Source organism: Staurois parvus, unplaced genomic scaffold (assembly GCF_062004578.1).
Source record: "Staurois parvus isolate SC_StPar_1 unplaced genomic scaffold, SC_StPar_1.0 ptg000154l, whole genome shotgun sequence".
Lineage (NCBI taxonomy): Eukaryota > Metazoa > Chordata > Amphibia > Anura > Ranidae > Staurois > Staurois parvus.
The window spans coordinates 9,412,875-9,557,053 of NW_028317950.1; the positions used below are offsets into that span (position 1 = coordinate 9,412,875).

The following is a 144,179-nucleotide window of genomic DNA, read 5'->3' on the forward strand; positions in this document are numbered from 1 at the left end:
CCTCCCACTGACACCAATGATGAAGCACCTTTCCTACCATGGACAACAATGATGGAGCACACTGTTCCTCCCACTAAAACCAAGGATGACCACAGTCTGGCCCCCCTAATGCCTTTGTTTAAAAGGTTTGGAGACCCCTGCTTTAAACCTGTAACTAAGTAACAAAGCCATAGGTTTTCATGGTGCACCATTACAACCTTTCATTGGCAAGCGCCGTAACAACCAACAACGTCTTCAGTGGACAAGGAGGATGTCAGGCACCTGCACAGCATCCTTGTTTGCCCCCCGCCCCTCTTCATCGGCACTGGGGTCACATTAGCTGAGGGAGAAGAGAACCAAAGGAATACTGGTCAGTACCAGTGTGCAAAGGTGGAGGAATAAATTACCTTGAATGTTGGGTGTCTAACGTGTGTGGATGCTTCTACACATGTCAAACTCTTAATTTTTCTGCATTTCAGAATAGGGCGCCCCAAGATTGTGCAGAATTTTAAAGGGTGCATTGACTGAAAGAAAGGCTGGGAAGAACTGCTCTAGACCAGCCATTCTCAACCAGGATTCCTCCAGAGCAGTGGCTGGTAACCTTAAAGAGGTGGAGATCTACCTGAATAACAAAAGAGTAGTCAAAGATCACCGGGCACAGTGTTGGCCAGTGTCACCTGCTCACATCTGATTCAAACCTCTAATTGCCACACTACCATGCCACAATTTTGTGCATTGCACAGCAATCATGGGTTTAAATCAAGTGATGAGGAGGCAACATACTGCCTCCTCACCACCTGTCAAAGACATGTGGATCGCTTTGCAGAGGGGAATGGGGGTGTGTAAAAAACCCTGCAGTTGAGTCACGGTTTTACTGCCCCAATCCCTACCCCCTTTTAGCTGCTGAGGCAGCAGCCAAAGGTGTACACATGCCGCAGCAGGAATTACACGCCCTGTTGCTTTTGGTGGGTGCTACCGCCTTTCCATTCAGGCAAATGGGGCCACTCCACAAGTGCCCCGCAACTGCATGTTTCTGCGGGGTCCAAGGCGGCAGGTGATGAGAAAACAACACACCGCTGCCTGTTTAACCCTTTGTTTGCTCTATTGCACAAGATTTCAGGGCACTTGCAGAGTGGTCTCATTCACTTGAATGGGTCATGCTTAGCAGGTGCTACACCCTCCAACCATGACAAGGCATAGGAGCTAACACTACAGAGGAGACTTGTGCTCTGTACCACAGCTCCAAATTTACAGGCAGTCCCTCTGCATAGCACTCTGTTCAATGCTCTGGGATGGCGGGTCAGCAAGCCTTGATTGTGATCTACCCATCACCTTGCTGAGATCTACTGGTTGCTGACCCCCCACTCCAGAGATTACCAAGGGTTCCTGGAGCTGTGACTAACTGGCCTCCCATCTGTCCAGCTCCACTTGGCAGAGACGCCAATGATTTTTTACCCATCTGTAAGGATGTCATTCTGGCCAACACTGTAAAGAGGATACTCTTCCCATTAGGCTAGGAGGAGGCTGATGAATATTTGTGTCTTGTGGAATTGGCGGTGGGTTGCTGAATAACCTGGTGAGGGGTGACCCATGTGTCTTGGAATTATTTTAATAAAAATGGCCAAGAAAAGCCCATTAATGTAGGTTCAGTGAGTGGATGGCATACTTGGGAGAGCCATACTTGAGCTACTTGGCACAAAAGATAATGTTGGTGGTGATATATGGGAGGAAGGGATGGAGGGAAAGGATGAAAAGAAGGGATGGAGGGAAGAGATGGAAGGAAGGGATGGAGGTAAGGGATGGAAGAGATGGAGGGAAGGGATGGAAGGAAGGGATGGAAGAGATGGAGGGAAGGGATGGAAGGAAGAGATGGAGGGAAGGGATGGAGGGAAGGGATGGAAGGAAGAGATGGAGGGAAGGGATGGAAGAGATGGAAGGAAGAGATAGAGGGAAGGGATGAAAAGAAGGGATGGAAGGAAGAGATGGATGGAGGGAAGAAAGTGATGGAGGGAAGAGAGGAAGACAACGAAAACTGACAACATAGTGGCAGAGACTCAGCTATACAGGTAGACCAATAGGCAGAAGAGCCCTGGAAGTGACATCGCTGAGGTGTCAGTCTGGGAAGGTCTCTGATTGATCTCACTTCTACAGATGACCAGATCTGGAGCACCGGGCACAAGATCGGCTGCTGTCAGTGCATGCAGTACCCCGGCACTACCAATGCACAGAGAGTGCCCAGTATTATCAGTGCACACAGTACCGGTACCAGCATTCCCACGTTCAGAAGCATCCACCTCGGTGTGTGTCACCTGGCACAGGTCCCGCCCTTCTCTCCCCCGGGCAGTCAGTGGGCGGAGAGGGGGCGCATCCTCTGCCCATACATGGAAGCGTCTTCCTGCGCTCAGCCGCGCAGCCCTCCCTCCTGCAGCACTCAATGAGCCGAACATCCAGTCTGCAGATCAGTCCGTGGCCGGACACAGCGCAGCGTCCGCCGGGCTCTCAGCCGCGGATCCCTCTATCCTCTCTGCTCTCCCAGCCTAGCTGCCACCCCGGATCTGTGCGGATGTGGCCCCCAACCCCCAGTCTGACCGAGGATGGGCACAGCTGTGTCAAAGAAGAAGGCGCTGAGGAATGACACCATCTCCCATGTAGCAGCCAAAGTTCGGTGAGTAGCTGCCTGGCACACTGGCCATGGGCTGCCCAGCAACTCTGGGCTCTGGCTGCAGCTTTAGATTGCATGCTCTTGGGCTCAGTCTGCTATTGCCGTGTCCTGGGATGTAGGGAGGAGAGCTGACATCGCCTAATGCATTGGGCTCCATTGCCTGCCACACTCCCAGTCATTTGCAGGGACACCTGACTTTCCCCATCATATTACATAATCTGCAGCCCAGCCCCCAACTCTCTGTGTGTATAGGGAGATCTCCTATTGACCTTCCCTAATTCAATTATACCATTCTATTAACCCCTTCTAGACCAGTTTGCCTCCTTCCATCACAGACATTTGGATTGCCTCTATCGCCGGTCTCACGTGGCTCATCCAGAGACAGCGACCTGCTTAATTATAGTCTGCACCCATGATACATGACCCTGGGGATCAGAGGATCTATGGTGACAGCCAGCGCAGTGCCATCTCTACAAACACACACCTTTTATCACTACCACTTCCATCCAAACCGCCCCCATGCATCCCACTCCACACCAAAGATCACCAGGTCTCCACCCTAGACACCAAAGATCACCAGGTCTCCACCCTAGACACCAAAGATCACCAGGTCTCCACCCTAGACACCAAAGATCACCAGGTCTCCACCCTAGACACCAAAGATCACCAGGTCTCCACCCTAGACACCAAAGATCACCAGGTCTCCACCCTAGACACCAAAGATCACCAGGTCTCCACCCTAGACACCAAAGATCACCAGGTCTCCACGCTACACACCAAATGTTGTTCTATCTCCACCCTACACACCAAAGATCACCAGATCTCCACCCTACACACCAAAGATCACCAGATCTCCATGCTACACGCCAAATGTCATTATATCGCCACCCTAGACACCAAAGATCACTAGATCTCCACCCTAGACACCAAAGATCACCAGATCTCCACGCTACATACCAAAGATCACCAGATCTCCACGCTACATACCAAAGATCACCAGATCTCCACGCTACATACCAAAGATCACCAGATCTCCACGCTACATACCAAAGATCACCAGATCTCCACGCTACATGCCAAATGTTGTTATATCTCCACCCTACACACCAAAGATCACCAGATCTCCACCCTACACACCAAAGATCACCAGATCTCCATGCTACACGCCAAATGTCATTATATCGCCACCCTAGACACCAAAGATCACCAGATCTCCACCCTAGACACCAAAGATCACCAGATCTCCATGCTACATACCAAAGATCACCAGATCTCCACACTACATGCCAAATGTTGTTATATCTCCACCCTACACACCAAATATCACCAGATTTCCACGATACATACCAAATGTCATTATATCGCCACCCTAGACACCAAAGATCACCAGATCTCCACCCTACACACCAAATATCATTAGATCTCCACCCGCTAAGTGCCAAAGATATGTCCCATTATATTACCCATGTCAATAATGCCATAAGAATATTGCCAAGGTCACCAAGCAGATGGGTGTCTTTTGTCAGTGTCTCTTGTTTTATACCGCTGTTTATTGTCATTCGATTGAAGGAAGCTGTGCAAAATCTGTCAACTATTTCAACTAGGCGGCTGCAGAGGAAGGCTGCCATCATCTTATGGCGTATTGGGTGTCAGAACAGGTGCAACAATTGAGGCAGCTGTCCAAGGTGACACTTCGTTTTGGGGGAGGTGAATGTAGTCGCGTGCTTGTATGGTTAATTAGGATTGGAAGAATGTCATAGCGGGTAGCTGGTTGTGAGGTTTTGATGTGCTGAAAATGAATTTCACAGAAATAGTTGAATTAGGTGTTATAAAACTAAATTCTTACAATTATTAGGAGACAATGAGCTATGTGTGAAGGATGTCTGTGTCTTGATTCTCTCCTGATTTGCAGTCCTGAGCTTTTCATGTCATACCGGCAGATATGTACACCATCCATGTCTAACATCATGAGTTTACTAATCTTTTCCAGCTCTAAGCTTCCATGTATTAGAGATCAATATTTCTGATACTTTATAATACTTCTGAAAAGTCATATGGTGGCTGTTATCTGGTCAATGTAGAAATCGATCAAAATGATCAAATCAGCAAACAGGTAGGCATAACTTCAGATGTGATCAAATTGAGTTGATCAGCCAGGGTGGAAAAATTATAGATCGCGTTGCACTGATTGGCACCACCGAGATGTTTTGTTCAATCGTATTTTGATCAATCAAATGAGATTGCATGGTGAAAACAGAGATGCAGTTGATACCTCGATCGTAACTTACAGATATCAGTTGAATTTCTGTTCACCATCTGTGTCTATTGAATGCGTTGTCAATTATAGATCAATTGTTCCAAACATAAAAGAGGAACTAGAAGAGAAATTGATCATTTGTCGAATTGTGTATGAATTGTGCAGTAGATATGAATTGCTCACATTTATTGTAGACTGGAAAGCACATTTCACCGAGTAATAAATAACAGTAGATGTTGCTTTATGTGCACAGCGTGGAATCCAATAATATTGAACAGAATGTATTTGATCAGAGATCCAAACAATAAACATTGTGTACTTTCTACAAGTCAGACTTAATGAAGACAAATAGAGTAAATGAAATGTCAAAACCAGTTATGGATTGTATTCTGTGTCAGTTTGAGAACAGGCTTGGTTTGTGCATAACCAGATAACGTGTGTGTGTGTATAATAAATATATATATATATATATATATATGGAGTGCCATATCATTCCTTCTCCGCAGGATTCATGTCTGTCTCATGTAAATTTAGACCATCCTATTGTGACCTTGACAGTTTCCGGTCTCAAGTCATGCACAGTAGTACATTTCTTCTAGAAAATGATTTTGTGTTGGTTGTACAAATTTGAGGGAACATTTTTTGGTATTATATGTATGACTAACAAAATGAAGACATTTGTATTTGCAAAATGCATAGTCACTGCAATACCTGTAGAGGCTTCGAAATCAGCACGTCTGCTTCCTTGTTTTACCTAAATGTGAACAAATCTGTCTGGGAAAAGTCTGATAATTCCCATTCCTTGCCATCTCATTCTTTTTATTCTCCATAATATAAAATTAATAACAATCCAGCAGAAAATGTGGGAACCCACCATATTGGTCACATCAGGTGTGAAGCCGGAAAACCGGCTCACCATCAGAGGTCCCTAAGAGATAGACAAGACTGTCAGTTGGTTTAACTCTCCAACATCTACCATACACCACCAAAATATCAGTTTTGGGTGGACTGACCCCTGTAGCAGCTGGTGACAGACATGTGGAAAATGTGTTGAAGACCCGCAAACTGAGAGAAGCCTAAAGGATCATCTCACTTAAAAGTTATATCTTTGTTTCTGGTAGATGCTGGTAAGGTAAACCCTCCAATGGTTTCTTATCCTTTTGAAGATCTTGCTGCTAAGATTCTAGCACACTTACTTTAGCCATTAGAAGGGTTTCCCACCATTCATGTTGAGTTTTATTTATTTTATATTCTGGAAAATGTAACAGAAGGGGATGGAACACACCAAGGTGCACGGGATTATCTAAAACTTCAAAATGGACAAGAAATGAGCTAGGAACCTCGTTGAGTAGATCTCATGGCTGAAGTCCCCAAGAGGTGTAAGAGGCAGGGGGTGATTTATCCCCAAGTTATCCACTTATAATTGAAATATCTGTTTTGGGTGGACTGACCCTTCCAGTCACATTTACATAGAAGAATTCTCATATAGAGAGATTTTGGACTAGTTGATGCTGTCTGTTGTCTGGAAAGTTTCTGATTAATGATAGGAATGGGGGAAGGATTTATAGCCTGTTGGTAACCACTTGCAACAAACAGGCATTTATTAAAAATGAATCACATCGCAGCTACTGTTTAGGTGGCAAAGAATATAAGGTGTGTTAGATGCAAATCTTGGAGAATCCTGCTAGGAATGAATGGTCTGAGATCTAGTAATCGTTACAGAATCAATTAATTTGTTCTGGTAAATGTTGTTGGTAATTCAGTGAGTACTGGAACATTCAGATGACGCCCTGGGCGGATGTGCTATAGAAGGCAATGAGGAGAAATAAGTATATGAAGTCACACGATTGAGACAGATGTACCTTCTCCCAACTATGGCGGCAGCGGAGAGCTCGTGGTAGGAGCTCCCGCCTGGAGCCCCTTCGACTGATCCCCTATTGAGACCCACGGAATTCCCCTGAAGCATGGAACCCTAGAACCCTGAGTCCTACCTCGGACAGGCGGGCTCACTCGGTTGAGCGGAGGACTGCTGGAGGAGGAGCTGGGGAACGGAGCTCTCTGAGAGAGGTGGAGACATTGAGTGCGGTTGCCGGGAAACAAGGAGGTGCGGCCGGGACATGTGACCGGCCGCAGTGCATCCCTGGGAGGCGAGGAAGCCGGCCGGTCGGCTGGAGGCAGACGGGGAACGGAGAGATACCGTCCTGCCGGACGATTAGCCCCTATTGCAGCCCAGTGGGGGTGAACTGTGAAGAACTGCCTGCTCAAGAAGAAAGTGGAGGAAAGCCCTGGAGGGTCCCCCTGAGAGCAAGAATGCCGACCTGTGGGAGAAATGGAGCTAGGAGCAGTCCCATGTGAGGAGCAGGGAGGGTGAGTGACTCCGGCTGTGACCTCAAATATAAAAACTGTGCAGATATGGGAGAAATCGTATTATGTTAAAGGAAGGCAAAAAGTGAGGAAAAGGGGGGGCCCCCAGAGAATATAAAGAACGCAAGGTGCAGGCAATAACACACAGAAAAGGTAACAAAAGTGCCTGGGAGCTCTATCTCTATACCAGAATGATTTCTTTTTTCTGCATAAAATTCTAGTTTACGAGAGAAAAATAAAAGAAATAGAAGAAATGAAAAATAAAAGTGCAAAGTTAAACGGGCCTAAAGGGACCCAAACGGGTACAATAAAAAAGTACACATCCCAGGGAAACGTGACCCCGGAAAGGCCCCAGAGCAGAAATGACAAAGGAGAATCAGACTTAAGCATGCAAAGTAGTCCTAAACAATTAATGGATTTGGATAACGGTAGTCAACAAATATCAGAGATAGAAAAAGATCTACAAATCCCAAATAAAAAAGAGATGACAGAAATGTTTAAAGATCTGGCGAGAACAATAAAGCAAGAATTGGTAAATATTCGGAGTGATCTGGGGCAGCTGTTATTAAGAGTGGAGGAAACGGAGCAGAAAGTTAAAAATCAGACCCAGCTGATTTCCGAATTGGAAAAGAAAATACTTAATATGGAAAAAGTTCAGGAAAAATTGCTGTATAAGGTGGAAATTCAAGAGAATAGAGAAAGAAGGAGAAACATAAGGATAAGAGGGGTACCGGAAAGCCTAAAAGGAGAACTAATGGAGGAGGCGGTTTGTAAAATACTGAACTTTATAACGGGAAACTCTGATATGGAAAGGACTAACATAGAAGGGATCTTTAGAATTGGGAAACCCCAGGGGAACCAGGAGAAGGAAAGGCCGAGAGACATACTGGTCCAATTTTATGAACTGCGGCAAAGGGAAAGAATCTGGAGGAAAACCAAGGGAAAACCAGTAATAAAATATGGAGAAATGGACATCCAAATATTTGCGGACTTGTCACCAGAGAGTCTCCGAAGGAGGAGAGCTCTGAGGCCTTTGTTGGAGCAGATGAGGAAACAGAAGGTGCAATATAGATAGGGGTCACCGGAGTGCCTAATAGGATGGAAAAACGGAATAACAGCCCAATTAAGGTTCCCAGAGGACTTAAGAAATTTTTGCAGTAGACTGGAAATGCAGAGAATTGAAATTAATGGATGGGAAGAAGAACCCGGGGGAAATAGATTAGTAAGAGGAGAGGGGTGGAGGCTGGTGGGGGGGAGGAAGGGCGCGGGTTGAGGGTGGAGGAGAGAGAGGTAGGTTTTTTTTTTTTGTTTTTGTTTTTTTTTCTCTACCCTCTGGCCCCCACCCTATCGCCTATTACCCCCTCATACCCCTAGCTTGACTCCTTTTCATCTTCTTTTTGTCAAGAAGTATAAGTAGAAAGGGCTTCAATGGGGAGATCTGGAAGGAGGGGAGGCTGTCCATGGGAGGAGTGTAGCCCCAAGGACTATATCAAAAGTGGATGTTAGTTCCACAAATGATAGTTAGGCAAAGCGAAGGCCTAAAAAGAGGGGGGAGGGAGGGGGGGGAGGGATGGCAACAATGCAGTGGGGGGGGGTGTAAGGGAGGGGGTGGAATGGGAAGGAGGGGAGGGGGGGGGTAAGGAGGGAGAAAAGGTTAGTGGGATAAAAACGCTCTATAGGAATAAGAAAGAGGAAAGTAAGGAGGGAAAAGGAGATGGGAGGAAAAGAGTAAGATGGAAGAAATTCAATATATAACCTACAATGTAAAAGGGTTAAGTTGTCCAGGAAAGAGATTTAAGTTATTTAAAGAACTACAACATAGAAAATCTTCAGTGGTATTTCTGCAAGAAACACACCTAGAGACAGAATCGAAGGTTAGATTGAGGACCAGATATTTTCCAACATGGTTTTATGCGGACTCGCCAATTAAAAGAGCAAAGGGAGTCGCTATAGGCTTTGCTAAAAATATAAGGTTTGAGGTTGAGGAGAGATTAACGGATCCGGAGGGAAGGTTCCTGTTTTTGAGAGGTAAATTACAGGGAATTGAGTGCACGGTAGCAAATATATATAGTCCAAATAAGAAGCCGGAGACATTTATGAGAGAAGTGTTGAAGAGAGTGATGGATTTTAAAAGAGGGTGTCTGATTGTAGCGGGAGACTTTAATCTCTGTATGGATCGGCGGATGCACACTAATTCTGGTATGCGGAGAGAGGAAAGCAAGTCCTTGAGAAGGTTAAAGAAATTGATGCATGAGTGTCAACTGGTGGACATTTGGAGAATTAGGAATATGAAGGAGAGAGATTATACTTTCTTTTCGCATGTACATGAAATTTATTCTAGAATAGATTACATATTAGTAGAACATCAAATGATAGAGTGGGTGGGGGAAGTAAAAATAGGAGAAAGTACCCTGTCGGATCATGCCCCGGTGGCAATGAAGTTAAAATGGGGTAGAGAGGAGCGAGAGGGATATGTGTGGCGGATGAACGAGGCACTCCTCATGGATGAAGAGATCGGTCAAAGAATTGAGAGGGAAATTGAATGGTTTTTTGGAGCGAATGAGACAGAGGATGTGTCCGTTGCAACGGTGTGGGAAGCACATAAAGCCTACATCAGAGGTCTTCTCATTGCAGCGGGGGCAAAAAAGAAAGGAGAGAAAACATAAATAGATTATTAAATGAAATACATGATTTTGAACAGCTGCACAAAAGGGAAAGATCTAAGGAGATAATGCAGCTGTTAATAAAGAAGAAAGAAGAATTAGAGAATGTAATGGAGGAAGAAAAAAGAAGAGTCTTTAATAAAATAACATGTGAAAGGTATAGATGGGGAGATAGGCCGGGAAAGTATTTAATGAGAACTTTAAGAAAGAAAAAAAATAGAAATTATATTGAGAAAATAAGGAATCCCAAGGGGGAATTTGTACACTCAACCAAGGATATTGCCAGAGTATTTAAAGAGTACTATAGTGGGCTGTATAATATCATACCCCAGGACATGTTTAAAAAAACGGAAATAGTAAATAGAGGGAGAAGAAAGATATATCTAGAGGACGCAGGTTTACCGAAATTGGGAGAAATACAACTGAACTCTTTAGAAGAAGAAATAACTTCTGAGGAAATAGAAATAGCGTTAAAAAGCATGGCGGGAGGGAAAAGCCTGGGCCCGGACGGATTTATGGTTAAATATTATAAAAAATATAAAGAGCTTTTAATACCCAAGATGAAGATCTATATGAACGCTTTGGGAAATGGGATGGAGATGAGGGGAGAATCTTTACAGGCCAATATAGTACTGATACAGAAGGAAGATAAAGACCCCTCACAATGTGCAAGTTATCGACCAATAGCGCTATTAAATGTAGACACTAAAATATTTGCAAAGGTGCTGGCAAATAGACTAAAGGAACTGATGCCGGAGTGGATACATAGAGATCAGGTGGGGTTTGTCCCGGGAAGAGAGGGTAGAGATAATGCTCTGAGATCACTATTGCTCATCCAGGAGGCTAAAAAAGGGAAAATCCCAATGATACTTATGTCGATAGATGCTGAGAAGGCATTCGACAGAGTAAGTTGGGGTTTTATGATGGACACCCTGGAAGTGTTAGGACTGGGAGACAGAATGAGAGGGTGGATTGGAGAGTTATACAGAGGACCCACCGCCACCATAATGGTAAATGGAGGAAGATCAGAGCAGTTTAAGATGTCAAACGGCACAAGACAGGGATGTCCGTTGTCTCCATTGTTATATGTGTTATCACTGGAGCCCTTGTTGTCTAGGATTAGGAAGAATATAGATCTAAAAGGAATAAAGATAGGAGATAGAGAACATAAGGTAGTGGCTTATGCGGATGACCTGATGTTTTATGTAGGAAACCCTAGAACATCACTTCCAAATCTAATGAAAGCATTGAGGGAGTACGGAGACCTGTCAAACTTAAAAATTAACCCGACAAAGACCAAAATCTTAAACATAAATCTCAAAAAAAGTGAAAAAGAAAAACTACAAGAGGAATTTCCTTTCCTCTGGAGAGATAAAGAATTAAAATATCTAGGAATAAAACTATCAGCCTCAAATAAGAACCTTTATAAAGCCAATTATATAACGCTATTAAATGAAATTAAGGAGGAGTTGAGAAGAGCGGGAAACGGAAATCCATCGTGGATAGGTCGCATAAACTTGATAAAGATGGTAATAGTCCCCAAAGTATTATATAAATTTCAAATGATCCCAATCAAACTCCCAGAGGCATATTTTAAAGAACTGAGGAAAATGATAATAAAATGCATATGGAGGAATAAAAAGCCTAGAATAGGTTATGAAACGCTGACCAGAAGCAAAGAAAGAGGAGGACTGGGGGTACCAGATTTTAGGAGATATTACAAAGCAGGGATTATTGCAAGAATCTTCGACTGGATTCATAATCCGGAGAAAACTTGGGTTAAAATTGAGAAAGCACTGAGTGGAAAAAGTTTGAGTAATAGTATCTGGGTTCCTGCACAATATAGAGAATTAGAGGAGAGCACAAGCACGTACACTCTTAATGTTTTAAAAGAATGGGATTTATTACACAGACAAAAGGGGTGGGTTTTTAATTCACAACTAATGCCACTTAGGAACACAAAATATTTCATCCCGGGAAAAGATAGTATAGCAGGGAAATGGATAATAAAACGGGAAGCGCAATTGAGAGATATAATGGTAGGAGAGGAAATGGGGTCATATAAGGATATGGAGGAAAGAAAGGGTGAAGTCTTTAATAAGATGGATAGACTAAGATATTACCAACTGAAGAATTTCTTTGAAAGCCTTCCAAAACCAATAAGAACTAGAAAAGACTGGAATCCATTTGAGAGAATCTTTGAGTCACGGGGAAATGGTAGACACGGTATGGCAAAAATACACAAGATATTAATGGAACTTGATATAGACACAAAATTAATGCACATAGAGAAATGGGAAAGAGATATGGGAAGAAAAATAGAGGAGGAGGAGAAGAAGAAGATGTTCACATTAATTCACGAAAATATTAGTATGAGAGAAGTGGAAATAAACTATAAGTGTTTGAATAGATGGCACATTACCCCCTATCTGGAGCACAAGATGAATACAGAAATCTCACAGATGTGTTGGAGAGGCTGTGGAGAGGTGGGCACGTGGTATCATGTGTGGTGGGAGTGTTCAGAAATACAGGTGTTTTGGCGGAGGATAGTTTATTTGATAGGGAAAATCACAAAAATTAGCATAGGATTAGATCCAGAAGTATGTCTCCTCCATATCTCAGAACTCTCAGTGAAAACATATAAGAGTTCTGGGATATGGCATTACTTGACCGCAGCGAAGAGTCTGATACCCAGGTTCTGGAAGAAAAGAGAGTCGCCAACTGAGGAGGATTGGATGGCTAGAGTAAATCAGATCTCTGGGACAGAAAGATTGTATTACACGCACGAGGACAAGCTGGAGTTATATAATAAAAAATGGAAAGGCTGGGAAGAATACAGAGAAAAGGTGAAATATATGAAGTAATAATATTCCTGGAAGCTGGCTTAGAACTGAGATTTAAAAACAACAGAATAATATGGAGTTAACGAGAGCAAAAAGAATGTTGAGCGTGGGAGGGGTTGGAGGAGATGGGGGGGGGGTGGAGGGCAAGGAAAGAAAGTCATATACAGGGATAATTTATGTAAGAAGAGAAATCATTTGGGATAATTATTTTAATAGAAATCTTGAAATGTTTTGTATATGAATTGGAAAAATTTAATAAATATTTATAAAAAAAAAAAAAAAAAAGATGTACCTTCTCCGGCTCCAAGAAGAGCCGTGGAAGAGCAGTGTGACGTAAATCTGGCTGGAGTCTGAGATGTGCCTCTCCGTCCAGACCAGAAGTGTAGAAGGAATGGGTATCAGCACCTGCTCATGCTTGTGGGTTCATCTCAGCTCTGATAAAGGTGAACTCCAGGCAGATATAAATCAATGAATGCAGTTACATGTTTCTTAAAAATAATGTTTAATTTCTAGAGCAAAACTCCGGGCTAATCAATTATTGTCTAAATACGCCTCTCTCATCCTTTCCAACACAGAGGAGCCCTTGAATTGACTCTCTGGTCTCATGGGACCACTACTAAATGACTTTACCTACAACTCATGAGACATTAGTGTGATGGTCAGAGGGAAGAATGAGCCTTACACTTGTGGTCATTGGGAAGAATTTCCCCCTTACAGATAACTAAAAAGATCAATGGTGTCAGCGGGGACTTATTTGAGTGGAAGAAATTGATCACTGCTCAAGGAACCCTAGCAACCTCTGGAGGAACCCTGGTTGAGAATCCCTGGTCTAAATACAAGAGTCATGTATTCTTACTGGAATCTTGGTGTACTTTGTGTATTTCTTCTAGATCTTTGCAGTAATCCAGTGTGAAATATTGCCTCTGTGTAGGAGCTCCCTGTAATAAAGACCAGTCACTGCTGCTCTCTCTCCTTGTGCTTGGTGACTGGTCTGGTCTCCGCCCCCTCTGCTAACAGCCTGTAGTGGGTGGGGCCTGATGGGTCCTTTCCACAGCTCTGCTCTCTGCACAGGCTATGTACAGAACAGTGATATCACTGCTACATTTACAAGGTAATATCTGGGTCTGAGAATGTAGTTGGTGTACACAAAGTGCATTTATATCCTTCATAGTTATTGAGGAATATATTCAAATGAAGTTTTTTGTGCCCTGGGGTCTCCTTTAATTGCAGCCAGTATATCTATCTGAAATTGCCTTATCTGCCCCTTGTACAGAAGCAGTAGGAGAGGGTGGGGCAGTACTAGGAACCAATCGGTCTCTGCAAACTGCATATGTGCTGACCAGGGGCGGACTGACCATTTGGAAACTCGGGAACTGCCCAAGGGCCCGGGGTCAATAGGGGGCCCCATGAGATGCCCCTGGTACCTTTTTCATAGGCGTTTTTGAGTTTGGGCAAGGACACAGGGGCCCCATGATCCCCTATTGCTCGGGGGCCCCATGAGTTGTCAGTCTGCCCCTGGTGCTGACAGGAGGGGAGATCAGAGTGAGGGGTAGGATGAACTGTCGCTATTCTTTCATTATCCAATCATAGGCTGACCTAGCTTTATTGCTGTGTAAATCTCAGGACTAGATGGAAAGAAATACAAACCTTTCGTCGCATAAAACAGATCACTTTCTGTGCATTTCATCTACTTATTACTGGTTTCCTGGAGTTGAGCTGTAAATACATTTCAAGGAAACTTTACTTATGATTTGCCATGGAGACAATGCTATAATGGTGACATTTGTTACATTGTTTCTAGCTATGGATGGTTATCGTGTCCTTGATTTACTGTATATCATGCTGACATGTTTCCTGAGCACACAGACCCGTTGTTTGTCAGCGCCTGACCTACCAACGAAGGTGACTGTCTAATGCCCAATGGTGGGATTTAAACCCAGAATTCCAGCATTGTATTACAACTAACCACTGCTTCCTTACACGTTTCAATCAGTAGTTTTGCCTTTATAGAGTGCTGCCAAACACCAGCTGAAAGCTTATATCAGGCTTGCAGTTGGAGTGCCTGCTGTGTAAGTTGATTGGCAGGCACCTAGGAAAGTTTTACAGGAGGAGGGGAGTATGGGGTGGGCTTCAATAGCACAGCTATGCTCAATAATACATATAAAGCAGGCAGGAGCTGGAGTAGTTGTACAGAGGAGGAAAAATGTGAAATGTGATGATCTACAGCTGTATAGAACTGCTGGGGTGAGTGGGTCCAGGGGTGGACTGACCATTTGCACTGCCCAAGGGCCCGGGGTCAGTAGGGGGCCCCATGAGATGCTCCTGGTACCTTTTTCATAGGCTTTTTTGAGTTTGGGCAAGGACACGGGCCCCATGATCCCCTATTGCCCGGGGGCCCCATGAGTTGTCAGTCTGCCCCTGAGTGGGTCACAAGACTGGTTGACTTACTTTAATCTCTTTACTGTTTAAACTATTTCCATATATATACCTGTGAGGTTTATTAAAGTATTATGTGACCTAAAACTGAAATATATTTTATTGTAGCTTACTGTTGTAGTGGCTGCATTAGTTTTATTTCTTTTTGGCTTTTTCTTCCTCTATTTTCAGTGATTGTGCCAGTAGCACACTTCCTGTCTTAGAGTGCCTCTCCTCTGGATGGAGGAGCGACAGAGACACCCTTGCAAAGCAACATGATCAGTCTAGGAAGAGTGTAGTGCCGGATGCACTAGCAGATTTAGGTGTACTTGACTAAAACGTTACAGCTGAACTCCAGCTAACAATTGTTAGGCTCCATGCACACCAGCAGGTTTTTAAGCCTCCAGCTGTTATTAGCAATATTTTCTGCTCCTAGAAGCTAAATGGTGTTATCGTATGTGTCCATGCACACTACGTTCGGCTGTTCACATTTTTTGAGCTTCAGCATCTAAGAGCAGAAAAAAATGTTTTTGGAGTGTTTTCCAGCTGAAAAAAATACTAAACGTTCCCAAATGCTGCTAAACACTACTAAAACACTAACCTCTTTTTTTCTAGCTTTTTTCTACATACTGTAAAAATGCTAACGCTATTAAAAAAAGCTCTATTACCAGCGTGCATATGTGCAACACTAGTGTGCATGGAGCCATAAGCAGTTAGAACAGCAGTGTAATTTGGTAGCCTGTTACAAAGTGAAAGGCTTTATATGGGGCTTATCTGTGTCTGTAATTTGTGAATAAAACCAGGAACTGCAAAGGCACCAGGATGTACATGATTGTGTTATCCAGGAAATAGATGCTGATGATGCCTGAACAAATATGGTGCCATTCTTCTGGAGAGAAAAGCAGATGAAGACATTGTCCGGGAGAGTACTGTTATCTCTGTGAGATGCAAAAAAGTTTTTTTTATTTCAAGCATTTGAATATGATGAACATAGACTGTACATAACTGCATTCTCAAACAAAGCCTGTTGATGAGTCCCGGATCTAAAACAAGCACGCAGCCAGTGGAATCGGGCTTAGGTTAAAATGCCTGATCTGCCTTGTTCCACTAAAGGGTGGTACAGAGGATTCAATATTTTCCAACTTCCTAACTTGGAACATGTGGATGCGGACTACTGTCAGAACTCCAGGTCAGCTTATTTGTGCCAGGTCTGACTCTTGGTATCGAAAACTAGAGGATCAGTAGGACTGCCAAACACCTAGAATTTTGGCAAGAGGAAGCTAACAGTGCTGCCTGCCATTTGCCCAACAAAAGGATCCTTTTTAAGATTACTTTTTACTCAATAGATGCAATTCTTCATCCTTTAGAACAGGGGTCTCCAAACTTTTCAAACAAAGGGCCGCTTTATGGTTCTTCAGACTTTGAGGGCCAGAGTGTGGCCAGTGGGGGTAGAAAATGTTTCGGGCCTGGCATCAGTGAGAATAAACATGGCCTCAAGTATGGTGGTCAGTAGGAGGAAGAGTAGTGCCCCGTCAGTGGTATTAATAGGAGGACTAGTACCACATAAGTGTTATCAATAGTGCCCCATTGTTGGTATCAGTGGGAGGAAGAGTAGCGTACATCATTGGTATTAATGGGAGGACTAGTACCACATAAGTGTTATCAATAGTGCCCCATTGTTGGTGTCAGTGGGAGGAAGGGTAGTGTCCATCATTGGTATTAATGGGAGGACTAGTACCACATACGTGTTATCAATAGTGCCCCATTGTTGGTGTCAGTGGGAGGAAGGGTAGTGTCCATCATTGGTATTAATGGGAGGAATAGTACCACACACAGTGAAGGAAATAAGTATTTGATCCCCTGCTGATTTTGAATGTTTGCCCATTCACAAAGAAATGATCAGTCTAAAAATCGAATAACAGTAGGTGTATTGTAACACTGAGAGACAGAATAGCAACAAAAAAATTCAAAAGAAATGCATGTCTAACAAATGATGCACTGATTTGCATGTTCACCGGGTGTTAGAGAAGCGCAACTACTGTGTAGTCCTGCAAAGTAGGAAGCAGAGATGGACTACGTAATAAGCAACTATGGCTGCCCACATGTAAATATAGAAATACAAATCTTAAATGGAAACGAGTTCTAAAACATAAGATTGTTTGTATGAAACCAATCGATTTTTAATTTTTAATTTTTTTTAAGTTTGGAATGATTTGTTTATGGCTCCCCGGTCCTGGATTGATTATCCAGTGTATCTTTCCAGGAGAAGCTGAACTGGGGACCTTCTAGGAAGAAGAAGAATTGGACATAAGGCAGTCATGTGACTCTCACATCCAATCAAGTTCAGCCTTTCTCAAACGGCACCATGTGATTACGTTTCTCCAAGACAAAAGCTGCTCTAGACAAGATTTGTATTTAGTAATATAACTCTTTCCATGACTAGCGAAGATATTTTCTGTTCTAAATTCCTTACATTTTGCTTCCCGCTCTCGCCAAATCCACTACGCAAAACTGTTGCTCATTAGCGGCGCCCATCTGGCAGCTGCTTTTGAAAAAAAAACTGACAGGAGCGGTTATAATTATCATTGTCATCCTCAGAGTGGAGCTGCAGGAGTCCTAATTCCTCTTTATATAGTACAAAGACTTCCCAACCTGTGGATGTCTCTTCCCGGTATCTGCATGGAATACCCTTGGTGCTGAGTGTAGGTGACTGTAGAGTGAGCAGACTTAGCAGGCAGGCTTTATTTTTAATGATGTGGTTAAGAGTGGCGGCGCATTGTTTTCTTTTTTTAGGCTTTTTTCCCTTTATTTTCACCCTGTGATGTGACCAGTAGGTGGGTTTCTTTTCAACTTCCTGGAACGGACCAAGCTGTCCAACAAAACTGTCAGATTATTGTGACAAACCATTTAACACTAACAGGGGTGCTTACAATAATCAGCTTTTATGCATTTATGTAAAACCTTTATCCCCCCCAAAAAAACTATTTGCTGTGGCTGCTTAAAGTGAATGTAAAGGATATTTTTTTTAAATTTAAAATTAAAAAAAAAAGATGTTTTACTTACCTGTTCTGTGCAAGGGAACAGTCCTTTATCTCCTCTTCTGGAGTTTCCCACTAGTGCTGTCTGCTCATTCTTCTTATATGTGCTTCCTCAACAAGCCGGGTGGAGGAATTCAGTGCAGACCTGCTCTCGAGCTGAGCTGTGTGGGTCCATAGACACACACAACGTGGCTTGGCCACGTCCCCCACTCCCTCCTCATGGGATTTGACTGACAGCAGCAGGAGCCTTGTGGCTTCTGCTACTGTCTTTGTCTCCTCTGAGACCATTACGAGGAGGAGCCAATGAGAGGAGGCAAGCTTTTAGGGAAGGGGGGAACAATTAGTGGGGCATTTATTACCTTACTACAAAGAATGCACCTTTTGGAACCACTTTAAAAGTGTTAGCTGAGATTTGGCTTTAATTTGTTAGTCAAGTCCATCGAAATCTGCTGGTCTAACACTACCCTCTCCCCGGGGTAACAATGCTGATGTCTAGAAGTGTTTCTGTTGCTCCTTCATCCAGACTGGGAACATTCTACGCCAAGAAGTGTGTTACTGGCAAGATCACCAGGTGAAAACAAAAGAAAAAAAATGCCTACTAAAAGAAAACTAATGCAGCCACCACATCTAAGAATTGGTAAGCTGCAATATATTACATTTTTGTTTTGTGGTGTAACATCAGTGTAAATGCCAAGCTTTCAGATTCTTAGGTACTTAACAGGCTTACTCCACCTGAAACAAATATTAGTTGACAAGAGATGAGACAGTATTTCCATTGGTACAAAAGTATGATTTATAGTGATAGTAAAGTCTGTTTTTGTACTTGTACCTACAGGCAAGTCTATAATAAGGCTTACCTGTAGGTAGTGTAGATATCTTCTAAACGTGCACTGTTTAGGGGATATTTCCACCGGAGCATGCGCTCTGAAGAAACAGCATGCCCGTGCCATCCTTCAGAGCTGTGTGCCATTAAATGACTTCAATGCCTACATATGGGAGTGACGTCATCACGGCTCGGCCATTCAAGCCGTCGGAGCCTGCGAACCCAGAAGATGGACCAGTTGAAGATAGAAGCCCTGTCAGCGGTGACAGTGTGCCGCTGGGGGGCTACGTTTTAAGGTTTCACATAATGTGCTAGTATGCATTGCATACATTGCCTTGCAGGGGAAAAGTTTTTTTCTTTTTTTTTTTAATAAGCAGGTTTACTACTGCTTTAAAGAATGACTTAATCCCTCTTTTATATTAAAACTTATTGGTTAGTTAAAGCGGTTGCAAACCCTTACGTATACGAAGCCTCGGGTGGTACACAGGGATGAAACAAATTCTGCTACGCAAGTTGCACCTGTTTATCTATGAAACTCTGATATCTACATCCATTCAGAGTGCAGAATTTACACAGCATCTCTTAGCTCTGAAAAGTAGGGGGCAGGGAGCTACACTTATACTTAGCGAGGAGAGTGCTAGGAGCTGATTGGAGGGAAAGCACACACCCCCCTCTCCACACAGCAAATAGGAACAGAGCTGAGGCTGTCAATCACAGGCTGTGCCCTCCCGTCATCATTTTTCTCTTGGTGTCAGGAAAACTTGTCAGAAGTGATTTATGCTGATAGCAGAGGAACGAGGCAGCAGACAGAAATGACACTCCGTGCTCTGGATTGAGACAAGCACACACTATAGAGAAATATAATTTGTTTATATTTCATGTCAGAGGTTTACCACTGGCATGTACACAGTAGTCATATGTACATATTAGGCTTCTAAAGTAATAAACGTGGCGACCACCCCTCCTCATCCTAACATTTATATTTCTGTACCTGACTGTCCCATTAACTAAATCCCTATGGCACAATGTTTTTTAGCATAGAATACACGAGTCAGCCATCCGATCCAGAATCACTGTGCACATTTTAGGCTTCCACATTACTGCACCCTATCTGGCCATTTATATTTCGTGGAATGGTGTTGTTACAGAGGCCATTAATACACAGCTCCTTGGAGGAATCTGAGCTGGCAGAGGTAATAATTGCATGATCACATTTGGGAGTATAACATCAGGTCAGTAATTGGTTCCTAGGCCTTCGTCCATTGCTATAAACTGGGTGAATGATCTGACTTAAAGGGTCAGTTCACACGAAGCTGACACTGTAGTTCAGTCAGCCCCTGGCTTCTTGTATGTCTTGGTTGTGCCAGCATGGAAATCCCTCCTGACCTCCTGGGAACGTTGTGTGACATTGTTCACCGTTGTGTGTTCCTGGCTCCTCCTGTTACATTCTCCATAATATAAATCCAGCATTAAGGGTGAGGATCCCTCATGATGAAACAGCGGGAACTCAGGGATAGATCTCACCAGTATTGGAAATATAAGAAACTGATAGTTTTAACCTGCAGCATCTGCCAAAGTCCACAATATCACTTCTAGGACTGATGCTTTTGATCAGGGGTAGGCAACCTTAAAGAGGTAGAGATCTACCTGAACAACATGGGAGAAATCAAAGATAATCGGGCACAGTGTCACCTCCTCACACCCGACTTAAACCTCTAATTGCTGTACTACCGCCTCACAATCGCATTCATTGCACGATAATCATGGGTATAAATCGGGTGTCAAGGAGGCAACATATCGCATCCTCACCACCTGTTAAACACACTTGGATCGCTTTCCAGAGGATCAGCAGTGCCTGCTGCACTTGTGAATGAGCCCTTAGCTGCATCCGACAACGGCACTCATAGGGCTCGTTCACATGTAAAGCTGATGGGTGGTAAATCCTTGTGGTTAAGTCACGGTTTTACTGCCCCCAATCCCTAATGCCTTTAGCTGCTGAGGCAACAGCCAAAGGTGTACACATGCCGCAGCAGGAATTACATCCGCTCCGCAGCAGGAATTACATCCCCTGTTGCTTTTGGTTGGTGCTACCACCGGTCGATTGAGACCAATTCAAGTATATGGGGCCACTTTGGCCTGTAACTGCATGCTTCTGCAGGGTCCAAGGGGTTAAAGCAGTTGGTGGGAAAGCAAAAGATAGTTGCCTGTTTAACTCCTTGTTTGCTGTACTGCACAAGGTTGCAGGGCACTTGCAGAGTGGCCTCATTCACTTGAATGGGTCATGCTTGACAGGTGCTACATCCTTCAACCATGACAGTGTGTAGGATCCAGTACTACAGAGGAGACATCGGATCATGCAGCTCTTACGCCCTACTACAGCTCCAACTTTACAAGTAGTCCCTCTGCATTGCACTTTGTTTGATGCTCTGGGATGGCGGGTCAGCAAACCAAGGCCTCGATCTACCAGTCACCTGGCTGCGATCTACTGGTAGATTACGATCTACTGGTTGCTGTAGAGTTTCTGTACAAGAACTGTAAATGATCAGTTGTACTTATTTCTGCTTAATGGTGGGTGAAGTAAGCCATTCCTTTCTCAGTATGAGGTATGCAGCATTTTCTATTTAATGGATACCTCTTTTGATACTTGTCGGTAACTATTTGCTGTTCAGAATGTCTAACCATAACCCAGACAGTTTTGTAATCCGCAGTAAAGGGGGAGAAGACGTAACTGGTGTCTACAGCGAGTGTCTGCTTTTTCAAGTGTTTTACAGCTTTGCATCACTGCAGCCAGCAAACAGCCACTTAGAATTGGGCACACAGTGAGCACGCAGGCGGCAGGTACTCCGCCATCCGCACCAACCAAACAAGCACTGTGGCCGAGCCGTTATCTGAAATTAAGGGATCAAAACCTGCACTGAGAGACGGAATGAGGCTGAGAAAACTGAACGGCTTCTGAAAATGATAGCAGCCTGTCACAGTCTAGCTGTAATCGTTTCGGATTCACTAACCCGAAACAAACCTGCAGCAGGTGAGATCAGAGCAGTCACAACTCCTGTATAAATGCAGCCAAGCAACTAGCATTTTCTGAAGGAAAATTCAGTACTGGCAAATCATCATGAACCGCTCTGCTGGTATCAAATTGCTGTTTTTTTGTGGCATTTGTGACTTTAAAATGTAAAAGGATGGGATAATCAGCATAATGTACAGGATTATAATCTATCAGCATCTGCACATGATTACAGGCACCTATTATTAGGTCCTAAGGACTACAATAACAATCTAGGTATCTAAGCTGCAGAAAGAAACGTATCTTTCACGTGCTAACTAGGATAAATCTAGGCGATTTAAATATGGTATATGAAAAATTCAGAAACTGGAATCCTCAATAAAAAGACATCAGCCAGAATAAATGGATCTAAAGATTTAGGCAGCTAAAGTTATGTGCAAATCTTTACTTTTGTTGTAAAAGTCAAACTGAGCACTCCTTTCCTCTCTTCTGGCCAATGAGGTCACACTTGGACCAAGAAGGATGCAATAGAGGGACATCCCTTGCTCAACTTGAATCAAGAGTTGCACATAACTTTAGCTTCCTATGCATCCACTGATACATTGGACAGTTTTCCCTGCAGTGGACATCTTCTACATTTTGTCATTTTATGTGCAGGTTTTGATTGCCTGTGTTTGTAAAATGTTTACATCAACAATGAGAGTTGACTCGGGTGTAAGATGGCACTCATATGGATAGGGACTTTTTTTTTGTTTTTTTTTCTTCTTATTGTCCCAGTGTGAATGTTATGTCTATAGATGCAGGGTGGTTGGGGAGTGAGCACATGGCTCCAGCGCTTGTGGTCAACCAAGAAGCTTCAACACTTCCTACCTGAGAAAGTTTCCATAGTACTTCTTGCCTAAACACTGCAGAGAATCAGCAGTGTATCATAGATCCAAACACTGGAAGATTCTGGAAAGAGGCAGAAGTACAATTCATGGGACCCCATAGCAAAAATATGATGCCCCCCCCAGCTTACTCTTTCTGTAGCAGCTTGCAGTGTTAGCTCAAGACCAGCAGCAGGAGAGCTGTCTGCATAGTCAGTACTAGGGACCAGTAGTGTGGATATGGATCATATCTGGAGTAGCAAAAATAATAACCAGATAATATAAGCTGTCTTATCAGGTTACAGGTGAGAAGAAACTCTTGAGATCTGTGATTGCATCAAGCAGGCCACACAAGGATCAAATTTTGGTTGATTCCTGATGAGTTGGCCTGAAATTTTGTTCTGTGGGTGGCCCTTTTGACACCACCTGACTTGACAGTCAACTTTTCAATCAAATTTTGTTGAAGGAGCCAGATGGAAAATTCTCAGCCGAAGAACTCCTACGTCCAATCAAATGCAGACACTGTTCAGGTATCCTGATTTTATCATGTATGGACAAGCTTTAGCCATACAGGGATAATTTCAGTCTGTAGCAGAAGTTCAGAGGGCAGTAGGTCCATACTGCTAAGATAGATAACCAAATGCTTCTTGCTGTACAGTGAGAGGACCCGTGACTCATGAGGATCCTGAGATCTGACTTCAACCCTTCTATGCTGGAAGTGTCACAGTTTTGTTTTCCTTAAAGCAGAACTAAAGGTAACAAAAAAAAACGTACCTCCTCCAATGGTCCCCCTCCCTTGTGGGCTCCGGCATCTTCTCCAATGTTTTAAGTGGCTGGCGCAGGATGAATGGCCTGTAAAGGATTCGGTCATCCCGGCAAATATGGTCCATTCAAGTGCTGTAAGCTACGCTGTGCATGCGCAGCTCAATTTACATGCTGGAGAACACTGTGAGCAGGCAGGTAGGTCGATTTTATTGCAGAAGAGGATTTGGGTGTCTCTTCTTCAATAAATAGCTGCCTCGCAGTTTGCCACAGCGGAATTTTAGTTACACTTTACCAACCGCCTTAATGGGGTCCCTCTTTAGACTTGGTTCACACCTACGTATTTTACAGTAAAGCACTACAGTCCATTTAACATAGTTTCCTATGGGACACATTCATATCTATATGTTTTTTGGAAAGAGTCGGGGACTTTTTTCTCACAGCAGTTTGCAACAGGCATAGTCATGAAGCAGGCCTTACCCCAGGCCTCATAGTAGCCATGTAGTTTGCAATGGCTATTGTTATGCTGCTGATTTTATCTGATTCCATCTGTACAAATGGGTTTTACACAATGCAGAGGATTAACCCCTTAGGTTCCACAGTGAGAATGCTTTACTAAATATAAAGACTGATTTTACAGTTGTGGGTTTAGTAACACTTTAATGTATGTCCATTCATACTTGTTATCAGCGTCAGGTCCTCTTATTGATGATGTACACCTTCTATGCCCTAATGCCAGTCATACCTGGGAGCACAGTCAGTGTCGGGGTTAGCGGCGTTTTATATCCTCTGTGCATTTTGCGGTTTGGATTTCTGTGTGTGTGGCTGGATTGCAGATATAATAAAAAAAAAAATATATATATATATATATATATATATATATATATATATATATATATATATATAATGATACAATTAATATTTATTATGATATGTATCTAGGGCCATCTTTAACACAAAAGGGGCATCTGCCCAGGGCCCAGTCATTGTTGTGGGGTCCTTGGATGTACACAGAACCCCCTAATCCTGCACTCCGTACACAGTGCACCCCTCAATCCTGCATTCTGTACGTAGGTCACCTCTCAACCCTGCACTCAGTACACAGCGCACCCCTTAATCCTTAATCTTGCAGTCTGTACACAGTGCACCCCTCAACCCTGCACTCCATACATAATGCACCCCTCAATCCTGCACTCCGTACATAGCGCACCCCTCAATCCTGCACTCTGTACATAGCGCACCCCTTAACCCTGCACTCCGTATACAGCACACCCCTCGACCCTGCACTCTGTACATAGCGCACCCCTCAACCCTGCACTTCGTACACAGTGTAACCTGAACTCCGTACATAGCGCACTTCTCAACCCTGCACTCCGTATACAGCGCACCCCTCAACCCTGCACTCCGTACACAGCGCACCCCTCAACCCTGCACTCCGTACACAGCGCACCCCTCAACCCTGCACTCCGTACACAGCGCACCCCTCAACCCTGCACTCCGTACACAGCGCACCCCTCAACCCTGCACTCCATACACAGCGCACCCCTCAACCCTGCACTTCGTACATAGCGCACCCCTCAACCCTGCACTGTATATACAGCACACCCCTCAATCCGACACGGCATACAGAGCGCAACACTGAACTCCATACACAGCGCACCCCTCAACCCTGCACTTCGTACAAAGTGCACCCCTCAACCCTGGACTTTTTAAATACCCTGGCAGCGCATGCTTGGAGATGCTGCTCACATTGGGCTCTGTTCCTACCTGCAACTCAGTCAACCTTCATAGTTGTGTGTTCTCTGCTATGCTCATTGCTAATAACAAGTTCTAGAATGTTCTGTCTATTGGTGGGTCTTGTCCCCGCCGCAGTCTGTGGTGTGCAGGAAGGGAGGAGATTGTGTGCTGTAACCTCTAGCAACCAATCGGTGAGCTGTAATGATGTGCAGTAACCTCTAGAAACCAATCAGTTCACTGTGATGATGTGCAGTAAACTCTAGTAATCAATCTTTGAATAGTAATGATGTACAGTAACCTCTAATAACCAATGGATGAGTGGTAAAGATGTGCAGTACCTTCTGGCAATTAATCAGTGAGCAGTAATGATGTGCAGTAACCTCCAACAACCAATCAGCAAGCGGAAATTATGTGTTGTAAGCTCTAGCAAGTGATCAGTGAGCTGTAATGCGTGCTGTAACCTCTAGGAACCAGTCAGTGAGCAGTAATGATATGCTGTAACCTCTGGCAACCAGTTGCTGCCTGTTCTGCTGCAGTAAACTGACTTTGAGTCTTGCTGCTATTTATTGTATGTTTCCAAGTGGGGGCTGGGGGGGGGGGGGTCCAAAATGTTTGCTCAGGGTCCAATCCATTTTAAAGACATCCCTGTATGTATGATATATTAAAGGAAGGCCTATTATATCTTTTTGTCAGCATTTTTTCAAGATAGTTTACCGCTTTCCATAAAATACTAGTTTAAGCTTGAGAAAAATGTTCTATTTTCTGCGGAAAACAGGTTATTGTCCACTTAAGGGTTAAATGAGTATCAACTGTTACAAATCCGAGTGAACAGCGCCACCTATAGCCTCCATGCTGCAGTTCGCAGAGATACACTGCTGTGGCTGCAGGTTGTCAATAGGGCAAAATTTCTATAATATCTCTAATAGAATTTTGATATATTTGTCCCATAATAGAGTATAAGTACATCTCCATCTGCAGGGTACAATCAGCCGCTTATAGCCATGTTTACTCATTGCAGTGACATCTCAAATATAAAATCCGTTTCACTGAAGCCATAACATTTTCCTGATGGACGCCTTGATTGCTGATTACAGTAGACCTGCTCTCTGAATTCCACCATAAAGCTATGTGTACAGGGGTGCTGGCATGGATAAAGTAATAGAGGGGATGAAAAATCTTTCCCGAGGAAAATGCTGTTCATGTTCCCTCCAGTGCTGCTTATTTAACCATAAAGTATTTTTAGAGGAAAGATTAGCCAATCTCTATTCTGATTTTCCCCTTCAAAAGAGATTGTGTGTGACCAAGTACCCCGGATTTTGGTCACATGACCAGCGGCGAGCAGTGCTATGACCATTTCCATGGGTTGGAAATGTTCCTCATTCCTATGGAAGAAGGAACAATCACTTCTTGCTTACAAGAGATTTTCCAGAATATAACCACAATTTCAGAGTTGGTTTGTGTTCTACACTATGCAGTTGTGGAGAATTTTATATTTTAACCACAGAAGCCAGGAAGCAGTGTCGGAGTGACACCACAAGGTCTACCACTTTATGGCTGTAGATATAGCTGGGAGTTTGTTTTAACCCTTTGGTTGCCTCAATGCGGCACCCACATCACTGACTGTCAAAGAGAGGGATAGACTGTGTAGACCAGGCAAGTCAAATCAGTCTGCTCTCACTCCAGCTTTGCATGCCTGAGCAAGATTTAAATTGAGTGGGGACCAAGTGATTGTCCAGTTAATAGCGGCACTAGCTGAAATAAGTCTGCAAATAAATGCGAAAGACAATGTTTTATGGCATGGATTTCTCAGGTAAGATATTGCAAGTCTTAATTTTTTATAATGTTAAAGTGTTATTTATTTTACTGGAATTAAAGCTGAACTCTTGGCAAATGGCTAAATATACAGATGAAATGCATATAAATGAGCTGTTTAACCTGCCTAATGAGTTGTATTTCTGTCCATCCAGTCCTGAATCTTGCACAGCTATGCCACACAACATACACAGTCCTGTCTAGCAAGGCAGAAGATCTCATTTTAATCTGTTACAGTTCATCTATGGCGGATGATCGACTTTTGTTGAACGGAAATGTTGGAAAATTTTCAGTCTGATAGAAGAGGTGTCCCCACTGTCAGAATACAATAAAACAGCGGGGAGGATTCCTCTATCCACCTCTCGTGTGGATAGGGAAATCTGTTCTTGTTTTTTCATTCGGGGGGGTGGCTGATCAAAAACAAAATGACCCATCTCTGGGCAGCCTAACACTCGCTTGTTTCCTGCCCACCCCACCCAGTGACTGGAAATTCTTTTTCCTTCTCTATCTTTTTCCTTCTCTATCAGCATGTTCCTTGCACTGTAGCACAACCAAATGGCTCCTTGTGCTGCTTCTCCCTCTCCCACCCTGAGCTCCACTGTACAAGGGCTGCAAGAGGCAGATACTGAACCAAATTTAGATACATACACTGCCTGCAAGAAATAACTAATGATGTATAAATAATTATTACAGAGCTGCAGTCATTTCTCTCTTTTGTATCTGTTTGGAATTCAAACATACAGTATTGTTTGTTGAAGATTTATTAAACTCAATTCAGCCCAGTGTTTCATGAGTTTTACTTGCTGGATGTAGTCATTATATTGTTGGCTGTTGAGAAGTTAAATGACCTTTTGAAAACTCAACAAAAAATTGTATGTTTCGTGAAACCTTTATGCCTGCAGAAAAATTGAGCTAGCCGGTAGTAACTAGAGCTGACTATACAAACGGATCGAAACAAATAATACATCTAAAATAATGTAGACAGTTCCTCCATCCATGATAAATGGCACCAAAGGTCGAATCTCTTGATGGAGCTATTGTATCGGCTGTTAAAATACCTGAACATTGGCTGCATGATGCAGGTGCTGTATGCCCAACAGTTTTCTGCCTGGCTTCTTCAATTGAGGAGGGTGCTAACAGGACCACCTACAGTGTGAAGTTTGACCTGTTACTTGGAAAGTGGCTGAAATTTACTGTGTCTCTGGCCAGCTTTAGCCATTAATTTTTGCACTACAAACACCACTGTGACACAGTAGGAACAAGATAAGGGTGGTGGTTTTCTTTTGCTGGATATCTGGACAGAATGTCCTTAGTGTGTTGGGAGATTTTATTGCCTACTCTACCACTTTCCTTTTAAAAGTCCTTATGAAACAAGTATATAATTTTGTTTTAAAAACATTAGACGTTTATTGATGGAAAACAGGCTTCTGTAGTTATGTTCATGTAAACCTATGTACGTAAGAAAATTCAGTCACTTAGATTTGGTTGCCTGGTTGTGTGTTACACCGTATTGCTTGATGACACGTCCTCTGAAGATGTGAGGACCAGTGAGTGTATGAAAGAAGACCTTCATCTAAATGTAAAGGCTTCTTAGGGAGGTGTGCATCAATGTTCACAGGGGCATCTCAAGAAAAGCTCTAGCTGTGGGTGGTAGCAGTGCTTGCAAGGGTTATTTTTATAGATGCAGCGTGGGCTGAAAAACAAGATGATTACGGGTGTTCAGCAATGGAAAGGACAAGAGGAAGACAAGCCAAAAAGTCGACTTATGTGACGACCAGTAAGACTAGGATTGGGTTCCCTTGCAGTGAGGGGAATTTGGCTCAAGTTTACCCGCCTGACTAATCAGCATCCAATGTCTACATCATTATCCTTATTAAAACAATCAGCCCCCTACAGCCTCCGCTTATTGTACAGCATTCATTAGCAGCTCGAGGACTCTTGCAGGCAGCCAGTAATACGGTCACTTCATGCTCCACAGATCAATCCGCTTGGGGTTTTAAGGAACAATGAACCTAAACTACAAGCTGGCTCATAGAAAACAGTCTATTTATGGAGAATGCTGGTGTTACATTATTAGATTTAAATTTTTTCAAAAATATCCCGTTTAAGCGCTTAAATGCACTAGAGAGACAAAATACCCACCCCCCAGGCAAAACATTCCTTGGTGACCCCATTTTTATTCCCTGGATCAAAAAATTATCATACTAGCCTTTATTTACAACTCTGGATATTGTAACGTGTAAGAAAATAATTATTCTTACTCTTGCCAGCACCACCTCCTGTAGTAAGGAATGCCAATGTTTGACTGCTAATACTGTAAAGATCTCCTTCTTGTGCTAAAGGTCTCCTAGTCTACATACTCAACTGAAGATGCCTTAACCTTTCTGCATTTTGTGGGATAAATTTGCTGAATATTTTTTTTACTGACATTAATAATAATTAAATTGTTATTTGATATCGTGTATCACATGGACTGCACAAAAGACAAGGGGACTTCAAAAAGTGAAACAAATCTGGTTTTACCAACCTTTCTTTTCCAGCAAGACCATAATCTCCTTGAAATATATGGCTGCTCACTTTTGTACCCTTTCAGAATCTGCTACATCCTTACTATTGTACCATATAGTGCCCCTATACTGTAGTTAAACAAAGCTTATGCTTTACTTATCACAGGATTTTTGCTTCTCTTTTTGGCATTGAGTGGAGTTGTAAAGCTTACACTTATCCAAAGTTACCAAATCCTGACTGTGTTGATGGGGGAATTGAGCGATTTTATTTGCAGAAAATAAAATCACATAATCAGTGGCCTGTATTTGTCCAGGTCTGTGAGGGATCACAGACCTGTAAAATGAAAGAATACAATGAGTGGATCATGGCTGGACCCGTGGCTTATTGCTTGGCAATATAATGATTGTGTAGTCCTAGATGTTAGCAGATTTATAAGTGGAAAATACAGAAATGATTTATATAACAAAGGAAGAGTTCTACCAATGGACTCTAGCTGATCTGATCTGTACACACATAGCAATTGTCTGCTGTAGGCAAGATTTACTACTTTGCAGAGTGGTGACCATTATAGCCATGTTAAAAAAAAAATACGTATAAAAGCTTTCTTTGAATTGCTAAATACAGACAACAGATTAAAAGCTTTCCTGCAATGTTGGCCGGATTTGCAGTTACCACCAGTGTTTAATGGGTAGACCATTTACAAGCTTCATTTAATAGAATGGCATTGGTTTAACTAGTGCAATAAATGTCAGAAATATTGATGGAGAGGTGGTGTGACCTGTGCATTACATCTGTTCTTCTGTTTTTGTGCAGTGCCGTGTTCGGGAAGTGTGTTGGCTAAGTATTGATACATTATATATCAAAGTACTGCTAAATTATTCAAAAATGAAATGCTAGATTTTACCTGCTTCATATTCTCAAGGCAAACTCCTTGAACACAGCAATTTTTGCACAACTTCATTAGAACTTGTTGGTCTGCTCCTTAATAAAGCCTCACTCCTACGGTTGTCAGTTTCCCATTTCTCAACACACAAAAAAATGGGGAGCTGGATTCAGATTTATTAAGACTCACTGTAATTGTCACTATGCACACTGCCTCCAGTTCAGCAGCACTCCACAAAACATGGACCAACCTCAGGAACAGGAAAAGGACCCCAAGTTTAGAGTCCAAATACATACAATCCAATGACGGCACCAAATACACATGCAAGAATCCCAGTTTTTTTCATGATAAAATTGATTAATGGCAGAAAAAATCCAATGGCTTTTAGTGGCCAAACACACTCCCCCTTCAAAGGGCTTTGGAATTTTAACTACCGGTACTTAAAGTGGGTAGATACCAAATAGAGCTGCACTGTGATTTACTGGTTGGAACAGTTTCAGGAGCGCATGTTAAGCTAGTTTTAGTGAATACAGCAAAGGAGTTCAAAATTCCTAAGCCATGATGAAGGGGGACTGTGCTAGCCCCTGAAATGCATTTTTTCCCTCCAATCAAATGGAAGCTTGTTTGGCACTTTCATTGCATTGTATGCATGTAGGTTATTATTTCTGTCTCTGATATCACTGGGGATATTTGCCTCCACAACTTGTTCCTCTGACACCATTACTAAGAATGGGTGGTGTGGTTTTCACAAGAACAGCAATAAAAACATTGACATATTGACAGCCTTTTTAGCTGTACACCTTTTTATTGTTGTCTGTGTCCCCATTGGAAAGGTTTCTCATCAGCCCCAGTAGGATCGCAGATGGCAGTCGGAACCTGCAAGAGGCTCAACCCTTATCCACTTTATCCAAAACAATAGAAAAGAGGGTAGTCTCCTAGATTGTAAGCTCCAAGGAGCAGGGCACTCCTAACCCTCTTGTATTGAACTGTATTGTTGCTGTATTGTCTCCCGTTATATTGTAAAGTGCTGAGCAAACTGTTGATGCTATATAAATCCTGTATAATAATAATACTAGTTGGAGTTGTGCATTAAAGGGACAAAATGTGTTGGCTCCTATTTCTGACTTGTTTTTGGAGATTAGCATTCCAAGGCTTTGCCTCGCTACTTTGTAAGTCACTGACCCAGAATTAGCATGTCGGGTGAGGTGATAGCTGATCCTTTTCTTTATATTTAACCTTGGTTTTGGTATCTAATAGCAAAGACAAAATGTGTTTAAGGTATTATAAAAAAAAAACCCAGAAAAACAGAATTGGCACTTGCACATCGGTTGGTATGACAGCTGATCTGTATTATACTTTTTTCCAGGTCAGTAATTTCACAATTGGCTGGTTTTCTTAAAAATATAAAAACCATACCAGATTTATTTTTACCCTAATCCATTCCTTTTCTTTCATTCCAGAGCAGCGAGGGCTTTCGGAGAATATCTGTCCCAGACCCATCCTGACAGTCGGAACGGCTCAGGTAAGAATCCTCTTTCTTCTTCTAAGTACTGACTAATGAAAGTGTGCCTACCAGTGCACTGGTAAACGTGTAGAAAAATATCAGCGTATGTGCATTACAAAATAAATATTGTGGTGTATTGTACTATTCATGAAGTCATTAATAAATGCTGTTTTATTGTGCAGATTCACTCTTGGCAAATAGAATAAAACATTAAAATGAGTGATGGCTTAAAGTGAACCCATGTATTTTCCATGAAAGACAAAGCAACAGGTTCACTTTAGTGCTCGTGGACTGGAAGGACAGAAATAAAAATCCTTTTGCACGTAAAATAGCTTTCATATATGTATTGATTCCATGTTTTTAATCTTTTTATCTGGTGTTCAGCTTTAACCCAGAGAAAACCAGGTAACTGATATAATTAAGTGGAGGTCAGCAGCGGCAACCTTTTATATATTTCTCAGTGCAAGTTTCCTTGGAAGCCATATAAAATACTGATATAATTACCCAATATATGTGCTCGGTATCAGTGGCAAATTTACAGCTTCTGCCTCCTAGTCCAACTATTTTGTGCTGCAACCCCAGTCTAAATGTTTTTTTTTTATTTTTTTCAGGTACTTTATATAGGAGTGTACAATCTAAGGTCCCTAACTTACATTCATACATACACATAATAGGGCCAATTTAGACAGGAGCCAGTTAACCCACCAGCGTCTTTTTGGAGTGCAGGAGGAAACCCATGCAGGCACAGGGAGAACATGCAAACTCCAGGCAGGTGGTGCCATGGTTGGGATTTGAACCAACAACACTTGTACTGCCAGGCGGAAGTGCTAACCATTTAGCCACTGTGCTGCCCCAATATCAGATTTGATATCAAGATCAGATGTCATAGCTACAATGCAAGCAGAGACTGAGGTGAAGAAGCCTGACGCTTGCCCACTCTGTCAGTACATCTAGAAGGACTTGGTGAACTGTAGGTAGACCGTATACACTTTTCTACCATCAAGTTTATATGAACTGTATGGGAACAACAAAGAGGAGTACATGGCTGGGTAGTTCTAGCAGGCAAGGTGGTAGTCTGGATCCTTTAATTATACACAGATAACATGATGTGCATGTGCCATGTATGGTAGCCCTGGTGCCCTAGGCCAGGACCTCTGTGGAAGTGTGGACCTCTTCATTCTTACACACTGTGCATTCCTTTTAAAATAGACCTAGAGGAAACTTTTTTTGGTCATTTTGGAAGGGAGGGTTTATAACACCTGTCACCTTGACAAAGGGGACCACAGTGACTCCAAAACATTGGTGGTTGTACAGTTTTTTGCTGCACAAAGCTATACGAGATCTGTCTTTTTTGGAGTGCAGATTATTTTCTCTATCTTGGATTTACACAGAATTACACGGTGTCTCCATAGGCCATGCAACCTCATCAAGGTGTGAAGATTAACAGGTGTGGGATGGATTTTAGCTCCCATTAGGGAAATTTTCCTTCACTTCCTGCGCTAAAGCCGAATCTGGAAGTGAGATGCAATCCGTTCAGAGTGAGGGAAATCTGAGTGTCCTCATTGTAAGATACCCACTATCTAAAACTAAAAAAAAAAAAAAAAAAAAATGTTTTTTGCCATTTTAGGTATACTTTAACAACACTGACAATAATAAACACTACTGGACCCACAGTGGCGTACTAGTGTTTTTTTTTTCTTTTTGCAGTCTTCACAAATGTCTCCCATTGTAGAAAGAGCTTGCTGAGAAGGTTCAAGGTTGTCCTTAAGAACCCAAAAATTGCCAAAAAAAGAACTCAGGGAGCATCTATATAAAACGGCAGAGCAGCTGCTCATTCTGGTTCTGGAAAGGCGCTGCCTGCCAAGCCCTCTTGCCCGCTCATACAGCATGCAATACTCCAACAGGGAACATCTGTACATTAAAAGCTAAAAAAAAAAAATTTATTGAAACTAATTACATTGATCTGTTTATCTCATTATCCAACTCCCCAGCAGGGTTCCGTCCCTGCAACATGCTCTCATTGCTGATTGAAACGAGCAATTAGCCTTTACAAAAGTTAATTCGCTCCTGGCCTTCGCTCATTCTGTAGAGAACACAAAAGAATCTGTGCATGTTCAGGATGCAAACTTGCAATTTTGTGTTCTTTACGGCGTTCTGTGTGCCGCGGAGGCTCAAACAAAACCCTTTTTTTTTTTTATTAAATGCCAAATAAGGGAAGCATTAGTATGTCCAAGTTTACATAACTGCTTAAAACCTGCTAGGTTCACATCCTGTTCTTTGGATCCAAGGCAAGATCCTACCTAAATATCTCATTGTTCACGTCCTGCAAGGTTTTAATGGTTGGGTTTAATGTTACACTGATGGCTTTGTTTCCCAGTTATAATTATAACAAGTGTTTTGGGATTGCTTTGTGCATTGTTGCCGTGACCTTGACTGACAATGACTGACGAGCAAGATGTCTAAAAGGTAATTATTTATTTTGGCGTCTCTGCATGTTGCTTCCGAGAATGGAAAAATAGATCCATTCTAGCTAAACATGCTGGATGTAGGAATTTAGTCCTTAGAACCTGGATTTTTTTTTTTTTTTTTTAATAATTTACTTTTTTTGGATAGAGTAGACCCGTCAGTTTATTTTTTGTTGGTTCCCTTCAGGGAGCTTTGCCTTCACTTCCTGTCCCAGAGATGCATCAGGAAGTTAAAGAAAAACCCTACAGAGTGAGAGGAATTCCCTGCTTGGACTGCCATCATCAGAGCAGGTGTATCTATTTGAAGATTTCCTTTCATTATCTGTTCTTGTGACCACTCAAAATGTTGAATTTCCCATAACGTTCTGTCCTAGGGTCAGTAGTCAACAGAACCAATAGTGAGGGTACATCTCCCCAGAGTGCACACAGACAGCGGTAAAAACATGGCAGGAGTTCTAACCCCTTTACCCATCCAAAACTAGAAAAATATAAAAATGATGGCTTTACATGCACTTTAAAGTTGAACTGCTGGTACGCAAGTCAAGTAAATTTCCCAATAGCTGCAAAGGGTGTACAGTAAATTTAAATGGGGGAGATCTACTAAAACTGGAGCACTCAGAATCTGGTGCAGCTGTGCATGGCAGCCAATCAGATTCTAACTTCAGCTTGTTCAATTAAGCTTTGACGATAAAACTGGGAAGCTGATTGGTTTCTATGTGGAGCTGCACCAGATTTTGCACCACAAAGTTTTAGAAAATCTCCCCCAATGTGTATGCACCAAATGCCTTTGCAAACCCAGATATTATCATCTTGTAAAAGTAGTGGTGACATCCTCACTGTGATGACATAGGCTCCACCCACTACAGGCTGCATGCTGAAAATTACAGGAGGGGCATATACAAGACCAGTCACCCTGCACAATAAGAGAGAGCAGCAGTGATCAGTCTTTATTATATGGAACTCATGCATAAAGATATAGTACAGGAGTGCTGAGTTACTGCACAGATCTGGCAGATATACAAAGGACAAGATTTATATCAGAATACACATGCCTCTTGTATTTAAACAAATTGTTTAGCCCGGAGTTCAGCTTTAATTCTAAGGCTGGCCATAGACTAAACACATTTATTTCCTGCAACCACGGGAAGCACGCTGGCTGTTTCTGATGTTCTTGGCAAATAAATGTTTTAAACATGTCAAGCAAGATGAAAGTTTGTAATACTAGGTGCTCCTGACCTATTCAGAAGTTGTTCAGCTTTATGGGTTCCTGGATCACCTCTCTGCTGATTGCCTGCTGAACATCCTGAGGGCAAAAGGGTGAGCGAAGAAGATTTAAAGCCAAACCAGGGAAGAGTGCGTTCACCTTTGTGCCTGTGCTTCGGTCATAAGAGTAGCTGAACAGAACTGAAAACGCTTTGGCAGGTAAAACAGTGAACATAAATGCACTTCAACTGTACAATTAAAGGTTTGCCTTCGAATTCTGGGTGAAAGCCTATTAATGGAAACCTTAAAATAAAGGCTGCCTTTATTTATCCTCCATTCTAAAAAATAATGGTTGTAGCTGTAATTATGATATAATGGCATCAGTATTTTCGGAGCCTATGACTTAGAAGAAGCCTTTAGATAATGAGCTGCGACACCATTCTTACTTTACTGATCTGCAGAATTAATCCATGTCAGGTCATACAACTGTCAGAACAGGGTCAGCAGAGGCAGGGTCGTCTTAATAGTAATGCACTGGGGACTCTACCAGCCTGCCCCAATTTAAAATTTTACGCACCTACTCTCAAGAATTAAAGTAAAAATAGTTAGTAGAAATAAACATATATTTATTAGCACTTTCAATAAGTGATTTTAAACAATATGAAAGCATGCCATAAATCAAGGACTAATCAACACAAAGGGCACAGTATGGAGGCAGGGGCGTCACGAGGGCAGAATACTGGGATCAGGAGGGCACAGTCCAGGTTTTGGGATGCTGCCTGAGCCATTCTGGGACAGCTTAGTAAAAAGCATGACTGTCCCAGCAAATTCGGGACATTTGACAAGTACAGTTGTGTTCAAAATAATAGCAGTCAGAGATCCATAACCTGATCAATCACTGTTTTTGGTAGAAATGATATTTCTACATGGCAAATAATTTACTAGCAGGTGTAGTAGAGTAATAGAAATCCAACAGACCCAACAGTCATGACATGCATGCTGCTGATTCTGTGTAATTGAATCACTAATTGAAAGGGGCATGTTCAAAATAATAGCAGTGTGGAGTTCTATTAGTGAGGTCATTCATGCTTTGAAAAACAGGTGGCAATTATTGCCTTTATTTAAGGAAGGCAGCAAATGTTCTACATGCTGGTTACAGTGCATTTCTCTCAAATTCTGAGAAAAATGGGTTGTTCCAGACATTGTTCAGAAGAACAGCGTACCTCGATTAAAAAATTGATTGGAGAGGGGAAAACATATAAAGAAGTGCAGAAAATATTAGGCTGCTCAGCTAAAATGATCGCAAATGCTTTAAAATGGCAACCAAAACCTGAAAGACGTGGAAGAAAGCGAAAAACTACCATTCGAATGGATAGAAGAATAGCCAAAATGGCAAGGACTTAGCCAACAATCAGCTCTAGGAAGATCAAAGAAGGTCTAAAGTTACCTGTGAGTACTGTTACAATTAGAAGACGCCTATGTGAAGCCAAGCTATCTGCAAGAAGCCCCCGCAAAGTCCCACTGTTGAAAAAAAGACGTGCTGAAGAGGTTACAATTTGCCAAAGAGCACATTGACTGGCCTAAAGAGAAATGGTGCCACATTTTATGGACTGATGAAAGTAAGATTGTTCTTTTTGGGTCTAGTGGCCAGAGACAGTTTGTCAGACGACCCCCAAACACTGAATTCAAGCCACAGTACACTGTGAAGACAGTGAAGCATGGTTGCACAAGCATCATGATATGGGGATGTTTCTCATACTACGGTGTTGGGCCTATTTATCGCATACCAGGGATCATGGAGCAGTTTGAATACATCAGAATACTTGAAGAGGTCATGCTGCCTTATGATGAAGAGGAAATGCCCTTGAAATGGGTGTTCCAACAAGACAACGACCCCAAACACACCAGTAAACGTGCAACATCTTGGTTCCAGACCAACAAGATTGACGTTATGGAGTGGCCAGCCCAATCCCCGGATCTTAATCCAATAGAAAATTTGTAGGGTGACATCAAAAATGCAGTTTCTGAGGCAAAATCAAGAAATGGAGAAGAACTGTGGAATGTAGTCCAATCATCCTGGGCTGGAATACCTGTTCACAGGTGCCAGAAGTTGGTTGACTCCATGCAACACAGATGTACAGCAGTTCTCAGAAACAGTGCTTCTACAACTAAATATTAATTAAGTGATTCAAAGGAAAGCAAAATCGTCAAACATTTTTCAGTTTATATAGTGAATGTTTGAGTTTGTAAAGAAGAATACAAACACTGCTATTTTTTTGAACAGTCTAATATTCACTTTTCTTCAATTGTTTTAGAGGAACAACACAAATTTGATCTATTTTTCTTCATGTTTTGATTTGGAATAGAATGTGTAGTGTTCCCAATGCATTTGTGTGTATGGAAATAAAAGCTATTAGAAGGATTTTGAGCTTTAATCACTTTTTTCAACACTGCTATTATTTTGAACACAACTGTATGTACTAAGGGTGTCCATGCATTAAGATAGCCCTGAGCAGTGTCAGTCCCTATAGTGCAGGATTCTCTTAAACTCCAGGCAAACAACTAAATAAACAGATGAAACACACAAATGAGCATTGTTTTAGCTCCAAAGGATTTGTATTTCTGTCCATCCGGTCTTGGGATTTACACAGATCGGCTGCACAGCACAGTCCTTACTGGCAGGAGAAGATTTTATTTTTTGCAGTTTTCCTTTCACTTACAGGTCCCCTCCTTCCCCCCCACCCTGTGGCATAACAGTGAAGGAAGAATCGGCACACTAATGAGCTCTTCTCTGTTCCTCTGTGGTCTTCTCCCATTGACATGCTCCCTGCACTATAGAACCACTGCACCTTGTGTTGCTTCTCCTTTCTGAGCTCTGCTGTATAGTAGACCGCAGGAGGCTGATTTAAAATCAAATTCAGGTACCTACGTTGTTTACATTTTAAATATACCTTTAATGATGTACTATTGATCACAGAGCTGCATTAATTTGCCTCTTTGGCAAATGCCTGGAGTTCAGCTTTAACCAAGCAGGTCTTGGGTTCAAATCCCTTTATAATATAACCAGGTTCTAAAATGCATTCATCAGATTGTAAGCTCCCTGGTACAGCGAGTGATGCAGTTCTACAAAGCACGGCATAGTATGTCAGAGATAAGCAAATGTGGTATATAACGCCCAGTCCCTAAAAACCCCTCTACACAATATGAATGTTCTCTGGTGTACTGATTACAGAACGCTCTTTTCCTTCTCTGTTATGCTGCAGAGCACTGAAAGCTGTGAGCGGAGATTGCACCTAAGCTGGTTTTAATTATTGCTACTCCAGTTTTAATTAACTCCGTGCCAACTTGAAATACCGCTACAAAGATCATGTTTATTCAGCCTTCCTGCACGGTCGTATTGTACCACCGCAAGCGGCTGACCTCTTGGCTGCTGACACCAAGAAGTTGGCTCTGAGTGAAGGGACATGGAATCAAAGCTGCACTGCCATTCACAAGTGGATGAGCTGAACATTATTTAATGCACACCAGAAAGTTATGTTATTGCTTATTGAGCCATTTATTGTTCCAAAACATTACTGTTTTTTAGATTAAAAGCCTCAATAAGCCTTTACTGTTTTAGAATATTAAAAGCCTCCATGGCTTCCTCCATCTATGCAAAGAACATGAATGGAAGTATCTGTATTGCCAGCTATTGTATACTGAATACACTGCATGGAGTACCTGAACAGTGACTGCGTCTGATTGGCTGCAGCTGCTGTTCGGTCAAAATGTCCCCACCTAGCTCCTTCAGCTTTTAGTTTGAAGGACGTCGAGTGGGAGGAGAGTGCTAAAAAGGCCGCCCACGGCACAGTTCATCTGGAATTGCTCTGAGTACGCCCAGTTTTAGCTTTTTACAGAGGCAGGACTGATGTGAATGAGTGACTGCTTTCTGCAGAGAAAAAAGAGGCAAGGATAAATTAGAATATATAAATGCATACATCAAAATGCTTCTACAGTGCCTTGGAAAATTATTCATACCCCTTGAAATTTTCCACGTTTTGTCATGTTACAACCAAAAATGCAAATGTATTTTACTGAGATTTTATGTGATAGACATAGTTGCACAAAATTGTGAAATGGAAGGAAAATGAGAAATGGTTTTCAACATTTTTTACAAATATGTGAAAAGTGTGGTGTGCATTTGTATTCAGCCCTCCGGTGTCAATACTTTGTAGAACCACTTTTCACTGCAATTACAGCTGTAAGTCTTTTTGGGGATGTCTCTACCAGCTTTGCACATCTATAGAGGGAAATTTTTGCCCATTCTTCTTTGCAAAATAGCTCAAGCTCTGTCAGATTGAATGGAGAGCATCTGTTTACAGCAAGTTTCAAGTCTTGCCACAGATTCTCAATTGGGTTTAGGTCTGGACTTTGACTGGTCCATTCTACCACTTGAATATGCTTTGATCTAAACCATTCCATTGTAGCTCTGGCTGTATGTTTAGGGTCGTTGTCCTGCTGGAAGATGAACCTCTACCCCAGTCAAGTCTTTTGCAGACTCTAAACAGGTTTTCTGAGATTGCCTTGTATTTGGCTCCATCCATCTTCCCATCAACTCTGACCAGCTTCCCTGCCCCTGCTGAAGAAAAGCATCCCCACAACATGATGCTGCCACTACCATGTTTCACGGTGGGGATGGTATGTTCAGGGTAATGTGCCGTGTTAATTTTCTGCCATACACAGCGTTTTTTGATTTTAGGCCATAAAGTAAAATTTTGGTCTAATCTGACCAGAGCACCTTCTTCCACATGTTTGCTGTGTCTCCCATATGACTTCTCACAAACTTCAAACGGGACGTCTTATGGCTTTATTTTAACAATGGCTTTCTTCTTGCCACTCTTCCATAAAGGCCAACTAATAGTTTTCCTGTGGACAGATTCTCCCACCTGATCTGTGGATCTCTTCAGCTCCTCCAGAGTCACCATGGGCCTCTTGGCTGCTTCTCTGCTTAATGCTCCCCTTGCCCGTCCTGTCAGTTTAGGTGGACAGCCATGTCTTGGTAGGTTTACAGTTGTTCCATACTCTTTCCATTTTCGGATGATGGATTGAACAGTGCTCTGTGAGATGTTCAAAGCTTGGGATATTTTTTTTTATAACCCAACTCCGCTTTAAACATCTCCACAACTTTATCCCTGACCTGTCTGATGCATTCCTTGGCCTTCATGATGCTGTTTGTTCACTAATGTTGTATAACAAACCTTTGAGGGCTTCACAGAACAGCTGTATTTATACTGAGATTAAATTACACACATATGGATTTTAGTTAGGGGTATCAGAGTAAAAGGGGGTGAATACAAATGCACGCCACACTGTTCGATATTTATTTGTAAAAAAATTTGAAAACCATTTATCATTTTCCTTCCACTTCACAATTATTTGCCACTTTGTGTTGGTCTATCACTTACAACCAAAAACGTAAATGTATTTTATTGGGATTTTACCATGACAAAATTTGGCAAATTCCAAGGGGTATGAATATTTTTTCAAGGCACTGTACACTGGGGGGCCTCCATAAACATTCATTAAACCAATATGTTGTGCTTATTGGTTCAGTGCCGGCGTGATTGGTGCCACCTATTATTAGACCATTGCTCTTCTCCTAATTAAAAATTCTGAGTAGTGTTATCTGCAACTGTAATTACAAGTTATCCTGGCTTTGACATTTTAATGCTTCTTCTGAAAATGCAATAGTATTGGTTGTAGGATATCACAAAGCTTAGACAAATACACCATTAGTTAGAAGTCAACTCCAAGAAAACAGCTACAATACACAGTTGAAATACATACAGTATATGGGAGAGGTTTTACCTGCCAAAGGATTTGTATTTCTGTCCATCCAGTCTTGAGGTTTACTTTGCTATCCAGACAGCACAGTCAGGTTGGTGACCTGACTTTTCCCTACTACAGTTAGAGAAATGCAAGTTGGTCACTATGCTTGTGATTGGGCTAAATGTGCATGTAGCTGGACCCGATTGGCTCCAAGTACTGCCCTTCTCCCCTTTCTCCTAGGTTAAGCTCTGCTGTATAGAGTACTGAAAAAGGCAGACATCAAGTAAACATACCTATTCTGATACCAATACTAGCCAGGAACCTATCATTAAGAACAACAATGACCTCTTCAGCATTTCTGTGTATGGGAGCGCATATGACATAGTCCCCTGAACCAGTGCCATGGACTAGCAGCTGTTAAGTAGGCTTGAGCACTGTCACATTGAAAGGGGAGTGGCGGAGCAAGGAGGTGCAAAGGATCACAGGTAAGGTAAGTATAAGAGTATCGGGAGATGCCGCTGTCACTTTTCCCTGCATGGGCTAAGTCATAAGCAGGCCATATAGGAGTCAAAAACCGAACACAAATTCTTGGTCATTTGTTATTTGATTAATTAGTGTGCCAGCTGGGACACACAAATTTTATGTCGCAATCGAAAGTGCCTGATCCAACATGCTGGATTTTGTTTAGAAAAACATTGCATTGCATACTAGCACATTATGAAGGACTTTCTCTGAAACGAAGCCCTCCAGTGGAGCGCTGTCTGAGGTCCCTGGGGCTTCCATCTTCACCCGGTCTTCCTTCCAGGTTCACGAGCTCTGGCTGACTGACTGGCCAAGCCACGATGATGTCACTCCCATGCATGCGCACGGGAGTCCCAGGCCACAGCACAGTGCATGCGCCAGCTATCAAAAAGGGCTAATATCTCCTAATCGGTGCACGTTTAGGAGATATTTATTTTACCCACAGGTAAGCTTTATTATAAGCTTACCTGTAGGTAACATTATTACAGAAGAGTTTACTACCACTTTAAGAGACAGTGAAGGGGAGAGGAGTTATTCCTCATAGCTGTATCTATGTAATTTTAGCTTGCGCTATTAAGCTTTTTAACCCTGTTAAAACAGATAATGGAAAATCATGTGAAAATGAACTTAGAGTTCCACCTGCTGGCTAAAAAGGAGAATACTAAATGTTTATATGTTACATTTCAAATTTATCTGATTAAAAAAATTAAACATCAATGTAGTCCCCACCATACCATACATAAAATGGAAATATACTGAAAACCACTATAAAAGCCTTCAGAGTTTTCCTCCCTCCTTTTTCTGTTACGTTCTTCCTCTTATTCTTTACGCCAGTCCCTTAGGGTTGCAATAAATCAATACCATTCATAAGCTGCCATGCAGTGAACTAGATGAGGCATATATTAAGTAGTTTCTATTCAAAGCATGTCTCTTGGTTACAGTTGAAGATATACGATTGTCTTTTTTTTTTTCTCCTTTTACCCTTCAGACATCTCTGTATTCTGAAGTTACATAAAAATTCCTAGCAAAGGGGGTTATGAAGGTCTCAAATGTGATTGATATACATCAGTTTAGAATATATATTTTGAACTGTATACCTGATACCATGAATCATACTTTATCTTTCCAGAAGGAATACAAATAAACACCCAAATCTGGCAGAATTTTTTAGCTTGCTCTCATTCCCTGCACAGCAGGACTGGGAGAGGGAGGGATAACACAATGAACCAAACAGGCACCAATGGAATGCAAAGTTCTATCAATCCAACATTGTAAGCTTACTGATCTAAAGAGAGCAGAGTAATGACCTCATGAGTGTTCTGATACTCCTTCATTGTCTACTTAGAAAGCAGCAGGCTTGTTGTTGACCAAGCTGCCTTACATAACGGTCATAGTGAAAAGTGAGGTCATTGGCCTGGTCTAGCATTGCATACCCTTTGGCAGGAATGTTCACATTTATTCATTTTGGCTATGTATTTATCTGTTTATGAGGATTTCAGCTTCATGTATGGCAGTTCCAGAATACTTTTATACACAGGAAATACTCAAAGGATATCATAAACACACAACACCACTAGGGTTTTTTAAGGCAATCATAATGCAAGGTTTTCTAAAAGAAGAAAAAATAGGGATCTGTAGATTTCCAAATTTAACTTTAATCATTTGTTCTTCTGATTTCCCTTCAGACCATCTCCTTGTACAGGAGGATTCCCCGGAAATGCTCCAAGGGTCTCAGAACAAACGTCGTCTTTCAGCCATATCTGACAGCAAGCTAGAACGAAGCTTTTCTGAGGAACGTGGCGAGAAGGTGCCCAGTGAGGGCCCCAAGCCTCGTGTTTACACTATCTCTGGAGAAAGGCCCATGTTGTCCGACCACGAGAGTGATAGCATGGAGCTGGTGGTGATGAAGACAGACCAAGACGAGAGAGAGCACCATCACTCCCATCATTACAGTCATCATCACCAACCCCTGCAAAACTCAGGCAGTGCCCACAATATCACTAGGCCTTGTAAAAGCTGGTCAGGCAGCCGGCAGAATTCCAAGGAGTGCCCGAACTGTGCCAAGCTTACGGTGCCAGCCCAACACTCGTTTGATCTGGAGCAGCACCAAGCCAGCGAATCCGGTTGGCGTAGGAAAAAGCTGGAACGCATGTACAGTATCGACAGAGTGTCTGGTGAGTCAGAGATATAGGCCTTCACTGTGTAATGTCACAAATGGGCCATTTTCACAAACTTACTTAGAGTTGCACACAGTGATGTGTTTGTCTCATAATGGGCACCTCTTCCTGGATTTAAAGTTGTTTGTGGGCCTTCCCTGTTGAAATAAGCTAGTTGCACAATTCCACTTTTGTTGGTAACTTGGGAACCCAGCAGGGGTTGCAGAAGAAATTCCTGAACATACCTATCTCAGGCTACTTGCTGCCTTTCACATACAGAAACACTGATGTAAAACAAAATAAAAAAAATAGTTACTGTATATAAGAAATTTCTTAAAACCCCCCAATCAGATTTAAACTGTCTTTCATTTTTTAAATTTTGTTGCCTTAAATTACTCTTTAATGGACTCAGTTGTGGTCTATTCCATCTTTTCCACTAACAGTATTCTTGTTTAATGTAGAGAATATGGATCTATTATTTTTATAACGTTAGTTGGAAATAAAACAGATTTCCTGGAGTGTGAGAATAATGAGCATCTGCAATCCTCCTTTTTACAGCAGATGTAAACCAGCCAGAGTTGGCTATGGGTCCTTTGAGCTGTGTCTGATTGACCTCCCATTTCCCTGCAGAGTTCCAGGGCCAACACCACTTGGCAAAGCCAATCTCAGGACACCAATGATCTGTTTAGCCATCTGTAAGAGTGGCATTCTTTTCACAAGTCACCAATGTAAGATGTATGTTTCCCACTGACTCTCAATTTGTTTTAGCCAAGGTTCCTCAAGACCTGAAGATAATTTCTCTGGGTAAAAAAGTTAAAGGTTGATATAAACCCTAACTGAATGACATTTAGTCTTTCAGAAAGTCTTGTCTGTATCCAAATATCATGTTTTCTAACCTACCAAAATATATGAAGATGTCACTCTGACTGGGGGATAATGGCAGGTTTGTGAAGGGTGTCTGCCTCTCTATTCACAGATGATGTCCCTGTACGGACTTGGTTTCCTAAGGAAAATCTCTTCACCTTTCAGACCGCCACCACAACTATGCAAGCGTAAGTATAGCTTTCCAATGTCTCCTTAGATACCCCACCACACATACAAACACAAGTTCTCTTTAGTCAATATAACCTAAATGTTTGTGAATCATGTTGTTTAAACATTACTGTGTTCTGTTATATAATTACAGATATACTCCTTATGTAAAGAAGAACTCCAGGTAGAATTAAATGTATACAGTGACCCTCATAATGACCTCAACAGGTGTTCTTGTTTGCTAATTAGCAGACTCATAGCTCACAACACCAGAATATCGGCCTCTTACTTTTTATTGTCTTGGTTGCTCCAATAATGAGATTTCCCTACCAAAATTTCTGACTCTATTGCTGTCTGTAATCTCAGTTTATTTTGGAGTTAATGTCCTTTCCATCTATCCTATGCATCCCATTACAATTTTAGATCTGCTGGTGAGAGTGCCTGCCATAATAGCATTAGCAGGTGGTATGTAGTGAACAGTTCTGTGTATAAAAGGCAGCGCTACCAGAATAATGCTTTAGGCACTTTGCAAAAGAGGGGTTAAAGTACTTATTCAGGTTGGGTAGACCATGATTGGGATGCTCTGAATGATGCTTGGGCAGTTTGAACTGAACATGGAGTCTGAGAAGGACACTGGTGGACCAAAGGTGAGTATTGAAGCAAAAGCTGCATTATTTTAATGGAATTCTGCTTTCAGTAGTCCAGTAGAGTAAACTGCTTTAAAAATTATTTAGCTGTCTAAACAGTTTTTATACAGTATATGTTAGATTCAACCAAGTATTTAATTGCCCTTTTAGAGCATGCATATTTATGATCTAAAATCTAAACCAAAATACGGCACCTTTTCATACGAGAATGCCAATGCAGAAAAAGAAGAATCTTAAGCATTGCAGGGATGAAGAGTTACCGTTTGCAGGATGATCTGCTGAGCCAAAACGTCAAAGGAACTTTTGACATCGTTGGGAAGATGCCTTCGGCCATCGTCAGCTGGCACCATTGTTTAAACACACCTGTGTTTAAACCAGTGAGCTGACATGGCAGTTTTATATACGTAGAGATATATGGATCTTGACAGAATGAGACCAGCCTTAAAACAGAAAACAAACCTGCTCTAGTCAGCATCTTTCTGCGCAGACAAGGCAGCCTCATAATATGATACCTTGACAAGGATGGATGAAGGCACTGAATATTTGTTGCGGGAAGGGTCTTTTGGGACAAAATAATTGAGTTCTTCAAACATTTTTTCAGCAATGGTTCCAGTCTGTGGTCTATTGCCTCACCAAGTTATGAATAAGTGCCTGACCAACTTGTGATATACTGTTTGTTAAAGCAAGAATAGCCAATTTTTAAACAGTGAAAGAAATAAAAACTTTATAAACTCTAATGGTCTCATGCTTGAGGTGGTACTCTTACTGAGGTCCAGTCTGCCATTTCCAAATTTGATTGGGCCAAGGCCCCGGCATTGATGAGATACTTTCCCCTCACCTCCTGGCTTTATATAAAGAAATATACAGTATGTGACTAATACTCCCATCATCTTTGTCTGAAGACTTATTCTTATACCCAAGCCAAATAAAGCCTATTGATCCAGCACCCTATAGAGCTATATCTTTTCTACAAACAGTTGGTAACATTTTTAGTGAAATCCTTCCCCTCAGGCTTAATCAAGTTATCCCAACCATTGTACACCTGGAAACTGGGTTCATATCTGGTAAAAACAGGTCGCCTAGACATTTGTTCTTGAATTTACAAGCTTCTCATGACTGGGTGGCACTAGGAGTTTGGTGAGTCTGGATGCAGCAAGTGCAATAAATTCTGCAGAATGGGGCTACCTGTGATAAGAGTGATGGCTTTCGGTTTGACCCTAAATTCTTTGGGGTCAATTTCTGCAGCTTCTCTGTACTTCTCCCATGGCCAGAGTTTGTGACAACGGGTGGACATCTGAGGTTTAGATTTCTTTCGTTCAGCCTGCAAACTATGGGTGTATGATCAGCTTAAGTTCTGCTGTGCAAGAGATCAGAGGAATCTAATATAAAGACATATTCAGTTATTTACACTAGCTGTAATTAAAAAGTAAATGTAACAATGCTATAAGATTTACACAATAATTTTTCTGCCTGGAGTTCATCTTTAAGCATGTTTTTCTCCATTCTTTTGAAACTGACTATAAAAAGAAAATGCATTTCACAGTCTGTCAAACATGACAGTTGGGTAACTAAATGTCACCTTTTTTTTCTTCCTCGTCCTCTCAATGTGAACAGGATCTCGTAAGTATTTGCTTGAATAAGACTGCATTGTAGACTACATTGTAAACCCTATTGCTTGCCTCCATCCCCCACAGCCCCCTATGCATGCACATTTGGTTTCACAGAACTGCATGCTGTGTTTATGTTGATCTGTCTCCCGTGTTGATGTATACAGCTGTCATACCTTATGAAACAATGGAAATTGTGCAAATTGTGTAAAAGCATGAGAGGGGAGGGTGGGGAAGCAGTATTCTTTAGGACTGACTTGCTAAATACAAGTTGGGTTACTATTTTCAAATAAGCATTAATGAACACTTATTCTGCTCTGTGTAACATTTGGCTTTGGAAAGACATAACCTGGGAATATATGGAAATATAACTGGTTGATTTAGGCTGTCCATACAAACATTCCACAAATCCAAATTTGCAACCTCCTATATAAATAATTTTGCTGGTTTTATAAAGAAAATATTGTAGTTTTTCCCACTTGTCCGCTAGTAGACCTCCCCTGGATACCTCTCAGTTCTGATTCTTCTGATTAATAACATACTGTAGTTACATACTACTTCCAGAATAATGAAAAGTGACCTTGAATGGTGATATTCTAATATGATAACTTGCATCTCCCACTAAGCTTTATAAATGAATTGACATGTAGAAATATTGCCTCTATATTCATATTTGGTGTAATGAGCTTGACTTCTACCAGTCCATGAGGTGGCTTCATTTTGGTGTTTAGAGAGCGTCGAAATGTCATGACAGGCTCGAACCAGTGGTCATCCTGCTAGTTAGATGATATGTAATGTTTAAACTGTTCAAAGACATCATAAGTGTATGCAAGACCCAACCATCTGATCTGCTATCAGCAGGAATTTTCTTTATGTATCATATGTCCTGTTTTGATAAGAGGATGTGGGGTCACGTGAAGAGTCTTAACTCCTGCTTATTTGGGAATAACAGAGATCGAGCATTCCAACCTGCCCAATCCCTTTACACATGGATGTGGATCTAAGGAGAGGGACTGTAAAATGGACTTTAAAATTATGTGTATGGACCCCCCTAGTGAACTTTCCTATGTTTAGGGAAGATGCTGCAATACGGATTTCAGTCTAACGTCTGCTGGAACTTCAGGGTTAGGAAAAGCACATAAAAACTGACATTCTAGCACGGCAACTTGATCAGGTCCTGTGTCAAATGGCATTGATGGACAAATAAAGCTTGTTTTGACATCGTTTGAGATGCTCAGAATTAAATGCAGATGAAGCTGACATGAATTTGATCTGCTTCTGCCACTTTTGTATTCACATAGACATAAATGGTGGTAGAAGTCGAACAAAAGGGTGTCTACACGGGCACTAATACAGTTTATACATTAGAGTACGGGAAGGTTAGAGCCTCAATCTGCTTTTCTGTCTGTGTCCCTATTGGAGACCCACAACAAGTATGCAGGTCATAAATTTTCCTTTGGCTTCGCTAGCTGCATGCATGCCCGTTGGTCAGTGACTCAGCATATATAGCCCATAGATAAAGAGACAGCTAGACAACTAGCATTTTCACAAGGAGGTCATCAATACTAGGTTTTCAGTTTTCAATTGAGATAGAGACTATTGGCTCTGCAGTCAAGGTACACAGGGCTGTTCCTGCTTAGTGCCTTGCTAAGACCTCATTGCAAGCTGCCTGTCCCCTCCCCCCATGCCTAGTCCCAGATTCTAATGGTAGGCCCTACCCATGTGTGATCCCAGAGGTTCCTGCAGGTCCACATTACGCACTAAGTGAATAATGCATGGACTGTGTGACCTCTGTATAATAGCAGAAAAAAAAAGGATAACCGGCAGTTAGATGCAGTCCATTACTACCACAAGACCAAATACTCATCTCCTACTCCTAGAGTTTTCTGATTTTACATAGACCACCTTGTCTGCTCCGCTTTTGTTATCCATAGCTACTTGCTCCTTATATTTTGGTCTGGCTGTGCCTCAAAAGGAGACCAATAGTGGACAGTTGTGCCGCTGATAGGAAGTAAGATATCTGCCTAGTCGCAAACTATTCACAGGTCTTTCCCCTATTTTGGCTGATGGGTTGACGAGGTTCATTTGTTGAAATCTCTCTTCCTTCTCCATAGAAAAAGGAAATATTACCTGTTGGTCACCAGAGACTTACCAGATACTCTTGTTATTCTACATGGGCCAACCATTGCAAGTGGCGTTTGAATCGAATCACAGCACCTGCTTAGTTGGATCGTGTGTAACCAGTGTTAGTCTGTGTTGTGTTCATTTCTCTGCCTGTATGTGTTCAGAAGCTTTGGTTTGCTTCGGTGTTGTCTCCTGTCATGGTATGTCCACTCACCCAGTGTACTACTGTTTTGGCTTGTATCCCATTTGCTGGGCTAGTTTTTGACACAAACCGGTTTCTCAGGGCCTTCCGAGGCTATGCCGAGAGGAAGAGACGGAAGCGAGAGAATGACTCGGCAGCCGTTATTCAGAGGTAGGGTGATTACTGAGTTTGCATGTATATCGCTGGAGGGCTGTGCAGACAGGACCTTCCATTTTATGTACTTTGAAAAAACAAGAGGCGTGTAGACAAGAAATAAGGAGGTGGAATTGTTCATGTAGCACAAGAACTATTTCATGAAAAATTAAATTCTGTAAAGAATAGAAGGCCAGGCAACACTTTATTTTATATTATTTATTTTATTGGGTGGAGAAGGGTTAAAACCTTTGTCTTGTTTTGCTTATTTTTCTGTCTGTGTCCCCACTGGGTAGATTAAAGAGGATGAAAAAAAAAATATTCCTATATGACGGGAGTTTTTGCAGATGTCACCAGTTCAAGCCTTACTTCATGTATCCGTGACAACTAAAATTTTAGAATCATATCACATAGAGGCACTGGACTTGATGCTCAACTTTCTTCAAATACATATAAAAACAAGTAGTAAGAGTGAGTGCACAAATTAAACCAGAAAACAGCTGCTAGCATAGAAGGATAAAACCCCTTAATCCTCAAAATAGACCATAAAATATAGCGCTGCATATATATTTTATGGTCTATTTCTTCAAATACAAGTGATAGTGGTCTTTGTCAAGTGGATCTAGGCCATGCAAAAAACACAAAGAGGGGGTCCAACATAAATGAGACAATTATGCAAACAGAAAAATAGTGTGCCTGAAGAACCAGTGTGCCAAATGATCAGTTTATAAGTCCATAAAAAGTTTATTCTTGACAATGGTGTAACAACCAGTAGAAATACAGTTTTCGGGGGCCAGAAAATCCCTCATCAGTGCTGAAATATGAATGCTGGAGTTCCTGATGTGGACTGTAATAAAAACTCCCAAAACACATACCTTGAACAGGAAGCGTGCAAAGCACAACAGCTCTATGAAGGCATTGCCAGTATCCTGTTGTGGGAGTTTTTAAGAGATCTCGCGTATCTTAGTGATTAGTCCCCTTTTAATTTCCGTCACCGGCTGTGGAACATTATTTCTGTATCAAAGGAAAATTTGACATGCCATCTCACGCCGCACAACGAGATCATAGTCTTGTCATTCCTCTCACCACTTTCAAAGGATGTGTTCAAGTGGAAAATCTTCTCGCTGTTTTCTTGAGGATAATCAAATCTGCATGTAACTATTTCTGACACCCACAGCACAGACCCCTAATCATAGAGCTGCCGGGAGCTAATGCACGGCAGCCCTCACATTGGCAGCTGCTTAACGCCATATCTTGACGAAGGGAACCTGTCAGTCCCTTTTTATGTACCATTTGTTCCGGAATGTGAAGAATACTCCTTGCTGTGTATTAACTCATGTTAGGCTGTAAGGAAGAAAATTCTGAGCTTTCTGGACCACCCATGAAGGCAGCTCAGTGTTACAATTGTGTAATTCATTGTTAATTTTCTGTATAATACAATATATTCTTTATTCAGGATAGAAATACAGGAGTTGCTCTGTCCGGTCATCTATATGCTTGCTTCACCATTGGCCTGGTGCAGGTCTGGGGTTCCAGGGTCATTGGCTGCATCTTGTTCCTGGTCAGTGACTCCCTAAATTATATCCCTCTTATATTTTTAAAGTGTACCTAATCTCTGCCTAATCAGGAAAAGGTACCAGGTTCCTTGGTAGCAGGCGTGGTAAGAAGCTTTGAATTGGCCCGCATGTGCTCTCTCAATGACCAATTTGCCCTGAGACAAATCCAACAGCTTTGGATACAAAGAGCACTTGACTCTATGCCCTGCTTCCAATAATGCAGTGACCTTTCTTTGGGCAACCAATCACCAGGCCTTATTATCGTCATGTGGGGTTGGGAATGGGTCAATAGCTCTGCATAAGCTCAGAAAAGCTTCAGGAAAGCTCTGGAGAGTGAATGGCACAGCGTAGAAACACTGTAAAGCCTGCTTACCATGTCTGCTAGCTGACCTTGGATGATTGGCTTTGAAGACCAAAACTGCATGGGCGGCTTTCATAGTTTACCCCAATAGGTTTGCCATTAATATTAGAGATGTTGCAACTGGGTGAATTCACAATTTTAGGTCAAGATTTTTTTTTTTTTCTGATGAAGTGGGTCAGCATAATACCAATAGTGAATTGAGACTGTACAAAAAAAGCCTTTATTTTCATTCAATAAATCTTCCTAGTAATGTGTGCATTTCCTAAAGTAAACTGAGGGATAAACTCAGAATGAACAGCCTTTATGTAATCATCTGATTTTATACCTGCTCAGTGATGCCCTCTATGTGACTCACTTCTCTCAACAGACTGCAAAGTCTCCCGGCAGCCTTCTTTCCCTCTGATAAATCAGAAATGTTCTGCCACTTATTTCAGGCACCACCAGACCAAAATTTAACCAACAAGAAGCTAACTTATCTTACCATTCTGCTACCTGTATATCGCTATTCAATATCAGAAAATAGCAGAGTTGTTCTAAGTGGTTGAAAACAAAACCGTGTACCCTGCCTTTGTTTAAAGCTGAATTCCAAGTATGGCAATATTTACATAGTTACATCAGTCTGGCTTGGACCAATGTATGTGTGTTCCATACCTTGGGTATCCTTCTAGAAGCTGAAAATCACTGTAGTAGGCACCACTACTCCAGTGATCTCCACTAGGTTCTGGGTTCTGTGCCGAGTGGCTGACCTGCTGCATTGTGAACACAGTAGATGGCTCACTTGACACAGGCACCATTTAGGGAACAATTTGCATTTTCTCAATGCTGATTGGACCAGGTGGAGAAGCAGTGCAGTGATGTCCCATTCTCCCATCTCATCCAGAGAATATTCATTGAGAAAATGCAAAGTGTTCTCTGAATAGCTCCTCTGCCGAGCAGGAAACCTCCTGTGTTCACAAAGGAGCAGGTCAGCACAGGACTCGGAAGCTGGTGGAGATCACTGTAGCAGTGGTGCCTCCTGTGGGATCCCACAGGTATGGCAAATGCATACTTACATTGGTCCAAGCTTGATCACTGTAACTATGTGAATATTGCTATACCTGGAATTCAGTTTAAATGAGGCTTAGGACATAAATTGTTTGTATATGGAGTCCTAGGCCATCAAGAACAGGAACTGTGCTGTTAAATCTGGTGTTTACCAGTGCCATATATCAAAAATTTTAACCATGTCTTATGTGGTATTTTGCCAGTATAGAGAGAATGCATTTGTGACACATCAATGGGAATGACAGCTATGCATGGAGTCAGGCTTAAAGGCCAGCTTCACGTTAAACTGATATGTTTGTTTTCTTAGTTGCTGACAGTGGAATAATGTGATGCCTTCTGATATCTATCCAAACTGCTATGGCCAAATCCAAAGCCAAACTATGGTATCACATTTCCCTCTTTGATTGCAGATTGACTTTCAGGAGACAGCCTTTCTGCCGTCAGAAGGTGACACCTTTGTTAAAGGATAAGTTCACATTTGGGAACATGTTACATGTTCCACCCATTTTTAGGGTGGAACATGTAACATGTTCCCAATGCTGCAGCCGCTGCCCGCTGCAATCTGCTGATCGCTGGTGCAATGCTTTACAGGCTCCTGCAACCAAAAGTAATAAACGCACATTTTTTTTACCTGCAAAAAAATGTGGATTTTATTATTTATGGTCAAAAGGTTTAAGTGCCTTGTAAAGTTGGAGGAAACACAAACCTCTTCTGGAAAAACTTGGTTCTGGATTCTCTGACAGACACACATAGTCACAGGTATCCCAACTCAATCATGGTGACCAGGGCTGCAATATCAGTTTTTAGTGGAATTGACCTTTAATTCCATCCATAATGAAAAGGAGTAACTCAGTAAGCATTTTCTTTCTGTCTGTAATATCTGTATCCACACAAGCCCTTCCTGAAACTGTCTGTGTCTGCAGCTTTCTCAGCATAAGCCTATAGTACATTTTCAGTGGACATATATTTTTGTTTTCTGCTTCACATGGAATGTTAGTGCTAGTTTCATGCCAGAATCCAGCAGTTTCCTGTGGTTGCGTCTACTCAATACAAAGCAATGACAGGCTGGTAGCAGCTGCAGGTGTCTGCCTGTGTTCAGATGTAATCACACATTGAGCGATTACCTGCAGGTAGGAACAGATGATCGCCCCTGGATGCAGACAGCTTGAATCCATGTGCAATCATTTAACACCAAAGACTGATGAACAGCTGTGGCCGCTGTCAGCCTCTCATTTGTCACTTTGTATTGGCTTGGCGGCTACAACTATCTACATCCACCTGTGAATCCAACTGCAGGCATCGGCTGAATTCTTGCACAGCTGGCAGTAAAATACCATGTAAATGAAACCTTACTGTGTTTACTTTTTGTATTTTTGTTACTGTATTAAATAGAAGGATCTTTTTTTTCTTGTGGAGCCCATTGTTAAATGGAAAAAATCTATAAACCTGTTTACTAATGTTCAGTAATCAAACTAATGGAGGAACAATATAGCATGGACCTGGAATAGCATGAACTTGGAAGTATTTGTAGATGTGGGTCCAGCTCCCCCAGGAAGCCAGAAGCCTGAGCCACTTTAGTATGCAATGTTGACTTCTACAGGTCTAACTAAGGCACACCCCCTCCTCTTTTTGTCCATTGTGATGGGCAGCCCCATTGAAATAAAATGCAAGGGCGAAATTGGAGATGGACTCTCTCTTTAGAGGTTAGCATATGAGCACACTCTTCAGTTTTTAGGTATCTGGGTCCTCACACAGATCAAAATGGTGAGTCCTACAAGGATAAAGGAAAATATCGAAAATATATACTTTAAGAACAATCAGGACACTTGGTTTTTCTATGGTCAGTTGATCAATAGGTTTCTATTAATTTAAAATTGCTCTGCTTGAGGGTCACCTATGGCAGGGACCAAGTGACCCACCTATTTGGAAAAACATAGATACCTCCATAAAATGTACACACTTATCCCTTTTTCTTGTAGGACTGAACATCTAGATTATGTTCAGGAAGATCAAGAGGCATTTAAAAATGTCTCCCATGTATTGTATATCCCTATACAGTCCCAATGGAAGACAAATCAGATTGCAGGGGAAAGCAACTGGGTCTCATCACTGTTACCCTCTCCAGCTGCAAATATTTTTTCAGCTGCCAGAAGCGAGGAGAATACTGGTACATCTGGGTATGGAGGACCCATTCCCTTATGTGAGGAAGCTGTGCGCAAGCTTCAATATACAGCTCTTGCTGCTGAATGTAGGGAAAGGAATTTGCCTGGTATTTTCAGCTGAGGAGGATGGAAGTAAGGTGCCCAGTAGGGACAAATCACAGGTTTCCTTTAATGTTAAACAAATCGCATGACCGGAGCAGGTGCTTACCAAACTGCCCAGTTTAATTTGAGATTTTAATCACATCTCAAAGGCATAATATAATGGTTCATACATAATGCCACTATTTTCCTTTTTAATGTTCTCTTCTTCTCTCCCACAGGAATTTCCGAAAGCACTTACGGATGGTCGGAAGCCGCAGAATGAAAGCTCAGTGTAAGCAGAGAGCGAAAATGTTGAAATGGATTGCCCTCCGATGGGCCTTTTGTCTGTTTTTATAGTGTTTCATATAGGAATTCCCTTGTGTGTTGGTATACAATGGCTGTGTTTATCATTATGTGTTCGCACGTAGGGCTGAGAACAGGCGATGGTGATGTAATATTCACACTGTCTAAGAAACAATTTACTGCCTACACACACAGTCCAGCGTCTATGAAAGTCCTGTTGCAGAGATTAAAAAAAAATGTTTCACTTCTGTTAGCAAAGGTAGCAGATTTTATTGCTGGCCTTTAACTGCTTTTGCTCTGTAGGTAACAAGGTAGGTGATAACGGTGCTCTTGCCATAAAAGCTTTAACAGTCTTGATTGGGGGATCCTGCCTTTTGTATTTTTACATAACCAGACTAAGTGTTATAGGATTACACTTCTGGCATCTTACGCACACATATACGCCATATTTTTTAAGCAGAGAAATTGACGTTCACCAAAAAATTCACTGCAGGTGAACCTTCCAGGTGGCTGTGCTTTACATGCCAGTGATTTATTCACCACCAGTGAATGTTTGGCAGTAGTTACATTCATGGCATCATAAATATGCCCCTTGGCATTTGCCTCGTTAAAGGTTAATCTACCAGTGCAGGGATGCATATTCATGTATTTACAGTGGATCCTCAGGGGTTGGGCTAATTGGTTGTAAAAAAAAAAAGCATTATGAAAAATAATACCAATTTGTCCTGCACTGTGTGTTTGTTCTTAGTATGATGCACAAGCCCAAGAACTAATATTTATGCTAAAGGCACAATATTATTATTATTATTATTATTACATTGAGTTTATATAGCGCCAAAGGGTTTGCTCAGCGCTGTACAATAGGGGGGACAATACATGGCACAGTACAACAAAAACAGACAGCGTACGAGGGGTAAGAGGGCCCTACTCTTTCAAGCTTACAATCTAGGAGGGAGGGGGTAGTGGTACAATAAAGCTATAATGTACCTGTATGACTTGTATAACAAATATCTATATGTTCTGCAAAGAAGAATATTACAAGAATTCTCTCTTTTCCTTATACAGCTTTTGCTGACCGTCGAGAAAGGAGCTTCAGCCGGTCCTGGAGCGACCCCACCCCAGTCAAAGCAGACTCCATCCATGATTCCAAAGAAAGTAAGCACTGAAGTATTTAGAAGTACATTGCATAGCCTAAACACCTGACCTTTTGTGTAACATATGAGTCAAGACCCCTGAGCATAAGTCCTAAACTAGCTGTTTCATACTTAATAAGTCAACCCCTAAAACTTTCCAAGTCCATCCCATTACCCATTATCCCAGTACATAACACCCACCCCCCAAACACTTCCAATTTCCTCTTCTCACAAAATCCCACTGACATCTATAATCCCTTCGCTGTAGGTCATTCTCCTCTGGAGGAAGCAATTTAGGCATACCCTTGCACAAGGTGATTATAAAGGATAGAAAGTTTGGATATTATTTATACAGGATTTACAGTATAAACAGAGGCAGTACAGTTACAATACAATTCAAGATATGAAGGTTAGGAGGGCCCTCCCTTGTTAGAGCTTACAATCCAAATGGAATGGAAAGTGATACAACGGGTAATAGATGTGTGGGGATGAGTTGTTTGAAAAAGTAAAAAACTGTAGCTGGGGTAGACCTTATAGGTTTCAGATTTCCTCTCCCATCCAGTTTTGTCACCAGGACAAGAAGTAAAGAGATATCCCTCTAATGATGCAAAGACAACAAAAATAAACCCAAAACAACCCTGGAGTGACAGCCCTTCCCTGCTCTATCAAATACTAAAAGGTTTTGCTTGTGGACAGAAAACATTATTGCACTCTGAAACCCATTGCTCCCCTCATCCCACACAGACAACCAAGATGCTGGCTACCACAGCTTGTCTCCACTCTGTCAAAAGTATAAAAAATATAAACTGCATTAAAAAACTTGGCTCTTCTTTCTGTAATTAATTTATCAACAAATGAAACTGCATTCATTGATGTCTCCACCTTCCTTGACGTGTTTCACCACTGCTGGCTTGCTCCCAAGGATAGGGGAAGTCAAGTCACTCTACTATCATTCAGTTTTATGGATTCTGTCCTTTTTTACATACAGTATTAATATACAGGATTTATATTGCACCAACATTGAATCACTGTCCAAATCCTGCTGCTTGGGACAATAGACAGCTTTGATTTTCACAAAAAATTAAGTTTTGAGCTGATACCACCAAAACAGTTTTATGACTTAAAATGAAAGGCAGGTAACACTTTATATGCAGATGCAACTTGCAGGTCACTTGTTCAGCTTGGCCATAAAGTATGCCTTTCTCATGCTATATGTGCACTCTTGTTCATTTAGGCCATGATCTGCAAAATTCCTGCACAGCTCTAAATGAGGAGTGTGAGGATCTGAACTGGGAGGCCGAGAGAGAAATGGAAATTATGTGTTGTGAAGGAGAAGATTTTATTCCACCCAAGATTATGGTAAGTATAATATTTTCCCCTTAATTGTTCCTTCTTACCATTTATATTACACCCGTTGCCAACACACAGACATAAACATGTTTGCACTGATAGTGGAAATTAAACTGGAAAAACATTATTTCTTTTGTAAAACCATTAGTGAATATGGACGATGTAGCTGAGGCCATGGTGAATTCTTCCAAGGAATATTAGGAGAATACTTTTGGGAAGAGAGAATTGGGACAGGAAGTGGGGAAAAATCTCCCCATTGGGAACACCGATAGTAGTAAAAAGTTCTAACCCTTCCATATGATGTCCAAAACTAAACAAGAGGTGTCATTTTAATGAGCTATAGCCTTTTATGGGGTTCCTTCTCAGATAAACTAGTGAGAAGTTAATTTAAAGTAAGCTAGATCAAGGGCACACTTCATTTTATTATGCATTTCTAATCTGTTGGCACTTGGTCTGCCAAGGGTTCAAATTCGGATTGCTGTGGGAGTGCCTACATTAGTAATTAATAGGCAACAGGAGGAAGTACTTATGGGGCTTACAGGAGGATGAGAAGTAGCTATCAGCAGTGATGTTCAGTGATAGTATGGAGAGCAGGCAGGAAGCGGAGCAGTGGCACAACGTCTGCAGAATTAAATGCTGTGGAAAGCTTTTTTGCTATCTATAGGCAGCCATAATGCTTAAAGGTAATCAAGCTTTGAATTCCATGCACATATATACATACTGTACATATTTAGGTACAACTTGCCTAAAGCAAATTACAGTAATGTGCTGTAGCATAGTATTTATCTCCTTTTGTTTGCAGACTGTATTTCTACAAAATGCATTTTATGTTTGGAGACTTGGAAGCACAAAAAATAATCATATATTCTCCCTGCAGCTCATATCGTCAAAAGTTCCCAAAGCAGAATATATTCCCACCATAATACGAAGAGATGACCCTTCCATCATTCCCATTCTCTACGTAAGAATTCTTTACTTTGTATTACTATCCCCATAGAGCCCCATTTATGATTACTGTATATATTTTACCGTGTGTGTTTTTATTTCATTGCGGTCCTAGAATATGAAAACTTTGCACAACACATTTGCCTTATGCTACATATTTGCCTGAATGTTAAGCATTACCCAAAGCAAGTCTAGTCACCAATGTGTCTGTCTACTGCTGGCTAGACAATAGAAAGTCAATGGATGCCATGGTCAGCAAGAGATTCATGATGTTTTACATACACACTGCTCAATATATTTGAGGTGGTTAGTTCTCATCACCAAAATCTTGACCAGTCCTTTGAATTAAATGTTGATTGACCTGAGTCAGTGGAGTAACATTGGCTGCTCACATGAATTTTACAAAGTCTTTTTAAAATTCAAGCTGAATTTTCAATTGTATATAGTGTATATATTTTTGAGATGGTGCACCATTGCTGTGTTTATTTAGATTAATTTAATCAGAAAAGGTCCGTTCAATCAAATTTGTGCATTGTCCAGAAATAATAAAAATCACTAGATATACCATGCACATTGCAACCAGGCAGACATTTTTCAGCCCGTCTGGTTGTTTCCTCTTCAATTAAACCTTTAACAATTGATTTTAAACGATTGAGAAATACTAAATGTGCGTTGACTATCAGATGGTCTGATTGAAAAGTGCAGGCACCTTTAGGTTCTACTTGAACAGGAAGAAAACAGGCTTTCATTCAACAATTAGGTTTTATTCTTATGAGATCACATTCCATGAAGGGAATCTGTCATGGGAGAAATACACACTACCACTGCGGATGTCCCTGACCCAGAACAAGCAAGTAGTTAAGTCAGAGGAAATGATGAACTCCTGATACTTACTCCAGGTCAGTAACTCCGAAATTACTGGAGCATGATGGCCAGGTAATTGGCATTTTTAAAATGAGACTCCAGCAATGACAACCTCCATATTTCTCAGATTTTCAAAGGCTGTCTTTTCTAATCTGCCCCTTGAAGATGATTTTTGCTTGGTTGTTTCACCGATCTGATGGCTTCAGTACTTTGCGAGTAACAGGTTTGGAGTAAGTATGTGGAACAGGAGCCCTGGCTGACTTGCAGTGGAAATATAGAAGCCACAAACTCACAGATTGTTGACACTTTTAGGTGGTCTACAGTCACGTCAGCCATTGTACATCTCTCAGGACACGTTTTCTTGAAAACAGTTGTACTGCTATTGGACACATTTTATGGCATTTTCTGTACACCCCAAAACATCCACACACCAAAATGCACTCTCTTCCTTGTACGAATTTGGTTTCTGCATTTGTGTTCTGATGGTTTTTCATACCTATTATTGTCTTTTGCGGTTTAGGATCATGAACATGCAACATTTGATGACATCTTAGGTAAGTTGTGTCAGCCTTTTTGCATCCTGTTTGTATTCTTTTTGTAATAGGTATTGTTAGTCCCCTTTTTCTGCTTTGTTTGGATTATGAAATGTATTTGAAAAGGTATCAGTAGAGTTTAAATTTTTTTTTTTTTTTTATAACACATTTTACTCTTAAGGAAAGTTGTCCAAGAACTAAGCAAATATATAATGAGTGAGTGAGAAGGAGTTTGACTCTGAAGAAGATTCAGAGGTTTATTGGAACCTATTTGTTACATATCAGAATTGATATTTGCCATCTTTTACATATTTAAACTTAAATCTAAGATTTATCAATTGTGTTCTGATAAACTGCAGAACCCTCTTCGTTTTGTTCTTACTCAGCGTTTCATGAGAGATTCTGGCATTAAATATTTCTATGCAGTTGTTAGGAGACAGTCAAATGTTTTGAGCAGCTCTATATAACTGGGTGGTGGCTTGTCTAGTAAGCTCAGCCTGCTGGATAGTTTTATTTCTTCAGCATTTGTTACCTCCACTCACTGGATGTTACTTAAAGTATATGGCCTTCCATTAAAATAATTTGTAGCGCTGACTTTTAATAAAAGGATGCTTACCTGCCCAAGGATCCAGTGCCGTCCCTGTAAGGGCTGGTTCTTGGCCGGTTTCCAGTGCCAGAATAATTGTGAGAAATTTTGCAGCTTCACAGCCTGCTGCCCACTGTGCTTTTTGAATGGTCCTGCTGCATTCCGGGACCTGCGATGGGTCCCAAGAGGTTACGAACAGGGGTGAGGGGAACTTCCGGTGGAATCGCCTAGGCAATTCTAGCTGAAGTGGGAGTGGGTACCTGAGAAAACTAGGTATCCGCTTCCCCAAAAAAAGTGCCAAATGTGGTAGAGAAGGGGTGAGGAGGACATAAAGCCCTTTTAGGGTCAAGTTCTGCTTTAAGCAGCAGTTTCACACCATTTATCTTCCTGTAACTGTAAAATGTGTTCACAGATGTTTTTATTTTCTCCCCCCACAGAGGAGATTGAGAAGAAGCTGAATGTATACAGAAAAGGGTGCAAAATCCGAGAGATGCTCATTTTCTGCCAGGTAGCTGATCAAGTTATTATGTAGTACACAGAACGCTGTAAAAACATAGTACTGTGAATTATTATATTTGTACAAATGGATACATTTTTTTCACTGCAAAACGTCAAATAGAGCCCGGCTCATTTTCTGGCTGGAAGAAGTCCAGCATTATCTTGCACTTTCTTCCCCAAGCCTTACAGTCTCTAACCCATCCCTTTCATTCATTGGATTTCAGTTCTTTCAAACATGGGAGTCTCAGCATGTGGGTGTTACCTAGGGTGGTCTTTATGTAAACGCTGCCTGCCCAGGGAATGACCACTGCTCCAGACTGACACTTACCCATTAAGGATTTTGATATTTGTATAGGTCTTCCTAAGAGCCAACCCAGTGTTGGCATCAGGGCTGAGGATTCTTGAGAGGCGAGGTCCCCTCCTATCAGCCATGATATGTCTATATTACATAGAGAAGCGCAGAAGCTCAGTGATGTCACTGGGTCTAAAATAAGGTCTGTTTTAATTTATTAGCATGATGAGGAGGAAAGGGAAGACAAAATATAAGCAGAATAAACTTCAGCTTTAATTTGTATATTTGGCTGATGGAGTTGTGCATCTCTGCCATTTACCCTTTTCTGCTTAAAGAAGTTCCTCCAGCAATCTTCTCTCTGCCATGATCCAATCTTTTAGGAGTCAAAGCATTCCTCAGTATACTCAAAGGCACAGATGCTAATAAATTTTACTGCTGGAATATGTCAATACGCTACCAATAGATGTCACATTATATAAGAAATATACAGAAATTTAGTAGAAGCTGTAAGAAAGTTCTATAAGCCTATATAAAAGGCACATCCTTTTATGTTTCTTTCTAGGGGGGACCTGGCTACCTCTATCTGTTAAAAAATAAAGTCGCTACTTTTGCCAAAGTGGAGAAGGAGGAGGATCTTATTCAGTAAGTTGAATGTTCTTATCCCCATCACACTACCTACTAACCTTATGAAATTTGTCTTTCTTATGAACTCCAATGACTTCAGGATGCCACAAAAGCCTAATTAAGTTTTTCTCTGTAAAACTTTCCATTATTTGCCAGTTTATTACAACACAAATGCAGCTAAGTGTTTGTACATGAAATAGAGCCGTGGATAATTAGTTCTTTCTGCGTTCTCACTTCTCATTAATTCTCTCCTCGCTGCTGTCTCGGCCAGGAATAAATGTTTGCAGGTTAATGACGTAGGGAACGGAAGGGTTTGTGCTCACCGACTGATCCTTTGATGTATAAAGGGCAGACTGAAATCTGTTTGGCGATTTAAATGTTACTCAGCTGAAAGGGATTATTTGAGTGCAGTGGAACTTTTATTTCATTATTACAGAGGTTTGTCAGCTACAGAGCCAACAGACTCATCTCATTTCATAATAAGTACTGTATATCCTATAGGGTCCTTCTTTTTTTTTTTTTTTAAATGGGCCTAATTTTACATAAGATTTTAGGACAATGTTACATTAGCATCCTCTGTGCTGGCTAAGAGCTCCCTCGCCTGTTCCTAAGGCTAAGTTCCCTCTCTGGCCAAAGAACAGTAAAATGTCAGCCTTCTCAGACTTCCACAAGAACATCCCCAGAAAACCCACATTTTTCACTTTGGGCAGATTAGGTACATCCCGATCCTTCCTCCCTCCTCTCACATCAGAGAGGAAGTGTTCCTTTGCATATGCAGATACTTTTAGTAAGTTGGTCTCTGGAGCAGGGGCTCCGGTGGCATCCCAGTGTAAGGTCCTTCCAGTATATGTAATTAATATGGCACCTTACAGTGCCTGTTAGCCATTATTGGCTTTAGTATACACTGTAATTCAGCAATACAGGCTTATGCTAAAGGAATCGTGTGACAAGAAAAACAATGGAATTTTCCACTATTGACCTCTGCTTCTGCAGAAGCATTTTTGTTATTATTTAATACAGGTACTTATATAGCGCCAGCACAGCACTTTACATGCATACTGTCATATATTGTACATTCACATGAGGCCCAACTCTCAAGGGGCGTACAATCTAAGTTCCCTAACTTACATTCATGCATACACATACTAGGGCCAATTTGTACAGGATCCAATTATCCTACCAGCATGTCTTTGGAGTGTGGGAGGAAACCGGAGTACCCGAAGGAAACCCACGCAGGCACAGGGAGAACATGCAAACTCCAGGCGGGTGGTGCCATTGTTGGGATTCAAACCAACAACCCTAGTACTGCCAGGCGGAAGTGCTAACCATTTAATCTCTAAAGTTTACCAATTTGCAAATGAAAAAATTACATTTTAAGCAGATACTTAAGCTGACCATAGACCATATGTAATTATTGCCCACCTTAGCCAACATCTTCTGTATAGAGCTAGAATTCCATGTCTATTGTGACAGTAGAAACCTCCATGTCTGACTATTCTTTGGTGGAGGTAGGGGGATTGAATGATCAACTATTAGGCTTGAAAACTTGGTCTAACCCCTACTATTGCTCCAAAGATAAGCTGGTGTTGGGAGCCATCTGCCTGCTCTTCTATTTACTAAATACATATGCTCAGGAAAGCTAAGCATACAGTGGGGTCCATCAATAGACCTAATACCCTGCATCTATAGCTGGCATTAAAATAGAAATTATATACTGCATATATCTGTAAAAGAGATCAGTTTGATTAAAACAATGTATTCCCTGTGTGGCTGATATCTTATTCCAAAATCTGTTAAGAAGGGAGGTAGAATGATTCCTGATTCAGTGTTTGCTGCACATTGAGTGTTACAACTGGATAATCAAGTCATTGCATTTAAATATAATAACCAAAAGATGAAAGAGCAAGCTGTACTTTCCCTGTAAATACAACTATTATTGATACCGAATTTCATTGCTTTTTCTTTCATAGATTCTGGAGAAAACTTAGCAGGTTGATGAGTAAAACCAACCCAGAACCGAATATAATCCATATCATGGGGTGCTACGTCTTGGGAAACCCTAATGGTGAAAAGGTATGGCACAATAAACAATTTTTTATTTGTATACTAAATGAATGACTCCTAAATGTATAATAAAAAGAATCTGAATGGACCTAAATTTGACCTTGAACAAAAAGTAAGCTGGCATGTTCCAATCTTTGCCCTCTCTTAGCCTACTACAGTCCTGCACAAATACAGCATAGCATTAAAGCTGAACTCCAGGAATTCAGACACTTTCTAAAATGTGTTTCCTTACTAGGGGTTAGGTCCAATAAGGTACATACCACCTCATAGACTTCTCTCTAAAATTAAAAATGTACATTTTTACTGAGTGCCAGGAGTACAGCTGTCGCTATACTTTCAGCACTTTGACGCTAGACCTTCTGGTCTCAGCTTCTGCAGCATCTCTGCCCTCCCCTCCTCCTGCCCAACCACAGAATTCTTTGTATTATGTAAACAAATTCACAAAATACACAGGTTTCTGTAAATGAAAAATGGTGTGTGTGTGTGTGTGTGTGTGTGTGTGTGTGTGTGTGTGTGTGGGGGGGGGGGGAAGGGGGTGTCTGTCACGTGAGAAATCTGCGTCTCCCTGGTGCTTGCCACAGGAGAGTAGGGATAACTGTACACCTGGCACGCAGTAAAACTGTCATTTGTTAATAACAGGAGGCACCTCATTGGACTTGACCCATCGTAAGCCAGAAGATTTAATAAAGTAGCTAAATTCATGGAGTTCAGTATTAAAGAAAGATTGCACTGCTCATATGAGGGATTATATAAAATTCTCAGAATAATTATGTGGTCTTCTTGCTTTAAGTAGTCTTGTGCTATTCCCTCCATAGTATATTCATCATGTTCATTAATTTCTCAAAACAAATTGAGTCTTATTTTAAAGGGTTAGTTACAGTAACTCAGAAGTGCTTTCTAGTAATAAATGAAGACTTCCCTGTCTCAATTCTAGACTTCCTGCCCACATTTGTGTATTCCAGGATGGCCTGTTACATTCTGAATATTAAAAATAAATTTAGTAGGGATGCTGAGAGCTCCTCATAATGGCCACAGCAGATAATCCAATATCAGACCAACAAGGTTCAAGAGACAGAAGAAATTTTCATTTGGTTTAAATGTCGGTTTTGGGTGGTCTTGCTCTTTCAATCTAACGGTTTTTCTTAGTGTTTTTTTTTCTTTTTTCTTTTCCATTTGGCGTATTTTCCCAGTTGGGTTAAGTTGAATGTCTGTCTTTTTAAGCTTTTCCAGAATCTGAAGAATCTAATGAGTCCACACCGGATTGATTTCAAGTCTCCTCTGGAACTGTCTGCACAAGGTAAGGGCTATTGACCTGTTCTTGGAACATTGCTTGTAAGGTAATCCATACATCCTATGACAACATGGCTGAAGCGACTGGCACATTAATTACTTGTCTCCATGTCCGGTGCAAGCCAAAGCGGCATGTCTCATGACGGACGTAATATCTCAAGGGTTGTGGAGAGCATCTGCTCAGAGTTTTAATTTTCCACTCATATAATTAGACAGACTTGATTAAATCTCCCTTGAGCAACTAACATCAGCCACACTGTCCATGTTTGTCACCCTCTTGGCAGATTCTACTCAGCCTTGTTTGCAAGATGAGGCATTGGACATATTCCAGAACTTGGCAGCAGTAGCTTGTAATTGCTGACCCTCCACCAAGAGATGACGTCATAGAAAAAGCATGTGTGGAAGTGCCAATCTTTATGGCTTGGGAAGTACAAGCCACAGCTGCTTTCTTATTAAGTCTTTCCAGCCTTTGAATAATAATGCAAAGGGCAGTTACCCAAATCAACCAAATGGAGATATTTTTTTCTGTTCAAAATAGAACTCGGTTAAAACTGAAATAGGATTGGTCAAAAATAGTTATTTCAGATTCATGTTCTTGATTCTTGAGCGTTAAAATATACCTTCATGCAAGTATTAAGAAAGAAAAAATGCCTTTTGTCCAATTATGTTTAAAACTCCAAAAGAGCAAAAGGGAGTATATTGCTGTTTAAGCAGTTAATGTATTACATGCTTATCCAAAAGTTCATTTAACAGACTAAGTATTAAGCCCAACTCCAGGGAAAGGGTTAAAAAAAAAAAAATTCTGTTAGCTTTTTATGTCTGTTTGTGATGACATCCGCAAAATGTTTTCCTCACTTCTTCACATGTATACAATAATGTCTCATGCACACTAGAAGTTTAGCCATCTCTCCTAGACGCCTTTCCTTCTGGTAGCAGCGTTTTGGCAGAAAAAATGTTTGACGCATATGTGTAATGTGCTTGGGCATTAATTTAAATCATAGGGGTTAAACTGGTGGCCCTCCAGCTATTGCCAAACTACAAGTCCCATGAGGCATTGCAAGATTGACAGTTACAAACATGACTCCCAAATGCAGATGCATGATGGGAATTGTAGTTTTGTAACAGCTGGAGGGCTGCCAGTTTGCCACCCGTGATTTGGATCATTGGCCAGAATATTAATTTATTCTGGTCATTGATATGAATTAATGCTTAAGCTCTAAAAGCACCTAGCGTTTGTGTGGCAAGCATTTTTTTTCCTGCCAAAACACTGGTGCTCCTGGATGCACTGGCAGTGTTTTTTTTTCTGTTTCAGTGATTTTTTTATTAGACTTACAATTAGAAAATATTATGCGAAAACCTTTTTTTTGTCAGTCAATGCATACAGCAAAATTAAAGTCTAAATAAATTAATCCTCTGTGTCCGACTTCAATATTCCCATAAATACAGATGAGATGTGTACCTCAAAAATAATTTTAAAAACTTGTATTTTATATTGTACAATTAGAAAAGGCAATACAAAATGGCACTGAGATGTACATTACAGAACATTCACCACAAAAGTTGCTAGTAGCAACACCTGACACAGGGTGTGCTGGCAAAAATGTCTCACAGCATAGTCCAAAGGACAATATGAATGACTGAGCAGGTACAACTGTGCTCTAGTTTCCACTGTAAAGCAGAGACTGGCCGATAGGGTCCTCTCCATAAAGGATACCCATCTAGGTCAGAAGTATCTTTGGGGTCATGAGACCGCATCTGTCTCTATACCAGGCGTCACTAATTGGCAGTCCGTGGTCCAGACATGTACCAAGGGACAGTCCTGTCCTGTCTGCTGTACCACAGCCACACCACTTAGCAGCCTGCATGAAAACTCTCAGAACAGCAGGGGGCATGAGACACAACAAGGTGGATTTCTCTTCTGTATATGTATTCACCTGGCTGCTGCCGCTGCTGTTATACTCACAGCAGGGAAGAGGGTGGGAGATATGGCAGTTTTACATAGGGAGCGGGAGCTGCCCAACATTTCGCTTGTTAATAAGAGAGTTGGTCAGCTCCCACCCTTAGTGCAGACCTTCCGTATCTCCCATCCTCTTTCCTGTTGTGAGTTTAACAGCAGCGGCAGGCAGGCAGCTACATATACAGAAGGCAGGCAGCTACATATACAGAAGAGGAATCCACCCTGCTGTGTGTACCACCCTCTGTCGTTCTAAGGTAGGACTGTGAAGGGGGAAGAGCTGTAACTGCAGTGGAGACTATGGTTTAATGAGGAGGAGGGCTATGATGTGAAAGACGGGGCTGTGAGGTGAGAAGAGCAGGCCCTGATGTGAAAGGGGGGGGGGGGGGCGCTGTGATGTGAGGAGAGGGGGCTCTGATGTGAAAGGGTGGAGGGGGGTCTGTGATGTGAAAGTAGAGACTGAAGGCACTGATGTAAAGGGGGCTGTGATGTAAAAGAGGCAGAGCTGGGATGTGAAGGACCTGAGTCATAGAAATAAAATGAGATTTTGACCTCCGTGAATTTCTAACTCAGTACCCCTGCTCTATACAATAATGTATCACTTGTGGTGAATAAACAAATAAATAGCCATGAGTTGGGACAGGCATCTCGTCAATGGTAACTAAACTTGCAGTAAAAGTAAGAGAAGAATGTGGAAAGCTGAAATGGAAAGGGGGAAAGACAAGAGAAGAATGAGAGCACAAGAGTGTGTCTATCCAGGGATCCATCAACTTCTCACCCAGGAGCCACCTTTAGGTGTCTGGTATCTGTAGATGAGAAAGCCAGGGGTTCCAGACCTTATCAAATAAGGTTTGTTTATCCCATAAGACTTTCACAAGCTTTTCGTTAAGCATGATCCAGGTTAGCTTGCACTTCATCAAGGCCAGGGCAATTATTGGACTTTTTCAGGCTGTCGCTATAGCAATTTTTGCACTAAGAACATAAATTAATCAAAGTTTGCATGTGTCTCAGGATATCGTCCACTGGGGCATTCAATAATGCTGTCTGAGCATCTTTGGGGATATCGACCATGGTGACCAAATGTATAAGGGAATGGACCCATACCAAAAAGCGACGAATTTTAGGATAGGTCCACCACGTATGAAGGACCGTTCCCATCTGGCCACAACACTGGAAGCATGAGGACGGGGAGACTGGGTACGTTTTGGCACTAGTGTTTTTTGCCTCTAAACGCCTATGTGTGCATAGATACATAGACTAACATGCAGTGGCATTTAGAGGCAGAAAAAATAGCCAGACACCCCTAACAGCAGCTTTAAAAACATCAAGTGTGCATGAGGCCTAAATGGGGGAGCGAAGGGTTGGCATAGACAGTAATAAAAACACTGTCATAAGAGTTGGACTACTTTATGTTCTTTTAAGGTAAATTACAATATAACCTATTGTATGTATTTCCTCCCTTTTTTTTTTTTTTTCCTTTTAGGAAAGCAATTGATCGAATTATATTTTGACTTTCGATTATATCGCCTTTGGAAAACTCGCCAGCACTCCAAGCTGCTAGATTACGACGACATCTTATGAGCCCAGTCAAAGGCCATTTTAGGAGTACTTTTTTTGCTGCTTCCCAGGGGGCTGTCAGTCTGCTGGGACCTGCCGCTATAGAGAGCCAGGGACCAGAGTACAAAGACGGAAATGGAAGGCACAGTCCGCTGGCGATTTGTGCGGTTGTTTTACCTTGAACGGGAGTCGGCCCGAGGCTTGACAAGCCTGAGCCCGAAGACAGAACATAGAGAAAAAGAGGAGGATGTGTCTTCAAACTGAGCTTCGTTAATTCAGGGCAAAAACAAACAAAACACAAAGAATCATCGGGTCCGCTATCCTAAAGGTCCTCGTAAGACTTATGCTCAGGTTTTATTACGAAAATAATGTTAACTACTCTTGCACTAGAGAGCAAGGACCCCAACTAGCCTTCAAAAACCACAGCAAACTTTTTTTGTAGCAAACCCAGGTGACCTTTATTTCCTTCAGGCGGAGGATGACCAAGAACGCCAAGAACGAGCGCCACAAATACTGTACAGCTGGTGTTCGAAGCAGGAAGGCTGGACTGATTTAGAATTAATACATTTATGGATATAGATATATCTATATAATATATACATATATCTTATTAGGAGGTTTCTAGTAATTTCATGTGGGGTGACTTAGGATACAAGTGCAATTTTTTTTTTAAACGGCAATTAGCGTATTTAATTGTTATAAATAAACGTGCAGAGGTTGTTTAGCTACCCTGCACAGTGTGTTTTGTGACAGAGCGGGACACTCTATACACAGTAGTACACAGTCTTTTGTAGTCACCTAGATCACCAGCAATCATGCGTTGATTCCCAGCTCTCCTACCCAGTGGTAGTTCCCGTCCCACACACTGTGCTTCGTGTTACCAATCGTTTCTCGAATAGTGCCGGTGTCGCCAAGCAACCCCACCCTACTGTTGGACTCTGCACACTTTCACATCCATTTGGCACCTTGCAATATATTGATATTATTATGAGAACATAGTAGGCTTCAGTAGAATTATATGTACAGTACACTTAGCGGTAAACGGTATATATATTTACATATATAATTCATTTATAGGCTACTAGCCATATCGACGGTATAGCCCATCTTTGAAGAGTGTCAGGTTTTTCTCTTCTCTCGATGGGACCTCAGGTTTGGTATGTTTTTGGTGTGTAACCGTGCATTCTGTAAGCCAGGGGTATGGATCTTCTGCATCCATGACGGATGTTTTTTTGCAGAGGCGAGGCCTGGTTTTATATAGTGTGTGTATTGACGCAGCCAGAACGTGGGGCAACCGCTGGCTGCTGTATCTATAGAATAATCTTGTTGTGGGGTGGGTGATAGTGCTTTTCCAAGATTGTATTGCTGAGATGTTAACATTATTCGTCGTCTCAAATAGTCAAATCTTTCTGACCGCAGTTCTTTGCTTGATTTTTGGATCAAAAAGAGGCGGAGTAAAAATCACAGAATTCACCTAGCATACACATTCATTTCACTTTCTTGTCATCACCATTGCACTGTACTTAATGGGTCTAAAAATTTCCTCCTGACATATTGAGGCCCAATTAATTTAAAAGGTCAGTCAACCATACATTTTGGGGCCAGATGTTGGTAATCCGTAGTCTAAACCAGGCAAGCAAAACGTAATGTATAAATTGTAGTCTTTTATTTATTGCACACTAGAAGACAGCAGGCACTGTTTAGGCTCCAGAGAACATGTGATTGCATTGGTTAAAGTCACTTTGGTGACCCAGCTGCTTTCCAGCTAAATCAATCCTGTGTTTTATGATACAGGCAACCATACTGTAAATATGTTTTTTTTTGTTTTTTTAAAGGAAGGATATTATAAGACATCTCTTTGTTGATTAAAGCATTTTAAATGTTATATATGTCTCATATAAGCAAATATATTTTTTTCACTTTTTAGGCTACAGATTGCAGGGTTCTCCCATGAGTTCCCTAGTAGCAATGCAATAAAAAAAAAACCCCTATATTTATTTTGCTGTATTTTGGAGTTGCATATGGTTTATATTAATTGCTTAAAACTTTTGGGCCTACTGATAAAGCTTCAAACTTGAGTATTTTTTTTTTTTTGTGGAGGGGGGGGGGGGTTATAACTGTTTTTTTAAGCCTTTTTTTTTTTAAAAATGTTTCCGTTTCTTGTGCATTTTACCAGATTTGTTAGCATATCTTCATGGTAACTGTTATTTAGGAATTTAAAAAAGGCCAGTCTGTTCTCTGCTGGCATAATTGTATTTTCTGGAAAGCTGACACTTTTTAAGGACAACGTAAAAGAACAAAATTATGTTTTCCAAACTGTACAAAAAAACATTTTTTTGTCAAAGACTTATGCCTTGGGATTTTTTTTACACTATATGTCAGGGGTTCATAAATCAGGACAATGATAGCTGCTTTTTATCAATAAGCTTCTTCGGGTTTTAAGTAAATCCTGAATATTGAGTATGTTGTTTTATTGCATTTCTTCAGTGAGTGGGGGGGGGGGAGTTGCAATTCTAATTTAACTGCAAATTTCTTTAGCATAACACATGCTTCTCTTGCTTTTAGATGATAAAATGTCACAACATGCTTGCCTGCCAACCTGATGCCTTTAAACAAGTGGTGGTGGCTTGTGAAATTTATTGTCAATGTAAAATAAACTAAAATTTAGTCATGTATATGCAATGCCCTTAATCATGGTTTCTTTTACAAGTGGAAAGACACATGGTTGTAATAGGAAGAGAGCATTGATCACACTTAAACAGTTTGGCAAGTAGGACATACACATAAAATACATATGAATCCAATGTTTCCTTTTTATTATAAAACAAAGGATAAGTGCGCTTTTATTAAACTATTCAACCTTTAAATTGTGATAATTTAAATGCCCCTTGTCATTTGTGTCTGCAAATTTTAGAGCTAAACGTATAATGAAATATAATTGCAAATGAAAGGAAGATAGCTTTGATTCTGTTTTGAATACATTTTTTCTTAGGGAATAATTTACCTCTATTTCCAAAAAGTTGACATTTCTTTATATAACATAGATATCTCAGTTGGAATACATATGTACATTGGTAAGCTTTTTGTGTACTGCGGTGGATTGTAAGCTCCTCTGGTTCAGAGCTAAAGGTCATTTGTTCAGTTTGCTCTGTACAGTGATGAACAGACTTTGTAAATCAATAAAATTTATAATTTTCTTTTTGAAAGGTCAAATGTCAGGTTTAGTAAAATTAGACCTTTTATTACATCTTCAGACAAAAATATAAATTTTGCTTGTCCTTCAGACGAAATTGGAAATTTTGCTTATGTAATATAGATTTTTTTGGGGGGAATACAAATGCCACTAAATAAAGATATTTTAAATTTTCAAAAAATTGGTTAGTTATCCATTATTCTACGAGGTTGACACCAAAATGTCAGGAAAGGCAAAAGTTATTTGAATGCTATCTAAAGCTTTTTTGGGAGGAAGAGAGGGGGATAGTAGCAAATAGTTAAAACTTTGTCTTTTTTTTTTTTTTTTTTTTGCCATCTGTCATTTTGGGGAGAATTCCGATTACTTCCTGTCCCAGAGATTCCACAAAATGTGTGTAGTAAACCTCTCTAAAATGATAGGAAATTCCCTCATTATTGGAAGATAATATGGGAACAGGTGTCCCCACTGGAAGATTTCTTCTCTTCTTTTGTTGACTATATTAAATCAATTTTTTGTTCATGTGACAGTATTCATAAACTCATATGGAGAGGGTGAATCTCCCCAGCAGGGGCACAGACGGCAATACAATCCTGACAAGGATTCGGATCCCTTCTTGCTGTGTTCATAACTTTAACAAAAATGGTTTCAGACTTTTAAGCATCCCTTATTTCCATTTTCACAAATCAGTCTATAAAGCTTGTTTGACGATCATGTACGCCATTTACACTGGTTATGTAGTCGTGTATTACACCACTTTTGTAATATTCCTCTAAAATACTCTATACTAATATATACTGCCTTTATAAATTTACAGACTTCTAAGTTAGAGATATTGTCTTTGGCTGAAGCCACCCTGTAGGCAAAGATGATCATGTACAAATTCATTATCACTAATGAACATGACATTTCCATAAAACGGAGCATTGCATTGAGGCACATGAAAAATATCTCCGTCTCCGGACTAATGACCTGTGAGGTGTTTGCGACATGCAATGTTTGATGCACTTCAGTGCCTGCAGGAACACCGTGCCAGGGGAGGGGGGATGTGGAGAGGGAGCACATTGATATTCTGATGGCTCCATTACTGCAGGAGATCAATAAATTATTAATATGCCATTTATTTGTGTTTATTAATTTTTTTTCTTCTACAACATTGGCTGTGGTATCTCCGCATCCTGGAAATTCCAATACCGTTATAATATAGCAAGGTTGTGTGCAATGCTCTGCCTTTACCATAAGCACGTTTTCTCTTTCTTTGAGGGACACAGCCTTAATCATTATGCATATGGGTCTCAGTCACCACTTGCAGGAGGAGGAAACTAAGCAAAAAAAACCTAAAGGGGCCAGACCACATAGTGGTTAAAAGCTAACCCTCTGCCAGGGAGATTCAGTTAGTAACAAACAGCAATAGAAAAAACTGAATATTCCAACAAAAGGCAACAGGACCAATAGATTTTTTTATATATAGATATCAAGTATCTACAATCTACATAATGCATTTGTATGGATTAAAGCAGAATTAAACCTTCTTTTCCTTTACAGCCAAAACGGCTAGAAGTTTAGCCATAGTTTGATCTGCAGTTTCTTGGATGCTGCACATGTGATCAGTTATGACACCAGCCATTGGATGGCCTGACAGTTTGGTTGAGAGTACGAGCAACAGTGACAGTTACCATTCATAGCATCTCTTGAAAGTAATTAGGAATGGGTTTAGTTCCACTTTGGAACTCATTCCACTTATTGCTTTTAATGGTTTCCCGAAGCAGTTCCATTCAAGGGATGCTGTGAATGATAACTGTCACAGTTGCTATTGCTCTCAACCCAACCATCACACCATCAAATGACTGGTGTCATAACTGATCACATGTGCAGCACCATAGCGACTGCAGATCAGATAGAGGCTAAGATGGCAGCTGCCTTGTCTGTACAGGATAGGAGCATTTAGTTCCTTACAGGTGCATTATGTAAATTCTAGATACTTTGCAAAGCACTGTGCAAACTGTTGGCGCTATATAAATCTTGTATAATAATATATATATTTTTTTTTTTTTTAACTGTTTTTTGTTGGTTCTTTTGTTGGAATATTCTGTTCTTGTACTCTGTTACTAATTGAAGCTCTCTAGCAGTGGTGATCTTTTAGCTACTAGGTGGTCAGACCCCTATAGGTTGCTTTTTTTCCCAACTTCCCCCATCCTACTAATATAAAGTACTTTTATCCTCATGGTGACATCACCAGGGCAGGAAGTAAGAGAAAATCTCCCAAACGTCCAAAGATGGCAAAACAAACCAGAGTACCTACTGTATTCAAAAATTACAAAGGTATCTACTGGTTCTCTTAAGTGTCAGTCCTCCCAAGATCTTCTGATGGAGGACATATGACCAGTGCTGAAGCATTGGTCATGTGACTGGGTGGAAGTCACATACTGAAAAAAGCACATTTTTGCGCTTAGTATGTTATGGTTCCCAATATCATTATGCTTGAAGAGTAAAATGAAATGAATTCACTGCAGGAGAGTGGTATTATTTTCCAGTTGCTCATGCACGCTGCTAAAAGAACATCCATGTAATAGAGCCTTAAGAATTTTTATATGAACAATTGCAATAGATGAGCTGACAGTTTTTTTCCTACTGACATTACATTTGATTTTCTCTATTATTTAAGCAATAGTGCATACTCCATCCCACCACCGTGTAAGCATTCCATTATACCTGGTCAATATTTTTGTAGTCATTTCATAAACTAGAAAACCATACATAAACATATACGCATCTCTGTAACTATAGAGTATACCTATATAGTATTTTCGTCAGGTTCTGCTAATATATGAATGGCACTTTTGAATTGTATGAGAAAATGTATAACAAATATAGAGGCCGGTTTGGTGTAGCAAGTATTACATGTGAGTGTACATATTTTGCATAGTCTGTAACAAATTTAAAATGTAACTCTAAGTGCTATTTTTTACTTTTTATCTGAAATGACCCCAGGGTGCTACCCAGGGTTGGATTACTGCATGGCCCCATGAGCTGAGACATAGGGTGGTCCAAAGGCCCCAACTGCTCGCAGTTAGTAACACATTCTCATATCTATAATAAGAAATTTCCAGACAGACACCCTCCTGCCTGTCATTGTCCAGTGCGGTCTGTATTTTTGCAGGGCGTGAGTTCTCATTGATGGAGTGGTGCACTGCGTACTTTTGGTTCCCCGTGCTTTTGATTAATACAACTAGAACTGCCAGCAAAGTAAGGCAAGAGTTCTAGAAGTAGCCACCCAGGGCAAGCTGTCAACAGCCTTTCTACCCTTAGCCCTGGCGTGTCTTGTATGACTAAGGCATTTGAACTTGTTAAAGGGTCATTCCTGCCATGAGGGATGCTTTAGCTAGAAGTGGAGCCTGACGGGTTTAGCCAGCCCTTGGCTTCTTGCATGTCTTAGTTATTCCAACAGTGGGACCTAATTGCCATAATTCCTGGCTCTATTTCTGCCCACCTGAGAATTTTGGATGTCTTCGCGCACCTTTGTGTGTTTCAACTCCTCTTGTCACATTCGCCAAAAAAACTAAATAATTCAAAAGCCAGCAGGGTTGGTGGGAACCCCTCGCAATGAGCACAGCAGGTGTATAGAGCCAGGAATTCGGCACAGAGATCTTACCAATAGTGTCCCCATGAAATATAAGTAAGCTTCAGGTGGTTTAACTCTCTGCCACATGATTAGGCAAACTTTGGCCTTTGGTTTTTTGTGAACCCACAAGTTCCATCTGCTTACGGGCTGTCAGAGTCTTGCAGTGCTTCATGGGACTTGTAATTCTGCAATAGCTGGAGGGACAAAGTGTGCCTACCCCTGCTAGCATATAACAAAAAAATTTAATTATCAATTTTAAGTGGACTGACTGGACTGAAGTGGGGGCGGTTGCACATGACATTTAGCTTATCTAAATATATTTTATAGTTCAAGTTGTCTTTTAGACAACTCGTCGCGATCCTGAAATTGCAACAAAACGTGGCGCGAGTTTGGGTGTCATTAATTATTATTAGCACCCCAAATGCAGTGAGATTTTGCAGCACAGCAAATCCTGCGTGTAAAATTGCACCTGGCACAGGGCCAAAATTTGCTGCAAATGCACATAGGGGAGCCTATTCAGGTTAATAGTCTGCCCCATGTGCAACACACAAACACCCTTGTTAATCACTCCAAAAAAAAAAAACATTGCGAATGGAAACACGCTATGTGTCAACGGGGCCTTAGTCTGTATTGCGCATACAGATATGGTGCATAGGCATACAAACAGCAGACAATAGGCACTGGTGTGAAAGGGGCCTTATTTGCTAATTAATTTCTATGTCTGCTTTTAAAAACAGTATCTTCCCAAGTAACCTGAGAAGTTTTGTCAATGGATGTTATGAGGTATTTAAACTATAATATTCTGAATGAAGATGTAATAGATAGTAATAGATACTCTGCAATAAAGGGATTTTCTGTACAGCAGTGACATGTAAAGAACTGTACAGGATAAGTTAGTTGAAAACTTTGTACAGATTAAAGTTGAACAATGTTTAAAATGAATATATTGCTCAGCGAGCAGAAGTGCATGACTGTTAGGAGGCAATTGAACCAGACTTTGTACGATTGCTCCATGTGCATATAGAGTAGGTCACTAAGGATTTTAAACTTAGGATATGTGGATGAATATTTTCTTATGGATTAGTAATAATAATTTGAGAAGTGATAAAAATGTTATAACAGAGTTTCCCAATTATGTCCTTTAATTCAATATGTAATTGCTGACCTCCTTGTGAAAATACTAGTTGCCTGACTGTTCTGCTGATTTCAGTACTTTTTGAATCACTGACCTGAAACAAACACGTGGGTCAGAAAAGTCAGACAGCCAGTTGGCATTTTTAGAGAGTTAGCTAGTCAATGGCAGGCTCCATTTTATCTCTTATGACAGATTTAGTTTAAACAGACTATTGGTTATTTAAAGTGGAACTCCAGCCCTTTTTTTGTTGTTTTTTTTTCTTTAATACTGCAGGGAAATGTTACAGACTCTTTTTCCTGTTGTCCATCTGTTCATGGGAAATATATTCTTACTTCCTCTTCTGGTGAGAGGAAGGAAAATCTAACCAGCAAGGGCAAAGTAAGAAAAACCTGGCAGAGAATCCTACCTTTCCACACAGCTTTAATTAAAAAAATAGATATTTGGCTGGAGTTCTGCTTTAAAAAGCATTGCTATTTGTTGCCCATGTAGGGTAAAGTGATGGTGTCTGCACCTCAAACCCCGACCCCCTTATACTCACCTTGTCAACACTCATGGGTGCTCCTTCCTCTGTAGCTGGTTATAACACCCAGCACATTCTGGTATGGAGGAGCATGTGACCTCTTCCCCTGTGACAACACTAGTTTCTAACAGCCATTGGCAGTTCGAAGCAGTGTCGCATCTCCTTTCTGGTCATTGGCACCAGTAATTTATGTGCAGAGGAATTGGTAAGTATAAGAGGGCCCTTTATAGAGACATGGTCACTTTTCCCTGCTTTTACCAACTTGATCTCAGCCACTCAACACCAGGTGGTTGATGATCATCTCCCAACTTGAAAAATTTGGGGTGAACTGAAGGAATTGAGCGCCAAACGATCTTCTCAAAAGTCCATATATTTTTATTCTTGACAACCAGTAGGGGGCCAAAGAATCCCCTTTCACTGGGGCCTGGGCTAGTTGACAGTTTGGCGCCCTCTTCATCTTATTCACTTGCATGGGTAAGGTGACAGTGTACCTTTTTAACCAAAAAAAAAAACACCTGTCACTTGCATTAATGCCCACTTTTTCACCCTGAGGAATGAATGAACTAACAAATATAAACATGTGTAACCTGCTCTTTTCCCTATTTTAGTACATTTTAAACAATGGAAACATCCTAGCCCATTTCTTAAATTAAAAAGGGAAATGAAATGTGCAGGAAAAAATGCATGTGGAAGTACAACAAAAAAAGTGCTGAAACTGTGTGCAACAAGTGCAGCTGGGGCCCTAGGGGCTAGCAGCTATTACATAGCCATCTCACAAAGGTGTAGGGCTCCATGACATGAATAATACATCAGAGTGGATCTGATTTATGGTGACATAGTGAAGGAACTGTCAGCAGCCCAATGCCAATTTAAACATCTCTTCTCTGCTACTGCTCTGTATATCATGTTGGAACTCTTGCATTACATGATAAATCTGCTTCATTTTATACCATATATGATAACTGATATATGATCTGTAAGTTTATAACAGGTCGGGACTTTCTGCAGAGTGTAATAAACCTTTTAAAAATGTTTTTAATCTTTCCAAAGTGCAAAATAGCCATGTTGATTTTTTTTGATGGCAGGGCAGTGATGTGTATTTCCACTGTCATTTTGTAATAAAAACTTTCTCCCTCTGACTTTTGCTTCTTTTTTTTTTCTGCGTTTCAGTACACACACATTATTAGTATTAATAATAATATCTCTTATCTATCGATGACCAAATGTATTACACAGAAATTTGCATTAAAGCTGAACTCAATACAAGTTTTGAAAAATGTACAGTATATGGGAACCGTATTACTTGCCAAAGGATTAGTAATTCCACTAAGCATGTTGTGCATAGACGTGTGGTTCGTTTTGTTCTGAATCAAGATTCGGATGAATGTTCCATTATTTGGAAATTCAGATTTACCTGAATTACAGTAGTAACAAATTTTAAACGAATCTGATATAATTAAACAATTTCGGCCGAAATTCAAATCAAACTCAAAAATTAAATAGAATTCGAAAATGAAATTAATTCAAAATATAAACAAATTGCTGAATATTACTAATTTCCTTCAACAACTGTGTGTGTATTAGTGTTAAAATATAGCCATCTTCCGAAATGTGAAAAGAATAGAATAGAAAAAATACAATAGATTTCAATAGGAATAGAAAAAAAATTTAATATACGGCAGTCTTTCGAAATTTGAATAGAACATAGAAAAGAACAGCGTAAAATAGAATAGAAAATAAAAGAATAGACAAATAGAATTGAAAATAAAGGAAAAGCATGGAAAAAGGATAGAATAGAAAATAAAAAACAAAATAGAAAATAATAGAATGGATAATATTTGAATAGAAAGGAATAGAGTAAAACGGAAAATAAAATAATATAATAAAATAAAAAAGGGAATAAAATAGAAAAGAGAGAAAAAAATATAATAGAAAATAAAGAATAGAATAGATTTGAATAGAATAGAAAAAAAAATGAAAGAATACCACAGTCTTTCAAATATAGAAAAGAATAGAGTAGAATAGAAAACAAAAGAAAAGACTAACATAAAATAGAAAATAAAGGAATAGAATAGAAAAAAGAGTAGAATAGAAAAAGAATAGAGCAGAATAGAAAATAAAAAAAAGAATAGAATAGAATTAAACACTTGAATAGAAAAGAATAGATTAAAATAGAATAGAAAATAAGTGAATAAAACAGAAAGGAAAGAAAAAATAGAATAGAAAATAAGAGGAACAGAATAGATTAGAATAGAAAGAATATAACAGTCTTCTGTAATTGGAATAGAATAAATTTGAATATTAATGTAATTTGATATTTTTCAATTCAGTATAAATCGAAAAAGAAAAGACACATTCCAAAAAACGAATGTAATGAATTTTAATTAACAAAATTTTTTAAATAACGAAACAAAACACATTTTTTTCATCCTGGACATGTCTAGTTGTGCAATCTAGGCATCCCTGCCCGACAGCACAGGCAGCCCCTTGAACTCAGCTGCACTGCTTTAGTAAGAACACATCCCCCACCTGCTGATTGGACAATGCAGTACCATGCTCATAAGCCACAGCCCTCCTCCCGTCAGCATGCTTACTGTTAGCTATATGTGCATGCAGCAAAGCCTGATTGGATCCTTGAGCTCCTTCTCCCAGTCTGAGTGCTGCTCTGCAGGGGTAACAGGAGACTAATAGCTCAATTCTAGTATGAATGTACAATTAAATTTTAATGCAAAAAAAAGCCTGCATATATAATTAGCAAATATGGCTGCCAGTGTGTACATATACAATACAAACATAAAAGTCGGTTACCCCACTCTGTTCTGTATTTCCACCTGCTGGCAGTCAAATCACTACACGACACAGATGGAACCATAGCACATAATGGGGAACTAGCCATCCGAGAAACCTGGAAATGACAGTTGCTTTCAGATATCCATCAACACGAGAGAACAGTTACTCATCCCTCCCAACCGCCTTTCATTTATTGACCTCTTTATTAAAAAAAAAAAAATATATATATATATAGCAAAACAAAAAGGCCAGATGCTCTTATACTCATTGGGTCAAACATAGGAATCTTTGAGGTATGGGCTTTGTGGATATTAAGGACTACTACTTAGCAGCCCAACTGGATCAGCTCAAGCACTGGATTAGGCCTTCAGATACTGTTCTATGGATAGGTATAGAATTGGCTTTGGTGCGTTCCTCAGATCTGCATACACTTATTTATGGAAACCATTGGAGCTGGTAAATTTGCTTTTACCAACTCAGGCATCTCTACTGGCATGGAGGGATCTCCATTGCCATTCACTTTAAAGTCCACTTATGAGTGATATGTGTATACCAGCCTCTATGTTGGAGTGTCTTATTCCACAACATTTGCTCAAAACACAGACCCATTATGGTATTACAGTGGTTGCTGATATAATGTCTGAACATGTCCTCAAAAGCCTAGAGAAATTAAGGCAGGAATATAGGCTGCTGCATACTAAGGGGTTGATTTACTAAAGGCAAATAGACACTTCACTTTGTAAACTGCAGTTGCACTCTGGAAGTGCAGTTGCTCCAGAGCTTAGTAAATGAGATAAAGCTTCACTTTGCATAGAATACCCAATCACGTGCAGGGAAAATAAAAGAAATCTGCATTTTGCTTGCACATGATTGGACGATGGAAGTCAGCAAAGCTTGTGCTCATTTACTAAGCTCTGGAGCAACTGCATTTGCAAAGTGAACTGCTTTTTGCCTTTAGTAAATCAACCCCTACGTTTCTTACATTGGGATCACTTGTTTTCTCTCTACACACCCCCTTCCCGGAGTTTCGCACACACCCTAAAGCATGGCAATTCTATACTTCTTCTTTGCCAACCTGGATGGGCATTTCCCTTTTCTATAACTTATTCCAACATAAACTGCTATTTAACAAAAACAGCACTCTTTCTGAAATGGGAGACTGATCTAGCCAACATCATTACCATATCTCAGGGAACATCTCACGAGTAGAAGGAAAAATGGATTCACTAAAATTTCAGCAAATTTTGGATGGTAACTTGATGCCATCTGTGAAAAAGCTGAAGTTAAAGAGAGGATGGCTTCTACAAATGGATAAGGATCCTAAACACAGCTCGAAATCCACAGGGGATTACATCAAGAGGCGTAAACTGAAGGTTTTGCCATGGCCTTCACAATTTCCTGACCTCAACATAATTGGAAATCTATGGATAGACCTTAAAAGAGCAGTGCGTGACAAACAGCCCAGAAATCTCAGAGAACTGGAAGACTTTTGTAAGGAAGAATGGGCAAAGATACCTCAAACAAGAATTGAAAGACTCTTGGCTGGCTACAAAAAGCGTTTACAAGCTGTAATACTTGCCAAAGGGGGCAGTACAAGATATTAACTCTGCAGGGTGCCCAAACTTTTGCAGACACCATTTTTTTGTTTTCTGTTATTTTGAAAGTGTAAATGATGGAAATAAAATCTAACTTTTGTTGACATATTATAGGAATGTCTAATCTGTAATTTGATGCCTTTTGGAGATTTTTCCATCTTATCTTGGCTTCTTTATGCACATTAATACAAATTTTTAGCTGGGGTGCCCAAAATTTTGATCCCCACTGTATATGCACTGGGGTACCCAGAGAAAATCCACACAAGCATAGGGAGAATGTGAAAACTCCATGCAGATATGACCTGATCAGGGTAACCCAGTGCTATAAACACTAAGCCACTGTGTTTCACCACAACTTCAATAGGTGCCAGACTACATTAAAAATTGGCAGGGGCTCTATCCCCTCACCACTCTGTTTATAACAAAACAAAAGTTTTTGAGTTGCATTTGACTTTAAGCGTTTGTATATTAATAAAAAACCACAAGTCTCTTGCACAATGTTGCTGAATAATTCTGTGATTTCTGCAGTCTTTTATTTAGGCACAAGGTGGCAGCAGAATGACCCTGTGTGTGCAAAACAAATTCCAGTTCATGGAAAGCATTGGCAATAATCCTGCTGAGAAATGTATTTTGGAGAGTATAAATCCCCCCTTATGAACTATACTTAAATGTATATTTGTTTTGTGGAATACAAGTTTTATTTTTAAGCCTGATAAAGTTGCAAGAAAACATCTTCTGAGCTACTCAATTGCAAAGTAATAAAAAGCATAGAAGATCTGAAGATGAGTTCATTATAGGAAAAATGTCCAGGGAGAATAATGGAGGTCACCACTGTAGCATTAAAGAATGCTTGTTCCCTGGCTGTCATGCTCATTCTTTGACCTTATGTTTAAGCTGTGTTGATTGCCATTTTAATAGAACAAATACATATATATCAAAGCACATCCAGTACAAAAGTGATGCAGAGGCAGGCCAGAGACCTTTGGTGCCTATGCAATATAAAATTAATGTATCACAAAAAATACTAAGAGAAACAAAAACAGTTGGTGCGCACGCATGCGGTGCCGGAACAGGACATGCACTGACCGTGCTCTGCACACCCTCGGTCATCGGAGCTAATTACAACTGAAGGGGACAGAGGAGACGCCTTAGACAGGTACCTCTGGTTGGGGGAGCCCATGATGCACCATCAGACGGCGGGTGCAGCAAAAAAGAAAAGTCAGCACAGACTTCACAGCAGCCCCGATCGGACCACCAGTCTCCTCTCCCACAGTGGACCGCTCCAGCTAAGATGGCACCAATATAGAAGAGGACACCACGCAGCGGCCAGCCATCCCACCAGCAGCAGCCCTCATCTCCACCAGCTTCTCCAGCTGAAATACTGGGGGATCCTCTCTCCTCACAGTCCCAGGAAGACCCGCAACCACATTGATCGCTGCAGGATGGAGGACAACAATTCTCCCTATGCCCTCTATCACCTGGGGGAGACATTGATAGTGCGGCCTCCCCAGCTTCCTCTATGGATAAAAATATGGCAGAACTAGCTGATATAATCCTGAGTCAGAATAGCTCTGCTGAATTTCTGCCCCCAGCACTACCGACTCCATATTCAGGAGATGCAGTGCTTATAGCCAGATTATCCACATTATTGCAGCAGGAATTATCCAAAGCTTGTGCCATCATTACCACCAATATCAAAAGTGACTTTCAGTGCATAGGGGAAAGATTGGACTCTATTGAATCCAAAATTGGATGGCGCGGTCAAAAGGGTTAACCAAAATCCCAACCTGATAGCTACTTTACAAGACCAACTGGACCAGGCTCAAGCCAAGATTGAAGACCTTGAGAATAGATCATAACGTTATAACTTCAGGATCAGAGGCCTTCCGGAGTCGGTGGTAGATTTGGAGTAGGCTATACATGTCCTGATGCAGGACTTTCTCCCAGACATTACGCCACACCAGCTGGAATTAGACCGCTTCCATAGGGCCTTAACGGCCCCTAGATACAATGGACTTCCCCGGGACATTATAGTCAAGCAGCATTTTTACAGGATCAAAGAAATAAAAAATCATTAACATTAATGTTAAGGATTTCTGGATAACAATTAGATATTTGATAATCAAAACGGTGGTAGGTTTGTTTTGGACTCGGTCACTTACAGACCATTTACCGTGATCTACCAGTGAGCCAAATTAATATGAGAATACGTGCACGTGGAAGTAAGACACTGACACTTCGCAGTTTGCCAACTTCCTAAAATTCTGTTTTATTGAGGAACTAACAGTATAATTTATAGGGCTTATGATGCAGGCAAAGCATATACATTGATTGGGTGAAAAGTCCACTGGTTTCTGCGTGTTCGTCCATCCGTGTTCATATCTTCCAATCATTTTCCCCAAAAAGACTCATTCCCTTTTATGGGGGTTGTTTACATTAAAAAATACTTTTCTCCTAATGAGTCACCTAGGGTGAGACTCCGGATGAAAGTGCCATCTTAATTATCATCATTGTTCTGTCAACCTATATCTGATTGTTTACTTAAGAGAGTAAGGAATTTTTAAAGAGCAAGAAGCAGAAAGTAGCAAGACTATAAAATTGTCATTTTACTGATCATCTAATAAAACGTGGACTGTCTATCACAATCCTCTACAGGTTTATGTATTTATTTGTTTATAGCTTGTTTGTACAAATATGAAATTTTGAAAATGTATTAAAATATTTAAATTAAAAAAAAGAAAGAATAATGATGACAGCTAGAACCAGACAGGATCTTTTCCTCCAGGGTCACCAAATTCACATTTTCAATGACATCTCTCCATTGACCATTCAAAAGAGAAGTTTGCTGAAACCACTACTGACGCAGTTAATGAATCGACAAATCAAATATCCTTGGTCCTTTCCCTTCCTGCTCTCGTTTACATTTAGAAGAAAGACACACTCATTCTCAAGGTTCCAAGAGGGAGAGGGAATCCTCATGGGACTGGGACTAATCTCACAGAACTCTCCCTCTGCCAGAGTGTCTACTACTATAAAAAAGGCCAGGTTATCTACATGAATACTGGGAAATGGACTGCCACAAATTGCCTTCCTTTTTAGGCATCACTGAGGGTGATACCTGTGGTTGTTCTGATTACACCCCCCTTCTACTTACCATGCTGGGTAGTCGAGGGGAGGAAACAGTTCCTACATAGAGCTGGAGTTGTTATGGTCTAAAAGATCCTATAGTTTCTTATGTTCAGAGTGACCTTGTTAGGTTACGTATGTTTCTAGTTGCAAACACAAGAAAGCATACTCGGCCTCTCTCATCATGTATCCCTTCCGACATGGGCTTGAAGATAAGATGTGCTGAGGCGGATCCGCATGCCACTTGCTGCAAACTTTCCCCTAGCCATTTGCTGATGGCAACTTCGCCTTTGATATTGGTGTGCTGGCCCCCACAACCTGCTTTGGTTTATATATTGTGGAAATATATATTGTTGACCTCCGCTGCCTGTCAATAGGCAGTCAGCGGAAAAAAGTCATTGCTAATGTTCTTAGTACCTTTTTCTATTCCTTCTCTTTTCTAGCTTCTTCCTTATTTCAGTACTCTTTTTTTCTATAAGGACGTGGGGACTTGTACGACTACCAGGAAGATATTGGTGGAGTGTGCATCAGCTATATCAGCTCTCCCCCACTTTGTCTTTTCCCCTATGATGGCATTGTGTTGACAGTAGCATTTGCGTAGGAAGGGCAGAGTAGGACTGGCCATAGAGTGATTACTTTGACGCAGTTGGCCAGTTTAAACATGTATTTCAATATGTGTGAACCATATATCTTTATTTATTGCAGAGTCTGCTTGAAAGGGTATGTACCAGTGTGCAGAAGGCCTTTCAGAATTTCTAGCTATATCAGGCGAGTACAAACTGCCGAACCATTATTACTAAAATTATTATTATTATACAGGATTTATATTGCGCCAACAGTTTGCTCAGCGCTTTACAATATAGCCCTGACTAATTTTAAAGTACTCACCCACAATGTCCAAGGCTTCAATTCTCCAAACAAATGCACATTGGCCTTCCAACATTACCATAAACTAGGGATAGATGTCTTATTGCAGCAGGAAACTAATTTCTCTCGTAAATCACACCCTAGTTATCTGAATGCCAAATACCCCACATATTATCTGTCTAACGGCTCAGATAAAAAAAGAGGTGTCGCGATCTGTATTGCTAAACGGGTGCCTTTTACCCCTAGTGTGGTTATCCTAAACTACAATACGCCAGTATTTTGCCGAGAATATTGCAAAGGACACTTCCCCTACCACAATTTGGGCAGCACATATGGCGACGATCTAAGGCAAACTTATTCAAATAGCATCCAGGGCAAAACAGGAAAGGGAACTGCTTATTCACCAACCAACCAAGAAGAGGAGCTCAAGGAGCTACTCAGAGAATGAAAAAAAAAATCCTCACATTGACATTAGACATAACATAGATGCGACAAGAATGACTTTTAACCTTACCTTAATGATGAAAGTTGAGAAATATGTCCCTTGGTCGAAGCATCGTTTTTATACCTTTGGAGATAAACCCCATACTCTGCGTGGAAGCTCACGCCACGTGTTTATTCCCCGGCACTACGGAAATTGCACTTGAGTAACGGACATAGATTCCAGAATCCCCAGCTGGTGGAGTGGGAATTCTTTAATTTTTATTCCAAAAACTCTACTCTCAACCGGAACCACCTCAAACTTCTCGAATGGGTACATTTTTCCAAACTCTTTCCGTACCGCACATCACTGCGGCTCACATGGAGCTCATGGAGCAGGAATTTCTGGAAACAAAAGCGGCTAAAGCTATAAACAGTTTAAATCCCTCCAAGGCGCCGGGACCAGATGGCTTTTCAGGCCACTACTATAAATAAAAAATATTCATAGGTTTTGACCCCCCCATCTTTGTGTTTTGAAAACAATGCGTTTATACACGTTATACCTAAACCTGGCAAGGACCATGGTGACCGCGTGAACTACCACCCAATCTCCCTTATTAATGCTGACCTCAAGATTATGACCAAAATATTAGCGAACAGATTAAACTCATTTTTGGCAGGTTATATCCATCCGGACCAAGTGGGATTTGATCCTAATAGACAAGCACCTAACCAAACAAGTCAACTGATAGATATTATCTCCGCACTCAAATCTAATTGGGATGGTATAGGAATGTGGAAAGCAATGCAGTACCTATTTTACACTCTGGAATGGTATGGGTTCGGCAAGAATTTTCTCACAGTACTCCATGCTTTATACAGTGGACCAATAGCCAGATTGTCGGTCAAGGGATATGGCTCGGATTATCTCTCCATTCATAAAGGCACTCGGCAGGGCTGCCCACTATCTCCTCTTCTATTTGTTTTAGCCTGTGAACCTCTGGCCATTAAACTGAGGAATAACCCAGATGTTATGGGTATTCCATGTGGTGATAGGGTACATAAGTGTGTTTTATTTGCAAAACAAAATGCATTTAATAAAATTAAATGTGAACTATGCACAATAGCATATATATATATATGCCGGCTGCCATCTGGCCATAGGCTGGGCGGGAAGCGGTTAAGGGTTTCAGAAGCTGGGAGGCGGGGTTTTAGGGCGATGTGCCATGATTGGGAAAGGTCCCGATCAAAACAGGAGATCGGGACCTTTCCGTGAGTACCGGTCATGTGTGCTGGGAGCGCGCACTCTTAATTGCACACAAATGTGCAGCCGCTCGGCGTCTAGGCCCAGACTCTCGGAGGCCGCACATTTGTGTGAGGCCGGCGTAAAGAGATTAAGCGTCGTAACGTCAGAGCCCCTTCCCTATGCATTACGCCACTGGGTCACGTGGCTTCATCAGGAGGAAATGATTGGACGACACAACGCTCATTGATTTATATAGGAACTTCGGGCGCCATTTTCTAGTGGTCCGCATGGCAGCGGCCATATTTCTGGGGCCAAATTCCTGTTATAGTGATCGGAGTTTACCAATATGTCAGATCCATCAAGATAACCTGATGGATCCAACTGCATCGCTCATCACATCACTTTGCCCCCACCATATTATGAATATGTAAATTATTAATCTATTTGGATACATTGTACTTATATGGGTATATAATTTCATTATTGGGCGCAAATCAGTTATCACTATTATTTAAAAACTATCTGGGCATCGTGTGTACTCTCCAGCACTTCAGGAAATGAACAGCCAAAGGAAAACCAAGGGGACCAGGACAGAGGCAACCAAAAGAAGATGATTCAGGGGTGCAGCCCTCCTCAGACAGGGAGATCAACCATTAGATAAAGAGTAAACAGGTGGCGTACACACCTAGTGCATTATCCATGGTTTATTCAAAGGTATAAAAGACAAAAACATACTCACAGACAAAGTATGTATAAAAAGCTTTTGCATTAAGAAGATGGCCACAACGGCAGATGGTGTGTATTGGCGCAGGAGAGGTAGTCGTGGGTATGCAGATCACAAAAGTCTTTAGAGGTGTGTAAGTAGTTCAGTTATAGGAGAGCATGGGGACTTCTCTGCGAGACTAGGGAGTAAATAAAGTATATGGTTGTTCAGGAAGGGTTAGCAGCTTGAATAGTTCAAATGGTGGAGGAGTCTTATAACTCAGATAGTACTGGGCAGGAGGGGGGTTAGTAGGAAATATATATATCTGCAACGTGAACACCATCATGAGGCCGCACTCTCTCCACAACGGCAGGCAAGGTGTTCTCACTGTCAGTGCGTTCAAATGGCTGACGCGTTTCAGGGACGAGTCCCTTTGCTCCGAGCTGCTGACCAGCCTGTATGAAGGTCAAGCTATAAATAACCATGGCTAAATGCCTTGGGAGCAAAGTTACTTATATGAATATATTCATACATAAATAAGTAAATAAATAAATGCATCATTTGCAAATATGAATAATAATACAAATAATAAAAGTGAATATCATAGAACGAAATGGATTATATATTTGTAGTTAAAAATGTTGATTGTGGTTGCAGACTAAATATATTAATTAATTATATATTAATTGAAGTATATTTGTGCACAAAGTTAAAAACTTGTTATTGGAAATAGTAAAAGGTTAGAAAAATAATAAAAGGTTAGAAAAATTATTATAATTAATGCAGGAAAAATGGGGAAGGATGTGGAAAGTAGACAAAAAAAAAAGAAGGAGATTATGACAATAAAACACGTTGAAAATGTGTCTGTGAGTCGATCCATGACCATAAGGTGGTAGTGAACTGAAAAAATAAATAAAATGAATGAAATGGCGTACAGTGTAGGTACCTCTTGGACTGGTTCAGATGTGATGTGAGTGAGGTAGACCGATGGTAAAAACAAAACAGTCGTGCTACTGATATTTGGATGGGATTGTGTGGGTGAGAGCAAATTTTATACAGGCTTTGTCTGTGAGTATGTTTTTGTCTTTTATACCTTTGAATAAACCTTGGACAATGCACTAGGTGTGTGCGCCAACTATCTGGACATGTATTGTGCTTGTGTGGAGCACGCATAAGAGGATTATTTATATAATATGTTTATAATTCAAAGAGACAATAATTAATACAGTAAAAAGAACACAACTTAAATATACATGAAGATAACTAAAACCCACAATTATGCAAATCAAATAATACTCCATATATATAACATCACTAATGCTCTATATTCATATATCTTCATGTACCGCTGAAATTCCTTTGGTGTATTAAATATTAGTATTTGCTTTCCTCCCGTAAGCATTCCTATTCCCCCATTCCTAACCCTTTTTTAGGGTGGAGCCAAAATCCCCCCTAGAGAGGGAAGAACCCAGGGAAAGACCAATAAGAGAGGCTGCAGAGAAGGAAGAAGGAAAAAACGAAAAAAAAGAAGGGATTAATAGGAGAGGGCATTTTCAACTTAAGTGGAGCACCCCTTACTAAAGAGGAAATATGCACTCTAGATAAAGGACTAAAATTTGCACCCACTCAGAGTTTAAATAAGTTTGACACGTATATCAGTATTAAAAAATTAGTTAGAAATTTGAATATAAAAAAATACTATGCCCAGAATCCCAACATAATTTCCACTAATACTAGAGAGCAGGAAGACACATATCACACCACTTTAAAAAATAAATCTACTTTTAATCCCAATATTACAGATAACAGATATGTAGATATGTTTAGAAAATTTGTTATAGAGGATTTAGAGGCCCTACAGATTAAAAAATACAAAGAAATAGGAGACCGCTAGAGGAAAGAACAGACATAGTTATATGCCCAGCGGATAAAGGTGGAGGCATAGTAGTACTCTCTAGGGAGTACTACGAATCCACTATGAACGATATGCTAGTGACATTGATACCTACAGTAGATTAAATAATCCCACTAAAGTTTATAAAAAGGAATAATAAAACTAATCCAGTATGGAAGTAAATAAGGGATACTTAATAACAAAGAAGAAAAGTACCATGTACCATCTACGTGTAAATTGCCCATTATCTATATGGTTCCTAAAATTCACAAAGACATTAATAAACCACCAGGAAGGCCTATTATAAATGGAATAGATTCATTATCAGCCCGTTTGGGGCAATATATAGACAGTTATCTATAACCATTACTAACGCAAACTGCTGCATATTTAAGGGACACTAAACATATCATACACTTAACCCAGGAAATAATTACCAACAGGAATACCATTTTGAGCACAGCCAATGTATCAGCATTATACACCAACATTAATCACGAAGGGGCAATAAAGGCAGCAAAGTGGGCCCTCAATAAATATTCCCAAATACCATCGAAACATCAAAGGTTCATCATAAAATGTTTAAAATTTTGCTTAACCCACAATTATTTCTGGTACAAAGGCGAATATTTTTTACAACAAAGGGATTTAGCAATGGGTGCAAAGTTTGCCTCCAGTATAGCCAATTTGTACATGGCAAAATGGGAGGAAGAAACCATTTTTAATAATCCTAAAAAAGAAATAATTTTATATAAGGAGGTTTATTGATGACCTAATAGTCATATGGGAAGGAGATTTAGATGGTTTAAATATATTTTATGAACATTTAAATAGGAATGATCTATATTTTCAACTTAGTTGGAACATTAGCTCCACTAGCATAAACTTTTTAGACATTCAGATCATAAAGGAGGAACCCACACTATATACAAAAACTTATTTTAAGAACACGGATAGAAATGCATATATTACATTAAACAGCTGCCATTACAAGCCCTGGCTTACAAGTGTCCCTAGAGGGCAATTTATGCGTATGAAGAGGAATTGTACAAGAGATACGGATTATATGGAACAAAGTGCAATTCTAGCACAATACCTATAAAGGATATAAGTAAGATATGTTAGAAAGAGAAAGGCACTTAGTAGGGCAAGCTGATAGAAGTATTATGTTAATGGATAAAAACCACAAGGAAATAAGGAGAATTTTAATGTACCAGTTGTTTTACAATATAACAAACAATATAGAGCATTTAGAAGAAAATAAATAAAAAATACAAATATATTCAGCAGTGGTAGTAGATATGGTCATTCACCTCTGGGCAGAGGGACTATTAATTTTAAGGTATTTTATATTTCAAATTTTATATATATTTTTAATAAATATAGAAATAATATAACACATTATAGTTTTACTGAGTAATATTGAGTTGATGTATAATTATTTGTTTGCAATTTTTTGCAACTTTTGCATAATGAATTATTAAACCTACACATGATAGGATTATATTCTATTAATTTAATCCCCAAAAAGCCATCAGATTTATTTTTAATTAGCAGGAATATGATAATAATAGTAGTAGTTACAGGTACCTGCCTACGGGAGGAATGCAAATACCAATATTTAATACACCAAAGGAATTTCAGCGTTACCTGAACATATAGGAATATAGAGCATTAGTGATGTTATATGTATGGAGCATTTTTTGATTTGCATAATTGCATTGTGGGTTTTAATTATCTTCAGGTATTATAAATTGTGTAATTTTATTGTATTAATTATTGTCTCTTTTAAATTATAAACATATTATATAAATAATCCTCTTAGGCGTGATCCACACAAGCACAATACATGCCCAGATAGTTCTATTAAATAATAGTGATAACTGGTTTGCGCCCAATAATGAATTTATATACCCATATAAGTACAGTGTATCCAAATAGATTAATAATTTACATATTCATAATATGGTGGGGGCAAAGTGATTTGATGAGCGATGCAGTAGGATCCATCACGTTATCTTGATGGATCTGACATACTGCACGCTGATTAGGTAAACTCCGATCACTATAACAGGAATTTGGCCCCAGAAATATGGCAGCTGCCATGCGGAACACTAGAAAATGGCGCCCGAAGTTCCTAAATTAATCAGTGAGCATTGTGTCGTCCAATCATTTTTCCCTGATGAAGCCATGTGACCCAGTGGCGTAACGCGTAGGGGAGGGGCTCTGACGTTACAACGCTTAAAGGAAAATACACAGCAAGTATTTGGATTGTGGCAAACACATTGAGGATCCTGTATTATTGCACATAAAAGTGATTTTATTATATATATCATGTGAGTGCACTATATTTGCTTAATAAATACTTTAAAGAAGATAAGGCACTATATTTCACTCTTTAATTACATGGCACTTCCCCCTAGAGGGAAGAGGGATAACTCCATCAATCCATCCGACTCCAGGAAATAGGTCTCTTGGAAACAGCGAGACCCCCTGCTGGGAAAAAGGAAACACTTTACTCATCCATCCATCCATCTGGGAAACGGATACATATACAGTCATGGCCGAAATTGTTGGCACCCTTGATATTTCTCCAGGAAATCATGTATTTCTCACGAAACGTATTGCATTAACACATGTTTTGCTATACACATGTTTATTCCCTTTGTGTGTATTGGGACAAAACAAAAAAAGGGAGGAAAGAAAGCAAATTCGACATAATGTCACACAAACCTCCAAAAATGGGCTGGACAAAAGTATTGGCACCCTTTCACAACTGCGGATAAATAAGAATGTTACAAGCATGTGATGCTCCTGTAAACTCACCTGGGGCAAGTAACAGGTGTGGGCAATATAGAAATCACACCTGAAAGCAGATAAAAAGGAGAGACGTTCACTTAACCTTTGCATTGTGTGTCTGTCTGTGCCACACTAAGCATGGACAACAGAAAGAGGAGACGAGAACTGTCTGAGGACCTGAGAACCAAAATTGTGGCAAAATATCAACAATCTCAAGGTTACAAGTCCATCTCCAGAGAACTAGATTTGCCTTTGTCCACAGTGCGCAACATTATCAAGAAGTTTGCAACCCATGGCACTGTAGCTAATCTCCCTGGTCGTGGACGGATGAGGAAAATTGATGAAAGATTGCAACGCAGAATAGTCCGGATGGTGGATAAGCAGCCCCAAACATGTTCCAAAGACATTCAAGCTGTCCTGCAGGCTCAGGGAGCATCAGTGTCAGCGCGAACTATCCGTCGACATTTAAATGAAATGAAACGCTATGGCAGGAGACCCAGGAGGACCCCACTGCTGACACAGAGACATAAAAAAGCAAGACTACAGTTTGCCAAAATGTACTTGAGTAAGCCAAAAGCCTTCTGGGAAAACGTCTTGTGGACAGATGAGACCAAGATAGAGCTTTTCGGTAAAGCACATCATTCTACTGTTTACCGAAAACGGAATGAGGCCTACAAAGAACAAAACACAGTACCTACGGTAAAATATGGTGGAGGTTCAATGATGTTTTGGGGTTGTTTTGCTGCCTCTGGCACTGGGTGCCTTGACTGTGTGCAAGGCATCATGAAATCTGAGGATTACCAAAGGATTTTGGGTCGCACTGTAGGGCCCAGTGTCAGAAAGCTGGGTTTGCGTCCAAGATCCTGGGTCTTCCAGCAGGACAATGACCCCAAACATACGTCAAAAAGCACTCAGAAATGGATGGCAAAGAAGCGCTGGAGAGTTCTGAAGTGGCCAGCAATGAGCCCAGATCTAAATCCCATTGAACACCTGTGGAGAGATCTTAAAATTGCTGTTGGGAAAAGGTGTCCTTCCAATAAGAGAGACCTGGAGCTGTTTGCAAAGGAAGAGTGGTCCAAAATTCCGGGTGAGAGGTGTCAGAAGCTTATTGATGGTTATAGGAAGCGACTGATTTCAGTTATGTTTTCCAAAGGGTGTGCAACCAAATATTAAGTTAAGGGTGCCAATACTTTTGTCCAGCCCATTTTTGGGGTTTTGTGTGACATTATGTCATATTTGCTTTTCTGCCTCTGTTTTATATTTGTTCCAATACATACAAAGGGAATAAACATGTGTATAGCAAAACATGTGTTAATGCAATACCTTTTTTGTGTGAAATACTTGATTTTCAGGAAAAATATCAAGGGTGCCAACAATTTCGGCCATGACTGTATCTACTCATCTCTGAGTCCATTTAAAAAGGGACACAAGCTGTTTTTTGACCTCACCTAACGGTTTGGTCATATACGTCAGGTGAGCACACACTGGTGAAGGAGCACACAAGTTAAAGATTTGTGGACGTTTTGATTCACATTTTTCACTAGTAAAAGACACACCAAAGTCACAGATTATTTTAATACAAGCACGCAGCAGCAGGATTGCAATATCATGCTGCTGAACTAAATGTTGGACTCACTTATGTTATTTTAAATTATATTTATTAATTTATTCAATTTAAATTTATATATATATCCTATTGTGCATATTTCACATTTAATTTTATTGGTGGAGCGCGACACACTTGCATTTTTGTTTATTTTAGTGACACACCTGTATGAGTATGTGTATGGTGTAGGCGGCCCACTCACTTATGTAATTATTTATTTAATATTTATTTAAATTATACACACAAGTGTATAATGGCAAGCAGACACACTTTACCTATGAATTAATTTAACCCCCTCTATCGATACCCTCTATCAAAAGAATAACCCTCCCCGATAAAAAAAAAAAAAAAATGCAAGAGGATCTCTCCAAATGGGCCCTCCATCCCCCCCTCTTGGTTCGGCAGGTTGTATTCAGTGAAAATGAACATTTTGCCTAGAATTCTGTATTTGATTCAGACTCTGCCAATAATGATAAACATGTCCGACTTGCGTATCTTTCAACAGAAGCTACTAAAATTTATATGGGGAAATAAGAGACCCAGAGTGAACAGACATAACCTTTTTGCTCTGAAATTGAAGTGATGATTGGGAGTCCCAGACCTCACTAAATATTTTTACGTGGCTCAACTAGTCCCATTGGTACACCACCATTCTAAACACATCCGCCCCCTGTGTATGCAATTAGAATCATCCCATGTCCCTAACATTCCAATTAGCCATATGATATGGCTGAAAGCCAGAGATAGACCTGGAATTTTGTGTCCCACGTTGTCTTATTCTCTTTCCCTATGGGATAGATTAGCGAGTAAGCATGGTTTTAAATCTCCCCATACTCCATTAGCTCCCTTATTGGGCAACCCTTCATTCCCCCCCCCCCCCCCGGATCTCAGCCCTTCTGCTTGTGAATGGTGGACCAATAAAGGTTTTCTTCATTTGGCGGACTTCTGCAATCATAGGGGCCCAATATCTAAGACAGTATTTCAGGAGCAGCATCACCTCCCCACTAAGGAGCTATATCGTTTCTTTCAAATGACCCACCTTCTCAATACTCTTAGGCGCACCAGTGACTTGTCTTCATCTACTTCAATTGAACATTTCAGTAGAACTCTAGATAAGCATATTGGTTATATATCTAAGATCTATACTATTTTATATGAGGACCCCATTAAATTACCTTACATGGAAAGATGGGAATGAGACCTGGGGGAAGTACTGGAGGCAGCGGAGTGGAATAAACTGGCACAGCTTAACTCTAAAAATGATGTCAATACATCATTGATAGAGGCTAATGATAAGGTCTTCCTACGGTAGTATATGGTACCGTCCCGTGAGGAGTCTTTTGTTCAGGGGGCATCCTCCAGTTGTTTCCACGCTTGCGGACAGGAGGGATTGGTTCTCCACATATGGTTGACCTGTAGCAAAGTTCATCGATTTTGAATCCGCACCTATAACTTTATATATTCATTCACCCAGGTGAATCTTATCAAGTCTCTACAACAGGCCCTTCTGGAAAAACCGGTGGAGGGAATACCTGATTATGTGAGACGTCTGATTGCATTTAAATTTACTGCGGCCAGAATATCCATTGCGCGCTCTTGGAGATACCCCATGGTTCCCTTTGACCTCCTGAAGGCAAAGCTGAGCTGGATAATGGTCAATGAACATCTGACCTCTATTCTTCATGATAGGATGGCATATGTTGAGAAAATTTTGGACCCCTGGATGAAATATCTCTCAGCACTCTCCTAAACTGGACTGTGGGTGGTGTATGGGACCCATAGAGGGCCCAAACTCTATATCCCACGTTTTTTTTTCCTCTCCCTTCTGCAACTCTTTCTTTCCATTTATGTTATTCTTTCCTTCTATATATTCCTTTTTTCTTCTTGTTCCTTCTTGGTTTCTTTTTTTTTAATATGATTAGCTCAAGGTTATAGGGGGTTCCCCTCCTCCTTGTCTGCGGACCGTTGGAGGGAGCACGATAAGCCACACAGGCTGCGGCTGCCTCTAAAACTAGGTCTGACAAAAGTTTTCTCGTTAGTTTTTTCATTTCCTATTCATTTATTGTTCTTGACCTTGTACTTCCAAGTCCCAACGGGACCTCATTTTGCTATCAATGACTGCTGATTGTCGCTGCTTGTTGCCTTTTTGTACGTTATTTGTACCAGCCTAGACAGGCTACAGTTTGTTGAGAAATTTATGTATAATTTCATTGGGCTGTTCTGTTACACCTTTTTTTTTTAAGACAAAAATTAATAAACACTATTGGAAAAGAAACAAAAACAAAGTAGCAATAGAACTGAAGCAGAGAGATCAACATATTCAGCCTTTGTAAGTATCAAGTCAGATAGTAAGCGTTTCATGAAGCCAGACCCTGAGACCCATACATATAGAGGGAGGGATGATCACCCATGCAGTGGGAAAGAGTGATCACTCAGCAATAAGCTCACCAACACCTCTGGGTGTGCAGGGTTCCAAATAATCTAGAGCAAGTGACATTCAGCCTGACACTCAAACTGAGAGAAAGAAATATATAGAAAGAGAAAGAAAGGGTAAAACAAATAAGGGGGGGTGGAGGAGAAGGAACTCAGCACCTCCCTATATGTTCCAAGCAAGCTTTACAACCTAGAATCGGTGCATTATATAAAAAAAATGGGTATGTGTCAACTGAAGTATGTAACAAACGCTGAACAATGACTGAAATACGACCAGTCCAGGTGATCTTGTCGGTATCTGATCTGCCAGTTTCCTAGGAGACCAACTGTTCTAGGTGGCAGGGGAATACATTTCTCAAGCCCAGTCAAGCAGAGAGGGGGTGTCCGCTTTGTGCCAATTCCTTTATGTGATGATACCAGCTGCAGTCAAGAAGTGACGAAGTAAGCTGTACTTGTTTTGTTTATATGAACCGGGTAGCATGGATAGTACTGTGATAGTAGGGATATTAGGAAACTTGACACATACCAATTTATAATATAACTGAAGGATCCTATACCAGAAGGGGATGAGTAGGGGACACGTGCCCTATGTATTTGGTATCAAAATATCGGTAAAGTGTAAAATGGTAGGACAAGGATATCACCTGGACAAAATTTTATAATTACCTACTTGTGTCCTAGTTGATATAAAGGCTTTATCCCTAAACGTATCTTGTCCCAGTCCATCTCCTCCTCTGCAGTATTAGGTTCCTTCTGTCATTTGAGGAAAAAGCAGAGACTAGTAGGGTACATTTCTCTTAGGAGAAGTGATAAACCAAGGACATTATGTGTAATGGCCTGTCAGACTGCAAGAGTAGGGATTCAAAGTCTGTCGGGTTCTAAGGACTGCATTTCGTGGTAATACCAATTGAAGATAATGGCTTAACTGGAAATACACCATCCCCTGAATTAAGTAATCTGGGAGGAAAATAGTAGTATTTTAGTCCAGGATAGGAAGCAAGGGGAGAAAAAGGGCTAGAAGAAAGGTTGCGTCTCCGAATTGTGGTGTTAAGGGACTCGGTCTAGAAGATGACAAGCCTTTGTGAAAATAAGAACCCCAAACCTTGAGAGTTTGCATTATTAGGAGAGGCAGAGAATCCAGAGGAGGGTCTATGTGTGGGTGTCCATGGTAAAGATGTAATGCCAGGGAGAATAAGATCTTCCTTGAGTACCGTCCAAAGTTTGGTAGCTTTACCATGGAACCAGTCCAACATACAAATCAGACTTGAGGCATGCAGGTACAGAGACAGATGGGGATGTGTCACACCGCCTCTCCCTTTAGGTAATGAGAAAGTAAGCCTTTAATTCTAGGCTTCCTGTTACTCCATATAAAGTTACGGATGGCAGCAATGACGTTGTGTAAAAAACCTGGAGGGGGAGGAACAGGGATCATTTGGAACACAGAGCAGTTTTGGTATAATATCCATTTTTATTCTGTTTATGTACCCAAACCAAGAAAAGCATTTTTTATCGTAAGACTGTAGACAGCTACGTACCGTATGTAGCAGGAGTTTGCATTTAAGAACCGTGTAGAGTGGGTAATGAAGTTGGAAGATGTATTCCTAAATACTGGCTAGCATGTTGCCACTTAAAAAGAAAGTTAGACTGAATATTAGCAACTTCCTGGGGAGGATGGGAAAATGTTGAGGATTTCATTTTTATCGTAATTGACCTTGAAATTGCTTTGCTTGCTTGAATTCCTCAAACTCTCAAATAATAGACGGAAGAGAAATACAGTGGTTAGACAAAAAATGGAAACATTGCATGATTTGCAGGTGTGAAAGTAACATCATGTTCACGTTGAAAGTGGAAGTGATGCAACTTTCTTTTACTTTCGCTGTGTGATAACAGGTGGAAAGTCTCACTTTCGTCATTCACTGCTTTCGCTGCTAGTAATACGGAGTCATGTCAGAGCTTACTGAGCTTCAAAGAGAGCAAATGATTGGTGCCTACTTAGCTGGTGCCTCTGTGACTGAAGTTGCCCAATTTATATTCTGTGTCACAAGGTACAGTATCAAAGGTTGTGACAACATATACAGCTTCTGGGAAAACTTCACCTGATAAGCATAAATGAGATCGACATGGTCAACTTACCTAAAGAGATAAAAGGACATTGCGCAGGATTGTCACCCGGAATAAAGCAAGATCAACATGGTCAACTTACCAAAAGAGACAAAAGGACATTGCACAAGAGACATTGCGCAAGATCGTGACATGGAATAAGAAGACAAGTGCTGCAAAACTGACTGCAGAGCTCAATCTCAGTCTTCATGGGACTGAAGCCCACATTCCATGCTGGTCTAATCAGGCAACACTTTGGCACTTCCCCATAGTGCTGAATCTAGCCTGCCCCCTCCTCTTTCCATAAATGCCTATAGGCCAATTGATCTTGGGGATGGGCCAATAGGAAAGTTTACAGATGGGTTTACCAGCAGGCTCCAGCACTATCTGATAGTGCCCTACATTTAGGCAGAGAAGAGGCTATTGGAATCTTATGCATGAATGTGCAGGAAACACCTGCACATCAGACCTATCAGGAGCTTTCGAGATCCTTGAAGTGACATCTGCAAGTCTTTATTTTTTAGGAATCTTCAATTAAGAACCATTTTTCTGCTCTCCTTAACAGACATCTCATAGAAACTAACAATGAACATCAACCTGAAGCTAGTGGTAATTGTAAATTGATACAAAATCCTGCAAACACTGATAACAGGCATGCATTAAACTCAGCTAATCTGTGTGTAAGAAATTAATTCACCATAAAACAGACGTCTGTATCTTTTCATATCAGTGTCTCCTCTAAAATGACAAGTAAAGTAATTTTTAACTTTGCGTGTGTATGAAAGCTTTGGAAAACAGGTGTTAAAGATGAACCATGGTATATTCATGTCTAAGAGGTCAGCAGGTCATAAGCTTATTTTAAGAATAGCAAATTGGAATGTAAAAAGATATTGGTATGCAGTAGAGCAAAGAAAGTATATGTCTTTTATAAAGAAAATCATGTCTAATCTATAATATAGTTAGTTGGATAATTATTTCATATAATTAATTTATTAGTTAGGAATAGTATGTGATAAGTTTAGTATCATAGTATCAATTATTGTTGGTTATATGCATTTATGTGATCAATTGTCCCTTTCTAAAGATATGCGAAGCCATTGTATATCATGTAGCAGTATCATGTATTTCTGTCGTCTAAGAGGTTTGAAGATAACGTCACCCTAAGAGTTATAAGTATAGATGATGTACAAAAAAGGCTTTTACTTATTTAGCTCACACTGAATTAGGAAATAACTGTTTAGTGGGTTGGTCTGGTAAAATATATATAAGATGTGCCTTAGAGATAGAGAGATACATACACACACTCACAGACACACATCAATACATTATACAGCTGACACGCAGTGACATTTTTGTTTTCTTAAGGCCTACAAACCCTTGATACACCTGTTGTCTTCCTTGCCAAGACTGAAACACTTGTCATAGAACAGGCAAGAGATTAGACATTTCTCCAAAGCTTATTTCTTTTTCCATAATCTACAACTTCTGTTATATTTTACTCTGTATTTTATCTTTTGTATTCATTTTATGTTGATGCCAAGTGTGAATTAAATAAAAGTCACACTGTTTTAAATCAGCCTGGCACTAGAACACTTTACCTCAAACGCCTAAGACAGACACTTAAATAATATAAGTGTCACGATATTTAACACTGTGGGATAAACCTTACATCTACAAGTCCGTACGGTGATCTTCCACCAACTGTGATTATTGCGGGAGGTCTACGTTTGAATATAAATATGGATGGAAACCAATACTGAGGAAGCATGGTAGCTGCCACCGTTGACCACAGTCTGCTGGCAGTCATACTGATCCAAAGATTTCAGTACCTTCCTAGGCAGTGACATAGATTAGTACCGCTAACTTTTCTATGACTTTTCTGACCTGAAAGTTGTTCTGAGTCAGTAACTTAGCCACTTTGTGCCTAAGGGAAAAACAAATCTCAACGCCTAAGCACAATTTTGCAACTTTGACACGTGTTAGTAAAACCATACATATCATCACAACTATTTGTCCAGGTCAATTATACCTTGTTTCTTTCAGGACAAATTGGGCTTTCACTTGGTGGTAAATGGTAATGAATATCAAATTTTTTATTATTAAAGGAAAACTGGCCCAATATAGTAACAACATACATATTTTTTTTTTTTTAATTTAGCTTTATATTTCTTGCTACTACCATAACCTACCAAGGTTATGAACAGCCTAAAATAAATTCTCCTGCTCCTGAGGATCGCAGCGATACCACATATGTGTATGTCAGTTGTTTGTACCCGTAGTACAGCTCAGAAACAATAGTGCGCATTTTGCTTTTTTTTTTTTTATCCTGCCACTAACTGACCCTGATACTAATTTTAAAAGTAAAAAAAAAAATCCTGACCAAAAGAAAAAACCAAAAAAAAACTGACCTTTGACCCTGACCCAAACACTAACCCTTGCACTGACGTAGATCAAACATTGATCTAAGTAAATATGCGCCCCCACGGAAAAAAGTCCAGTCCAATGGAGTCGCATATATGCAAACGGTCAGCGTAAAGGGGTTAAATTATGAGGGCAGACGCAGCCAGGTGAGTGACATTTTCCAGATGTCATACTTAACATATTTTGTAGATGGAATATGGGACACCCTTTAGCAGAACATATGTAGGCATTGGAAATACCCCCTTACACCTTATAAATAAGTACAGTGGCTAAAATAATTATTTGATCCCCTGTAGATTTTGTAAGTTTGCCCACTTACAAACAAAACAAGGGTCTATAACTTTTATCATAGGTGTATTTCAAATGATAGAGACAGGATATCAACTAAAAATCCAGAAATAACACGATACAAATGTTATAAATTGAGTTGCAGTTCAGTGAGTAAAATATGTATTTGATCCCCAAGCAAAATATGACTTAGTACTTGGTGGAGAAACCCTTACTGGCAAGCACAAAGGTAAAATCTTGTTGTAGTTGGTTACCAGGTTTGCACACATCTCAGGAGGGATTTTGGTCTACTCTTCTTTACAGATCTTCTCTAAATCCTTGGTTTCTTGGCTGTTGCTTGGCAACTCAAAGTTTCAGCTCCCTCCACACATTTTCTATAAGATTACGGTCTGGAGACTAGCTAGGCCACTCCAAGACCTTCATGTGCTTCTTCTTGAGCCCCTCCTTTGTTTCTTTGGCAGTATTTTTTGGGTCATTGTTATGCTGAAAGATCCGGGACCCATCTTCAGTGTTTTGACTGAGGAAGAAGATTCTCATCCTAGATTTTACAATACATGCCCTTTTCTTTGGCCTCTCAATGTGGCAAAGTGGGCCTGTACCTTTAGCAGAAAAAAAGCCAGAAAGTATATTGTTTCCACCTCCATGCTTGACTGTAGGGATGGTGTTCTTAGGGTCAAAGTAAGCATTTTTCTTCCTCCAAACACGGCGAGTCAAGTTAATGCAAACAACCTCAATTTTGGTCTCATCTGACCACAGCACTTTCTCCCAATCCTTCTCTGAATCATGTAGATGTTCATTGGCAAACTTTAGATTGGCCTGTGCATGTGCCTTCTTGAGGAGGGGGGCCTTGCAGGCACTGTAGGATTTTAATCCATGGCGGTGTATCGTGTTACCAATGGTTTGTTTGGAGACTGTGGTCCCAACTGCCTTGAGTTCATTCACAAGCTCCTCCAGTGTAGTTTTGGGCTGATCCTTCACTTTTCTCATGATCATCCTTACCCCATGAGGCGAAATCTTGCATGAAGCTCCAGGTTGAGGGTGATTGATGGTTATTTTGTATTTCTTCCATTTGTGAATAATCACTCCAACAGTTGTCTCATTCTCACCAAGCTTCTTGCTGATGCTCTTGTAGCCCATTCCAGCCTTGTGCAGGTCTACAATCTTGTCCCTGGTGTCCTTTGACAGCTCTTTGGTCATTTGCCCATGGTGGCGAGGTTTCAAGGGAAGAAAGATTCTGTGGACACGTGTCTTTTAAACGCATATTGAGTTGTTGTTAGAAGCACCTTCTTAATCGACAGGACTAATCAGTGTACCACATGAGCACATAGCCAGTCTGTGGGAGCCAGAATTATTGTTGGTTGGTAGGGGATCAAATACTTATTTTACTCACTCAACTGCAACTCAATTTATAACATTTGTATCATGTGTTTTTTCAGAATTTTTGGTTGATATTCTGTTTCTATCATTTAAAATACACCTATGATAAAAATTATAGATCTTTGTAAGTGGGCAAACGTACAAAATCTGCAAGGGATCAAATAATAGTTTTCCCCACTGTATGAGTTACTTGATTAAGATGCATCAGACTCCCGCAGAATGGAAAGGGTTAACCAAAGCTAGGTGTGTTCGTATTCAGTATGATGCATTTTCTGGAGATTAAGGTCTGGCACATACAGCACACATTATTGATATGGGTGTTGCAGAGCTGTCATACAGAGATGGAATCCACTGAACCTTCAGAGCCTTAAAAATAGCACTTCTTGTATCACTACTAATCATCGTATAATAATAAATGTCAGATTTCTATTAACGCTGCTATATTAATATAGACTGTTTAACTGTCTTTTCAAACATGCGTGACTCATTCCATACTCTTCCACTTCAATATCCCAATTACGTCTTAGGTGTTCAACAAAGCATACATCAGCTTATTTCATATACAAATGCTGATTTAGGAGATAAAATCAAGCCTTAACCCTGAGAGATGGTGCCCACAGCAGACAATCACATATGGAACCATTGCCTAAAGCAATCAGAAGCTTTGATTTCCAAAAAAAAAAAAAACCTGAAGAAAAAGGGAATAAAGCAATTTTAAAACTATTACTCCATTGGTCTAAACCAGTGGTATCCAAACTGTGGCCTGGGGGCGGATGCAGCTATTTGCTTGCCTTTATCTGGCCCTTGGGGCAATATTTCATCCTCAGACACCAACAATGGGGCATAATTCCCTCCACTAAAACCTACGAAGAGGCACAATTCCTCCCAATGACATTAACGATGGGGCACAGTTCCTCCCAATGACACCTATGATGGGGCATGATTCTTCCCACCCAATGATACCAACAAGGGAGCTCAATTAATCTCACACACAAAAAATGGAGCTTTGTTTACTCCCACTGATGTCAGGGCATTTTCTACTTCCAATAACCACAGTCCGGCCCCCCTAAAGTCTGAAGGACAGTAAACTGGCCCTTTGTTTAGAAAGTTTGGAGACCCCTGACTGACAGCTGTAGACAACTGGTCAACTTAGGAAGACCTCAACACAGCAGTATAGAGGCCCCAAACCACTGACAGCTGTATTCAAATGTTATTTATTTATTTCATCCAAACCCCTGTCTGGCAATTGATCTCTATATCTACTTCCCAGGAGCAGGAAATTAAATTTTTGCTTTTACCACTTGCCCTCCTGAGGATTTAGCCCCCTTCCTGACCATGACATTTTTTGTGTTACGGAACTGCATTACTTTAACTGACAATTGCGCGGTCATGCAACACTGCACCCAAATTAAATATATGTCCTTTTTTCCCACAAATTGATCTTTCTTTTAGTGGTATTTGATCGCCTGTGCGTTTTTTATTTTTTGCGCTATGAAAAAAAGGCCGACAATTTTGAGAAAAAAAACTATAATTTTTGACTTTTTGCTATTAAACATGTCCAGTAAAAAAAAAATTTAAAAAATCATATTTCGTCATAAATTTAGGCCAAAATGTATTCTGCGACATGTTACTAGTAATGGAGGCGATCAGCGACTTATAGTGGGATTGCGGCAGGCATTCTGACACTGGGGGGAACTGACTTGGTGTCCCCGACATCCCCAGTGACACCAATACAGTGATCAGTGCTAAAAAAAAAAAGCAACGACACTGTACTAATGGCACTGGGCAGGAAGGGGTTAACATCTGGGGTGATCAAAAGAGTTAAGTGTGTGCTGTATGTGTTTTACTATGGGGCAATGTGTTAGTGCTTCACTGTAATCACACTGCTTTGTAAGGCTGTGCACAGCCATCCAAAGCAGTGTGCACGAGCTGACAGGGAGGAGAATTATTTTGTTTACAAACAGTTCTCCTCCCCGTCGGTGATGCTCGACAATCACTAGGCGCAGGTGAGTAATCACTGGTAAGGACCCGGTGATTGACAGCCGTGATTTTGCGCACCCATGCCGCCCTGTAGCAGTATATCTGCTATAGGGCGGTTGGGAAGAGTTTCATTTTGTGTATTCAAAAATACAAAAACAAAGACACATGACAAACAAAAACATAAGAATGAAAATAAGTTGGAAAAAATATAAAAAACTAGAAAAGCTACAATTTCTGGGGAATTGTGTGAAGTGTTCTTGCCTCCACCAGTAGTCTATAACTGGAGTGGTCGCAGTTTAGAAATTGCCCTTCAAATTTGAGGTGGCTAGAGTGCAGTTTCAATGAATGTCAATGGGTGGCGTGAGTTGCAAACAAATGGTTATATTGTGAAAACTATCAGGACTATGGCTTAGCAGTGGACATTTTTAGTGGCAGCAGGGATAGCTGAACGTTTTGATGCAAGATTTGTGTAGGTGGGCTTGAAAATGAGGGAGTGATGGCAGTTTAGAAATCATGTCCTGATTTTTCAGCTCACACTCTAGCTTTTGTCACTCTGCTGCCTGCTCACACACCTGGGTTCCTATGGCAACTCACTCTACCGCAAGGGCAGAGAAGAGCGGTTAAAAACAAACTGCTCCAACTTGCTCACTTCACTGGCGGTTGCCATATTCAAACGGTTGTAGTTTAAAAATTATAAATCCTACACCGAAGCGCTTTATATTGTGAAAATCACAAGACCCAGACCTACATTTTGATGCATAGCATGTCTCTGAAATATTAAAAATGAAGGCACAGTCGCAGTTTAGAGATTGCCCTTCAAATTTGAGGTGGCTAGAGTGGAGTTTCAATGAATGTCAATGGGCGGCGTGAGTTGCAAACAAATGGTCATATTGTGAAAACTATCAGGACTATGGCTTAGCCATAGACATTTTCAGTGGCAGCAGGGATAGCTGAACGTTTTGATATAAGATTTGTGTAGGTGGGCTTGAAAATGAGGGAGTGATGGCAGTTTAGAGATCATGTCCTGATTTTTCAGCTCACACTCTAGCTTTTGTCAGCTCCCACTCTAGTTTTGAACATTCCGCCATTCATTCCTATGGGACCAATTTCACCACAAAAACAGCGATATTTTGTGAACCATTCGGCGAATTGTTCCACAAAGTAATAGCACACCAATCGGGAACAATTCGCACGTTTTGGTATATTACTGTCTATGTAGTGTAAAAACTGTAGGAGGAGTTAGGGTGGTAAATTTGGCTATAATAATAAGAATATATATGTGAGAGAACAGTAAGTAGTCTTGCCATGCAAGAACACTTAATCAGCTAAAAATAATACATAAAGCCTAAGTGAACTCTCAGTTGAAATCAGCTAAATACATTCCTGGTGCATCAAAAGAAAACATGTTCCACGTTTTACAGTTTGCTTCAGAAAGCATATTCCATTTTTACAGTATATGAAATGGTGGAGCCTAAATATACTATCAAGTTTAAAGTCCTCCTATACCAAAAGTAACCATTTATCATATGTACAGTGGGGATCGAAAGTTTGGGCACCCCAGCTAAAAATTTGTATTAATGTGCATAAAGAAGCCAAGGAAAGATGGAAAAATCTCCAAAAGGCATCAAATTACAGATTAGACATTCTTATAATATGTCAACAAAAGTTAGATTTTATTTCCATCATTTACACTTTCAAAATAACAGAAAACAAAAAAATGGCATCTGTAAAAGTTTGGGCACCCTGCAGAATTTATAGCATGCACTGCCCCCTTTGCTGAGACCTGAGACCTGCCAGTGTCATGGATTGTTCTCAATCATCGTCTGGGAAGACCAGGTGATGTCAATCTCAAAGGTTTTAAATGCCCAGACTCATCTGACCTTGCCCCAACAATCAGCACCATGGGTTCTTCTAAGCAGTTGTCTAGAAAACTGAAACTGAAAATAGTTGACGCTCACAAAGCTGGAGAAGGCTATAAGAAGATAGCAAAGCGTTTTCAGATGTCAATATCCTCTGTTCGGAATGTAATTAAGAAATGGCAGTCATCAGGAACAGTGGAAGTTAAAACAAGATCTGGAAGACCAAGAAAAATATCAGACAGAACAGCTCACAGGATTGTGAGAAAAACAATTCAAAACCCACGTTTGACTGCACGATCCCTCCAGAAAGATCTGGCAGACACTGGAGTTGTGGTACACTATTCCACTATAAAGAGATACTTGTACAAATATGGTCTTCATGGAAGAGTCATCAGAAGAAAACCTCTTCTACGTCCTCACCACAAAAATCATCGTTTGAACTTTGCAAATGAACATATAGACAAGCCTGATGCATTTTGGAAACAAGTTCTGTGGACCGATGAGGTTAAAATTTAACTTTTTTGCCGGAATGAACAAAAGGTACGTTTGGAGAAGAAGGGGCACAGAATTTAATGAAAAGAACCTCTGTCCAACTGTTAAGCATGGGGTTGGATCAATCATGCTTTGGGGTTGTGTTGCAGCCAGTGGCACAGGGAACATCTCACGAGTAGAAGGAAAAATGGATTCAATAAAATTTCAGCAAATTTTGGATGGTAACTTGATGCCATCTGTGAAAAAGCTGAAGTTAAAGAGAGGATGGCTTCTACAAATGGATAATGATCCTAAACACACCTCGAAATCCATGGGGGATTACATCAAGAGGCGTAAACTGAAGGTTTTGCCATGGCCTTCACAATCTCCTGACCTCAACATAATTGAAAATCTATGGATAGACCTTAAAAGAGCAGTGCGTGACAGACAGCCCAGAAATCTCAAAGAACTGGAAGACTTTTGTAAGGAAGAATGGGCAAAGATACCTCAAACAAGAATTGAAAGACTCTTGGCTGGCTACAAAAAGCGTTTACAAGCTGTGATACTTGCCAAAGGGGGCAGTACAAGATATTAACTCTGCAGGGTGCCCAAACTTTTGCAGACGCCATTTTTTTGTTTTCTGTTATTTTGAAAGTGTAAATGATGGAAATAAAATCTAACTTTTGTTGACATATTATAAGAATGTCTAATCTGTAATTTGATGCCTTTTGGAGATTTTTCCATCTTTCCTTGGCTTCTTTATGCACATTAATACAAATTTTTAGCTGGGGTGCCCAAACGTTCGATCCCCACTGTACATATGGTAAAACACAAAAATGACAATATGCAAGAATATATACAGGTAAAACTCAAAAAATTAGATTATCATGCAAAAGTTCATTTATTTCAGCCACAGGCTAATAGCTCCAATGCCATGCCGCATTGAGGCAGTAATTGCTGCAAAAGGGGCCCAAACCAAGTACTGAGTACATATGCATGCTTATACTTTTCAGATGTCCGATATTGTTCTATGTACAATCCTTGTTTTATTGATTGCATGTAATATTCTAATTTTCTGAGATTGTGGATTTGGGGTTTTCATGAGCTGTAAGCCATAATCATCACAATTATGACAAATCACGGCTTGAACTATCTTGCTTTGCATGTAATGAGTCTATCTCATATATTAGTTTCACCTTTTAAGTTGCATTACTGAAATAAATGAACTTTTGCACGATATTCTAATTTTTCGAGTTTCACCTGTAAAAATGTATACAATATTTTGTTATTATTATTTTTTTTATTATTTAAAGAGTTGTTAAGGAATAGAACCTCTGTAAGATTTCTATTGATGACTGCGTTTTGTTTTGTTTTTTTTAATTAGGCCTAGTGACAAACCTCTACAGAGAGACCACTGCTTCCACACAGACAGCAAGGTTCCTTCTCTGCAGCACATTGGCAGGTAACTTACTTTTCTACTCAAGATGTGGCTGATTTTTAAAGCAAGAACACACCAAACAAAATTCTAGCATTCACAACAGTGTAAACAAACACTATATTGCCAAAGGTATTGGGACACCCCTCCAAAATCATTGGATTTAGGTGTTCCAATCACCTCAATGGCCACAGGTGTATAAAATAAATCACCTAGGCATGCAGACTGCTTCTACAAACATTTGTGAAAGAATGGGTCGCTCACCAGAGCTCAGTAAATTCCAGCGTAGACCGTGATAGATTGCCATCTGTGGAATAAGTCCATCCGTGAAATTTCCTTGCTACTAAATTATCCACAGTCAACTGTTAGTGGTATCGCAACAAAATGGAAGCAACTGGGATCAGAAGTAACTCAGCAAAAATGACAGAGTGGGGTTAGCACATGCTAAAGTACACATTGAGCAGAAGGCCAAGGAACACACCAGAGAGGTCAAGGATAAAGTTGTAGGGACATTTAAAGCAGGGTTAGGTTATAAAAACAAATCCCTTTTGAACATCTCACGGAGCACTGTTCAATCAACCATCCAAAAATGGAAAAAGAGTACAACTGCAAACCTACCAGACATGGCCATCCACCTAAACTGACAGACTGGGCAAGGAGAGAATTAAACTGAGAAGCAGCCAAGAGGCGCATCTTAACTCTGGAGGAGCTGCAGAAATCCACAGCTCAGGTGGGAGAATCTGCCCACAAGACAACTATTAGTCGTGAACTCCACAAATTTGGCTTTTTTGGAAGAGTGGCAAGAAGAAAGCCAATGTTGAAATAAAGCCATAAGAAGTCCCATTTGCAGTTTGCGAGAAGCCATGTGGGGGACACAGCAAACATGTGGAAAAAGGTGCTCTGGTCAGATGAGACCAAAATTGAAGTTTTTAGCCTAAAAGTAAAATGCTATGAGTGGTGGAAAACTAACACTGCACATCACCCTGAACACACCATCCCCACCGTGAAACATGGTGGTGGCAGCATCATGTTGTGGGGATGCTTTTCTTCAGCAGGGACAGAGAAGCTGGTCAGAGTTGATGGGAAGATGGATGAAGCCAAATACAGGGCAATCTTAGAAGAAAACCTGTTAGAGTCTGATAAAGACTTGAGACTGGGGTGGAAGTTCACCTTCCAGAAGGACAACGACCCTAAACATACAGCCAGAGCTACAATGGAATAGTTTAGATCAAAGCATATTCATATGTTACGATGGCCCAGTCAAAGCCCACACCTAAATTCAATTGAGAATTTGTGGCAAGACTTGAAAATTGCTGTTCACAGACTCTCTCCATCCAATCTGACAGAGTGCAAGCTATTTTGCAAAGAAGAATGGGCAACAATTTCAATCTCAATCTCTAGGCATGCAAAGCTGGTAGAGACATCCCCAAAAAGACTTGCAGCTGTAATTGCAGCGAAAGGTGGTCCTACAAAGTATTGACTCCGGGGGGCTGAATACAAATGTATGCCACACTTTTCACATATTTGTAAAAAAATTTGAAAACCATTTATCATTTTCCTTCCACTTCACAATTATGTGCCACTTTGTATTGGTCTATCACATAAAATCCCAATAAAATACATTTAAGTTTTTGGTTGTAACATGACAAAGTGTGGAAAATGTCAAGGGTATGAATACTTTTTCAAGGCACTGTAAGTATTACTTCAAGGATATCAAAGAGTAAAAGAGAAATGACCCATCCTAAGGATCCCTGATAAGTGTTACCAGGCTGTGGTTTCCATCTTGCTCATGTGCTTATTTTTTCAGACTATATTCTTATTTCTACAGCTGTAATAATGATCTCAGAGCTCCAGCTTGTCATTCAACAGCTATTGTAGCTCTTACACCCTGTGTTCTTAAGACCAGCAACAAATACATTTCCTACAGAACAATTGTCTAAAAAATAAAACATTCTCCTTTCATTACGCAGCAGTGTTTATGTTTTGTTTTTTAAATGCATCTTAGTCATCAGAACTGACAGAAGCCATTTTCACACCCATATGAAGAGTTCCAAAGAAGCTTACATGGGGATGTATCAGTATGTGCTGAATGTAAGGGCAATACTCTCCTCACTAGAGATGAGCGAATTATTCAAAAATTCGATTCGGCTGATTCGCCGAATTCGTGGAATAAATTCGATTCGAGGCGAATATATTCGCTGCGAATTTAACTTATAAAAAGGGTGTTTCTAGGCTTCAGAGAGCCTTTATATTAGTGCAGAACACTGTACCTTTAATTTAAATGCCCTTGGACTCTGCTGGGGAAGAGAAATAATACTGTCAGTCAGTATGACATGCAGATGAGTGCCGTCGATCTTAGAATCACCGCACACTTCACTCATTTGGGCAGTCACGGGGCCAAAACCAGAGTGTGGAGCCACAGTGTGGCGGTGGAGGCAGCAGCAATGGGAGGCCATACAGCACCCTATGACAAAATGGAACCCACCAGCAGTGTGAGGAGACCTGAAAGTGGCACATGGCAGAGTGTGGCGATGGAGACAGCAGCAATGGGAGGCCGTACAGGGACCCATGACACACTCTGGACCTGGCAGCAGCATGAGGAGGCGGTACAGGGGCCCATGACAGATTACGGGCCTGGCAGCAGCAGTGGGCGGGCGGTGGATGCAGCAGTATTCGGAAGCCAAACACAGGCCTCGGTTAAAAAGCGGAAGCCGTCAGCAGCGTGAGCAGACGACAGAGGCACATGGCGCAGGGTGGCGGTGGAGGCAGCAGCAATGGAAGGCCATACAGCACCCTATCACAAAATGGAACCCACCAACAGTGTAAGGAGACCTGAAAGTGGCACATGGCGCAGGGTGGCGGTGGAGGCAGCAGTATTCGGAAGACATACACAGGACTAGTTTAAAAAGCGGAAGCCGTCAGCAGCGTGAGCAGACGACAGAGGCACATGGCGCAGGGTGGCGGTGGAGGCAGCAGTATTCGGAAGCCATACACAGGCCTAGGTTAAAAAGCGGAAGCCGTCAGCAGCGTGAGCAGACGACAGAGACACATGGCGCAGGGTGGCGGTGGAGGCAGCAGTATTCGGAAGCCATACACAGGCCTAGGTTAAAAAGCGGAAGCCGTCAGCAGCGTGAGCAGACGACAGAGACACATGGCGCAGGGTGGCGGTGGAGGCAGCAGCAATGGAAGGCCATACAGCACCCTATCACAAAATGGAACCCACCAACAGTGTAAGGAGACCTGAAAGTGGCACATGGCGCAGGGTGGCGGTGGAGGCAGCAGTATTCGGAAGCCATACACAGGCCTAGGTTAAAAAGCGGAAGCCGTCAGCAGCATGAGCAGAAGACAGAGACACATGGCGCAGGGGGCGGTGGATGCAGCAGTATTCGGAAGCCAAACACAGGCCTCGGTTAAAAAGCGGAAGCCGTCAGCAGCGTGAGCAGACGACAGAGGCACATGGCGCAGGGTGGCGGTGGAGGCAGCAGTATTCGGAAGACATACACAGGACTAGGTTAAAAAGCGGAAGCCGTCAGCAGCGTGAGCAGACGACAGAGGCACATGGCGCAGGGTGGCGGTGGATGCAGCAGTATTCGGAAGCCAAACACAGGCCTCGGTTAAAAAGCGGAAGCCGTCAGCAGCGTATGCAGACGACAGAGACACATGGCGCAGGGTGGCGGTGGAGGCAGCAGCAATGGGAGGCCATACAGCACCCTATGACAAAATGGAACCCACCAGCAGTGTGAGGAGACCTGAAAGTGGCACATGGCAGAGTGTGGCGATGGAGACAGCAGCAATGGGAGGCCGTACAGGGACCCATGACACACTCTGGACCTGGCAGCAGCATGAGGAGGCGGTACAGGGGCCCATGACAGATTACGGGCCTGGCAGCAGCATGAGGAGTCGGTACGGGGGCCCATGGCAGATTACGGGCCTGGCAGCAGCATGAGGAGGCGGTACAGGGGCCCATGGCAGAGTGGCGGAGCGTAAGCAGCTAAAATTGAAGGCCATACAGAGGCCTATGTTAAAAAGTCCCCCCAGCAGCAGCGTGGGAAGACGACTAATAGTCGTCTCCCCACGCTGCTGCTGGGGGGACTTTTTAACATAGGCCTCTGTATGGCCTTCAATTTAAACTGCTTACGCTTCGCCACTCTGCCATGGGCCCCTGTACCGCCTCCTCTTGCTGCTGCCAGGTCCAGAGTGTGTCATGGGTCCCTGTACGGCCTCCCATTGCTGCTGACTTCATCGCCAGACTCTGCCATGTGCCACTTTCAGGTCTCCTTACACTGTTGGTGGGTTCCATTTTGTGATAGGGTGCTGTATGGCCTTCCATTGCTGCTGCCTCCACCGCCACCCTGCGCCATGTGCCTCTGTCGTCTGCTCATGCTGCTGACGGCTTCCGCTTTTTAGCCGAGGCCTGTGTTTGGCTTCCGAATACTGCTGCATCCACCGCCACCCTGCGCCATGTGTCTCTGTCGTCTGCTCACGCTGCTGACGGCTTCCGCTTTTTAACCTAGGCCTGTGTATGGCTTCAGAATAATGCTGCCTACACCGCCACCCTGCGCCATGTGCCTCTGTCGTCTGCTCACGCTGCTGCCAGGTCCATACTGATTCATGGCCCCCTGTACCGGCTCCTCATGAACGTGGTTCAGCGGGTTTGCATCACTTAACGGCAAATCGTTGACAAACGCTAGGACGTTCAGTGTTGTGCGCATTAAGCCAGACACCAAAGGGCAGCACAGACCTGTTATTACTCCCTCAAGCATGGCTGAACAAAACCAGTCTCTACCACAAATTGGACCCAGACCTGCCCAGGGTCTCGTAAGTAGATTGCACGGAAGAGTAGAGGTCGTTATTGGAATTAACTGTTAGGGACTTTTAAACCTAGGCCTGTGTATGGCCTTCAATTGAAGCTGCTTCTGCTCCGCCACTCTGCCATTGGACTCTTGATAGTCGTGCCGTTCTGCCGCTGCAGCTCAAGGAGGGTGTGCTTTGCGGTGTAGGAATGGCTGAAATGCATGCAAAGTTTACGTGACATTTTAAGGATGTCTTGCAGTGGGATGGTGGATTTTAGGAACCGCTTGACAACCAGATTGAACACGTGAGCCATGCATAGCGCATGGCACAACCTTCCTTGACGCAGAGCAGACACCATGTTCTTTCCGTTGTCGGTCAACATGGTTCCGATTTTGAGTTTGCGCGGAGACAGCCATCTGTCGATTTCTCTGTTCATTACACTCAGAAGTTCCTCCCCTGTGTGACTACGTTCACCAAGGCATACCAGGTGCAGCACAGCGTGACACCGTTGCGCCCTGCACATGTGATATGCCGGTCGGGTAATGGGACTTGGCACGGGGGTGGCGGCTGAGGACACGGCGGAAGAAGAGGTGGTAGAGGCGGACATCTTTGCTGGACCAAGGACGTGCAAACGTGGAGGCAAAAGCGGCGTGACCTGTCCAAGTTGCTGGTGCGGCTGTGCCGGCACCACGTTCACCCAGTGGGCCGTAAATGACATGTACTGTCCCTGACCGTAGTTACAGCTCCACACGTCGGCGCTGCCGTGCACTTTGGCAGAGACCGACATGCTCAAAGACTGGCCCACCATCTCTTCTACATGTGAATGCAGGGCTGGCACTGCCTTTTTGGCGAAGAAATGCCGGCTTGGCACTCTCCACCGCGGCTCGGCACAAGCCATCATTTCTCGGAAAGGTGCTGAGTCCACCACTTGGAAAGGGAGGGACTGCAGCACCAGCAACTTGGACAGGAGGACGTTCAACTTCTGCACCGTCGGGTGCGTGCTCGCAAACTGTTGTCTCTTGGAAACGGATTCCAAGAAAGACTGCTGACGGAATCCGTGAAGAGGAGTAGCAGGAGAAGGAGCATCTGAACGAGCGGAAGATGCCAACGAGCGACAACTCCCCTCAGCAGAGGTGTTGGAGCCTTGACTAGCTGATAGAGGGCGATTGACGTCGGGTGACGGAGCAAGTAACGGAGCGGGTGATGGAGCGGGGGCTGGGGCAGGCAGAACCGCCGTATCTTTATCACGGTTTTCCCAGGCCACCGAATGGCGACGCTGCATATGCTGACGCAACGCTGTAGTCCCAACATGGGCCCCCTGGCCACGCTTGACTTTCTGGCCACATAGTCGACATACGGCTACGTTTACTTCCTCGGGCGGCTTGACGAAAAATTGCCACACCGCCGAGTAGGAAACTTTGCCCCCGCTACTCATCACTGGCTGACTGCTACTTCCTCCGTGCACACCGGCACCACTACTGGCCATGGTGGTAGGCTGCAGTGGAGCTGGTGCTCTACTCCGTGGCCGTTTGCCTCCACTGACACTGCTGCGACCCTGCTGCCTCCTGGGCAACCCACCGACTGTTTTGCTCGCTGGCAAGCTGGCACCCTCTTCTCCTGATGATGCGGAAGCAATAGCCTGATGACGACGAGGCTGCCAAGTGCGATCAGCCTCATCATCATCAATTAGGGTCTCCGCGTCACTACTAGCCCCCTCGGCTGCGTGTGGGTCAGGAGACAGACCTGTCTCTAGACCAGCTACCGAGCCACTCTCCTCGCCAGTACTTCTTCGCCTGGCTGCTGAAGAGGCGGATGTCTCCCCCCGTTCCTGACCGCCCTCTGTTAGCTCTTCCTCACTGTACAGTGGGGCTGAGCCCACAGCATGCGATACTTCGCTTGGTGAGGGAACACCAAAGGACAGGGGCAGGTAGAGGACACGTGATTTCAGTGGGCTTGCTCCCGGGCCATGCCAACTAACGGTTGTGTCTGACGTACCCACCGACCGTTGGCTGTAGGTGTCAGAGGTGACCTGGGAAGAGGAAGACGACCGAGTCAACCAATCGATGACGGCAGGGTTGTCGGTGGAGACACGACCGCTGGATGACACCGGGAGCACTGGCCTCTGGCTGCGACTAGTGCTGCCTCGACCCCTTCCTCTGCTGCCACGTCTGCTCGCTCCTGAAACATTGCCTCCTCTGCCACTCCTCTGCGTGTTGTCTGACATACTCTTTAATTCAATAAGCACCCCAAACATAAAACAGGATTTAACTCTTTGAACGTACAATAGTGGTTGTGAAGCAGAAAGTAACGATTCTGTGTCCCTGAGTAACGATTCTGTGTCCCTGAGTAACGATTCTGTGTCCCTGAGTAACGATTCTGTGTCCCTGAGCAACGATTCTGTGTCCCTGAGTAACGATTCTGTGTCCCTGAGTAACGATTCTGTGTCCCTGAGTAACGATTCTGTGTCCCAGAGTAACAATTCTGTGTCCCTGAGTAACAATTCTGTGTCCCTGAGTAACGATTCTGTGTCCCTGAGTAACGATTCTGTGTCCCTGAGTAACGATTCTGTGTCCCTCAGTAACGATTCTGTGTCCCTCAGTAACGATTCTGTGTCCCTCAGTAACGATTCTGTGTCCCTGAGTAACAATTCTGTGTCCCTGAGTAACAATTCTGTGTCCCTGAGTAACGATTCTGTGTCCCTCAGTAACGATTCTGTGTCCCTGAGTAACAATTCTGTGTCCCTGAGTAACGATTCTGTGTCCCTGAGTAACGATTCTGTGTCCCTGAGTAACGATTCTGTGTCCCTGAGTAACGATTCTGTGGCCCTAAAGTCTCTGTGGCCCTAACTCTGTCCCTAATACAGACAGGTCTGTCTCTCTTGAATGACCGGAGGCTAATGGAGAATTCTAAGATGGCCGCGATTTATAGCTCCACCATTACACAGTGCTGGCTGGCTGGCTGCTGATTGGCTAATGCGATCACATGTCATGAATGAATGCATTATGGGTCAGCGCGCCTTGTCTGCGCGCCTTCCCAGAGATCCCCGCTCCGTCGCCACACATGTCGCCGCCATTTTTGGGAAAATTCGATTCGTGCATCCGAAGTTTGCTAATTTTCGGATTCGGCACGAATCTAATTTTTCCTAATCTTCGAAACGTATTCCACTTCGTCATGTTCGATTCGCTCATCTCTACTCCTCACCTTTAGGCGCACCTTGAAAACCCATCTCTTCAGGGAAGCCTACCCCGCCCTCAGCTAACTGCCGATCTCCTCCACTCTTCCTACCACTCCATCCCCCACAGCTATTTCCTCCTGTACCACTATCCCCTCCCTCCTAGATTGTAAGCTCCAAGGAGCAGGGCCCTCAAACCCCATGTATTGAATTGTATTGTTACTGTACTGTCTCGTGTACAGTCTCCCATTATAATGTACAGCGCTGAGCAAACTGTTGGCGCTATATAAATCCTGTATAATAATAATAATAATAATAATAATAAAAAAACTAAACCCAGCTATTGCCAGCAACTGTTGTCATACCAAATCTAACAAACATATGTAGCTCTTTTTTGGGGCCTCCATAAACAGGTTATTTTGCTAAACGTGTAAGTCAATACGAGAACCAGAATCTTCCCTAAGTGGAAGAGTGGTATTGATAAATTTGGTGGTGCCTCCACCCAGGACTGGGCCTCTGAACAGAGGGGATTCCCATCTTGGGAAAGTAACCAGGAATCTAATCAAAATAATTGGGAGCAGAAGAACTACTACAACCAGCCTATAACATTAGCCATAAATGTTGGAATGCAGTGTTCATGCATTTCGCTTTAACTACTTCAGTGTTCAGTAGAGATATATTCTTCAACCAGTAGATGGCAGTGTTTGTAAGTTTGTAACTGCATCTATGGTTAAACTCTATGTCTTTCTCTATATTAATGTTCCTTTTTCCTGTTAGCAAAGAAGCAGAAGATAAGCACGTGGACTGTGCACTGTAGGGCTATATACAGAATCTCTAACAGGTTATGGGCCCAGACACCCAGTTATATCAAAAGAAGTGCAAGATACAGCAACAGAAAGAAGACTGCAACAGAATAAGGGAAAATGGCCAGTAACACAGCTGCAACAAAGTTTTAATTTGCAAATCTGACAAACCAGAACTACCAGTCTTGGAAATTCAAGATGAAAATGCTGCTAATAAGAGAAGGTACAGGGCAATGTATAAATAAAGTCAGGCCAGAACACCTTTCAGATGAGTGGATGGAGAGAGACCAGAAAGCTCAGAGTACAATCTCTCTTAGCATAGAAGATGAGCAAATCATATATACAGGTGAAACTCAAAAAATTAGAATATCGTGCAAAAGTTCATTTATTTCAGTAATGCAACTTAAAAGGTGAAACTAATATATGAGATAGACTCATTACATGCAAAGCAAGATGGTTCAAGCCGTGATTTGTCATAATTGTGATGATTATGGCTTACAGCTCATGAAAACCCCAAATCCACAATCTCAGAAAATTAGAATATTGTGAAAAGGTGCAATATTCTAGGCTCAAAGTGTTCCACTCTAATCAGCTAATTAAGCCATAACACCTGCACAGGGCTTACGGAGCCTTTAAAATGGTCTCTCAGTCTGGTTCAGCAGGAATCACAATCATGGGAAAGACTGCTGACCTGACAGTTGTGCAGAAAACCATCAATGACACCCTCCATAAGGAGGGAAAGCCTCAAAAGGTAATTGCAAAAGAAGTTGGATGTTCCCAAAGTGCTGTATCAAAGCACATTAATAGAAAATTATGTGGAAGGGTAAATTGTGGAAGAAAAAGGTGCACAAGCAGCAGGGATGACCGCAGACTGGAGAGGATTGTCAGGAAAAGGCCAAAGTGTTGGGGACTTTCACAAGGAGTGAACTGGGGCTGGAGTCACTGCATCAAGAGCCACCACACACAGACGGATCCTGGACATGGGCATCAAATGTCGTATTCCTCTTGTCTGGCCACTCCTGAACAACAAACAACATCAGAAGCGTCTTACCTGGGCTAAAGAAAAACAGACCTGGTCTGTTGCTCAGTGGTCCAAAGTCCTCTTTTCTGATCAGAGCAACTTTTGCATCTCATTTGGAAACCAAGGACCCAGAGTATGGAGGAAGAATGGAGAGGCACACACTGCAAGATGCTTGAAGTCCAGTATGAAGTTTCCACAGTCTGGGTTGATTTGGGGAGCCATGTCATCTGCTGGTGTTGGCCCACTGTGCGTCATTAAGTCCAGGGTCAACGCACCCGTCTACCAGGAGATTTTGGAGCACTTCATGCTTCCTTCCGCAGACGAGCTATATGGGGATGCCGACTTCATTTTCCAGCAGGACTTGGCACCTGCCCACACTGCCAAAAGCACCAAAACCTGGTTCAATGACCGTGGGATTACTGTGCTTGTGTCAGGGCTCCGGGGTGTGACCAGAGGTATGTGACTGACGCAGGGAAACGCAGGCTTCAGATAAGTTATAAACAATATAATTTATTAACACTAACAATACAAACATAAACGCAGTGCAATACTAAAACATAACACAGTGCAAACGAACCAAACCAAACCACCCACAGATAATACATACAATGCAAGCGTCGTCAGTCATGCCGGGTCAAATAACAATCGGGCAGGTAGGTACAGGGGGGTCAGGCAGAGAATGGTCGGGGTCACAAGCCAGGGATAAAGCAGGAGAAGTCAGCAAAGGTCCGGATCAGGCAGGGTCAGCAACGAATCAGACAAGAACAGGAACAGGAACAGGAACAGGAATGCAGGAACAAGATACAGGGCCCAGGAAAAACACACACCAAGGCAGAGTCTGCAGGTCTGGCCATCCCTTAAATACACCAGCAAAAGCAGTTTCAGGTGTTTGGCTGGCTGCAGGGTTGAGTCTCTGATTGCTGGGAGCACCCGATGGCCAGCCCTGGTACTGCAGCCCATAAGGCAGGTGAGTCCCACCATTGCTGGCCAGTCCATTCCTGACAGCTTGATTGGCCAGCAAACTCGCCTGACCTGAACCCCATAGACAATCTATGGGGCATTGCCAAGAGAAAGATGAGAGACATGAGACCGAAACAATGCAGAAGAGCTGAAGGCCACTATTGAAGCATCCTGGTCTTCCATAACACCTCAGCAGTGTCACAGGCTGATAGTTTCCATGCCATGCCGCGCCGCATTGAAGCAGTAATTGCTGCAAAAGGGGCCCAAACCAAGTACTGAGTACATATGCATGCTTACACTTTTCAGAGGTCCGATATTGTTCTATGTACAATCCTTGTTTTATTGATTGCATGTAATATTCTAATTTCCTGAGACTGTGGATTTGGGGTTTTCATGAGCTGTAAGCCATAATCATCACAATTATGACAAAATCACGGCTTGAACTATCTTGCTTTGCATGTAATGAGTTTATCTCATATATTAGTTTCACCTTTTAAGTTGCATTACTGAAATAAATGAACTTTTGCACAATATTCAAATTTTTTGAGTTTCATCTGTACATGTAAGGGTGAAACTGCTAAAGAAATGTGGGAAGGATGACAAAAGTTGCATGAAAGAGGTAATCTCAGAAATAAACTGTATTTGAAAGCTATACCAAACCAAGCCGATGAAAGGTTAAGATATGCAGGATTACATAAGGCCCACCTTTGAAATGAGAGGTATAGGAGAAGAAATAAAAAGATTTTCATGTTGCTGCACTGGGACTACGTAACTGTAGTATTGTTCCCGAGGCGGCGTAGTAGCAGCTGGGGGCCTTTTCATTGGGTGTCAGATACAGCCGAGTTTTGGATGTGAGTAAGGGTGCCTTCGAAGACCTTGGACCCGGTTCGGATTATTACTGTCAGTTATTATTTGAGTGTACTGTAAGAAGTGTTATGTTAGAGTTATGTTAAATAAATGACTGCTATGGCTGATTTTACACCAAAAGAGAGTCGCGTGTTTATTTAGTTGGGGGAGGTTGAAGGGTGGTGGTGGTTTTTTATGGATTAGGGGTAAGTATTAGCCTCAATATTCTGCATGTCCATCAGTCAAGTGAATCAGAAAAATACTGCATTATGGCCATTACATGGAGCTGACAATCATAGTAAATAGGTATATATTTACTATCATTATCTGCTCAAACTAATGGCCATGATGCAGTATTTTTCCGATTCCATCCATTCTATATGAAGAAGAATATTTAGCCTGGAAAGAAAAATAACCCAATTATTTGTTTTTGCCCCATTTGCACAGAACAAAATGTATTGTACATGCAGTTTCACAGGAAGAATAGCTGTGTTTATTTTTTTCTTTTTAATTATATACCCCTTAGCTTTCAGAAAGGGTTGCATTCAGCAGTAAAATTATTACCTTCAGTATTATAAAGTCATCACCATCCAAGTACACAGCATCAAGTACTACGTGCCCTCAGACCAAGAATTCTATTAATTATTTTGTGTTGAAAGCTTGTATTGTTCATAGCTATTGTTCTGTGTTTGATGGAGACACATTCCAGGGGTATCATAAAATTTAAAAAAGGGGGAGGGACATGGCTTGGCCCTCCTCCTCATCCCCCCCGCTACCCCTCTCCCTTCCTCCTTCACCAACTCCACATTTACCTACCCCTTCTCCGTCTTCTCTATCCCCTCCCCCCCTTATTTCCCCTCTCCTCCTATCTCTTCCCTCCCCCTTCCAATCCTATCCTATCATCCCCTTCCCCTCCCACCACTCTCCTTCCTCCCCCCTTCCCCTCATCCTCTTCTTCCCCCTCCCTTCCCACCTTCCCTTCCCCTTTTCTCCTCCTCCTCCTCCTTCCCTTCCCTCCCTTCTCCCCACCCACTTTCCTTTTGTGAAGTTTTCTCTTTTGCATGTCCAATTATAATAGTCATGTTTATCCTTTCTATATGATACGGTATTACATTAGAAGTACTGATTTGATCATAGAAGTGATGATACATAGTTCCTTGGTAACCACCACTGTTAAACCATGGGCCTATATTGTGTATCGCATCAATACAAGTTTGGTAATAGCATTCTTGCTTGTTGGTTATACCATCCTTATAGAGGTTTTTATGCACAATAAGACGGTCTGCTAAAAACCAGGGCCTAGCAGGAGAACCCTATAGTTTTATACAGTTCGTTATCTGACTACTTTTTCCCGGTACATCGGGTATACTCTATCATTTGTTCACCCTCCCACCAGTGGGTGCTTTAATTCATAGTGACAATTCTAGTCATTATATAGACTATTGCAAACCCAAATTAATAATCTCGAGGTCTATGTATCTGGGATTGCTACCAAATTTCTTCTATGCAATTCTCTCAGCTGAGGCAATGCCTTTATCGGTTCTTAGACTATTGCTCTATTCTTCTTTTTTTAATTATTATTTATTTCTTTTCCAATTATTGTATGGTCTGAATCACCTATTTCATTGCACATTAACATGACATATTCTGCTCTTGGGAGCAATCCTACAGTGATTTCTCATAATATGCATGGGCTGAATATTTTGGAAAAGAAAACTCAATTACTGAGGGAACTCAAAAAGGCTAAACCAGCTTTTGTTTTTCCACAGGAGACTCATTTTATAGCTCCCTCTATACCAAAATTGACAACTTCTCATTTTCCTTGGGCATATCATTACCCTAACTCCCATGCAAAAACAAGAGGGGTATCCATTATCATAGGACGAGATTCAGGATTTGAGTACATTCAACATTTAGCAGATCCCAATGGCAGATATCTTTCTGAAAGGGAAATGCCATGGTGTTCAGATAACATTGAAACACAGCAATTTCTGTATTCCTGCACTGGGGATTGACTCAGCAGAGATTAGGGTGACAATTCAAATATCCTGAAATATGTACTCCTCACTGTCCTCAATGGACCGGGGTAGTCCAAAGTCACTGAATGCAAAAGAAAACAAAAAGAGGGCGCTCCGGCCTAGTGCATTATCATAAAACCTATTTAATGAATGGATAAAAAGTAGGTATCATACTCACAATGGACATATAGCCCTCAGGAAGAGGCTGAGTCTTTGAAATACGTTAGCCAGTTGGAAATCCAGGGTTGCAATGTTCTGGACTTGTTTATGGATTGGACACCGCTGTTTATTGTGATGTGCCTGTATTTTATATGTCCATTGTGAGTATGATACCTACTTTTTATCCATTCGTTAAATATTTTTTATGATAATGCTTTAGGCTGATGTGCCCTCTTTTTGTTTTCTTTTACGTTCAGATAACATTGGCCAATGTTTATTTTGCGAACAAAGCACATGTGATGTTTTGCTGTAAAATAATAGATGAGCTTACGGGATTTGCTTTTGGTTGTATACTTTTGGGTGGTGATTTTAATACTCCGCTAGACCCACTTCAGAATACCTCCAATGGCAAATCTGCAATCTCTTTTAAGATACCGAAACAAATAAAAACCTTACTTGGATCTCTGACATTGATAGACTCTTGGCAAACGGTACACCCCCCTGACCAAGATTATACATTTTACTTGGCAGTAAACGAAAAGTACTCCAGAATTGATTATCTGTTTATCTGATTTGCGCGCTTTAGAAAAGGCGGATATTGGGGTACATTTCAGATCATGCACCTATACCCATTCATTAAACTGTCAAGAAAAGCCCGTAAAGTGTGCAACTGGTGATTGAACCCAACAATACTATCGGACCTCTCCAATTTGACTCAAATTACTAACTCTCTCCAATTTTATTTCAAAGAGAACTCTTTGGATGATATATCGTCTTTAACCTGGGAAGCCCATAAATGTGTGATTCATGGGGATTTTAATAATTTAGCTTCAATGCAGAGAAAGAAAAAAGGAAAAAAACTTTATTAGCCTGACGACAAAAATTTCCAAATTAGAAGCCCAACATAAATGCTCAGTAGCAGTTCAAACAGCGACGGAACTCTTGGAGGCCCAGCGAGAATTACAAATCCTCCTTAACCTACAATCAAAATGCATTTTGTTCTTCAAAAAAGGATTCTTTTATGAACATGGAAATAAAAGCGGGAAGTACCTAGCTAAAGCCTTTCATGAAGTTCGAATGTCATCCCATATCTCTAAGATTAGAACTTCAAATAACAAAATAACCAATATTACTTACGAGATCGTGGGGGAATTTCACAAATATTACTCCAAATTATATAATCTCACGTTGCAACATAAACCTTCAATTTTTCAGGGATGCAGGTCTCAAATTATAAAAGACTACATTGCACGGATTGGTATGCCCAAATTAAAATTGAATGATTCAGAGTGTCAGGAATGGATTTGCCAGTAATGGTGGGACTCACCTGCCTTGTGGGCTGCAGTACCAGGGCTGGCCAGCGGGTGCTCCCAGCAATCAGAGACTCAACCCTGCAGCCTGCCAAACACCTGAAGTTGATTATGCAGGTGAATTTAAGGGATGGCCAGACCTGCACTCTCTGCCTTGGTGTGTGTTTTTCCTGGGCCCTGTATCTTGTTCCTGCATCCCTGTTCCTGTTCCTGTCCCTGTTCCTGTTCCTGTCCCTGTCTTTGTCTGATTCGTTGCTGACCCTGCCTGATCCGGACCTCTGCTGACTTCTCCTGTTTATCCCTGGCTTGTGACCCCGACCATTCTCTGCCTGACCCCCTGTACCTACCTGCCCGATTGTTATTGACCCGGCCTGCCTGACGACGCTTGCATTGTATGTACTGTTACCTGTGGGTGGTTTGGTTTGGTTGCACTGTGTTATGTTTTAGTATTGCACTGCGTTTATGTTTGTATTGTTAGTCTTTAATAAATTATATTGTTTATAACTTATCTGAAGCCTGCGTTTCCCTGCTTCAGTTCACATACCTCTGGTCATACCCTGGAGCCCTGACACAGAGATGCTGGAACACCCAATTACAGAGGAAGAACTTTTACTAGCCGTTAATCATTATATTATATTATACTATTATATGGCTCATTACTATAAAACATTTGTTGATATATTAAAAGGAACCTCTATTGAAAGCAATAAATTCTTTAAAAGATTCACAAAAACTGCCAGGCACTTTCTCCATGGCCCATATTACAATTTTACCTGAACCAGGGAAGGACCCCACTGAATGTTCGACCTATAGACCCATTTCACTGTTGAATCTCAATTTAAAATTACTAGCAAAAATTCTAGCATCCCACTTACGTGAATTTCTACAACTCATCGTTCCTGAGCAAGTTGGTTTCATGCTGGGCAGAGAAGCTAGAGATAATGTCACCAATGCCTTGAATGTGATACACATGTTTGGGGGAGGCCATGCTGAGGGCCTTCTCCTGTCAACAGACATGGAAAAGGCCCTCAACAGGGTCACGTGGGATTGCATGATGCTATTATGTGCCCATATTGGATTGCAGACTCATATGATGACATGGATCTCATCACTTTATCAAACCCCTCAGCTTAACTGAAGATTAACAAGCACATTGTCTGAATCAGTTAAAATTAGGAATGGCACTAAACAGGGCTGTCCCCTTTCACCTCTTTTGTTTATACTCACATTGGAGCCCTACATTAGAATGGTAAATCACAACCCCTCAATCGGAGGTTTGGATGTGGGTTCTGACACATATAAAACTGCAGCCTATGCAGATTGTTTTTTCTTACACAGCCTCATATTTCCATTCCTAATTTACAGAACACGTTCTTACAATTTGGTTATATATTGAACTTGAAAATTATACCAAGTCTGAAGCCCTAAATGTCTCTATACCACCAACTGCCGTACAGAAATCACGAGACAACTATTCCTTCCAATGGGTTTCTAATGCTCACGCCTCAATTATCCGACCTTTACCAACTTAACTATAAACCACTCCTCCAAAAGATCTCTCAAGACTTGTCAAATTGGACTTTGAAACCCCTTTCCTAGTTCGACCGAGCAGCGGTGATCAAAATGACACTCAAAATGACACGTAGAATTTTATATTACTTTCATACCCTACCTATTCACATACCCCCTAGCTTTTCTAAACAACTACAGTCAATAATACGTTCCTTTATCTGGTACCATAATAGACCCAGAATTAATTTACAGCTTCTTTCCAGGCCTAAAAATGCTGGAGGTATAGGCCTTCCTAATTTCTTACACTACTATTACGCTTCAATATTAACCAGAGTGATTGCTTGGAAGTGCCACAAAGATAGTAAGGATTGGGTACACTTAGAAGCCCTTAGCACCTCCACTTCTTTTAGGTTTCTACCCTGGGTTCCAGAAAAAAATATTCACCGGGAGTGAAACAAAATCCATTGATCAGTCCCACTCTAGCAATATTTAGCAAAGCATCTAAGATGTTTGGAATAGCTTCCTCTCCGGGCCCATTAACACCTATAATAGATAACCAAGACTTTATCCCAGGACAAATTCTGACTGGTGCCACCTCTGTGGACTCTGGCCCATATTGGGTAATTGCACAATGTTTAGATGGTGGTAAATGTAAAAGGGTTTGAACAATTGAAAAACGAACTAAATACATCTGCCTTTACCTATTGGAGTTATGTCCAGTTGCACACCTAAATCCATTCTTCTCAACAAAGAAGGAATTTTTTAGACCCTTGACTCCCTTTGAATCTACTTGTCTGAAAAGCACAATGACAGAGAAAATAACATCTATAATATATAAATGGCTACAGACCTGAGGTGGGCACTACCATCAGATTTCGTTTAGAATGGGAGTTTGCTTTGAATACATCCTTCACAGATGAACAATGGACAAATGCTTGCATCTTGGCTCATAAATGTTCGTTAGGAACTAGATTTCAGGAAACCTCTTATAAACTATTGACCAATTGGTATGCAACCCCGAGTAAGTTGAATCATTGGTTTCCATTGTCATCTGATATTTGCTGGAGATTTGACCTATACAAAAGGTACCATGTTACATATCTGGTGGGAGTGTCCACTACTTCAACCGTACTGGATGGAAGTTTGCAGTACGATTCAATCTATCACGGGGACACCCCAAGTTGTTGTCTGCTCCATGTCAACCATTGTTCACTTAAACAATACAAACACTCTCTGGTGAGGCATTTACTGAATGCTGCCAAATCTATTATTCCTCGCCATTGGAAATGTATGTATACTCCTAAGATTAAATAATGGCTTTGCACGGTTGAGGAAATAAGTGACATGGAGGAGACGGTAGCAATATCCAATATTAACTCTGTTAAGTACCATGCGATGTGGAGGTCCTGGGTTATTTTCCATTACTAGGATTTGTATGATCGTCTCTACACTGGCTGATTGGGCTGATATTCAAAAGTCACATTTTTGCCTTCTGATGATTGAGTTGTGCTTGACCATGCTACATACCATACAGTGATTTCTGATGTGTGCTTTCTTTTTATCTACTCTCCTATATCTTTTATGTCATATTTCTCTCCTCCATTAAAAAACAAAATTTTTTGTTACAACTGAAATGCAGTGTTAGCTGCTTTATTGTAGTTCACTATGGCTTAATTACTGATACATTTGTGTACCTGTCCTTTTGTTCCATGTACTACTTGTGTACATTTGTACAATGTTTTTTGCTACAAATACATTTATATTGGAAACATTTTTTTTAAAAAGGAACATTAGTCACATTTTTTTTCATTGTATTAAAGCTTGAGAAAAAAAAACATACATATTTCTATACATCGTAGTCACCCGGCATTGGTTGTTGCCAATGGCGGCATGAGGCACAGGATTCAGTAACTGGCAGATCGAACATATACACCTGCGTCCCAGTTAAAAACAATACGGTAGCTCACAATGCTGGTACTAAGTTGGGGTGCACCGCTGCTGAACTAAAGATGTGGGCATAGTTTTGTCAGTTATTGTTTGGATTTCATGCAATGAGAAAAGCCATCTCATCTGCCTGCCAGGAGACCGGGATCTTATTTGTCAAATTGGATTTAAAACCCCATGTCAGGATATGGGCAGAGAGGTTCTCCTGGCAGGTAGCAGGCGTTCATTGATCAAGAGGTGTGTAGGCAGGTGCAATCTACAATATTCACCGCAGGTGAGAGAAACTGGGTTTCTCTATGGTTTCCTTGGTCACACGAGACAGTGATCTGATTTGATGCCCTGGTCCTATGTGACCCTAATGGCCACCCTGGGTCAGACAAAAGTTTATTTAAGACTCCGACCCGGGGATTTGGCAAACTTTAAGCGAGTGGATAGTGTTGGGAAAGGTTCCACATCTGTCAGGGACAGTGCTAGCAAAATGGAAAGGTTCCAGTGGAGTAGGGAGCAAGCAGGGACTACATATACCTGCTCTGGACTGGCCAGGTTGCACTCCACTCCTCGTGGCAGAGGCTGTCAGGATCCTTGAGTCTTCCGACCGCTCTCTCTGCACTGGAATGTCATAAGTGGTACCCGACAGGTGAGCCTCCCTGCCAGGTCTGCTTGTACTGTTGAACTACTTTTATAATACATTGTGTCTTGCAAAACGGGACTCTGTGTACTTACTGCCCACCACACCACGCTGCACCTACCCAACACTTAACGGTAGTCAGCAGGATATTTCCCTCGAAGGAGGAGAACATTATGGCAGCATTAGGAGTGGCCTTTGCACTGGTACCTAAGTTTAATGAGTCCAACATCTCCCTGTTTGAGTGGGAGGAGAGACTGGAGAGTGTTGTGTGCTTTTATCAGATTCCTGCCCTGCTGATCATGGAGATGGCCATCAACTTCCTGGAGTATGATGCTCGTCAATCAGTGATGGTGCTACCGGAGGACTCCTGGGCCAGCCTGGAGCAATTTGTAGCTCACATGGAGGGCCTGCTTGGACAGAATGTGACAGCCCTAGAACTAAGGCAGAGGTTCTTCATAGACTGATAGCAAGAAGAAAGCCGCGCCTACTTTGCAGCAGCCTTCATAATTTGTAGAAAACGCCTAGAAAAGAAGGATGTACATGACTGTGCCCATATGACCACCTCAGCAGATTTACAGAGGGACCAGTTCATGGTAGGAATGAAGGTCAAGCACATCAGGAGAGCCCTACAGGAGCAAATAAAAGCACAATCCTCCCTCTCTTTTAACAACACTGCAGTAGATGCGGTGTCACGTGAACAGGAAGATGTGGATGCAATGGTAGGGGTGTCAAAGAGGCATGAATCGCTACACCTGAAGGAGGAGGCCTTGGCCCCATCTCCCCTGTCGGCCATAAGGGAGCTCATCCAGAATATGGCTTCCTTGAGACAAGAGATGTCCACATTCAAACAAGAGCTGGCCCATCTCTCTAAGGGCAAGAATCCACTACGGAGGGACCTGAATGAACACCAGACATGCTGGTGGTGTTTCCGCTTTGGACATGTAGCTGGAAATTGTGCTCGGCGTGAATCCAAAATCACCCAGAGGCCTCCTTTAAACTAAGGGATATTGGGACTGAGGGACAGAGGCCATGGTCGCACCAAGTCCAGTAATCAACACCCTAGTCAATGACCTAGAGGTTCCTTGCTTGATTGACACAGGGTCTGAAGTTACTGTCATAACGTTACACCCAGTGGTTTGAGAGTCGAGACCAGCTGGACCCCTTCTGGATGTCCCTCAAGGCAACCAACAATCTACCCATTTTGGTAGAAGGCATCACCTGGATGAAGATACAGATGAATGACCAGGTGGCTGAATGGGTAGGGGTCATGGTGATTTGCAGCCCAGTGAGCTCAGCACCAATACCTGGGGCACATTGTGGAGAAAGGGGTTGTCTCCCCATATACAGCTAAGGTACAGGCAGTGCAGGAATGGCACCGCTCAAAGATTATTGCAAAGCTATACTTTTTCCTGGGGCTAGTAGGATTTTACAGCAGTTCATTCCCAAGTTTATGCATATCGCCACACCTCTCAGCCAACTGTTGAATTGTCAGGCTACAAAGAAAAAAGGGGGGCCTTCACCATCCATCCAGTCATAGTGGTAATAACCCCAACAAAAAGCCTTTGAAGCTCTCAAACAAAACCTCACATCGGCAACTCCAGTGTTCTATATTGACTACTCTAAACTGTTCCAAGAATACACAGATGGGAGCGAACAAGGCTTGGGAGCTGTCCTGGCCCAAGAGGAGGAAGTACACAAATGATTAATTGACTACACCAGCTGCAGCCTATGGCCCACAGAACAAAACCCCCATAATTACAGAATGCAAGCTACATGCTGAAAGGAGAACTCCTGGGGGAATCAAGGATGGAAAAAGATCTGGGGGTCCTGATAACAGACTTAGCAATAGCATGCAATGCCAAACTGCAGCAAGCAGTAGACTATTAACGTGCATTAAAAGGGGTATTTACTCAAAGAGAGTCCATATAAGGGCAAAAAATCTAACAAGGGGACTGCAGGACCTCAGTTATAAGGAACAACGACAAACATTAAACTTATTCCCCCTGGAGAAGAAATGCTTAAGAGGGGATATGAAAGTGCTATACAAATATCTTAATGGTGATTCCAACATTGGGAGGAAACGATTCAGTCTCAGGTCACACAAGAAGACACATGGCCACTCAATGAAACTGGACAAGAAGCGGTTTAACCTTAAACTGCATAGGGGGTTCTTAACTGTTCGAGCGGTAAATATATGGAACTCCCTTCCACAGTCTGATTTCAGGAGGATGTGTCACTAATTTAAAAAAAAAAAAAAAACAACTTTAGATGGGCATCTTATTAAAAAAAAAAAAAAGAAAACATAGGTATGTGGGAGGTGGTAGAGAGACACACACACACACACACACACACACACGTTAAACTAGATGGATTGGGGTCTTTATTCAACCTAACTATGAAACATTTCCTTTAGGCTGGAACCCTGGTGTGAGCCATCACGGAGATGTTTGTGGAGTACCTCACAGATAATCCCCTTGCCTACCTAGAAATGGCCAAACTAGGGGCATTGAAACAGAGAGGGTTAGCCCGATTGGCTTGATTTAACTACAAGATACATTAGAAGCCGGGGAAACTTAAAGTACATGCGTACGCCCTTTTCTTTTCCACTATCCAGTAGAGCACCCAGGGGAGGACATGGACATGAGTTGGAACAACTCTGTTTTGCCGCAGCAACCTCCTCCAATCCCTCAAGGGGCAACAAGCAACACCCCAGGTGGGACCCACCAAAATCCACAACCTAGAGGAGTGGGCCCTGATCCAGCAGCAAGATGTCAACATCATGCAAGTACAACTTTTCCTGTCATGGTGGTACAAGGCATCCTCACAAGAGTGTCAAAGGTTACATCAAGTGCAATCTTGAGGCAGTGGGTTCAACAGGGCAATGTGCTCTATTGCCAGGCACACATCCCCACCGAGCATTGAGACATACTACAGATTGTGGTCCCCTAGTCACACATTCTTCAGGTTTGTCAAGAGCTGCGTGCCTTCAGTGGGCACTTTGGGGCTGACCAAACTGAAGCTATGGTCAGGAGGTACTTCTTTTGCCCATGGTTGGCAGAGTGGTTACAATGGACCTGCTGAGAATGTACAGCCTGTACTGTGTATAAAGCCCCTCTCTAAAACACTATTCTCATGACCATAGCTACCTCTGAGCCTTTTCAGCTGGTCACAATGGACTTCATGACAGTCTCCAGCTCTCAGGGTTCCGTTATGCCCTGGTCTTTGTTGATCTTTTCAACAAGTTCGCCGTGGTAGTACCTACCAAAAATCAGACGACCTAGACCATGTCTAAGCTGTTTTGGGAACACATGGTCCAACTGTGGTTTTGCCACAGATGCATACTCTTGGACTAAAGGTCCAAATTTCGAATCACAAATAATTTCCAAATTGTGCTGTTTAAGTGGTATCCAGAAGTCTCATATCACGCCTTAACACCTTAAGGGCAATGGGGTCTGTGAGTCCTGCTGGGCCTGCTACGGATGCTTGAACAAGGTCACAGAGATCAGTAGCACCAGCATGTTAAGGCCATGGCTTCGGTTCTACAACATGGTGCATCAAGCCATGGGCCACACTCCATTTTTCCTGATGTTTGTATTTCAATGGGTTTCATAAAGTTTTTCAACAGTACACATCATTTGTTCTGTATATGTTGTGGATACAAATAGAACAAGGGTGAATAATATAATTGTTGATAACACTTTTGTTCCTATAAAGCGCACCTTGTGAAGAGGTCAAACACCACATTAGCGGAAGCAGCCGTCATATGCTACGTGCCAGGAATACTGTACAATAGAATCTATCAAAACCTAGCAGGGCTATACGTATAATAAAAAAAGGAAATTAAAAAAAAAAAAAAGTACCAAGGTACCGGTCTACTGTTTATCTTATTCTAAAGGGACCTTAACTGTAATCTTCCCTACATTATGGGAGAGGGATTTACAGATTTCCTGGGATCTGTCAGACTGACAGGACTTAGTAAACGACTTATCTAAGATTTCAATCAATACTATCTTGATAGAATGCAATTACAATACATTTCTAATGTTTCCACCAAAGTGGTCAGCTGGGAACAATGTTTCATGTGTGGTGGCAATGCCCCAAAGTGTCCTGATTGTGGATCATTTTTAACCTTATATGCTCGGTCACGGATGTTAATCTTACTCGGGCCTAAGACATTGCCTTGTTCCAGAAATTAGACTCAGATATCCCAAAATAACATAAAAGGCTTATACTTTATATGCTCTTGGCGTAAATCGCTTTGTTGGAAGACGCCAGTGGTGTGCTTAGATTATGTGAACATGAATTAAATTGGATTATGGTGAATAATAAACACACCTGTACCCTCCATAATAATACTACTTCATTTCAGAAAACCTGGGAACCCTGGATTCAATACATCTCTTCTGTGGACTGAGAGCGGATGGATTTTACTATTAAGGTACTGGGACACCCTCCCTTCTCTTTCTCTTCTTTCCTCTCTTTCTGACTTCTCCGTCTTCTTTTTTCTGTCGGACATGAGCTGATTTACAAGAAAATTGAGAGGAACGCATCCCCAGTTCAAACTCCGGATTATCAAATATTGGGGGCCAAGGGGGTTTGAGGAAAAGAAAGGGGCAGCCTAGACCTCAACCCATCCCAGATAGCCAGTATATGATGTGGTCTCAGAGGGCCATGAACCTATCAAGAGGAGGCTTCATCGCAGCCTGTTGAGACCCTGCGTGCTGAGGGGAATTGTTCTGACAAGCCTGCTGGAAAACAGAGGCTCCATGGATATCCCACCAGTACTGGAAGTCCTCTGAATGGTATCTACTTCCCCTTGAACTAGAGCCTTTGGCCCCTGTGTATCTAGATAAAGAAAGCCCCATCACACTGCATGTGGACAAAAAGAAAGCCTCACTCCAGGAGAATGCCAGCCCCCCTGGTTCTGTGGATTTGTCCGAAGACTTGACCCCCAGCTCGGGTGAAGGTGGTGAGGCTGACACTGTTAACTCCCAGACACTCGAGGCTTCCTATTCCCATGTGGACGATAAAAAATCTGCTAGTAGCCCCATGGAGGAGGGTGGGGTCTGCCACATGATTCGGTCCAATCATGGGCAACTTCCTGCAAAGTATTCTGATTATATTGTTTGACATTTTCCTGCTGTGACCGTAATTATTATGTTACTGTTTTTGTACTGGTCTTTGTTGTGTTCAATTCCAAGGACAGCATCTGTCATGGGGGGGGTGTAGGCAGGTGCAGTCTGTAGTCTTCACTGCAGGCGATGTAAGGAGTTGAGAGAAACTGGGATTCTTTATGATTTTCTTGGTCACACAGGACAGTGATCCGAATTGGATGCCCTGCTCCCATGTGACCAAGACTTTTACCCTGGGATTTGGCAAATCTTATGCAAGTGGCTAGTGTATGGACAGGTTCCCTGTCCGTCAGAGATAGTGCTAGCAATGTGGAAAGGTTCCAGTGAAGTAGAGAGAGCAGGGACTACATCTACCTTCTCAGGAAGCTTCCCCTTTGGGTTGGACTGGCCAGGCTGCACTCTGCTCCTCATCACAGATGCTGTTGGCATTCTAAAGTCTTCAGACCAATGTCTCTTCACCATACTATCGTAAGAGGTATTGGACGTGTGAGCCTTCCCGCTGGACCTGGTTGTACTGCTAAACAACTTTTATAACACATTGTGTGCATTGAGTGTATACAGTGAAGAAGGAGCTTTTCCTGAACTATCCCTCCTCGTCTGGAATCTAACCCTGTGCTAAGCACTGTCTGTTACTAACAGGTTCCTCTCTCTACCCTATGTTCACCAGAAGAGCACCAAAGTGAAATTGGGTCCCAAATCTAAAAGGCTTCCTCACCCAAGATAGCCGCTGAAGTCTCTTGCAAGTTCAGTGTCCAGTCAGATTACATTCCTCCACTGAATGGAGTCTCTAGGGGACCAATTTCCTTACAAAGGGGGTTTAGAGCAGTATACTGAAGGCTTTTTTTAACAATAAGGTAAAAATGCATTCTCTGCACTAAGGTGAAAAATACCTTCAGGCTTTAGAACCACTTTTACAACTATAACTGGGGTGGTGAATTAAGTGGGGTATTGACATTTATACAGTGGGTGCTTTTTTGCTATGGGCATCAACATTGGTCTACCTAGTGATTTGTTGTCATGTCATTGCATGGGAGATAAAACAGAAGAGCAGATTAGTTACCATGGATAGCAATAAAAGTGCTGCATTCACACACTTGAGGACAGCCATTTGTTCTTCCATTTTGTCTCAAACCCAAGCAATCCATTCAATACAAGAATCAAAAGTTTAAAAATCAACTGTACTACAGGGTTACTTTGATTAACAATCCATATTAAAAAAGGTATACATAATAATGGCGGGTAAAAAAATAAAAACAATCAAACTTGAGCAAACCAATTGTCAGGGAGCGAGGAGCCAGACACACAAGGAGGTGCAATTAAAGGTAGGTTTATTTACACAGAAACAAGGCAAGAGTCTATGCAAGTCCGACAGCAACAGTGGATGACTTGGTAGGACAGAAGTTCTCCTGCCGAGGTCGTCTTCCAGGATAATCACGTCGAGAACCAGCGGGAATCCTAACCAAAGCCGGGGTCAGACGCCAGGAAAAATGGTTGCCAGAGCCGAGGTCAGAAGCCAGGAGGAATGGTCGCCAGAGCCGGGGTCAGAAGCCAGGAGGAGTCTTTGCCAAAGCCGAGTCGGTATCCAGGAGAGCAATGAGTGAACCGAACAGGAGCTTGCTGCTGTGCAACAGACAGGACACGAATGCAATGGACAGCTACAAACAGCAGACTTAAATGTGATAAGCCGTGACCTCCTGGGAGGAGCCGCAGAGGGCTGAAAGCATAAAGGATCCCACAATGCTTTGCAGACACCTAAGATGGATGCCAGCACATGGAGCAGCACAAGCCTTGAGGAAAGGTAGGACCTTGACACCAATCTTTCCTTTGCTGTGCTGAACAATCATCTTTAGGCCAAAGATATGTGGAATGATTGAATTCAGGATTATTGATCATTTATTGTTAAAATTGGAGCCAACATAACTGAAAGCAAATTATTAGAACGAATCAAGAAATGTACTATTAAAAGTTAATGATCATATTTGGTCTTTAAACTTCACGTCTTTTTTAATGATATACCATAGTTCTACACTGCTCTGCTGATCCATCATCAGGTCTCTATGGGAAAAATGAAGACTACACTATATAGTGACAGAAATAACTCTAACTAAATGTGACACTGAGTCAGGGAATTATAAATGTGGGTGGGGTGGTGCAGCACCCATTGCAGTGCCTACAGAATGAATGACAAAAATGTCCTCCCTAGAGCAAAGTTATTCCCGCGTAGGAGAAGAGTTCAATGGGGTTATAATGTAGCAGACAAGAATAAAAACATGATTAATATATGCAGTATACATTACGTGGTCTGGTTAATCTTTTAAGAATTATATAACTCTGCTTAGCACATTGATAGTTGATGGATCAAGTATCAGGAAAAATAAACAATTTCTGTAGCAGTTTTTTTTTATAGGTTTCACATTTATATACCCAGTTTTATTTATTGACTTTAGGCATTATTCACTAATAAGTAACATTTGCTTTTTTCAAGAAACCTGTAGCTAGTAAATGGTCCATGAAACTGACCGCCATATAAGAAGAGGACCATTCATTTCTCGCCTAATAGCACAGGGGTGCCAGTGTATTTCAGAAAAGAATCTTCAAATGCAGGGCTTTAACATTCAAAAATGCAATCAATTTCAGCTAGCGTTGACTGCATAGCGGTTTAGGGTGATGATGTCATTGCTAATGAAGCTGAATTTCTGTTTCACTGCTCCAGAACAAACATTTTCTAGTGAGGTTGTAGCATGAAACATGAAAAATAGAGAAAGGCTGATTTAATAAAAAGAATGTAAGGGGTCAACATGCTTTTTTTTTGTTTTTTTTTAATTTTTAAACTCAACATTAGTAGTTCAAAGTGGCAATTGAAAACAATGCACTCCCTGTGTGGCTGATGTATTATCTCAACAGTAGTTGAGAAAGAGAGGTGAAGTAATTGCACTGAGCCACTGAAAGCTCCTTCTAGTGCCTAATCCACAAAGTTTCATATTTAATGCAACAAAAATGTAAAAAGAGTTTGATAAAAGGTTGCATTTACATAAAAAGATACATGCTGTAATAAAAATTCAAAATATGTGCTTACTCACTATACTTTCCATATAACTGCAGTCTTAAACACATGGTCCTCGACACTGTATCCACTTATGTATTACCCATTTATGTAAACAGTGAATTGATTTGGTCTTGCTTTCTGCTTACTTCTGTTAATCACAATCCGGGATTTCCTTTACAGTTTCCAGCAGGCCATCTTGAGCCTCAAGGGCATAACAAACTTCCAACATCAATATGTATCAGGGGGCGTTAGTGTAAAACACAGCCAAGCCATTGTTCTGTATTACGGGGAACAGGGAAACCACAATCCTAACATATCAACCTTCAATGAATGAGCTCACTTGGCAAGCGCCTTTGTTTTGGGAGTGCTTGTAAACACAAAATCCATACAACATGTCAGTGAGCACACAGGTCACTCAGCAACCCCCGAAGTCTTAAACGGTTTTACTAGACATTTATGGATAGTGCATACTAACATCAGACAAATTAAAGAGAACCAGTTATGGGTCACTTTCTACACAAATGTGAATTTTTAGTTTTATTCAATATTTATAGGTATTTATATAGTAATACCTCCCAACTTTAGAACTTGCAGTGATTGAGGAGAGAAAAATGGGTTTAAAAATGGGTGCAACTTAACTGCACTGAATATTCAACGTCGCTTAGAGGATCATGGATATATAGTTTCTGAGCCTACATATTGTATACATTGTACACAGTCCTTGTAAATACAAAATAATCGCTAATGAGTGTGTTAAGAGTGAGAGCCTCACACAAACCTAAGGGATGCAAAAAAATATATATACACAGATAGCTAACACTTTCTATAGCCTACCTTAAAGAAGAACTTCATTAGTTGCAAACTACACAGCAATGATCAACTGTTGAGTTGGGCAAGCCTGGAAAGTTGGAGGAGATCTACCTAAACATGGAAGAGATTGATGAAAAAAATACTATAATAAAATGGCACTATAAAAAAATATGAAACTTAGATTATATTTTTAGCTACAGTAAGAAACTTGGAATTAACTTTCATTGACATTTTTTTCATGTCTGGAGAAGTAAGCTGGCTGACTGGCTGGCTGGGATGTCAGAAGAGTATACATTTTGGTCAAGATGTGCTTGGGTAAGGAGTAATGCAGACTACACAGGTCAGTAGCATGTAATGAATAGTTCAGGGGGTCAGGAGTGTATAATGCAGAGTGCAAGGGTCAGGAGTAAGAAAATCAGAGTTACTCCAACTGATAGTTCCGCTGCCTGCACACTGTGCTGAGGTGAAGGCAATACTGGCCAGCAATTTGCAGCAGTGCTTTCCTGACTCAGCCAATCAAAGAGAGGCAACTATAGCAGTGCTAACAGCTGGGCAGTGGCACGATCATTATGAGCGGAGACACTAACAATTTTTGAGCAGTTGAAAAGAAGAAGTAAAATGACTGTGGCTAAAATATACCCTATACACATTTATTGATACAAAGGAATAATTAGATTTTATAATGCATTATAATAGCCATCTTTCCTCAGTCTTTGCTGCCTTTTTTCCTGAAGCAGCACTATATACAGTTAGGTCCATTTACAATATATTATAGAATTTCCACTACTATTACTACTAAATGTGTTGCCTGGTGTTTGACCCTGCCAAAATTTGCCCCTCTACAGCGGTCGCCACGAGCCCTGCAATCACTAGAGCAGGTCCTGTCTGAAGAATCTGACTGAAAGCTGAAAAGAACATTATCAGCCACCAATGTGAATTCCCGCTTTGCTTTTATACTCAATAAATGTACCTACTTTATTGTATGAGATCTGTGCAGTCGTTCTATTGTTTCAGTATATGGCTCCCCTTTCCCCCAGTTTTCTAGAGCTGCTGGATCCAGTTGACCCAAATCCCTCATTCACACAGGAAATGTGGGCAATACAGCGTTAATCAGGCGTTAGTTTATGCAACTAGAGTTGCGTGCAGGCCAGGGGCGGACTGACAACTCATGGGGCCCCCGGGCAATAGGGGATCATGGGGCCCCTGTGTCCTTGCCCAAACTCAAAAAAGCCCATGAAAAAGGTACCAGAGGCATCTTATGGGGCCCCCTACTGACTCCGGGACCTGCCTGAGTTTCCAAATGGTCAGTCCGCCGCTGGTGCAGGCTATGGTTACTCTATGGGAACAAAGAACTGCTGCATCCCCATTGTGTTATATAGGCTGCCTGCACACACAGCTAATTATTGCAGTACAGGACACAGCAACCATGTGAATGAGGCCTATACCAATGGATCTTTTCTCCATTTACAGATACACTATATTGCCAAAGGTATTGGGACACCCCTCCAAATCATTGGATTCAGGTGTTCCAACCACCTCCATGGCCACAGGTGTATAAAGTCAAGCACCTAGGCATGCAGACTGCTTCTACAAACATTTGTGAAAGAATGGGTCGCTCTCAGGAGCTCAGTGAATTCAAACGTGGTACTGTGATAGGTTGTGACAGCAAGTGGGGGGGGGGGATCTTCTCCCCCTATTCATTGTCACAATTTAAAAAAGATGTGGTCGTGTGGAGCTCTGCCCACCCGTCCATGTCATTCATTCACAGAGTCCTGTGAATGTGAGAACTACAAGTACAGTCACCCTTTGCAGCAGTTGGCTTGTAGCTCTCAATGAACTACCAGGGCACTGTTGAGCTCTCTAGGTAGATCATTGAGTCTTCCTGTCAGTGTGTAACTGCCTACCCTTACAAGGCATGAGCAGACAGCTTACACTGACAGTCTGCAAGAGCCCTACATTACATCCACAATCTGCTGATCGAGGGTGCAATGCTTACCAGGCTCCTTGTCAAAAAATAATAAATGCACATTTTTTTTTAACTGCAAAAAAGATTTTTTTTTCTTTACAAAGGTGAACTTATCCTTTAAAGCAGAGGTCTCCAAAATGTGGCCCCTCGCTTGCCTTTATCTGGCCCTGGGGGCACTATTCCTTCTACTGATACAAGGCACTTTTCCTCCCAAGGACACCAGAGATGGAGAACAAAATCTCAAACCGACACTAATTAAGGGGCACTATTCCTCCCACAGAAACCAACCCTATAGAATTGTTTACTCCCACTGGCCACAGTCCAGCCACCTAAAGTTTGAAGGGCAGTAAACTGGCCCTTTTTTTTTTTTTTTTTTAATTTAGAGATCCCTACTTTAACCATTTGCCCTCCTGAGGATTTACCCCCCTTCCTGATCAGGCCATTTTTTGCATTATGGCACTGCATTAATTTTAACTGATAATTGCGTGGTTATGCAATGCTGCACCCAAATGAAATTTACGTCCTTTTTTTTCCTACAAATTGAGCATTCTTTCAGTGGAATTTGATCACCTGTGCGGTTTTTCTTTTTTCCACTATAAAAACCATTGACATTTTGCTATTAAACATGTCCAGTAAAAAAAATTAAAAAAATAAAATTTCATCATAAATTTTTGTCTTTGCGAAAAAAGTTATAGTGTTTACAAATGGCAGAATTTATACACTGGGATTTTTTTAAATTTTTACTAGTAATGGCAGCAATCAGTGACTTATAGCGGGACTGCGGCGGACATTCTGACACTGGGGGGAGCTGATTTGGTGTCACTGACATCCTCAGTGACACCAATACAGTGCTCAGTGCTAAAAAAATAAAAGCACTGACACTGTACTAATGGCACTGGGCAGGTAGAGGTTAACATGAGGGGCAATCAAAGGGTTAACTGTGTGCAGGATGTGTTTTACTAGGGGGCGGTGTCTGTGTGCTTCACTGTAAGCACACTGCTTTGGATGGCTGTGCACAGCCATCCAAAGCAGTGTGCTTGAGCTGACAGGAAGGAGAACTGTTAGTAAACAAAACAGTTCTCCTCTCCATCTGAGATCTTCAGAAATCACCGGGCACCGGCAAGTAATCACCTGACTGACAGCCACGAATGGGGGCGCAGGTATTTCTGCTATAGGGTGGTTGGGAAGCAGTTAAAATGATTGTAAAATATATATATAATTTTTTTTTATTACAACGAGCGCTCTAGGCTTCTCCTCTTCTCAATGTGCTACTATAGGAAGCTGCTTCTGCCGGCACATCTGGGGGCTCTGCTCAGCCCCACCCCTGGCTCCATCACAGAATTTGCAACCTTTACAACCACCTTAACCAGTGACAGGGAGGCGGTATCTACACTGCACACAGGGACAGGCAATCTGCCTACATGTGTACACCAGCCTAAAGTTGGTCTAATTTATCTCCAATTTCATTACCCACAAATCTATTATTTAATTATAATTTAGTGTATTAATAGCACCAGTTTGTTAAAGTGGCGCTTCTAAAAACCAGAAGCATCACTAGGGTTGGTGTCACCTGGTGTGGTACAACATGGTGTTACCCTCTTGCCTGTGTCACTCAGGTGTGGTCTACATCCCCCACACCCCCATAGCGACGCCACTGCTAAAATCTACCTGAAACTGTGGCAGAAATTTCTGAATCTGGCGCAGGCCACATTAAAAGGGCCATGCCACCAGGAAAGTGATTTATTGAATTCCCCCAATAGAACTGTGCACTTTATGTCACTTTTTTTTAACCACTTCCCGTCTGGCCGCTGTATATAAACGGCTGGACAGTGGCAGGTTGCCGTTCATAAACGGCACCCACCATTTTGGATTATGCAAGCTCCCTGGGAGCGTGTGGCACCACGATCCGGTGACTGCTGTGTTTGAATGATCACAGAGATCACATGGTACAAGGCTATTCACAACAGCCTTGTACCATGTGACAAGCTGTGACCAATCACAGCTCACTCAGTATTTCTGAATGGCTGCAAGAATTCAGCCAGAGAGAAAGAGAAATGATTGCTTTTACAGCCTTTATGGGTGTAAAAGCAATCAGTGTTAATAAAAAAAAAAAAAAAATCTTCATCACCCCCACAAGTGACACTGTACTGCTAGGGTGACAGTATGTTAAAAAAATAAAATAAAATAATATAAAAAAAATAATGTAAAAAAAATGTTTTTTAAAAATATAATTTTTGGTTATAAACTAATTTGGGTTATTTTTTTTTACTAAAAAGATAACTGAATACATTTTGGCCAAGATTTATGAAGAACGATTATTTATTTGCAAAATTGTATAAGAAACACACTTTTTTTTCAAAATGTTTTGACTTTTTCATTTATATAGCAAAAAAAAAAAACCAAGTGGTAAATAAAAACCACCAAAATAAAGTTTTCTCTGTCTCAAAAAAATGCTAAAAAATTCATATGGGTACAGTGTTGCATGACCGCGCAATTGTCATCCAAATTGTGACAGCACTGAAAGCTGAAAATTGGCCTGGACAGGAAGGGGGTAAAAGTGTCCAGACTTGAAGTGGTTAATTTACCTAGGCACACTCACAGTGTCACCTTGAGGAGCCCAAAATCATCAGCCAGGAAGGAATGGGGGCATCTGCCAGGGAGGAATGGAGCACTCATCAGTGGGAGAATGGGGCACTATTCCTCCCACTGACACCAATGATGGGGCATTATTCCTCCCACTGACACCAATGATGGGGCACTATTCCTCCCACTGACACCAATGATGGAGCAATATTCCTCCCACTGACACCAATGATGGGGTACTATTCCTCCCACTGACACCAATGATGGGGCACTATTGGTCCCACTGACACCAATGATGGGGCACTATTCCTCCCACTGACACCAATGATGGAGCACTATTCCTCCCACTGACAACAATTATGGGGCACTATTCCTCCCACTGACACCAGTGATGGGGCACTATTCCTCCCACTGACAGCAATGATGGGGTACTATTCCTCCCACTGACACCAATGATGGGGCACTATTCCTCCCACTGACACCAAGTCTATAGAATAGTTTACTCCCACTGAGGCCAGGGCATTTTCTACTCCCACTGGCTCTAGTCCTTTAAAAAAAAAAAAACAACAACAAAAAACAAAGCAGGCAAACAGAAAAAAACAGCTCATCTGTAGCAAACAAAATAGTCCAATTCCCAGTACAAAAAATAAAGAGTCCGCTCACTGCCATTCATACTAGTCCCTTACAGGGTGTTTGCCAGTTCCCATCTGCCTCAGGGGTCCAAGTGAAGGTTACCGCAGTTCAGTAACCATGTCCCAGCCATAAGCTTGCCCTCATTGCTCACTCGGCTGTGTTCTGCTCTCTCCCTCAGTCAGGTTTCAGCTGTTTCCTTCTCCATTTCTGGACTCTGATGCACCCAAGTTTACCTCTTCCAGACCAAAGTCCCTGTAATCAGGGTTTGGATGTTCTTCCCTGCCAAAACTCTTTGAACCTCAGAAATTCCAGGACTCTAATGAGGACGTAACAATCCAGAGAGACTGGACTACTCTGGAACCCTGCACCCTGCATGGGTGAAAACCTCTGGCTACTCAACAATGTCTTCAAACCGCACACTTAAAGAGACCACAACCCAAATAATGGGGAAATATACCTGCCATCCAGGGCCCATTTCTGGTGGGTTTTTTAACAAAACACGAACACCTACCTAAGCTTTCAAAAGTATTATGCAATGGTAGGGTCTGTAATCCCCCATCAGTTTGGAGCTCTCACTTTCCTCTCAGGGGTCCTGGTAGTAGGGTTGCCACCTCATCCCTTTAAAACCTGAACACATATTAATTAGAAGAGGTTCTGAGGCTAATTTAATGCAGATAAGGCACAAAGTGAGTGTAATTAGCACCTTAATCAGCCACAGAACCTGTGTAATTAATATGTGGGATGAGGTGACAACCCTAGGCCCTGGTGGCTTCTTTCAGCAGCTACCTCTGGTACTGCTCATTCTGAGGCTTAGGTGTCCATACCATTGCCTGAATAACATGCACCTTCCGTGCATGGATGCAATTGTGAATGGGACACAGCCCAGATCTGTGGGACACTGGGGCTTTTGCTAAACCCTGGGACTGTTGCAAGATTTGATATACTTGACAATATACGCCGCACTTCAAATGTACATTCACATCAGTCACTACCCTCAAAGAGCTTGCAGTCTAAGCCTCTGCCTTTTTTAGTGCATTTGTGTGTGCGCGCATTTTTATTGTGTTTTTACACGTGATTTGTGGTAAAGGAGCAGAATTGCAAATTTTTTCCCCCGGAGCCTACTTGCACACTGCTCTGTAGCAAAATCTCAGTAAAAACGCATAAACATTATTGCTGCAGTTTAGATGCGTTTCCAGTGCTTTTTCTTGTTGCCTGCACTTGTAAGAAATGGACATGCGACTCAAAAAAGGCACCAAAAATTCAAGCGTGATGCATTTTTGCAGCTTTTTCCACTCCTTTCAATGGGAAGCTGCATTTTTGGTGTGGTTTTAAAAATTGCACCAACGATGCAGCATGCAGGACTTTTCAAAATGCATTACACCCACAGTGCAGTGGTGTGAAGAGTCCCATAGGATTTAAAGGGAAACACACAGGAAAAACACATCAGTGTGAAAGGGCCCATAGACTTACAGTTGCAAGAAAAAGTATGTGAACCCCTTGTGATTACGTGGATTTTTGCATGAATTGGGCATAAAATGTGCTCTGAACGTCATCTAAATCACAACAATAGAAGAACAGTCTGCTGAACATAATACTACACAAACATTAGATGTTGCCATGGTTTAATTGCACACAACATGTAAACATTCACAGTGCAGGGAGGAAAAAGTATGTGAACCTTTGGACTTAATAACTGGTTGACCCTCCTTTGGCAGCAATAACCTCAACCAAACGTTTCCTGTAGTTG

At 41.5% G+C, this 144,179-nt stretch overlaps 1 protein-coding gene across 1 annotated transcript; it reads left to right on the plus strand.

Annotated features, from left to right (window-relative positions):
* Nucleotides 1-2,415: 2,415 nt before the first annotated feature.
* On the plus strand, nucleotides 2,416-78,824 carry NSMF (NMDA receptor synaptonuclear signaling and neuronal migration factor). The gene is made up of 16 exons (XM_089675024.1): nucleotides 2,416-2,644; nucleotides 32,080-32,141; nucleotides 43,807-44,295; nucleotides 45,254-45,329; nucleotides 47,571-47,576; nucleotides 49,971-50,039; nucleotides 55,465-55,517; nucleotides 56,594-56,683; nucleotides 57,896-58,020; nucleotides 58,889-58,972; nucleotides 60,341-60,374; nucleotides 61,377-61,447; nucleotides 62,292-62,371; nucleotides 64,324-64,426; nucleotides 65,639-65,714; nucleotides 69,145-78,824. Exons 1-16 carry the CDS (start codon nucleotides 2,574-2,576, stop codon nucleotides 69,240-69,242), a joined length of 1,587 nt encoding a protein of 528 aa, XP_089531150.1. The 5' UTR covers nucleotides 2,416-2,573; the 3' UTR covers nucleotides 69,243-78,824.
* The last annotated feature ends 65,355 nt before the right edge of the window (nucleotides 78,825-144,179 follow it).

Coding starts and splice junctions, on each gene's coding strand:
- NSMF (XM_089675024.1), top strand. CDS start 2,574: ATGGGCACAGCTGTGTCAAAGAAGAAGGCGCTGAGGAATGACACCATC. Junction 64,427..65,638: donor GAAACCCTAATGGTGAAAAG/GTATGGCACAAT, acceptor TGTCTTTTTAAG/CTTTTCCAGAATCTGAAGAA. Junction 65,715..69,144: donor TCTGGAACTGTCTGCACAAG/GTAAGGGCTATT, acceptor TTTTCCTTTTAG/GAAAGCAATTGATCGAATTA.